The sequence below is a fragment of the Stegostoma tigrinum genome, chromosome 25, assembly GCF_030684315.1.
Source record: "Stegostoma tigrinum isolate sSteTig4 chromosome 25, sSteTig4.hap1, whole genome shotgun sequence".
Classification (NCBI taxonomy): domain Eukaryota; kingdom Metazoa; phylum Chordata; class Chondrichthyes; order Orectolobiformes; family Stegostomatidae; genus Stegostoma; species Stegostoma tigrinum.
In genome coordinates, this window is record NC_081378.1 from 37490205 (window position 1) to 37631197 (window position 140993).

At 40.3% G+C, this 140993-nt stretch overlaps 1 protein-coding gene across 1 annotated transcript; it reads right to left on the reverse strand.

Moving 5' to 3' along the window:
- Positions 1-2268: 2268 nt before the first annotated feature.
- LOC125463424 (mucin-19-like) lies at positions 2269-117077 on the reverse strand. The gene is made up of 112 exons (XM_059654772.1): positions 116981-117077; positions 114673-114723; positions 111580-111630; positions 106522-106590; positions 105537-105765; positions 103361-103478; positions 100060-100135; positions 99849-99940; positions 98005-98200; positions 97690-97815; positions 91849-91969; positions 91613-91751; positions 91388-91480; positions 91232-91304; positions 90498-90635; positions 88959-89114; positions 87581-87675; positions 84799-84925; positions 80580-80826; positions 79620-79675; positions 79422-79507; positions 78253-78407; positions 76274-76412; positions 74244-74348; positions 73557-73748; positions 72367-72606; positions 72115-72271; positions 70709-70834; positions 70024-70165; positions 68897-68928; positions 67945-68001; positions 67337-67399; positions 67127-67183; positions 66741-66785; positions 66177-66227; positions 65448-65510; positions 65122-65178; positions 64514-64576; positions 64304-64360; positions 62626-62688; positions 62300-62356; positions 61693-61755; positions 61483-61539; positions 59805-59867; positions 59479-59535; positions 58871-58933; positions 58661-58717; positions 56983-57045; positions 56657-56713; positions 56051-56113; positions 55841-55897; positions 54163-54225; positions 53837-53893; positions 53231-53293; positions 53021-53077; positions 51343-51405; positions 51017-51073; positions 50409-50471; positions 50199-50255; positions 48521-48583; positions 48195-48251; positions 47589-47651; positions 47379-47435; positions 45701-45763; positions 45375-45431; positions 44769-44831; positions 44559-44615; positions 42882-42944; positions 42556-42612; positions 41949-42011; positions 41739-41795; positions 40062-40124; positions 39736-39792; positions 39128-39190; positions 38918-38974; positions 37240-37302; positions 36914-36970; positions 36308-36370; positions 36098-36154; positions 34421-34483; positions 34095-34151; positions 33487-33549; positions 33277-33333; positions 31599-31661; positions 31273-31329; positions 30667-30729; positions 30457-30513; positions 28779-28841; positions 28453-28509; positions 27847-27909; positions 27637-27693; positions 25959-26021; positions 25633-25689; positions 25025-25087; positions 24815-24871; positions 23864-23914; positions 23137-23199; positions 22811-22867; positions 20102-20134; positions 19208-19587; positions 17543-17714; positions 17183-17418; positions 16674-16857; positions 15103-15316; positions 10460-10638; positions 9141-9210; positions 8869-8975; positions 8710-8741; positions 8274-8384; positions 6973-7024; positions 3481-3586; positions 2269-2689 (listed from the first exon to the last, which is right to left on the reverse strand). Exons 1-112 carry the CDS (start codon positions 117027-117029, stop codon positions 2521-2523), a joined length of 9765 nt encoding a protein of 3254 aa, XP_059510755.1. The 5' UTR covers positions 117030-117077; the 3' UTR covers positions 2269-2520.
- Positions 117078-140993: the final 23916 nt, after the last annotated feature.

The following is a 140993-nucleotide window of genomic DNA, read 5'->3' on the forward strand; positions in this document are numbered from 1 at the left end:
TAAGGTCATAAGATCGAGGAGCAGGAGTAAATCAGCCCCTCAAGTTTGTTCCATCATTCAATGCAATAACAGATGATTGCATTTTGGCCTCAAATCCACTTTCCTGCCTGCTCTCTCTATCCCTTTAGCAGATTGCAAATTAAAAATCTGTGTATATACTCCTTTAATTTACTGATTGTTCCCATAACCATCGCACTCTGGGTTAGTGATTTCAATGTTGGAATCTGATGAAGCGCCTAGGCCTGAAACGTCAGCTTTTGTGCTCCTAAGATGCTGCTTGGCCTGCTGTGTTCATCCAGCTCCACACTTTGTCGTCTCAGATTCTCCAGCATCTACAGTTCCCATTATCATTGATACAATGTTGTGCTGACCTACTATCCTACTAAGATCAAACTACCTTGCATACCGTATATTTTACTATCCTTCATGTGCCAATCCAAGAGTCGTTCGAAAGTCTCTAAAGTATCTGACTCCACTACCACTGCCGGCAGTGCATTCCACATGCCTACCACTCCCTGTGTGAAGAACCTATCTCTGACATCTCCCCTATACCTTCCTTCAATCACCTTAAAATTATGCTCCCTCATAATAGTAATTTCCTCCCTAGGAAAAGGTCTCTGACTATCCAATCTCTCTCTGCCTCTCATCATCTTGTAAACCTCTATCAAGTCACCTCTCATCCTTCTTCACTCCAATGAAAAAAGCCCTAGTTCCCTCAACCTTTCCTCATAAGACCTGCCCTCCAGTCGAGGCAGCATCCTGGTAAATCTCCTCTGTACCTTCTCTAAAGCTTCCTCATCCTTCTTGTAATGAGATGACCAGAACTGAACACAATATTCCAAGTGTGTTCTAACCAGAGTGTTGTAGAGCTGCATAACAGTAGACAACAGACAATAGGTGCAGAAGTAGGCCATTTGGCCCTTCGAGCCAGCACCACTATTCATTGTGATCATGGCTGATCATCAACAATCAGTATCCTGTTCCTGCCTTATCCCTGTAACCCTTGATTCCACTATTTCTAAGAGCTCTATCCATCTCTTTCTTGAAAGTATCAGAGACTTGGCCTCCACTGCCTTCTGGGGCAAAGAAAGCCGACACACTATACACCTTCTCTACAACCCTATCTACTTGGGTGGCAACTTTGAGGGATCTATGGATGTAGACCCTAAGACCCCTCTGTTCCGCCACACTGCTGAGAATCCTGCCATTAACCCTGTACTCTGCATTCAAATTCTGCCTTCCGAAATTAATCTTTTCTCCAGGCTCCTTCATTTCTTTGCAGAAAGCACAGGGCAACAAATGGCAACTGCTTGCAACAACTGATGAGGAAAAAAGACTGCTCTTTGTTAGGCTTCATGTATTTTGGTGCAGAGGGGGAAAAGCCTACTCTTCCAGCAATCTGAAAGCATCTCACTGCATCATTCACACCCTCCAACAAGTTGAACTACCCAGGAACCCATCAGAATGCTGTTGTCAGGCTGATGACCTTTGTAATCCATGACTGTTCACAATTATACAAACCAATCAGTTGCTTGTTACTGGCTAAATCTCACTCTGTGTTCACATTCTGATGCCAGGACATCTACAGTTTGCCCCTTCACAGATTGATCAAAGCAGCAATGTAAACACCATACACAACGAGCATCAGTTACTTGATTCTAAAAGTCCAGGAATTCCTTCCATGATCCTTTTTCCATTTCAGCTCATCAAAAATAGAGAAAATATGGTTTTAAAAGTGCAGACATCCCCATGTAAATTTGTCTGTAAGTAGCCCTCTATCTTCTAGCAATTATTCTCAGTTTTATTTTATCTGATTTTCAGTGCTTAACTTGACAGTGAATTCCGTATTCTGAGTGCACTTTCTGGTCAGATTTTGTGAGCATTCCTGGAGATGGGGTTAGGGATGGTCAGGCCAGAGATAGTGATTGAAAATGGATCCAATGTTTATTGAGGCATTGAGGTGTAGTTGGGTGCATTTTAAGTCAACAATTATCTTGAAGTTATTTTTCTTTGAGACAGGAATGATTGATTTAGTTTTTCATCAGCTCAGGCCCGTCACTACAAGGAATATTGACTCTCAGTAGAGCCCTGAGAGAGAAATCAATGGACAGTACCTTAGAATCTAGAGTAAATGCATTAAACTCACATAGCTGGTGTATTACCTGAAAGCAGAGCGGGAATTTAAATTGTAAACCAATTAAGTATTTCTTTCATATATATTTGCAATTGAAGTAATGGGAGAAATGCAATGGTGGACAAAATTCCATATTGATTTATGCAGAATATGTTTTATTGATTTAAATTTGCCACCAAGCAAAAGGTGAAAGCTTTGAAATATGCAAAGAAATGACAATTCCACAATTTGAAGGTAGTAATTGGGAGAAAATCAAACTTCACACCACTGTCTCATCACCAAATAAAACCAAGTAAATGGATATTGCAAAGAAAAATAGTTCAGATTTTAACATCTACATATGTTGCACAAGTTATGTTCATTCGACAAACTTTGAGATCACAACATTAATCGTTTTCACTTTTACAGATTTTGCAACTGCACGATTTAGCAGAAATGTAGGTGTACACTTGAGTTTTTCCATTCAGGCAGTTCAGCTGTGTTTCTTTTTTCTCCGTTTCGTTTTCCTGACAGCACTCACAATTGTGTTTCATGTGCTTTGTTTTGGGATCAAACCTGACAATTAAGGAGATTACAAGTCAGTCAAGTTAACTTAACAAAGTGTGAGGCTGGATGAACACAGCAGGCCAGGCAGCATTCCAGGAGCACAAAAGCTGACGTTTCGGGCCTAGACCCTTCATCAGAGAGCTTGTTGTTTTACTAAATTACCCATTTTATTCACAACACTATGACACCATGATGGTGTCAAGTAGTCATCCTGTACAAAACATGTGACAAACAAAAGATGGTTTGCTGTAAATGGCAGTAAGGAAATAATTAAAGTTTCTCACAATAAAAGAAATTCAAAGAGCTCAATTGCATAAACTGGCCTTATAACTATTTATCAAATTTGATGACTTGCACTATCATTGAGTGACCGTTGCAAGGCTCACAAACACCACAAAACCATTAAAATGCTTTCTGCAATTCCCTTTACAAATATTACTCATCCATCCCATGGATAGGTAATGCATTGGATTTTACAGGCACGAAGTATCCAGATCAACTACACCCCTGGCCCCTCCATCCCCCACTTCAATCGAAGGTCAAATGGTTACACCACATGATGGGAGAAAAGAAATTCTGAATTGTAGTCAGAAAATAAATGAATGTCAGTAGGTTTTGACACACAGATTTGTGTGTAGAGATTACAAGCCAGGGACACTTCAGTGACCCATGGTGAATCATATAAATTTGATTAAAAGAGAAGCTCACAGCCTGTGGACTACCATACATTTCAGACATTTTTTTTTCTTTTTAAAATTTTATTACTCTGTTTAAGATACAGAAAAAGTTCAATTACTTACATAGCATATGAATCACAACATCCTTCACATGCTTTCAGCTGAACAGTCACTGTACAATCACCTTCTTTGATGTCAATCGTTTTGTTTTGCACCTGGCATTTTCCCACTGTTGAGATAGGGAGGAATCATGTTATTTTCTGAGTGTGAGTGATAATGGGAACTGCAGATGCTGGAGAATTCAAGATAATAAAGTATGAAGCTGGATGAACACAGCAGGCCAAGCAGCATCTCAGGCGCACAAAAGCTGACGTTTCGGGCCTAGACCCTTCATCAGAGAGGGGGATGGGGTGAGGATTCTGGAATAAATAGGGAGAGAGGGGGAGGCGGACCGAAGATGGAGAGAAAAGAAGATAGGTGGAGAGGAGAGTATAGGTGGGGAGGTAAGGAGGGGATAGGTCAGTCCAGGGAAGACGGACAGGTCAAGGAGGTGGGATGAGGTTAGTAGGTAGGAAATGGAGGTGCGGCTTGGGGTGGGAGGAAGGGATGGGTGAGAGGAAGAACAGGTTAGGGAGGCAGAGAGAGCCTGGGCTGGTTTTGGGATGCAGTGCGGGGAGGGGACGAACTGGGCTGGTTTTGGGATGCGGTGGGGGAAGAGGAGATTTTGAAGCTGGTGAAGTCCACATTGATACCATTGGGCTGCAGGGTTCCCAAGCGGAATATGAGTTGCTGTTCCTGAAACCTTCGGGTGGCATCATTGTGGCACTGCAGGAGGCCCATGATGGACATGTCATCTAAAGAATGGGAGGAGGAGTTGAAATGGTTCGCGACTGGGAGGTGCAGTTGTTTATTGCGAACCAAGCGGAGGTGTTCTGCAAAGCGGTCTCCAAGCCTCCGCTTGGTTTCCCCAATGTAGAGGAAGCCACACCGGGTACAATGGATACAGTATACCACATTGGCAGATGTGCAGGTGAACCTCTGCTTAATATGGAAAGTCATCTTGGGGCCTGGGATAGGGGTGAGGGAGGAGGTGTGGAGGCAAGTGTGGCACTTCCTGCGGTTGCAGGGGAAGGTGCCGGGTGTGGGGGGGGGGGGTTGGAGAGCAGTGTGGAGCGAACAAGGGAGCCACGGAGAGAGTGGTCTCTCCGGAAGGCAGACAAGGGTGGGGATGGAAAAATGTCTTGGGTGGTGGGGTCGGATTGTAGATGGCGGAAGTGTCGGAGGATGATACGTTGTATCCGGACGTTGGTGGGGTGGTGTGTGAGAACGAGGAGGATCCTCTTTGGGCGGTTGTGGCGCGGGCGGGATGTGAGGGATGTGTTGCGGGAAATGCGGGAGACGTGGTTCAGGGCGTTCTCGACCACTGTGGGGGGGAAGTTGCAGTCCTTGAAGAGCTTGGACATCTGGGATGTGCGGGTGTGGAATGCCTCATCATGAGAGCAGATGCGGCGGAGGCAGAGGAATTGGGAATAGGGGATGGAATTTTTGCAGGAGGGTGGGTGGGAGGAGGTGTATTCTAGGTAGCTGTGGGAGTCGGTGGGCTTGAAATGGATATCAGTTACAAGCTGGTTGCCTGAGATGGAGACTGAGAGGTCCAGGAAGGTGAGGGATGTGCTGGAGATGGCCCAGGTGAACTGAAGGTTGGGGTGGAAGGTGTTGGTGAAGTGGATGAACTGTTCGAGCTCGTCTGGGGAACAAGAGGCGGCGCCGATACAGCCATCAATGTAACGGAGGAAGAGGTGAGGTTTGGGGCCTGTGTAGATGCGGAAGAGGGACTGTTCCACGTAACCTACAAAGAGGCAGGCATAGCTGGGGTCCATGCGGGTGCCCATGGCCACCCCCTTTGTCTGTAGGAAGTGGGAGGAATCGAAGATAAGCTGTTGAGGGTGAGGACGAGTTCGGCTAGGCGGATGAGGGTGTCGGTGGAGGGGGACTGGTTGGGCTTGCGGGACAGGAAGAAGTGGAGGGCCTTGAGGCCATCTGCATGCGGAATACAGGTGTATAGGGACTGGACGTCCTTGGTGAAAATGAGGTGTTGGGGTCAAGGAATTGGAAGTTCTGGAGGATGTGGAGGGTGTGGATGGTGTTGCGGACGTAGGTAGGGAGTTCCTGGACCAAAGGGGAGAAAATGGAGTCCAGATAGGTGGAGATGAGTTTGGTGGGGCAGGAACAGGCTGAGACAATGGGTCGACCAGGGCAGGCAGGTTTGTGGATTTTGGGAAGGAGATGGAAACGGTCCATGCGGGTTTGGGGAATAATAAGGTTGGAGGCTGTGGGTGGGAGGTCCCCTGAGGTGATGAGGTCATGAATGGTGTTGCAGATGATGGTTTGGTGCTCAGGTGTCATGATCGAGGGGGCAGTAGGAGGAGGTGTCGGAGAGTTGGCGTTTGGCCTCGGCGATGCAGATGTCAGTGCCCCATACTACCACTGCGCCACCCTTGTCTGCGGGTTTGATGGTGAGGTTGGGGTTGGAGCGGAGGGAGCAGAGGGCTGCCCGTTCTGCGGGGAAGAGGTTGGAGTGGGTGAGAGGGTTGCATGACGAGTACAGCTAGATCAAAGGGATGTAAAAGGGGAAGGAGGCAACAGGCTTTCTTCTTTTGAATAAAATCTTGAAGCTATTGTCAAGAGATCTCAGAAGATGGAAGTTTCATTAGGATTTTTTAATATAAAATAAGCTGAACCCATCATCTATAAAGGACATTATTGGAAAATATTGAACCTGTTAATTGTTATTGAAAATGCTGTGCAATTCTTTGCACTATTGCTTGTGAAGTCCTTTCAATTTCCTACTGGATCTGTGCAGAGGTCAAAGTGTCAGCTGAGAAAGAGTTCCGCATGGTGAAGTGGCCCCTCTTTAGTGCATGAGCTCAGCTCATTAATTTAATGCAATGTGGGTCTGATGTAAAATGGTATGCAAAATCACAGACAAATGCTAAGAAGTCAAAATGGTTCTTTTACATAGACTGCACTGAATTGTCAATGGGTTTTTATTTTGCTTCGATACTTTGCCGATGAAGTATTGGAGCGGTTACTTTTACATAGCTTCAGCATCTGCCCTATTGGTCTGTAGGAAGTTGAGGCACAGACCACAAGTTCAAAGTCAGGCAGAAACCTGTCAATCACATTTCCTGTCTCAATAATTATTGATATAGAAAAAAAAGAGCATGCAGATTGAAAACATCCTTCGTGATGTCAGAACACCCAAAAACAAATCATAGCCAAATTCAATAATTCTGAAATACAATGATAACAAGGTGTAGAGCTGGATGAACACAGCAGGCCAAGCAGCAACAGAGGAGCAGGAAAACTGATGTTTCGGGCCTACCTGGCCTGCTGCTTTTATCCAGCCCTACACCTTGTTATTCTCAGATTCTCCAGCTTCTGCAGTTCCTACTATCTCTGAAACAATTCTGAAATAGTTATTTTTGTAAGTTACAGAACACATAACATACAAAGGAGATGTAGTCTCAGTCACAACAACTTAAAATTGTTATTATTATTTTAGAGAAGAATAAGCTGTTAAATAGATAGCAATGGACAAAAGGAAATACTTACATTTCTTACGACAGGAATAGCAGCAATGATCTTTGTCCCATTGTTTGTCAGCCTAAATACAGAAAAAATTCAATTGTATAGATTTAACAGATGAATTATGAACTTATTCGTAATAAATGAACTGTAGTTACATTTTCCAATGTGCCCCTGAATTGAATCATTATGTTTTGTCAAACATTTTTACTTCCACAATAAATATAGGAATATGTGTTTCAAGTATATTCATGAATACGAGGACATTGATCAGATATGGAAACAGGCTGAGTAACAGTGCTTAGAATAGTTTTCATAAGTGTTGTTATGGACTACAAATTTAATGTAGTAAGGTTCAATGTTATGTTTTAATCGGTGTCTCTTAGATTTAAACATAGCAGCCATACCAACAATTAACTTAGAATTATGATAACATTTTATAACTCTCTTTCAATTTTATCTTTCTTTCAAAGAGCTTATCATAGATCTTTTGTCAGTGACTGTTTATGCATATTTTTCATCTGTTGTACATAAAGGTGGATAATTTTGTGCCAGAAGCAGCAGCAAAGTGTCTCTGCTTGCTGTGGCATTTGAGCGTTGTGGCATAAACCTATGTCTTTTGAATTGTGTCGATGTATGTGAACTTCAGAATTGTGATGGACAACAGTAATGCACATATTTGAGGGATATTGTAGGATTTTTTTAGTACTTTTGTCATAAATATAAGTAGAGAAACTTGTTTTGCGCTAATTGGCAGATTCACTCATTCAAATTGAGCAGCACGTACCATGGCATTCGCCCAGGTCAAACGTAGAAGTACAATAAATCTCTCCCTATCTGTTCAACAACTTCTGTAACTCCAAACTCACAGCATTCTTTATTATAGGTGAGAGGAGTTTAGGACAGTTTTGTATTGTGGACCCAAACTCATGAGGAACAGCCTTGAAGATTGGCTAACCATAATTTGTGCAAATCCTTACAACAAACGGAAGTGATGGGGGGCTGCATCTACCCATCTGTCTAGCCTGAAATAAAACTTCAATCACTGAGATGGAAGAACAGTTTCATGATTTATTGCATCATTCAAATGTTATAAATGTAATGTGTAATATTATCTCATTTGATATTATAAGCGATTTTGTAAAGCGTCCTTCATAATGTGCAGAATAATTTTTCCTCAAATTTAGGGTCATTTCTCTTATTACTAGTCTTTTAAGCATTTTAACTGTTAGTTCATCACACACAGAGAAAAACAAAGGGATACTTCACTATCCGAGCACATCATGGCAAACAAATGGTGCTAAAACCAAGGTCAGGTCTGTACTGACCTCATCACATGTTGGAGGGTCTGAACATATTTTTTGTGTCTTTGTTATCACACCTTCTACACATGAATAGTTGATACATGTATCACTGGGATGCGGCCAACTTTCACCTTCCTGGAACGAGAACAAGAACAGTCTGGGTGGGCTGATGGCTTCCTTCAGTGCTGTGAGTTTCAAACTAACATTGTACAATTGGAACAGTGCAATTTTACAGTATTACCACATAATACCACAGATTAGTTGATGAGGGTTTTCAACTGTGTCATGATTAATAAAATCCAGACAAATTGTTAGAAGAAATTCAATTTTAATGAATCCTTATCGTAATACAAACACTCAGTGAAATTCTGCTCTGATGCTAGCAGGGCATTATTTTATTGCCAGATCATTTTACTTAGAAACATAGAAACTGGTAAGAACAATACAAGGAGGAACTCACATATCTTATGTTTCCTGCATCGTCTTTGCATCCTGTGGAAACGAGACGTGTCACATTGTTAAATGCGTTCCATCTTTGTCAGTGATAACACTTGTGCTCAGTGCTTATCAACATGTTAGTTATATTTAGAAGTAATGGTGCATTTTCATTGTTACTCACTGACACATGAAGAAACACATTTTGTTCTATCCTCAGAAAGCATTGATCCATTTTTACAAAAGCAACCTTCAGTGTATTCATCAAATGTCTCCCCATGTATCATCTTACTGGAAAGAAAGATTGTAATTGTATGTTATGTTTATTCAGTGATGAAGTAACTGAAGGCATGGCAATTATTAAACATTGATCAAAACCAATACTTCAAAATATGGCCACCTACTGTTAAAAGCAATGATAAGGTTTGAATAATTAGAATGCATGACAATACCTACCCATCCTTACAATAATCATGATTGTGTTTGGCGCAGGCTTTATAGGTGAAACCCTCTGTGCAGTTGTACGCTTCAAATAAAAAGTAAGAACAAGTTACATTGAGGCATTCAAAATATTGATGTTAATTACAGTTAACAAAAACAGAGCGGCTGTTTGGATAAAAATTCTGTTGGGAGTAAGATTACTGCTTTGACCTTTTTGCTACTTCATCTCAAATTGTCCCTTCCTTTTCCTCATTGAGTTGTGTTTCGAAGACGGGAACTCTCCCTATGCAGTGCCCAGCAACGTGGGTTTGCCCATCCACACTCTTCAGATGTTGATCTGAGTTACAGCACAGGTCAGTAAGCTGCTTTTACTCTCAGCAGATGCACTCTCACAGTTGGATCTCTTAGGTGTAAGGCAATTCTGTCTCTAATGGGATTATGGTTCAGAGCTCAGAAGACTTCGCTTGCAGTCATGGAATTATCAATATTCATTCTCCTTCTCTTCCTGTGTGATTCTCTTAACCCAAATAATGCATAAATTACATTAACAAAGTGTTCAAAATGGGTCTTCAGGCCTTATACATTGCTTTCCTTCTCATAAGTGACATGTAGGTGCAAATATAGTTTCTAGTTCCCCTTCTCCATTAAAGAAAACAGAGTTTTGACTAATCCATTTTTGTTTCTTATCCAATTCAGAAGGAATATCATCATCGTGCCATTGACAGCACAGAATTGCCATTTCGCTCTCAAATCTCTCTTCGTGATCTGAGTAGATACTAAAAACTCAAAGCCATTATTTCGTAACCAACCATCAATTCTTGTGGGAAACTGCAGGCAAGTTTCTTAGAACTTGACTCCTGTGTAAAATGCACAAAGTGAGCAAATGAGCTTGAACAGGCTCTAGGTCAAACCTCTGCTTAGAAGCTGCTCTGGAACTTTTCCAGCCAGAACCCCATGGGATGTGTTTCCCTGTGATGGATCATTGCACATCTATTAACTTTGTTACACCTGTCAATGTCTCAATCCAAAGGCTGTTAAAAGGGAAGGTCAGATGCATTTCAGTTCACTGACTTTCCTATTTTAAATTATTTCTCTCTAAATCCAATTACTGATCCTGTGTGATTAATGATAAATAATTTAGGATTGGGCTCGGTTTCTGGCTCCTGAAACCATTCTGATCATTTCCATGTTAACAAACCATAATAAGACAGATCAATGCGCACATAACTTCAACAATTTTACAGTTCCATATAATTCATCTAAATAATGTAGATACAAGTCTAATATATAGATATTTAAAGTCTACGATCATGATATAGGCTCATTGCACTCACGGCATAATCCATTTGTGGAGTCCCTCCAGTCAACACATATCCCAGCTGCATTACAAGTCGAAGCAGCAGCTTCCAGGCTACTACAGCTCATCTCTGTAGAATTCATTGCACAGTGATCGTACTGACATGCCTTGACATACTTAGTCAGTTCTCGCTTATTTCTGCATTTTTCAAATGAACTGTAGAGTGGGAGTGTAATTAGTAACATGAATAAATATTAGTAACATAACAGCCAAAATGATCTCCCTCCTAAAAAAGTTTCAAGTCCTTATTCTAACCATAAATAGGTCTTGTAATGCACCAGCATATATCATTCTTTCCTATATTACCTTAGCAGCAATTGGACTGTGACAAAATGGATTAATGCCTATGTTCAAATAGGCAAGAGAAGAATTCCAAGTAATACGTGTGTTATTGCATAATTTCACAACTACTGTCTGACTTATTAATGCAAAGCCTATTTATAATGTTAATTTTAATTTAAATAATTCGTTTAATTTTTTTAGTGTTTGTAATTATTAGGCATTGATAGTCTAAGAGAATTATCAAGGTTCCTTTTTAACTGAGATTGTAAGAACTGCCGATGCTGGAGAATCTGAGATAGCACGGTTTTGAGCTGGATGAGCACAGCAGGCCGAGCAGCATCAGAGGCGCAGAAAGGCTGATGTTTCAGGTCGAGACCCTTCTTCTGAAATGGGGGAGGGTAAGGAGTTTCTGAAATAAATAGGGAAAGAGGGGGAGGCGGATAGAAGATGGATAAATGAGAAGATTGGTGGAGAGGAGATAGACAGGTCAAAGAAGCAGGGATGGAGCTAATGAAGGTGAAAGTAGGTGGGGAGTTAGGAGGGGATAGGTCAGGGAGGATAGGGAGGACGACAGGTCAAGGAGGCGGGATGAGGTTAGTGGGTAGGAGATGGGGGCGGGGCCTGAGGTTGGACGAGTGGTTAGGGAGGCGCGGACTAGCTGGGCTGGTTTTGGGATGCGGTGGGGGAAGGGGAGATTTTGAAGCTTGTGATGTCCTTGATACCATTGGGCTGCAGGGTTCCCGAGCAGAGTACGAGTTGCTGCTCCTGCAGCTTTTGCATGGCATCATTGTGGCAATGCAGGTCACCCAGCATGGACATATTGCCCAAGCAGTGGGAGGGGGAGTTGAAATGGTTTGCGACTGGGAGGTGCAGTTGTTTATTGTGAACTGAGTGTAGGTGTTCTGCAAAGTGGTCCCCAAGCCTCCACTTGGTTTCCCTGATGTAGAGGAGGCCACAGCGGGAACAGCGGATGCAGAATGCCACATTAGCAGATGTGCAAGTGAACACCTGTTTGATGTGGAATGTCTTCTTAGGGCCTGGGATGGAGGTGGGGGGGGGAGGTGTAGGGACAGGTGTAGCACTTCCTGTGGTTGCAGGAAAAAGTGCCGGGTGAGGTGGTGGGGCCAGAGGGGAGCGTGGAGCAGACAAGGAAGTCATGGAGAGAGTGGTCATTCTGGAAAGCAGATAAGGGTGGTGAGGGAAAAATGTCTTTGGTGGTGGGGTCGGATTGCAGATGGCGGAAAAGTTGGAGGATGATGCGTTGGGTCTGGAGATTGGTGGGGTGGTACGTGAGGACGAGGGGGATTCTGTTTCGTTTATTATTGCTGTCAGGGTGTGTGAGGGATGACTTGTGGGAAATGCGGGACACAAGGTCGAGGTGCTGTGGAGGCGAAGTTGCAGTCCTGGAAAAAAAAGAGGATATCTGGGATGTCTGGGAGTGGAATGCCTCATCTTGGGAGCAGATGCAGCAGAGGCAAAGGAATTGGGAATAGGGGATGGCCTTTTTGCAGGAAGGTGGGTAAGAGGAGGTGTATTCCAGGTAGTTGTGGGAGCCGGTAGGTTTGAAATGGATATCAGTTTCCAGGTAGATGCCAGTGATGGAGACAGAGAGGTCCAGGAAGGAGAGAGAGGTATCCGGGATGGTCCAGGCGAACTTAAGGTTGGGGTGAAAGGTGTTAGCAAAGTGGATGAACTTTTTGAGCTCCTTGTGGGAGCAAGAGGCGGCGCCAATACAGTCATCAATGTAACGGAGGAAGAGGTGGGGCTTGGGGCCAGTGTGGGTGCGGAAGAGGGACTGTTCCACGTAACCTACAAAGAGGCAGGCATAGCTTGGGCCCATGCGGGTACCCATGGCCACCCACTTTGTCTGTAGGAAGTGGGAGGAATTGAAAGAGAAGTTGTTGAGGGTGAGAACGAGTTCGGCAAGGCAATGAGGGTGTCGGTGGAGGGGGATTGGTCGGGCCAGCAGGACAGGAAGTAGCGCAGGGCTGTTAGGCCATCTGTGTGGGGAATGCAGGTGTATAGGAACCGGACATCCATGGTAAAGATGAGGTGCTGGGGGTGGGCGAATTGGAAGTTCTGGAGGAAGTGAAGAGCATGGGTATTGTCACTGACATAGGTAGGGAGTTCCTGGACCAAGGGGGAGAAAATGGGATCAAGATAGGTGGAGATAAGTGGGGCAGGAGCAGGCAGAGACAATAGGCCAACCAGGGCAGGCAGGTTTGTGGATTTTGGGAAGGCGATAGAAGCGGACAGCGCGGGGTTGGGGAGTGATGAGGTTAGAGGCTGTGGGTGGGAAGTCACCTGAGGTGATGAGGTTGTGGATGGTTTGGGAGATGATGGTTTGGTGCTCAGGGGTGGGGTCATGATCCAGGGGGTGACAGGAGGAGGTGTTGGAGAGTTGGCGCCTGGCCTCGGCGATGTACAGGTCAGGGTGCCATATCAAACTGTGCCTCCCTTGTCCGCAGGTTTTATGGTGAGGTTGGGATTGGAGCAGAAGGCTGCACATTCTGTGGGGGAGAGCTTGGAGTGGGTGAGAGGGGTGGAGAGTTTGAGGCGATCAATGTCTTGATGGCAGCTGGAGATGAAGAGGTCAAGGGAGGGTAGGATGCCCTGGGGTGGTGTCCAGGAGGAGGAGGTGTGTTGGAGGTGGTAGAAGGGGTCAGTGGAGGGAGTCTCATGGTTAAAGAAGTAATTGTGAAGGCGGAGGCGGCAGAAAAACTGCTCAATGTCCAAACGTGACTGGTATTCATCGATGTGTGGGTGGAGGGGGCCAAAGTGAGTCCTTTACTGAGGACGGACTGTTCGTTCTCAGCAAGGGGGAGGTCTGGGGGGATGGTGAAGACTTCCTTTTTAACTACTGTGTTAAAAGTTTAATTTTCCAATTCCCTGGTAACAAGCCCATTATACAAACACTTAAGCAAATCACAGAGTTTGTATCTGTTCAAAATGTAATGGCTGTTCCGGACAAGCTTAGCAATACAAGTCAAACTTTTGATACTGACAAACTGAGAATCATATTAAGTTTCTCTTTCAAAGCCCCTGACTGGTGAACTTTGAATGAATTAATAAAATTTTATCAAACTAAAATAGGACCACACCATTCCATTTATCTTATTAACATCAAAATAATGTTTCCCAAAATGAATCACAAATAAATTATAAGATGGTGCACGTCAATGATGCTTCTTAAGTACTCTTCCACCTTTTACTGAGTCATGAACAATACTGGATGCTTCTCTGAAATGAATGGAAACAGCAAACAGGGCAAATAGGTCACAAGGGGAGGGGAATGGCTAACATCTTGGAAGCCATAGTTGCAAAGAAGCATTTAGAAAACAGGCAAGTTGTTTCCATTCAAAATTGGAGCTGGTTAGAAAGTGGACAGTTAGCCACCACAATGAAATTCCATTGCATTTTCTGATTACTAAACAATCTAAAACACTTGAGAGGAAAAGTATTACTGTAATGCTTGCATAAAAATAAGTTGTCCCGCTGAACAGTTTGACCAGTGGGCAGAGGAAGTCTTGGTGACATTTTAACAGTGACAGCCAGCTACAGGCTGAGACATCTGACTGACATGTCAAGAGCGAAGGCTGCCTGCGTACTTCAGGGCCCCTGAAGGCAAAGTATGTTTTCTGTTCACCAGGATGAAGGAGAAGGGGTGTTGTGGATGCAGTTTCAAGCACAGTAAAAAGTGGCAATGGGATGTCCATTACTAGCAGAGGCCCCTGCAAATGGGCCATACTTTGATGGGATAGCACCTGAATGACACTGACAGTTGTTTAATGTGGTGGCCGTCCCCACCACATGCTGCCAGTGAAGTGCTGGTAATGACCAACCAATTTCTGGTTGTCAGGTTCCTGCAAAGCAGGGCTTCCTGCCTCTGGTCAAGCTCACTCCCTGAGGCTTATACTGCCTTCCAGCCTGCCTTCACAAGGATGGTGGGGGGGCTCTGCATGGAGTTTGCATGTTCACCCCATGGGCTGCATGGGTTTCCTCCCACAATCCAAAGATGCTCAGGGTAGGTGGATTGCCATGCAAAATTTCCCATAGTGTCCAGGGATGTGTAGGTTAGGGAGGTCAGCCATGGGAAATACAGGATTAGAGGAACTGGATAGGATGCTATTCAGAGGGTCAGTATAGACTCAATGGGCTAAATGGCCTGCTTCCACATGAGGGATTCTATGATTCTTCGATAATATATTCAGACAATAAAATCCAGACAATGACTTATTCTGTGACATTATTAAACATACATTAAGAAAAAGTTGTGTGAAATGAATATCTGGATAGATTTGGTCACTTTAAAAAGAAGACGCAAAGAAATGTACATACCTTCCTGATATGGCATCACACACAGTTTTCCCAAATTCACATGGTGGGAGTGTAGGAGGCACTTCACAAGGCACGTTTGTAGGAGTTTCTTGACAATGTGTCTTCTTAGGATCATCGACTTTCCAATCAAACGCAGTTTTGTGACAACAGTCATGTGGTTCTATCTTTCCATTCCTTCTTACACATCCATCAGTTATATTTCTCGAACAAGAACCTGTTGAATGGGATATATTTCACATTGATGAATACATTCTATACTCCATTAGTGCAAATTCAGGTTTTCAATTCACACTCCAAACCTTCTATCTGGCTACTGGGACTGAACCAAACACCAGTTTTCAGTCTGGGTGTTGTGCATGATCCTGTGGTGAACTGCTGACTATGTATTCACATCATTACAAGGCTCACTATTTCCACCTTCACAACATTACTGGACCTCATCCTGTCTCTACTAATCTGCTGCTGAACCCTTATTTATGTCTCTGGAATCCTGAGACCTGATTCCTCACTGCACTCCCATGGTCTCTCAGGGATGGCACAGTGGCACAGTGGTTAGCAATACTGCCTCACAGTGCCAAGGACCTGGGTTTGATTCCACTCCCCAGGTGACTATCTGCATGGAGTTTGCATGTTCACCCCATGGGCTGCATGGGTTTCCTCCCACAATCCAAAGATGCTCAGGGTAGATGGATTGCCATGCAAAATTTTCCATAGTGCCCAGGGATGTGTAGGTTAGGTAGGTTAGCCATGGGAAATGCAGGATTACAGGAACTGGATAGGATGCTCTTCAGAGGGTCAGTATGGACTAGATGGGCTAAATGGCCTGCTTCCACACTGTAGGGATTCTATGATTCATTAACTTGAGGTTAAGTAAACTGCTGGTGTCACTATCTTTACTTGCACCAACTCATTGTCACTGGTCATCCCTATGCTCACTGACTGAGATTAATTCCTAATTAAGCAGCATCCTCTGGTTAAAATTTTGCATTTTGTTTTAGCCCTTCTAAATACTTGTATTTACTCATATTCAACCTCTTGAGATTCCCTGCACCATTACTGGCTGTGACTTCAGCTGCCAAAGCTGTGAGAACTGAAATCTCCCCATATACCTCTCTCCCCTCTTGTCCCTCCTTTAAAACACCCCTGGAAAATAACTAGATGTGAGGCTGGATGAACACAGCAGGCCAAGCAGCATCTCAGGAGCATAAAAGCTGACGTTTCGGGCCTAGACCCTTCATCAGAGGCTGATGAAGGGTCTAGGCCCGAAACGTCAGCTTTTGTGCTCCTGAGATGCTGCTTGGCCTGCTGTGTTCATCCAGCCTCACATCTTATTATCTTGGAATCTCCAGCATCTGCAGTTCCCATTATCCCTGGAAAATAACTACTTCTTTGGTCAAGATTTTTTGATCAGCTGATGTAATATCTCTTTCTGTGGCTTTGTGTCATACTTTGTTTTCTAATGTTCGTGCGAAATGCTTTGGGATCTCTTAAAATTCAAAGGTCACAGTATAAAGATAACTTGATACTATTACTGTAGCGTACACAACTGTAACAGTAACACAGAAACATACCACATTGTCCTTGGGTATTATCAAAGAAGTACTGTTGCGGCACTCTGATCCTGAAGTTGTTTCTTTGACCAATGATTGTGGTTCGAATACCGGGAATATAAACGGTAACTTTGTTGCAACTTTTTACAATGCGAAATGCTTCTGCATGATACGGAAAGCTCACTCCTACTTCATCGACAGTTACCTTTTAAGAGAATTGACAGGTAATCTGTTAACAAGGCATTTGAAGACTCTATTCTCAATTAGCAAATCAAGGAATGGAAATGATAATAAGAGCATTTTGAAGACCAGTGATTGGTATTTCCAGAGAAAATTTTGGGGAAGGCTGTGCAACCTTGTCCTTAAATCTACCACTTGAGAGGAAACTTTACCTGGGCTGGATGTGAACACAATCCTAAGAATTCACTGCATTCGCCTCCTCACACATCAGTAAAGAATAAAGAAACAAGATATTGACAGTGATATTGATTAATATTACATAGCATGTATGAACACACGCTAATACTTACCACAGGCTTTCTTTTCTCAGTTGAAAAATTGATGATTTGTTTGTTGTAGTTAATAATAAGTGATTTACGGCAGGACGTGAAGGTTTCTTGATTACAGTAATAATTATCAAGAATCACAGAGAAATTGTATCTTGGGACCTTTTCTTGGACAAGTACATATGTGCAATTATCAAAAAAATCATAGTGCAGCCCATCGAAGGTATGATAATGTGAATACCCCCATACTTGACATTCACCTAAAATTAAAAAGAAAATGCTATTTACATTGAGATAAAAATGATAAGTAATATGAATATAATTAATGAACAGAAATTAAAAAAAAACAATGAATTTGAAACAAATAATCAAAAAACTACTTACAGTCACAGTCCCATGTTGAACAGCAGTCACCTTTAGTTGGGACACTTTTGGGTTCTAAGTCACTGTAACATGTAGGTTTCGCAGGGGTTGAACAGGGCACCTTCGTAATTTCATATGTATGTGCTCCAATACAAGTAATGGTTGTACAGTTCACTTGCCACGTTTCATTACACTAGGAAAGAGTAACAAGTAAATTAATACATCAGCAAACATTTCAATTAGTTGAACAGTTCTGATATTGACTTTACATTATTGAGTATGAAAAGAAACAGTTTTGTCTTTCTGGTCTGGGTGTTCAACAATAACAATTTCACAGAGGCCATAATACCACATCAGTTAGGTTGCTCAAATTCCTAATTTCTGCTTGTTATAAGGTCATTCTTGGAATGTAACCACTGTTTGCCATATCAGTATTTGGGTGATACTAAAAACAGTGAGGTAAAGTGTAAAATGTAAAGCAAACATATCAGGAGGTTTGTACCTCTATACTGCCTTCATCAATTTAGGGAGGTGATGTGCATTAGAAGCTCAAGTAACAGAACATCTTAATTTGTTCCATCTGTTCATCAGCTTGGCCCTGTTAACACCTCGGTAATGGAAGGGTTGATTGTGAAGGATGGCACAGAAGCAAGCTGAAAGATTTGAGCTAGCATTAGCAGACAGGCAGCTTCAGCTTCACAAAACAAGGATCACCTCAAAAGAAAATGTTTAAGTAGGGTGAAGAAATGGTCAGGTATGTTGTTCAGAGAAAGGAGGCATCAAAATGGCATTACTTCCAAGACGGCAAATAACTTATTCCAAAGACAGCAAGCGTGAACTGCAACTTGACCATTTAAAGTATATTTAATCTAAGAATTTGATACTCAAGGTGCTTCACGAAAGAGTGATAATTTGACAAAAGATGTCATTGTTAAGAGATGGATTTAATACTAGCTTGGTTAAAGATGTGCGCTTTAGTGACTTTGTCACATGAGTGACAAGGATGGAATTCCAGAACATAGGATCCAGATGTCTGAAGGTGTAATTCCTCACAATTGGGTGGTGTGGCTAAGAGCCTAGAGCTGGAGGAATGTAAAGAATGCAAATTGACAGAGGGCTGGAGGAGTTTGCAAAGAGGGAAAGGAGTGTGTGTGTGGGAGGAGCTTTATGACAAGGATGAGAATTTTATCACTGAGACACAGGCCAAGCAGGATCCAATGTAATGTCAGCATTATGGGAGTGTTGGGGAACAGGACTGGTAGTCAGGTGGATATGGGAAAGAGAGATTTGGATGAGCTCAGGTTTCGGGAAGTTGGAAAGTGGGATGTCTATCAGGATAGTGCTGAGACAGACAAGCCTGGATGTAATAAAAACATGAGTGAGAGTTTCCACAGTCAAATGGGAGCAGAGACATAGCAAACGATGTTATAAAGGCAGTAATTAATGATCTGTATTATGAAGAAGAGATTATTTTAGAAGCTAAGTGGAGATCAAAATGGACGTGGAGGATGTGAACTGTCTGGTTCAGTCTGAGGCGGTGGTGAGGGACAGACATGGAATTGCATGCAATGGCAAGTTTCCTGAGTGCTGTGAAAAATAATGGGTCCCATTTACTCTAACTATAATGTTTTACGTATTATTTAACACAGCATTAAACCAATTAGAAATAAATTGAAACTTGATTACCTTCCTTGGTGGGTCTGAATTACAGAAACATTCTCCAGGTGTAGTAGCCCTGGAGACGGATGTCGTTGTGGTTGGAAGTGTTGTTGTTTCAAATGGTTCACAGCAAACTCTAATTCTATAGTCCAGACATGTAAGGGCGCCACTAGCTGGTTTGTGGCATATCAATCCGCTGTTTACATCACATGTTACTGTATCGTTGGTTTTACTAATTGGATACCCAGGAAATTTGAGAGCTTCACATTGAATATTTGTAATCCTGTTCCCATAAGATTGACACACGGTATCTCGAATTGGATCCAATGGTTCTTTATCATGCTTTTGCTCAACAGATGGTTTGTTGTTGTTAATCCACACAGACCATTTTCCATGGCAAGGAACCTCTGCAAAATAAAGCAACAGTCACCAATTAATATTGATATAAAATACAAATAATGTTCAAAAGTATCATCCAGAAAGCTATGAAGTAACTGAAGCAGTTGGAGAAACTAAAATATTTTGGGTTATTTCCTTTGATTTCTAATTTAGCACCGTGATTTCAAGGAGTGGTAATGGACTCCGATCAAAATGCCAACTCAACAGTATTGTCCTAAGGCTCCTGTTGGTGGTGTTTTAATGGTCTCCTCTTTCTTCCTGTGCTCGCTGTTGTACAAATCTTAGGCAAAGAATGTCCACTGGATTGGTCCAAGTCAATTGGCAAAATACATAATGGGTTGCCTTTGTCTTAGAGGTTCTGAAGTGGGATTCAATCACATCATCTTCTGAAGTCAGCGAGAGACTCCTGAACCAAGACTGAGAACAAGTTTTCAGTGAAATTATATCTGGTTTTGGATTCGTTACTTGTGTTTAATGTAAGAAAACATTGCTCATCAGTTGTAGATGTGGCAGTAAACCTACCTGTGGTTGTTTTCACTGTTGTAGTTGTTACTTCTGAAAGTAAATACAGTCACAATTAAAACATGTAACCTGAAATAAGACCGTTTAGAAAGAGAGAGGCTTCACAGCTGGGAATACACATATTTTAATAGCAAGGTAATAAAAGAAAACTAAACAGGTGGGCTTGAGAAACAATGTTACAGCTGTCCAGTCAATATCATGTCATTGTAAAGCTTGTATATTCCATGTGCAAAATGAAAACGCTCTCCATCAAATGACAGTGATTCTGAAAGATCTAAGTTGAGACAGTAGCCCAAATGTTCTGAAGACTGGCAATCACAGGCAGATTCACTCACTCCTGTTTTTTCTCTGTTACTGCTGAACCCTGTATTTCTAGCTGGGAATTCTGATCCTGCCTTCTTCAGAGATGCAGAGTGTAACTGAAAACAGCAGTTATTTCATGGATAATCAAGGGAATTCATACCACCGACTGTATAGAAATAGAGTTCTGAAGAACAGTCAAATTAGACTTGAAACATTAATTCTTGGATTGTTCTCACTACAGCATTGGAGGCTGAGGGGTAATCTGATAGAACTATATACAATTATGATTGGGTGGTTAGTAAGAATCTTTTCCCCAGGTTGGAAATATTAAGTACGAGGGAAACATAGTTTTAATGTGACAGGAGGTAAGTTTCAAGGAGATGTGTAAGGAGTGTTTTTTTATTCAGTAGGTGGTAGGTGCCTGGAACACACTGCCATGAGAGGTGGTAGAGACAAATACAGTTGCAATGCTTAAGAGGTATTTAGACAGACACATGAACAGGCAGGGTATTGAGGGACAGTAAGAACTGCAGATGCTGGAGTCAGGGATAACACAATGTGGACCTGGAGGAAAACAGCAGGCCAGGCAGCATCAGAGGAGCAGGAAAGTTGACGTTTGGGGTCGGGACTCTTCTTCAGAAAATACTTCAGAACGTCAGCTTTCTTGCTCTTCTGGTGTATAGATGGATATGGATCATGTACAGAAACATGATGGCTGAAGGGCCCCTTTCTGTGCTATACTGTTCCAAGTTCTTTGTTTATCTCTCAATAGAAGAGAATCGCCATAGAATGGCCAGACAGTTTAGCATTTTCCGTGCTGGTTTCAGATTTCTGGCATTTGCAGTATATTTATTTTATATAAGCACAGAGCAGGCTTTTGAGAAAGGTTGTGTTCCATAGAATAAAAAAGGATAGTTGTCAGTGGGGCATTTAAATGTACTTCATTCAGAAGATGTCAAAAATTCAAAGACTTGTCAGGAGACCAGCTGCATTAGGATTTCAGTTTTCACAATGGACTCTCCACAAAGGTTTTCTGAGAAAGGCACAGCATGACTGCACCTGACAAAGGAGCAGCGCTCAAAAGCTACAGATTTCAAACAAACCTGAAGGACTAAAACCTGGTGTCATGTGACTTCTGACCTTGTGTACCCCAGCTGGACACCAAATAACGTCAAAAAGCAAGCCATATAAAGAGGCAAATGATTTCAGAGAAACAAGATCTCGCAATTAGAACAAGCCACACAGCTTCCATTTCTTTCAAAGAAAATATCCCACTGAACTTTCAGCGATGCCTTGTTTAAAAAGGTTTACAGGTGTCCAAATAAACACTGTACCATGAACCGTCAGAAACTTGAAGAGATAAAGTAACATCATAACAACCAGTGTGAAAAGATTTGCTTGTGCAGAATGGAAAAGTAGAATAGTTATCCATTGTCGTGGTTTCAGCAATAATTTTTGTGGCGGATGTTTCCTTCAGTGTAGTTGTCACTTTGGAAAGAGAATGAAAGTAATCAATATTATTAATCCTTTAACTGAAAACCTTCAGCATTGACAATTTTGCCAGGAGGTTGTTTCATTCGCTGGGAGGCTGGAACATTAGGAATGCAGGGAAGTGTATTCTACCAGAGTAAGAAAAATGAATACAAGGTGGCCCAGTGTTAGCATTACTGCCGCAGAGCACCAGGGACCCGGGTTGGATTCCACCTTCGGGTGACTGTCTGTGAGTAGTTTGCATATCCTCCCTGTGTCTGCGTGGGTTTGCTCCCACAGTCCAAAGATGTACAGCCATGCTAAAATGCCTGTAGTGCTCAGGGATGTGTAGATGAGGTGGGTTATATTGGATGGGACTGTGTGGGATGCTCTGAGGGTTTGTGTAGACTTGTTGGTCTGAAGGGCCAGTTAACAGACTGGAGGGATTCTATGAGGTATCTTTCATTTTAATCAATAAAACACATTTGGATGGGAATGGCAAGGGATATCTCAGCTTAAATGAGTTGTAAATTTAAGAGCAGTAACTACCTTCTTAATTAATGGAGAAAAGGCAATAATAGTAACACAACATGCCAAGGGAATCATGCATTGGAAAGGTGAGATGAGTTTACGACAGTCATGATAAAACAACACTCACCATGAAATGCAAAAACACATTTCATTCAAATATTAGGACAAACACTGAATACTGGGAAGGAAACAGTGTCCAAAAGAGGCAGAGACATTTGTATTCATGAACAAGAACATTTCTGTGACATTTACATTCTGATCGAGCTTCATTTGACCCTCTGTCAGGTCTCAGATAGATATCTACGGGCAGTGATATCATATCCCTCTACTGTCTGGGAACTTGGGAAACAAGATGATTATTGGCACTGATTCTACGATAGTGTATCGAAAGAAGCCATTACTGACCTGATGTGGAGCGAGTTGTCGACACGGGTGTCGTAGGTTTTGATGTTGTGCTGACTCCTGTGGAAGAATATGAAAAATCATCAAATTGTACTGCAGCTTCAAAATCTTCCTATTAGTGAAGAGGGTTCGCATTGAATTGTTTTACTGTGTTTTTCTCAAATGTGACTCTGAATTCCAAAGTCTTCAACATTCCAGAATCTCTCGACCAAAAGAGTGTTTCTCCAAGAATGAACAAATGGATTGTCATTGCTAGAAAACAGAATGTGCGGAAAGTGCTCTGCTGGGAACGGAGTCACTTGTCTTTACTTTTAGAGAGCCTCACTCACCTGTTGTAGTGGTTTCCGGAAAAACGGTGGGGATGGTTGTTCCTTTCGATGAAATTGTCACTCCTGAAGAAAAAAATGAAAGCAATGATTTTTATTGACCACCAGTTTCACACTTTCCATTTGAGACTATTGCAAGGAAATTATTCGATAGGAACCAGAGTATTAGGAATGAAGGATGCAGGACTTTATTGCACCTTTGTAAATGTTGATGCCGCCATTTGGAAGCCTTAACTCATGTTCTCACTTTGTTCCTTTCAGATTGAACGTGAATAGAACTTTGTGATCGCACCCATGTGCAAAATGATGACACAATGTGCTGTAAGTCAACTGCTATGATTAGTTTTCTAATACTTAGATTAAAATTGCAGCTGCTGTAATTGGCTGTGTTACATGCTGGCTGGAAATGTATTCTCGAATGCAGCAAAAACGCTCGTGCGCTCTGTGCCTTTTGTTTTGAATGTATTCCGACAGATATGTGTATAACGGAAATCCCCAATTTAAGTGCCTTTTTTTGAAAGAAACTCGGGTTCAATGATATTCCCGTTTCCTTTTTCTGTGATGCAGCTATCAAGAAAAGAATAGTAGGTTCAGAGGTCGTAAACTGAGAAGTGATGTGCACACTTTCGAACCGTGCAGAAGGCATAACACGGGCTGAGAGTAGCAGAAACCTGAATTTGAGCAAAGTACGCTGTTGTGCTCGTGTTTGTCCGTAGAGGATCTCACTCACCCGTTGTTGTGGTTTCGGCAATAAATGTTGTAGAGGTTGTTCCTTTCGAACCTGTCACCATGGAGATGAGAATGTGAATCAAAATAATTGATTTTTTAACGTTGAATATTATAGGTTTGAAAATATCACCAAAATGTGTTGCATGAAACTTTTAGCATCAGAAATTAGGGAATGATTACGTTGGGTGCAGTAAAATTAATACTTTGAACGAGTTCTTCTTAATTTGCATCAAAAAATGAAAACAGATGGGAAAGAGAACATGAGCAAAAAGTGTTGCGGTTTTTCAAAAACAATTTCTCGTCAAGAAAGAAAACCTTTGACAAGATATGATAATGATTGTGACCTCCACAAACATGGACATCACATTTTTGCTCCTGACCATGAGTTTTCTTTAATCTTATTGAGCATGATGCAAGGAATTAGTTTCTGAAACTCCTGACTCTGGTAATATCAGACAGAATATCGACCAGGAGTTAAATATCGCTTTTCAACATTGGAGTGTTATTGCAACAAAATGAATTTTGATCTTGCCTCTGTACTGATCTTTAAAAAAGCCATTACTGACCTGGTGTGGAGCCAGGTGATGTTTCCTTCACTGTTGTCGTCACCTCTAATGAAAAAAGGGGACGTATCATGAAATTCGTGACTAGATTTACGAAACACCTACTTATTTTTGAGTTTCGCCATCATATCGCTGTCAGGATGAATGACGTTTGAACGTTTAAGTTGGGCCTGACAAAACCAAAGCTGAAGAATCTCTTCAGCTATGAATAAACTGACAATATTTAGAAGGTAACTGTACAGATTGTATTGATCAGCTTTCAATAAATTCGTTCAATGGGCTGAATAATTATGACGGTGAAATAATTGAGGTCCAATATCATCGACCAACTGCAACACAATGACTGTCACTTGCCGTGGTAGAGTGTAGCTGAGAGAGCCCTCACTCACCCGGTTTGGAGCTGGTTGTGGATCCAGTTGTACTTGGTATCTCTGTTGTTGTGACTCCTTCAACAGTCAAAGAAATTCCAATTAATTTCCCCATAACACATAAAACTTCTAATTGCTGGAGAGTTTTAAACGCCATCATTACTCAGAAATTTCTACAGAAGTGGCAGAGTTGTGTGAACAGAATTGTTTGCGCATACTACAACTAGTTACCTGTTGTCGTTGTTTCAGCAATAACTGTAGTGCCGGATATTTCCTTTGGTGTCGAGGCCACTTCTGAAGAAGAGAAGGGAAGCAATCAAAGTTATTGAATTCCAAGTTCAAATCTGCAGCATTCAGAACATGAAAAAGATGGTGACTTATTTCCACTGGAGTATCAGGGACAGGGAGGTACATTTTACTGAAGCAATAAAGATGAAAGTTGTATTTATCAAAAAATATGTCATAGGGAATGGCAAAGTAAGCATTGTCTTCAATTAGAAGAAAAGGGAAATATTTTGTAAGTCGAGACAAAAGGAAAAATCTTTACTCATCCAAGAGTGCAAGAGAGTCTTTTTTTTGGAAGAAATGACACTATGTCCATAACATGGTGACAACTAACATCTTCAAATGAAAAATTTACATTTTGTTCCAATATTTGAACAGTGTTTCAAAAGTGACAGGTAAATGTTCTGATCGAGCTTCATTCGACCCTCTGCAAATTCTCAGATAGATATCTATGGGGAGTGATATCATATCCCTCTGCTGTCTGGGAACTTGGGAAACAAGATGATTATTGGCACTGATTCTACGATAGTGTATCGAAAGAAGCCATTACTGACCTGATGTGGAGCGAGTTGTCGACACGGGTGTCGTAGGTTTTGATGTTGTGCTGACTCCTGTGGAAGAATATGAAAAATCATCAAATTGTACTGCAGCTTGAAAATCTTCCTATTTGTGAAGAGGTTTCTCATTGAATTGTTTTACTGTGTTTTTCTCAAATGTGACTCTGAATTCCAAAGTCTTCAACATTCCAGAATCTCTCGACCAAAAGAGTGTTTCTCCAAGAATGAACAAATGGATTGTCATTGCTAGAAAACAGAATGTGTGGAAAGTGCTCTGCTGGGAACGGAGTCACTTGTCTTTACTTTTAGAGAGCCTCACTCACCCGTTGTAGTGGTTTCCGGAAAAACGGTGGGGATGGTTGTTCCTTTCGATGAAATTGTCACTCCTGAAGAAAAAAATGAAAGCAATGATTTTTATTGACCACCAGTTTCACACTTTCCATTTGAGACTATTGCAAGGAAATTATTTGATAGGAACCATTTTATTAGGAATGAAGGATGCAGGACTTTATTGCACCTTTGTAAATGTTGATGCCGCCATTTGGAAGCCTTAAATCATGTTCTCACTTTGTTCCTTTCAGATTGAACGTGAATAGAACTTTGTGATCGCACCCATGTGCAAAATGGTGACACAATGTGCTGTAAGTCAACTGCTATGATTAGTTTTCTAATACTTAGATTAAAATTGCAGCTGCTGTAATTGGCTGTGTTACATGCTGGCTGGAAATGTATTCTCGAATGCAGCAAAAACGCTCGTGCGCTCTGTGCCTTTTGTTTTGAATGTATTCCGACAGATATGTGTATAACGGAAATCCCCAATTTAAGTGCCTTTTTTTGAAAGAAACTCGGGTTCAATGATATTCCCGTTTCCTTTTTCTGTGATGCAGCTACCAAGAAAAGAATAGTAGGTTCAGAGGTGCTGAACTGAGAAGTGATGTGCACACTTTCGAACCGTGCAGAAGACATAACACGGGCTGAGAGTAGCAGAAACCTGAATTTGAGAAAAGTACGCTGTTGTGCTCGTGTTTGTCCGTAGAGGATCTCACTCACCCGTTGTTGTGGTTTCGGCAATAAATGTTGTAGAGGTTGTTCCTTTCGAACCTGTCACCATGGAGATGAGAATGTGAATCAAAATAATTGATTTTTTAACGTTAAATATTATAGGTTTGAAAATATCACCAAAATGTGTTGCATGAAAATTTAAGCATGAGAAAACAGGGAATGATTACTTTGGGTGCAGTAAAATTAATACTTTGAAATAGTTCTTCTTAATTTGCATCAAAAAATGAAAACAGATGGGAAAGAGAACATGAGCCAAAAGTGTTGCGGTTTTTCAAAAACAATTTCTCGTCAAGAAAGAAAACCTTTGACAAGATATGATAATGATTGTGACCTCCACAAACATGGACATCACATTTTTGCTCATGACCATGAGTTTTCTTTAAACTTATTGAGCATGATACAAGGAATTAGTTTCTGAAACTCCTGACTCTGGTAACATTAGACAGAATATCGACCAGGAGTTAAATATCGCTTTTCAACATTGGAGTGTTATTGCAACAAAATGAATTTTGATCTTGCCTCTGTACTGATCTTTAAAAAAGCCATTACTGACCTGGTGTGGAGCCAGGTGATGTTTCCTTCACTGTTGTCGTCACCTCTAATGAAAAAAGGGGACGTATCATGAAATTCGTGACTAGATTTACAAAACACCTACTTATTTTTGAGTTTTGCCATCATATCGCTGTCAGGATGAATGACGTTTGAACATTTAAGTTGGGCCCGACAAAACCAAAGCTGAAGAATCTCTTCAGCTATGAATAAACTGACAATATTTAGAAGGTAACTGTACAGATTGTATTGATCAGCTTTCAACAAATTCATTCAATGGGCTGAATAATTATGACTGTGAAATAATTGAGGTCCAATATCATCGACCAACTGCAACACAATGACTGTCACTTGCCGTGGTACAGTGTAGCTGAGAGAGCCCTCACTCACCCGGTTTGGAGCTGGTTGTGGATCCAGTTGTACTTGGTATCTCTGTTGCTGTGACTCCTTCAACAGTCAAAGAAATTCCAATTAATTTCCCCATAACACATAAAACTTCTTATTGCTGGAGAGTTTTATACGCCATCATTACTCAGAAATTTCTACAGAAGTGGCAGAGTTGTGTGAACAGAATTGTTTGCACATACTACAACTAGTTACCTTTTGTAGTTGTTTCAGCAATAACTGTAGTGCCGGATATTTCCTTTGGTGTCGTGGCCACTTCTGAAGAAGAGAAGGGAAGCAATCAAAGTTATTGAATTCCAAGTTCAAATCTGCAGCATTCAGAACATGAAAAAGATGGTGACTTATTTTCACTGGAGTATCAGGGACGGGGAAGTACATTATACTGAAGCAATAAAGATGAAAGTTGTATTTATCAAAAAATATATCATAGGGAATGGCAACGTAAGCATTGCCTTCAATTAGAAGAAAAGGTAAACATTTCATAAGTCGAAAAAAAGGAAAAATTTTTACTCATCCAAGAGTGCAAGAGAGTCATTTTTTAAGAAGAAATGACACTACGTCCATAACATGGTGACAACTAACATATTCAAATGAAAAATTTACATTTTGTTCCAATATTTGAACAGTGTTTCAAAAGTGACAGGTAAATGTTCAGATCGCGCTTCATTCGACCGTCTGCAAACTCTCAGAAGATATCTACAGATAGTGATATCATATCCCTCTACTGTCTGGAAACTTGGGAAACAAGATGATTATTGGCACTGATTCTACAATAGTGTATCGAAAGAAGCCATTACTGACCTGATGTGGAGCGAGTTGTCGACACGGGTGTCGTAGGTTTTGATGTTGTGCTGACTCCTGTGGAAGAATATGAAAAATCATCAAATTGTACTGCAGCTTCAAAATCTTCCTATTAGTGAAGAGGTTTCTCATTGAATTGTTTTACTGTGTTTTTCTCAAATGTGACTCTGAATTCCAAAGTCTTCAACATTCCAGAATCTCTCCACCAAAAGAGTGTTTCTCCAAGAATGAACAAATGGATTGTCTTTGCTAGAAAACAGAATGTGTGGAAAGTGCTCTGCTGGGAACGGAGTCACTTGTCTTTACTTTTAGAGAGCCTCACTCACCCGTTGTAGTGGTTTCCGGAAAAACGGTGGGGATGGTTGTTCCTTTCGATGAAATTGTCACTCCTGAAGAAAAAAATGAAAGCAATGATTTTTATTGACCACCAGTTTCACACTTTCCATTTGAGACTATTGCAAGGAAATTATTTGATAGGAACCATTTTATTAGGAATGAAGGATGCAGGACTTTATTGCACCTTTGTAAATGTTGATGCCGCCAATTGGAAGCCTTAACTCATGTTCTCACTTTGTTCCTTTCAGATTGAACGTGAATACAACTTTGTGATCGCACCCATGTGCAAAATGGTGACATAATGTGCTGTAGGTCAACTGCTATGATTAGTTTTCTAATACTTAGATTAAAATTGCAGCTGCTGTAATTGGCTGTGTTACATGCTGGCTGGAAATGTAGTCCTGAATGCAGCAAAAATGCTCGTGCGCTCTGTGCCTCTTGTTTTGAATGTATTCCGACAGATATGTGTATAACGGAAATCCCCAAATTAAGTGCCTTTTTTTGAAAGAAACTCGGGTTCAATGATATTCCCGTTTCCTTTTTCTGTGATGCAGCTACCAAGAAAAGAATAGTAGGTTCAGAGGTGCTGAACTGAGAAGTGATGTGCACACTTTCGAACCGTGCAGAAGGCATAACACGGGCTGAGAGTAGCAGAAACCTGAATTTGAGCAAAGTACGCTGTTGTGCTCGTGTTTGTCCGTAGAGGATCTCACTCACCCGTTGTTGTGGTTTCGGCAATAAATGTTGTAGAGGTTGTTCCTTTCGAACCTGTCACCATGGAGATGAGAATGTGAATCAAAATAATTGATTTTTTAACGTTAAATATTACAGGCTTGAAAATATCACCAAAATGTATTGCATGAAAATTTTAGCATGAGAAAACAGGGAATGATTACTTTGGGTGCAGTAAAATTAATACTTTGAACTAGTTCTTCTTAATTTGCATCAAAAAATGAAAACAGATGGGAAAGAGAACATGAGCCAAAAGTGTTGCGGTTTTTCAAAAACAATTTCTCGTCAAGAAAGAAAACCTTTGACAAGATATGATAATGATTGTGACCTCCACAAACATGGACATCACATTTTTGCTCATGACCATGAGTTTTCTTTAAACTTATTGAGCATGATACAAGGAATTAGTTTCTGAAACTCCTGACTCTGGTAACATTAGACAGAATATCGACCAGGAGTTAAATATCGCTTTTCAACATTGGAGTGTTATTGCAACAAAATGAATTTTGATCTTGCCTCTGTACTGATCTTTAAAAAAGCCATTACTGACCTGGTGTGGAGCCAGGTGATGTTTCCTTCACTGTTGTCGTCACCTCTAATGAAAAAAGGGGACGTATCATGAAATTCGTGACTAGATTTACAAAACACCTACTTATTTTTGAGTTTCGCCATCATATCGCTGTCAGGATGAATGACGTTTGAACGTTTAAGTTAGGCCCGACAAAACCAAAGCTGAAGAATCTCTTCAGCTATGAATAAACTGACAATATTTAGAAGGTAACTGTACAGATTGTATTGATCAGCTTTCAACAAATTCATTCAATGGGCTGAATAATTATGACTGTGAAATAATTGAGGTCCAATATCATCGACCAACTGCAACACAATGACTGTCACTTGCCGTGGTACAGTGTAGCTGAGAGAGCCCTCACTCACCCGGTTTGGAGCTGGTTGTGGATCCAGTTGTACTTGGTATCTCTGTTGCTGTGACTCCTTCAACAGTCAAAGAAATTCCAATTAATTTCCCCATAACACATAAAACTTCTTATTGCTGGAGAGTTTTATACGCCATCATTACTCAGAAATTTCTACAGAAGTGGCAGAGTTGTGTGAACAGGATTGTTTGCACATACTACAACTAGTTACCTTTTGTAGTTGTTTCAGCAATAACTGTAGTGCCGGATATTTCCTTTGGTGTCGAGGCCACTTCTGAAGAAGAGAAGGGAAGCAATCAAAGTTATTGAATTCCAAGTTCAAATCTGCAGCATTCAGAACATGAAAAAGATGGTGACTTATTTTCACTGGAGTATCAGGGACGGGGAAGTACATTATACTGAAGCAATAAAGATGAAAGTTGTATTTATCAAAAAATATATCATAGGGAATGGCAACGTAAGCATTGCCTTCAATTAGAAGAAAAGGTAAACATTTCATAAGTCGAAAAAAAGGAAAAATTTTTACTCATCCAAGAGTGCAAGAGAGTCATTTTTTAAGAAGAAATGACACTACGTCCATAACATGGTGACAACTAACATATTCAAATGAAAAATTTACATTTTGTTCCAATATTTGAACAGTGTTTCAAAAGTGACAGGTAAATGTTCAGATCGCGCTTCATTCGACCGTCTGCAAACTCTCAGAAGATATCTACAGATAGTGATATCATATCCCTCTACTGTCTGGAAACTTGGGAAACAAGATGATTATTGGCACTGATTCTACAATAGTGTATCGAAAGAAGCCATTACTGACCTGATGTGGAGCGAGTTGTCGACACGGGTGTCGTAGGTTTTGATGTTGTGCTGACTCCTGTGGAAGAATATGAAAAATCATCAAATTGTACTGCAGCTTCAATATCTTCCTATTTGTGAAGAGGTTTCTCATTGAATTGTTTTACTGTGTTTTTCTCAAATGTGACTCTGAATTCCAAAGTCTTCAACATACCAGAATCTCTCGACCAAAAGAGTGTTTCTCCAAGAATGAACAAATGGATTGTCATTGCTAGAAAACAGAATGTGTGGAAAGTGCTCTGCTGGGAACGGAGTCACTTGTCTTTACTTCTAGAGAGCCTCACTCACCCGTTGTAGTGGTTTCCGGAAAAACGGTGGGGATGGTTGTTCCTTTCGATGAAATTGTCACTCCTGAAGAAAAAAATGAAAGCAATGATTTTTATTGACCACCAGTTTCACACTTTCCATTTGAGACTATTGCAAGGAAATTATTTGATAGGAACCATTTTATTAGGAATGAAGGATGCAGGACTTTATTGCACCTTTGTAAATGTTGATGCCGCCAATTGGAAGCCTTAACTCATGTTCTCACTTTGTTCCTTTCAGATTGAACGTGAATACAACTTTGTGATCGCACCCATGTGCAAAATGGTGACATAATGTGCTGTAGGTCAACTGCTATGATTAGTTTTCTAATACTTAGATTAAAATTGCAGCTGCTGTAATTGGCTGTGTTACATGCTGGCTGGAAATGTAGTCTTGAATGCAGCAAAAACGCTCGTGCGCTCTGTGCCTTTTGTTTTGAATGTATTCCGACAGATATGTGTATAACGGAAATCCCCAAATTAAGTGCCTTTTTATGAAAGAAACTCGGGTTCAATGATATTCCCGTTTCCTTTTTCTGTGATGCAGCTACCAAGAAAAGAATAGTAGGTTCAGAGGTGCTGAACTGAGAAGTGATGTGCACACTTTCGAACCGTGCAGAAGGCATAACACGGGCTGAGAGTAGCAGAAACCTGAATTTGAGCAAAGTACGCTGTTGTGCTCGTGTTTGTCCGTAGAGGATCTCACTCACCCGTTGTTGTGGTTTCGGCAATAAATGTTGTAGAGGTTGTTCCTTTCGAACCTGTCACCATGGAGATGAGAATGTGAATCAAAATAATTGATTTTTTAACGTTAAATATTATAGGCTTGAAAATATCACCAAAATGTATTGCATGAAAATTTTAGCATGAGAAAACAGGGAATGATTACTTTGGGTGCAGTAAAATTAATACTTTGAACGAGTTCTTCTTAATTTGCATCAAAAAATGAAAACAGATGGGAAAGAGAACATGAGCCAAAAGTGTTGCGGTTTTTCAAAAACAATTTCTCGTCAAGAAAGAAAACCTTTGACAAGATATGATAATGATTGTGACCTCCACAAACATGGACAGCACATTTTTGCTCCTGACCATGAGTTTTCTTTAAACTTATTGAGCATGATACAAGAAATTAGTTTCTGAAACTCCTGACTCTGGTAACATGAGACAGAATATCGACCAGGAGTTAAATATCGCTTTTCAACATTGGAGTGTTATTGCAACAAAATGAATTTTGATCTTGCCGCTGTACTGATCTTTAAAATAGCCATTACTGACCTGGTGTGGAGCCAGGTGATGTTTCCTTCACTGTTGTCGTCACCTCTAATGAAAAAAGGGGACGTATCATGAAATTTGTGACTAGATTTACAAAACACCTACTTATTTTTGAGTTTCGCCATCATATCGCTGTCAGGATGAATGACGTTTGAACGTTTAAGTTGGGCCCGACAAAACCAAAGCTGAAGAATCTCTTCAGCTATGAATAAACTGACAATATTTATAAGGTAACTGTACAGATTGTATTGATCAGCTTTCAATAAATTCGTTAAATGGGCTGAATAATTATGACTGTGAAATAATTGAGGTCCAATATCATCGACCAACTGCAACACAATGACTGTCACTTGCCGTGGTAGAGTGTAGCTGAGAGAGCCCTCACTCACCCGGTTTGGAGCTGGTTGTGGATCCAGTTGTACTTGGTATCTCTGTTGTTGTGACTCCTTCAACAGTCAAAGAAATTCCAATTAATTTCCCCATAACACATAAAACTTCTAATTGCTGGAGAGTTTTAAACGCCGCCATTACTCAGAAATTTCTACAGAAGTGGCAGAGTTGTGTGAACAGAATTGTTTGCACATACTACAATTAGTTACCTTTTGTAGTTGTTTCAGCAATAACTGTAGTGCCGGATATTTCCTTTGGTGTCGAGGCCACTTCTGAAGAAGAGAAGGGAAGCAATCAAAGTTATTGAATTCCAAGTTCAAATCTGCAGCATTCAGAACATGAAAAAGATGGTGACTTATTTTCACTGGAGCATCAGGGACAGGGAGGTACATTTTACTGAAGCAATAAAGATGAAAGTTGTATTTATCAAAAAATATATCATAGGGAATGGCAAAGTCAGCATTGTCTTCAATTAGAAGAAAAGGTAAACATTTCATAAGTCGAGAAAAAAGGAAAAATTTTTACTCATCCAAGAGTGCAAGAGAGTCATTTTTTAGGAAGAAATGACACTACGTCTATAACATGGTGACAACTAACATCTTCAAATGAAAAATTTACATTTTGTTCCAATATTTGAACAGTGTTTCAAAAGTGACAGGTAAATGTTCTGATCGAGCTTCATTCGACCCTCTGCAAATTCTCAGATAGATATCTATGGGGAGTGATATCACATCCCTCTACTGTCTGGGAACTTGGGAAACAAGATGATTATTGGCACTGATTCTACGATAGTGTATCGAAAGAAGCCATTACTGACCTGATGTGGAGCGAGTTGTCGACACGGGTGTCGTAGGTTTTGATGTTGTGCTGACTCCTGTGGAAGAATATGAAAAATCATCAAATTGTACTGCAGCTTGAAAATCTTCCTATTTGTGAAGAGGTTTCTCATTGAATTGTTTTACTGTGTTTTTCTCAAATGTGACTCTGAATTCCAAAGTCTTCAACATTCCAGAATCTCTCCACCAAAAGAGTGTTTCTCCAAGAATGAACAAATGGATTGTCATTGCTAGAAAACAGAATGTGTGGAAAGTGCTCTGCTGGGAACGGAGTCACTGGTCTTTACTTTTAGAGAGCCTCACTCACCTGTTGTAGTGGTTTCCGGAAAAACGGTGGGGATGGTTGTTCCTTTCGATGAAATTGTCACTCCTGAAGAAAAAAATGAAAGCAATGATTTTTATTGACCACCAGTTTCACACTTTCCATTTGAGACTATTGCAAGGAAATTATTTGATAGGAACCAGAGTATTAGGAATGAAGGATGCATGACTTTATTGCACCTTTGTAAATGTTGATGCCGCCAATTGGAAGCCTTAACTCATGTTCTCACTTTGTTCCTTTCAGATTGAACGTGAATAGAACTTTGTGATCGCACCCATGTGCAAAATGGTGACACAATGTGCTGTAAGTCAACTGCTATGATTAGTTTTGTAATACTTAGATTAAAATTGCAGCTGCTGTAATTGGCTGTGTTACATGCTGGCTGGAAATGTAGTCTTGAATGCAGCAAAAACGCTCGTGCGCTCTGTGCCTTTTGTTTTGAATGTATTCCGACAGATATGTGTATAACGGAAATCCCCAATTTAAGTGCCTTTTTTTGAAAGAAACTCGGGTTCAATGATATTCCCGTTTCCTTTTTCTGTGATGCAGCTACCAAGAAAAGAATAGTAGGTTCAGAGGTCGTGAACTGAGAAGTGATGTGCACACTTTCGAACCGTGCAGAAGACATAACACGGGCTGAGAGTAGCAGAAACCTGAATTTGAGAAAAGTACGCTGTTGTGCTCGTGTTTGTCCGTAGAGGATCTCACTCACCCGTTGTTGTGGTTTCGGCAATAAATGTTGTAGAGGTTGTTCCTTTCGAACCTGTCACCATGGAGATGAGAATGTGAATCAAAATAATTGATTTTTTAACGTTAAATATTATAGGTTTGAAAATATCACCAAAATGTGTTGCATGAAAATTTAAGCATGAGAAAACAGGGAATGATTACTTTGGGTGCAGTAAAATTAATACTTTGAAATAGTTCTTCTTAATTTGCATCAAAAAATGAAAACAGATGGGACAGAGAACATGAGCAAAAAGTGTTGCGGTTTTTCAAAAACAATTTCTCGTCAAGAAAGAAAACCTTTGACAAGATATGATAATGATTGTGACCTCCACAAATTTGGACATCACATTTTTGCTCATGACCATGAGTTTTCTTTAAACTTATTGAGCATGATACAAGGAATTAGTTTCTGAAACTCCTGACTCTGGTAACATTAGACAGAATATCGACCAGGAGTTAAATATCACTTTTCAACATTGGAGTGTTATTGCAACAAAATGAATTTTGATCTTGCCTCTGTACTGATCTTTTAAAAAGCCATTACTGACCTGGTGTGGAGCCAGGTGATGTTTCCTTCACTGTTGTCGTCACCTCTAATGAAAAAAGGGGACGTATCATGAAATTCGTGACTAGATTTACAAAACACCTACTTATTTTTGAGTTTCGCCATCATATCGCTGTCAGGATGAATGACGTTTGAACGTTTAAGTTGGGTTCGCAAAACCAAAGCTGAAGAATCTCTTCAGCTATGAATAAACTGACAATATTTAGAAGGTAACTGTACAGATTGTATTGATCAGCTTTCAACAAATTCATTCAATGGGCTGAATAATTATGACTGTGAAATAATTGAGGTCCAATATCATCGACCAACTGCAACACAATGACTGTCACTTGCCGTGGTACAGTGTAGCTGAGATAGCCCTCACTCACCCGGTTTGGAGCTGGTTGTGGATCCAGTTGTACTTGGTATCTCTGTTGCTGTGACTCCTTCAACAGTCAAAGAAATTCCAATTAATTTCCCCATAACACATAAAACTTCTTATTGCTGGAGAGTTTTAAACGCCATCATTACTCAGAAATTTCTACAGAAGTGGCAGAGTTGTGTGAACAGAATTGTTTGCACATACTACAACTAGTTACCTTTTGTAGTTGTTTCAGCAATAACTGTAGTGCCGGATATTTCCTTTGGTGTCGAGGCCACTTCTGAAGAAGAGAAGGGAAGCAATCAAAGTTATTGAATTCCAAGTTCAAATCTGCAGCATTCAGAACATGAAAAAGATGGTGACTTATTTTCACTGGAGTATCAGGGACAGGGAAGTACATTATACTGAAGCAATAAAGATGAAAGTTGTATTTATCAAAAAATATATCATAGGGAATGGCAAAGTAAGCATTGCCTTCAATTAGAAGAAAAGGTAAACATTTCATAAGTCGAAAAAAAGGAAAAATGTTTACTCATCCAAGAGTGCAAGAGAGTCATTTTTTAAGAAGAAATGACACTACGTCCATAACATGGTGACAACTAACATATTCAAATGAAAAATTTACATTTTGTTCCAATATTTGAACAGTGTTTCAAAAGTGACAGGTAAATGTTCTGATCGCGCTTCATTCGACCGTCTGCAAACTCTCAGAAGATATCTACAGGTAGTGATATCATATCCCTCTACTGTCTGGGAACTTGGGAAACAAGATGATTATTGGCACTGATTCTACGATAGTGTATCGAAAGAAGCCATTACTGACCTGATGTGGAGTGAGTTGTCGACACGGGTGTCGTAGGTTTTGATGTTGTGCTGACTCCTGTGGAAGAATATGAAAAATCATCAAATTGTACTGCAGCTTCAAAATCTTCCTATTAGTGAAGAGGTTTCTCATTGAATTGTTTTACTGTGTTTTTCTCAAATGTGACTCTGAATTCCAAAGTCTTCAACATTCCAGAATCTCTCCACCAAAAGAGTGTTTCTCCAAGAATGAACAAATGGATTGTCATTGCTAGAAAACAGAATGTGTGGAAAGTGCTCTGCTGGGAACGGAGTCACTGGTCTTTACTTTTAGAGAGCCTCACTCACCCGTTGTAGTGGTTTCCGGAAAAACGGTGGGGATGGTTGTTCCTTTCGATGAAATTGTCACTCCTGAAGAAAAAAATGAAAGCAATGATTTTTATTGACCACCAGTTTCACACTTTCCATTTGAGACTATTGCAAGGAAATTATTTGATAGGAACCATTTTATTAGGAATGAAGGATGCAGGACTTTATTGCACCTTTGTAAATGTTGATGCCGCCAATTGGAAGCCTTAACTCATGTTCTCACTTTGTTCCTTTCAGATTGAACGTGAATAGAACTTTGTGATCGCACCCATGTGCAAAATGGTGACATAATGTGCTGTAAGTCAACTGCTATGATTAGTTTTGTAATACTTAGATTAAAATTGCAGCTGCTGTAATTGGCTGTGTTACATGCTGGCTGGAAATGTATTCTCGAATTCAGCAAAAACGCTCGTGCGCTCTGTGCCTCTTGTTTTGAATGTATTCCGACAGATATGTGTATAACGGAAATCCCCAATTTAAGTGCCTTTTTTTGAAAGAAACTCGGGTTCAATGATATTCCCGTTTCCTTTTTCTGTGATGCAGCTACCAAGAAAAGAATAGTAGGTTCAGAGGTGCTGAACTGAGAAGTGATGTGCACACTTTCGAACCGTGCAGAAGGCATAACACGGGCTGAGAGTAGCAGAAACCTGAATTTGAGCAAAGCACGCTGTTGTGCTCGTGTTTGTCCGTAGAGGATCTCACTCACCCGTTGTTGTGGTTTCGGCAATAAATGTTGTAGAGGTTGTTCCTTTCGAACCTGTCACCATGGAGATGAGAATGTGAATCAAAATAATTGATTTTTTAACGTTAAATATTATAGGTTTGAAAATATCACCAAAATGTATTGCATGAAAATTTTAGCATGAGAAAACAGGGAATGATTACTTTGGGTGCAGTAAAATTAATACTTTGAACTAGTTCTTCTTAATTTGCATCAAAAAATGAAAACAGATGGGAAAGAGAACATGAGCCAAAAGTTTTGCGGTTTTTCAAAAACAATTTCTCGTCAAGAAAGAAAACCTTTGACAAGATATGATAATGATTGTGACCTCCACAAACATGGACAGCACATTTTTGCTCCTGACCATGAGTTTTCTTTAAACTTATTGAGCATGATACAAGGAATTAGTTTCTGAAACTCCTGACTCTGGTAACATTAGACAGAATATCGACCAGGAGTTAAATATCGCTTTTCAACATTGGAGTGTTATTGCAACAAAATGAATTTTGATCTTGCCGCTGTACTGATCTTTAAAATAGCCATTACTGACCTGGTGTGGAGCCAGGTGATGTTTCCTTCACTGTTGTCGTCACCTCTAATGAAAAAAGGGGACGTATCATGAAATTTGTGACTAGATTTACAAAACACCTACTTATTTTTGAGTTTCGCCATCATATCGCTGTCAGGATGAATGACGTTTGAACGTTTAAGTTGGGCCCGACAAAACCAAAGCTGAAGAATCTCTTCAGCTATGAATAAACTGACAATATTTATAAGGTAACTGTACAGATTGTATTGATCAGCTTTCAATAAATTCGTTAAGTGGGCTGAATAATTATGACTGTGAAATAATTGAGGTCCAATATCATCGACCAACTGCAACACAATGACTGTCACTTGCCGTGGTACAGTGTAGCTGAGAGAGCCCTCACTCACCCGGTTTGGAGCTGGTTGTGGATCCAGTTGTACTTGGTATCTCTGTTGCTGTGACTCCTTCAACAGTCAAAGAAATTCCAATTAATTTCCCCATAACACATAAAACTTCTTATTGCTGGAGAGTTTTAAACGCCATCATTACTCAGAAATTTCTACAGAAGTGGCAGAGTTGTGTGAACAGAATTGTTTGCACATACTACAATTAGTTACCTTTTGTAGTTGTTTCAGCAATAACTGTAGTGCCGGATATTTCCTTTGGTGTCGAGGCCACTTCTGAAGAAGAGAAGGGAAGCAATCAAAGTTATTGAATTCCAAGTTCAAATCTGCAGCATTCAGAACATGAAAAAGATGGTGACTTATTTTCACTGGAGCATCAGGGACAGGGAGGTACATTTTACTGAAGCAATAAAGATGAATGTTGTATTTATCAAAAAATATATCATAGGGAATGGCAAAGTCAGCATTGTCTTCAATTAGAAGAAAAGGTAAACATTTCATAAGTCGAGAAAAAAGGAAAAATTTTTACTCATCCAAGAGTGCAAGAGAGTCATTTTTTAGGAAGAAATGACACTACGTCTATAACATGGTGACAACTAACATCTTCAAATGAAAAATTTACATTTTGTTCCAATATTTGAACAGTGTTTCAAAAGTGACAGGTAAATGTTCTGATCGAGCTTCATTCGACCCTCTGCAAATTCTCAGATAGATATCTATGGGGAGTGATGTCACATCCCTCTACTGTCTGGGAACTTGGGAAACAAGATGATTATTGGCACTGATTCTACAATAGTGTATCGAAAGAAGCCATTACTGACCTGATGTGGAGCGAGTTGTCGACACGGGTGTCGTAGGTTTTGATGTTGTGCTGACTCCTGTGGAAGAATATGAAAAATCATCAAATTGTACTGCAGCTTCAAAATCTTCCTATTAGTGAAGAGGTTTCTCATTGAATTGTTTTACTGTGTTTTTCTCAAATGTGACTCTGAATTCCAAAGTCTTCAACATTCCAGAATCTCTCCACCAAAAGAGTGTTTCTCCAAGAATGAACAAATGGATTGTCATTGCTAGAAAACAGAATGTGTGGAAAGTGCTCTGCTGGGAACGGAGTCACTCGTCTTTACTTTTAGAGAGCCTCACTCACCCGTTGTAGTGGTTTCTGGAAAAACGGTGGGGATGGTTGTTCCTTTCGATGAAATTGTCACTCCTGAAGAAAAAATGAAAGCAATGATTTTTATTGACCACCAGTTTCACACTTTCCATTTGAGACTATTGCAAGGAAATTATTTGATAGGAACCAGAGTATTAGGAATGAAGGATGCAGGACTTTATTGCACCTTTGTAAATGTTGATGCCGCCAATTGGAAGCCTTAACTCATGTTCTCACTTTGTTCCTTTCAGATTGAACGTGAATACAACTTTGTGATTGCACCCATGTGCAAAATGGTGACATAATGTGCTGTAAGTCAACTGCTATGATTAGTTTTCTAATACTTAGATTAAAATTGCAGCTGCTGTAATTGGCTGTGTTACATGCTGGCTGGAAATGTATTCTCGAATGCAGCAAAAACGCTCGTGCGCTCTGTGCCTTTTGTTTTGAATGTATTCCGACAGATATGTGTATAACGGAAATCCCCAAATTAAGTGCCTTTTTATGAAAGAAACTCGGGTTCAATGATATTCCCGTTTCCTTTTTCTGTGATGCAGCTACCAAGAAAAGAATAGTAGGTTCAGAGGTGCTGAACTGAGAAGTGATGTGCACACTTTCGAACCGTGCAGAAAACATCACACGGGCTGAGAGTAGCAGAAACCTAAATTTGAGCAAAGTACGCTGTTGTGCTCGTGTTTGTCCGTAGAGGATCTCACTCACCCGTTGTTGTGGTTTCGGCAATAAATGTTGTAGAGGTTGTTCCTTTCGAACCTGTCACCATGGAGATGAGAATGTGAATCAAAATAATTGATTTTTTAACGTTAAATATTATAGGTTTGAAAATATCACCAAAATGTATTGCATGAAAATTTTAGCATGAGAAAACAGGGAATGATTACTTTGGGTGCAGTAAAATTAATACTTTGAAATAGTTCTTCTTAAGTTGCATCAAAAAATGAAAACAGATGGGAAAGAGAACATGAGCAAAAAGTGTTGCGGTTTTTCAAAAACAATTTCTCGTCAAGAAAGAAAACCTTTGACAAGATATGATAATGATTGTGACCTCCACAAATTTGGACATCACATTTTTGCTCATGACCATGAGTTTTCTTTAAACTTATTGAGCATGATACAAGGAATTAGTTTCTGAAACTCCTGACTCTGGTAACATTAGACAGAATATCGACCAGGAGTTAAATATCACTTTTCAACATTGGAGTGTTATTGCAACAAAATGAATTTTGATCTTGCCTCTGTACTGATCTTTAAAAAAGCCATTACTGACCTGGTGTGGAGCCAGGTGATGTTTCCTTCACTGTTGTCGTCACCTCTAATGAAAAAAGGGGACGTATCATGAAATTCGTGACCAGATTTACAAAACACCTACTTATTTTTGAGTTTCGCCATCATATCGCTGTCAGGATGAATGACGTTTGAACGTTTAAGTTGGGCCCGACAAAACCAAAGCTGAAGAATCTCTTCAGCTATGAATAAACTGACAATATTTAGAAAGTAACTGTACAGATTGTATTGATCAGCTTTCAACAAATTCATTCAATGGGCTGAATAATTATGACTGTGAAATAATTGAGGTCCAATATCATCGACCAACTGCAACACAATGACTGTCACTTGCCGTGGTAGAGTGTAGCTGAGAGAGCCCTCACTCACCCGGTTTGGAGCTGGTTGTGGATCCAGTTGTACTTGGTATCTCTGTTGCTGTGACTCCTTCAACAGTCAAAGAAATTCCAATTAATTTCCCCATAACACATAAAACTTCTAATTGCTGGAGAGTTTTAAACGCCGCCATTACTCAGAAATTTCTACAGAAGTGGCAGAGTTGTGTGAACAGAATTGTTTGCGCATACTACAACTAGTTACCTGTTGTCGTTGTTTCAGCAATAACTGTCGTGCCGGATATTTCCTTTGGTGTCGAGGCCACTTCTGAAGAAGAGAAGGGAAGCAATCAAAGTTATTGAATTCCAAGTTCAAATCTGCAGCATTCAGAACATGAAAAAATGGTGACTTATTTTCACTGGAGCATCAGGGACAGGGAGGTACATTTTACTGAAGCAATAAAGATGAAAGTTGTATTTATCAAAAAATATATCATAGGGAATGGCAAAGTAAGCATTGTCTTCAATTAGAAGAAAAGGTAAACATTTCATGAGTCGAGAAAAAAGGAAAAATGTTTACTCATCCAAGAGTGCAAGAGAGTCATTTTTTAAGAAGAAATGACACTACGTCCATAACATGGTGACAACTAACATCTTCAAATGAAAAATTTACATTTTGTTCCAATATTTGAACAGTGTTTCAAAAGTGACAGGTAAATGTTCTGATCGAGCTTCAGTCGACCCTCTGCAAAATCTCAGATAGATATCTACGGGGAGTGATATCATATCCCTCTACTGTCTGGGAACTTGGGAAACAAGATGATTATTGGCACTGATTCTACGATAGTGTATCGAAAGAAGCCATTACTGACCTGATGTGGAGCGAGTTGTCGACACGGGTGTCGTAGGTTTTGATGTTGTGCTGACTCCTGTGGTAGAATATGAAAAATCATCAAATTGTACTGCAGCTTCAAAATCTTCCTATTAGTGAAGAGGTTTCTCATTGAATTGTTTTACTGTGTTTTTCTCACATGTGACTCTGAATTCCAAAGTCTTCAACATTACAAATTCTCTCCACGAAAAGAGTGTTTCTCCAAGAATGAACAAATGGATTGTCATTGCTAGAAAACAGAATGTGTGGAAAGTGCTCTGCTGGGAACGGAGTAACCGGTCTTTAATTTTAGTGAGCCTCACTCACCAGTTGTAGTGGTTTCCGGAAAAACGGTGGAGATGGTTGTTCCTTTCGATGAAATTGTCACTCCTGAAGAAAAAATGAAAGCAATGATTTTTATTGACCACCAGTTTCACACTTTCCATTTGAGACTATTGCAAGGAAATTATTTGATAGGAACCAGAGTATTAGGAATGAAGGATGCAGGACTTTATTGCACCTTTGTAAATGTTGATGCCACCAATTGGAAGCCTTAACTCATGTTCTCACTTTGTTTCTTTCAGATTGAACGTGAATAGAACTTTGTGATCGCACCCATGTGCAAAATGGTGACACAATGTGCTGTAAGTCAACTGCTATGATTAGTTTTCTAATACTTAGATTAAAATTGCAGCTGCTGTAATTGGCTGTGTTACATGCTGGCTGGAAATGTATTCTCGAATTCAGCAAAAACGCTCGTGCGCTCTGTGCCTTTTGTTTTGAATGTATTCCGACAGATATGTGTATAACGGAAATCCCCAATTTAAGTGCCTTTTTTTGAAAGAAACTCGGGTTCAATGATATTCCCGTTTCCTTTTTCTGTGATGCAGCTACCAAGAAAAGAATAGTAGGTTCAGAGGTGCTGAACTGAGAAGTGATGTGCACACTTTCGAACCGTGCAGAAGACATAACACGGGCTGAGAGTAGCAGAAACCTGAATTTGAGAAAAGTACGCTGTTGTGCTCGTGTTTGTCCGTAGAGGATCTCACTCACCCGTTGTTGTGGTTTCGGCAATAAATGTTGTAGAGGTTGTTCCTTTCGAACCTGCCACCATGGAGATGAGAATGTGAATCAAAATAATTGATTTTTTAACGTTAAATATTATAGGTTTGAAAATATCACCAAAATGTGTTGCATGAAAATTTTAGCATGAGAAAACAGGGAATGATTACTTTGGGTGCAGTAAAATTAATACTTTGAAATAGTTCTTCTTAATTTGCATCAAAAAATGAAAACAGATGGGAAAGAGAACATGAGCAAAAAGTGTTGCGGTTTTTCAAAAACAATTTCTCGTCAAGAAAGAAAACCTTTGACAAGATATGATAATGATTGTGACCTCCACAAACATGGACATCACATTTTTGCTCATGACCATGAGTTTTCTTTAAACTTATTGAGCATGATACAAGGAATTAGTTTCTGAAACTCCTGACTCTGGTAACATTAGACAGAATATCGACCAGGAGTTAAATATCGCTTTTCAACATTGGAGTGTTATTGCAACAAAATGAATTTTGATCTTGCCTCTGTACTGATCTTTAAAAAAGCCATTACTGACCTGGTGTGGAGCCAGGTGATGTTTCCTTCACTGTTGTCGTCACCTCTAATGAAAAAAGGGGACGTATCATGAAATTCATGACTAGATTTACAAAACACCTACTTATTTTTGAGTTTCGCCATCATATCGCTGTCAGGATGAATGACGTTTGAACGTTTAAGTTGGGCCCGACAAAACCAAAGCTGAAGAATCTCTTCAGCTATGTATAAACTGACAATATTTAGAAGGTAACTGTACAGATTGTATTGATCAGCTTTCAACAAATTCATTCAATGGGCTGAATAATTATGACTGTGAAATAATTGAGGTCCAATATCATCGACCAACTGCAACACAATGACTGTCACTTGCCGTGGTACAGTGTAGCTGAGAGAGCCCTCACTCACCCGGTTTGGAGCTGGTTGTGGATCCAGTTGTACTTGGTATCTCTGTTGCTGTGACTCCTTCAACAGTCAAAGAAATTCCAATTAATTTCCCCATAACACATAAAACTTCTTATTGCTGGAGAGTTTTAAACGCCATCATTACTCAGAAATTTCTACAGAAGTGGCAGAGTTGTGTGAACAGAATTGTTTGCACATACTACAACTAGTTACCTTTTGTAGTTGTTTCAGCAATAACTGTAGTGCCGGATATTTCCTTTGGTGTCGAGGCCACTTCTGAAGAAGAGAAGGGAAGCAATCAAAGTTATTGAATTCCAAGTTCAAATCTGCAGCATTCAGAACATGAAAAAGATGGTGACTTATTTTCACTGGAGTATCAGGGACGGGGAAGTACATTATACTGAAGCAATAAAGATGAAAGTTGTATTTATCAAAAAATATATCATAGGGAATGGCAAAGTAAGCATTGCCTTCAATTAGAAGAAAAGGTAAACATTTCATAAGTCGAAAAAAAGGAAAAATGTTTACTCATCCAAGAGTGCAAGAGAGTCATTTTTTAAGAAGAAATGACACTACGTCCATAACATGGTGACAACTAACATATTCAAATGAAAAATTTACATTTTGTTCCAATATTTGAACAGTGTTTCAAAAGTGACAGGTAAATGTTCTGATCGCGCTTCATTCGACCGTCTGCAAACTCTCAGAAGATATCTACAGGTAGTGATATCATATCCCTCTACTGTCTGGGAACTTGGGAAACAAGATGATTATTGGCACTGATTCTACGATAGTGTATCGAAAGAAGCCATTACTGACCTGATGTGGAGCGAGTTGTCGACACGGGTGTCGTAGGTTTTGATGTTGTGCTGACTCCTGTGGAAGAATATGAAAAATCATCAAATTGTACTGCAGCTTCAAAATCTTCCTATTAGTGAAGAGGTTTCTCATTGAATTGTTTTACTGTGTTTTTCTCAAATGTGACTCTGAATTCCAAAGTCTTCAACATTCCAGAATCTCTCCACCAAAAGAGTGTTTCTCCAAGAATGAACAAATGGATTGTCATTGCTAGAAAACAGAATGTGTGGAAAGTGCTCTGCTGGGAACGGAGTCACTTGTCTTTACTTTTAGAGAGCATCACTCACCCGTTGTAGTGGTTTCCGGAAAAACGGTGGGGATGGTTGTTCCTTTCGATGAAATTGTCACTCCTGAAGAAAAAAATGAAAGCAATGATTTTTATTGACCACCAGTTTCACACTTTCCATTTGAGACTATTGCAAGGAAATTATTTGATAGGAACCAGAGTATTAGGAATGAAGGATGCATGACTTTATTGCACCTTTGTTCATGTTGATGCCGCCAATTGGAAGCCTTAACTCATGTTCTCACTTTGTTCCTTTCAGATTGAACGTGAATAGAACTTTGTGATCGCACCCATGTGCAAAATGGTGACACAATGTGCTGTAAGTCAACTGCTATGATTAGTTTTGTAATACTTAGATTAAAATTGCAGCTGCTGTAATTGGCTGTGTTACATGCTGGCTGGAAATGTATTCTTGAATGCATCAAAAACGCTCGTGCGCTCTGTGCCTTTTGTTTTGAATGTATTCCGACAGATATGTGTATAACGGAAATCCCCAATTTAAGTGCCTTTTTTTGAAAGAAACTCGGGTTCAATGATATTCCCGTTTCCTTTTTCTGTGATGCAGCTACCAAGAAAAGAATAGTAGGTTCAGAGGTGCTGAACTGAGAAGTGATGTGCACACTTTCGAACCGTGCAGAAGACATAACACGGGCTGAGAGTAGCAGAAACCTGAATTTGAGAAAAGTACGCTGTTGTGCTCGTGTTTGTCCGTAGAGGATCTCACTCACCCGTTGTTGTGGTTTCGGCAATAAATGTTGTAGAGGTTGTTCCTTTCGAACCTGCCACCATGGAGATGAGAATGTGAATCAAAATAATTGATTTTTTAACGTTAAATATTATAGGCTTGAAAATATCACCAAAATGTGTTGCATGAAAATTTTAGCATGAGAAAACAGGGAATGATTACTTTGGGTGCAGTAAAATTAATACTTTGAAATAGTTCTTCTTAATTTGCATCAAAAAATGAAAACAGATGGGAAAGAGAACATGAGCAAAAAGTGTTGCGGTTTTTCAAAAACAATTTCTCGTCAAGAAAGAAAACCTTTGACAAGATATGATAATGATTGTGACCTCCACAAACATGGACATCACATTTTTGCTCCTGACCATGAGTTTTCTTTAAACTTATTGAGCATGATACAAGGAATTAGTTTCTGAAACTCCTGACTCTGGTAACATGAGACAGAATATCGACCAGGAGTTAAATATCGCTTTTCAACATTGGAGTGTTATTGCAACAAAATGAATTTTGATCTTGCCTCTGTACTGATCTTTAAAAAAGCCATTACTGACCTGGTGTGGAGCCAGGTGATGTTTCCTTCACTGTTGTCGTCACCTCTAATGAAAAAAGGGGACGTATCATGAAATTCATGACTAGATTTACAAAACACCTACTTATTTTTGAGTTTCGCCATCATATCGCTGTCAGGATGAATGACGTTTGAACGTTTAAGTTGGGCCCGACAAAACCAAAGCTGAAGAATCTCTTCAGCTATGAATAAACTGACAATATTTATAAGGTAACTGTACAGATTGTATTGATCAGCTTTCAACAAATTCATTCAATGGGCTGAATAATTATGACTGTGAAATAATTGAGGTCCAATATCATCGACCAACTGCAACACAATGACTGTCACTTGCCGTGGTACAGTGTAGCTGAGAGAGCCCTCACTCACCCGGTTTGGAGCTGGTTGTGGATCCAGTTGTACTTGGTATCTCTGTTGCTGTGACTCCTTCAACAGTCAAAGAAATTCCAATTAATTTCCCCATAACACATAAAACTTCTTATTGCTGGAGAGTTTTAAACGCCATCATTACTCAGAAATTTCTACAGAAGTGGCAGAGTTGTGTGAACAGAATTGTTTGCACATACTACAACTAGTTACCTTTTGTAGTTGTTTCAGCAATAACTGTAGTGCCGGATATTTCCTTTGGTGTCGAGGCCACTTCTGAAGAAGAGAAGGGAAGCAATCAAAGTTATTGAATTCCAAGTTCAAATCTGCAGCATTCAGAACATGAAAAAGATGGTGACTTATTTTCACTGGAGTATCAGGGACGGGGAAGTACATTATACTGAAGCAATAAAGATGAAAGTTGTATTTATCAAAAAATATATCATAGGGAATGGCAAAGTAAGCATTGCCTTCAATTAGAAGAAAAGGTAAACATTTCATAAGTCGAAAACAAGGAAAAATGTTTACTCATCCAAGAGTGCAAGAGAGTCATTTTTTAAGAAGAAATGACACTACGTCCATAACATGGTGACAACTAACATATTCAAATGAAAAATTTACATTTTGTTCCAATATTTGAACAGTGTTTCAAAAGTGACAGGTAAATGTTCTGATCGCGCTTCATTCGACCGTCTGCAAACTCTCAGAAGATATCTACAGGTAGTGATATCATATCCCTCTACTGTCTGGGAACTTGGGAAACAAGATGATTATTGGCACTGATTCTACAATAGTGTATCGAAAGAAGCCATTACTGACCTGATGTGGAGCGAGTTGTCGACACGGGTGTCGTAGGTTTTGATGTTGTGCTGACTCCTGTGGAAGAATATGAAAAATCATCAAATTGTACTGCAGCTTCAAAATCTTCCTATTAGTGAAGAGGTTTCTCATTGAATTGTTTTACTGTGTTTTTCTCAAATGTGACTCTGAATTCCAAAGTCTTCAACATTCCAGAATCTCTCCACCAAATGAGTGTTTCTCCAAGAATGAACAAATGGATTGTCATTGCTAGAAAACAGAATGTGTGGAAAGTGCTCTGCTGGGAACGGAGTCACTGGTCTTTAGTTTTAGAGAGCATCACTCACCCGTTGTAGTGGTTTCCGGAAAAACGATGGGGATGGTTGTTCCTTTCGATGAAATTGTCACTCCTGAAGAAAAAAATGAAAGCAATGATTTTTATTGACCACCAGTTTCACACTTTCCATTTGAGACTATTGCAAGGAAATTATTTGATAGGAACCAGAGTATTAGGAATGAAGGATGCAGGACTTTATTGCACCTTTGTAAATGTTGATGCCGCCAATTGGAAGCCTTAACTCATTTTCTCACTTTATTCCTTTCAGATTGAACGTGAATAGAACTTTGTGATCGCACCCATGTGCAAAATGGTGACATAATGTGCTGTAGGTCAACTGCTATGATTAGTTTTCTAATACTTAGATTAAAATTGCAGCTGCTGTAATTGGCTGTGTTACATGCTGGCTGGAAATGTATTCTCGAATTCAGCAAAAACGCTCGTGCGCTCTGTGCCTCTTGTTTTGAATGTATTCCGACAGATATGTGTATAACGGAAATCCCCAAATTAAGTGCCTTTTTTTGAAAGAAACTCGGGTTCAATGATATTCCCGTTTCCTTTTTCTGTGATGCAGCTACCAAGAAAAGAATAGTAGGTTCAGAGGTGCTGAACTGAGAAGTGATGTGCACACTTTCGAACCGTGCAGAAGGCATAACACGGGCTGAGAGTAGCAGAAACCTGAATTTGAGCAAAGTACGCTGTTGTGCTCGTGTTTGTCCGTAGAGGATCTCACTCACCCGTTGTTGTGGTTTCGGCAATAAATGTTGTAGAGGTTGTTCCTTTCGAACCTGCCACCATGGAGATGAGAATGTGAATCAAAATAATTGATTTTTTAACGTTAAATATTATAGGTTTGAAAATATCACCAAAATGTATTGCATGAAAATTTTAGCATGAGAAAACAGGGAATGATTACTTTGGGTGCAGTAAAATTAATACTTTGAACTAGTTCTTCTTAATTTGCATCAAAAAATGAAAACAGATGGGAAAGAGAACATGAGCAAAAAGTGTTGCGGTTTTTCAAAAACAATTTCTCGTCAAGAAAGAAAACCTTTGACAAGATATGATAATGATTGTGACCTCCACAAACATGGACATCACATTTTTGCTCCTGACCATGAGTTTTCTTTAAACTTATTGAGCATGATACAAGGAATTAGTTTCTGAAACTCCTGACTCTGGTAACATGAGACAGAATATCGACCAGGAGTTAAATATCGCTTTTCAACATTGGAGTGTTATTGCAACAAAATGAATTTTGATCTTGCCGCTGTACTGATCTTTAAAATAGCCATTACTGACCTGGTGTGGAGCCAGGTGATGTTTCCTTCACTGTTGTCGTCACCTCTAATTAAAAAAGGGGATGTATCATGAAATTCGTGACTAGATTTACAAAACACCTACTTATTTTTGAGTTTCGCCATCATATCGCTGTCAGGATGAATGACGTTTGAACGTTTAAGTTGGGCCCGACAAAACCAAAGCTGAAGAATCTCTTCAGCTATGAATAAACTGACAATATTTAGAAGGTAACTGTACAGATTGTATTGATCAGCTTTCAACAAATTCATTCAATGGGCTGAATAATTATGACTGTGAAATAATTGAGGTCCAATATCATCGACCAACTGCAACACAATGACTGTCACTTGCCGTGGTAGAGTGTAGCTGAGAGAGCCCTCACTCACCCGGTTTGGAGCTGGTTGTGGATCCAGTTGTACTTGGTATCTCTGTTGTTGTGACTCCTTCAACAGTCAAAGAAATTCCAATTAATTTCCCCATAACACATAAAACTTCTAATTGCTGGAGAGTTTTAAACGCCGCCATTACTCAGAAATTTCTACAGAAGTGGCAGAGTTGTGTGAACAGAATTGTTTGCGCATACTACAACTAGTTACCTTTTGTCGTTGTTTCAGCAATAACTGTAGTGCCGGATATTTTCTTTGGTGTCGAGGCCACTTCTGAAGAAGAGAAGGGAAGCAATCAAAGTTATTGAATTCCAAGTTCAAATCTGCAGCATTCAGAACATGAAAAAGATGGTGACTTATTTTCACTGGAGCATCAGGGACAGGGAGGTACATTTTACTGAAGCAATAAAGATGAAAGTTGTATTTATCAAAAAATATATCAGAGGGAATGGCAAAGTAAGCATTGTCTTCAATTAGAAGAAAAGGTAAACGTTTCATGAGTCAAGAAAAAAGGAAAAATTTTTACTCATCCAAGAGTGCAAGAGAGTCATTTTTTAGGAAGAAATGACACTACGTCTATAACATGGTGACAACTAACATCTTCAAATGAAAAATTTACATTTTGTTCCAATATTTGAACAGTGTTTCAAAAGTGACAGGTAAATGTTCTGATCGAGCTTCATTCGACCCTCTGCAAAATCTCAGATAGATATCTACGGGGAGTGATATCATATCCCTCTGCTGTCTGGGAACTTGGGAAACAAGATGATTATTGACACTGATTCTACGATAGTGTGTCGAAAGAAGCCATTACTGACCTGATGTGGAGCGAGTTGTCGACACGGGTGTCGTAGGTTTTGATGTTGTGCTGACTCCTGTGGTAGAATATGAAAAATCATCAAATTGTACTGCAGCTTCAAAATCTTCCTATTAGTGAAGAGATTTCTCATTGAATTGTTTTACTGTGTTTTTCTCAAATGTGACTCTGAATTCCAAAGTCTTCAACATTCCAGAATCTCTCCACCAAAAGAGTGTTTATCCAAGAATGAACAAATGGATTGTCATTGCTAGAAAACAGAATGTGTGGAAAGTGCTCTGCTGGGAACGGAGTCACTGGTCTTTAATTTTAGTGAGCGTCACTCACCAATTGTAGTGGTTTCCGGAAAAACGGTGGAGATGGTTGTTCCTTTTGATGAAATTGTCACTCCTGAAGTAAAAAATGAAAGCAATGATTTTTATTGACCACCAGTTTCACACTTTCCATTTGAGACTATTGCAAGGAAATTATTTGATAGGAACCAGAGTATTAGGAATGAAGGATGCATGACTTTATTGCACCTTTGTAAATGTTGATGCCGCCAATTGGAAGCCTTAACTCATGTTCTCACTTTGTTCCTTTCAGATTGAACGTGAATAGAACTTTGTGATCGCACCCATGTGCAAAATGGTGACATAATGTGCTGTAAGTCAACTGCTATGATTAGTTTTCTAATACTTAGATTAAAATTGCAGCTGCTGTAATTGGCTGTGTTACATGCTGGCTGGAAATGTATTCTCGAATTCAGCAAAAATGCTCGTGCGCTCTGTGCCTCTTGTTTTGAATGTATTCCGACAGATATGTGAAAAACGGAAATCCCCAAATTAAGTGCCTTTTTTTGAAAGAAACTCGGGTTCAATGATATTCCCGTTTCCTTTTTCTGTGATGCAGCTACCAAGAAAAGAATAGTAGGTTCAGAGGTGCTGAACTGAGAAGTGATGTGCACACTTTCGAACCGTGCAGAAGGCATAACACGGGATGAGAGTAGCAGAAACCTGAATTTGAGCAAAGTACGCTGTTGTGCTCGTGTTTGTCCGTAGAGGATCTCACTCACCCGTTGTTGTGGTTTCGGCAATAAATGTTGTAGAGGTTGTTCCTTTCGAACCTGTCACCATGGAGATGAGAATGTGAATCAAAATAATTGATTTTTTAACGTTAAATATTATAGGTTTGAAAATATCACCAAAATGTATTGCATGAAAATTTTAGCATGAGTAAACAGGGAATGATTACTTTGGGTGCAGTAAAATTAATACTTTGAACTAATTCTTCTTAATTTGCATCAAAAAATGAAAACAGATGGGAAAGAGAACATGAGCCAAAAGTGTTGCGGTTTTTCAAAAACAATTTCTCGTCAAGAAAGAAAACCTTTGACAAGATATGATAATGATTGTGACCTCCACAAACATGGACATCACATTTTTGCTCATGACCATGAGTTTTCTTTAAACTTATTGAGCATGATACAAGGAATTAGTTTCTGAAACTCCTGACTCTGGTAACATTAGACAGAATATCGACCAGGAGTTAAATATCGCTTTTCAACATTGGAGTGTTATTGCAACAAAATGAATTTTGATCTTGCCGCTGTACTGATCTTTAAAATAGCCATTACTGACCTGGTGTGGAGCCAGGTGATGTTTCCTTCACTGTTGTCGTCACCTCTAATGAAAAAAGGGGACGTATCATGAAATTCGTGACTAGATTTACAAAACACCTACTTATTTTTGAGTTTCGCCATCATATCGCTGTCAGGATGAATGACGTTTGAACGTTTAAGTTGGGCCCGACAAAACCAAAGCTGAAGAATCTCTTCAGCTATGAATAAACTGACAATGTTTATAAGGTACCTGTACAGATTGTATTGATCAGCTTTCAATAAATTCGTTAAATGGGCTGAATAATTATGACTGTGAAATAATTGAGGTCCAATATCATCGACCAACTGCAACACAATGACTGTCACTTGCCGTGGTACAGTGTAGCTGAGAGAGCCCTCACTCACCCGGTTTGGAGCTGGTTGTGGATCCAGTTGTACTTGGTATCTCTGTTGTTGTGACTCCTTCAACAGTCAAAGAAATTCCAATTAATTTCCCCATAACACATAAAACTTCTAATTGCTGGAGAGTTTTAAACGCCGCCATTACTCAGAAATTTCTACAGAAGTGGCAGAGTTGTGTGAACAGAATTGTTTGCGCATACTACAACTAGTTACCTTTTGTCGTCGTTTCAGCAATAACTGTAGTGCCGGATATTTCCTTTGGTGTCGAGGCCACTTCTGAAGAAGAGAAGGGAAGCAATCAAAGTTATTGAATTCCAAGTTCAAATCTGCAGCATTCAGAACATGAAAAAGATGGTGACTTATTTTCACTGGAGTATCAGGGACGGGGAAGTACATTATACTGAAGCAATAAAGATGAAAGTTGTATTTATCAAAAAATATATCATAGGGAATGGCAAAGTAAGCATTGCCTTCAATTAGAAGAAAAGGTAAACATTTCATAAGTCGAAAAAAAGGAAAAATGTTTACTCATCCAAGAGTGCAAGAGAGTCATTTTTTAAGAAGAAATGACACTACGTCCATAACATGGTGACAACTAACATATTCAAATGAAAAATTTACATTTTGTTCCAATATTTGAACAGTGTTTCAAAAGTGACAGGTAAATGTTCTGATCGCGCTTCATTCGACCGTCTGCAAACTCTCAGAAGATATCTACAGGTAGTGATATCATATCCCTCTACTGTCTGGGAACGTGGGAAACAAGATGATTATTGGCACTGATTCTACGATAGTGTATCGAAAGAAGCCATTACTGACCTGATGTGGAGCGAGTTGTCGACACGGGTGTCGTAGGTTTTGATGTTGTGCTGACTCCTGTGGAAGAATATGAAAAATCATCAAATTGTACTGCAGCTTCAAAATCTTCCTATTAGTGAAGAGGTTTCTCATTGAATTGTTTTACTGTGTTTTTCTCAAATGTGACTCTGAATTCCAAAGTCTTCAACATTCCAGAATCTCTCCACCAAAAGAGTGTTTCTCCAAGAATGAACAAATGGATTGTCATTGCTAGAAAACAGAATGTGTGGAAAGTGCTCTGCTGGGAACGGAGTCACTTGTCTTTACTTTTAGAGAGCATCACTCACCCGTTGTAGTGGTTTCCGGAAAAACGGTGGGGATGGTTGTTCCTTTCGATGAAATTGTCACTCCTGAAGAAAAAAATGAAAGCAATGATTTTTATTGACCACCAGTTTCACACTTTCCATTTGAGACTATTGCAAGGAAATTATTTGATAGGAACCAGAGTATTAGGAATGAAGGATGCATGACTTTATTGCACCTTTGTTCATGTTGATGCCGCCAATTGGAAGCCTTAACTCATGTTCTCACTTTGTTCCTTTCAGATTGAACGTGAATAGAACTTTGTGATCGCACCCATGTGCAAAATGGTGACACAATGTGGTGTAAGTCAACTGCTATGATTAGTTTTGTAATACTTAGATTAAAATTGCAGCTGCTGTAATTGGCTGTGTTACATGCTGGCTGGAAATGTATTCTTGAATGCATCAAAAACGCTCGTGCGCTCTGTGCCTTTTGTTTTGAATGTATTCCGACAGATATGTGTATAACGGAAATCCCCAATTTAAGTGCCTTTTTTTGAAAGAAACTCGGGTTCAATGATATTCCCGTTTCCTTTTTCTGTGATGCAGCTACCAAGAAAAGAATAGTAGGTTCAGAGGTGCTGAACTGAGAAGTGATGTGCACACTTTCGAACCGTGCAGAAGACATAACACGGGCTGAGAGTAGCAGAAACCTGAATTTGAGAAAAGTACGCTGTTGTGCTCGTGTTTGTCCGTAGAGGATCTCACTCACCCGTTGTTGTGGTTTCGGCAATAAATGTTGTAGAGGTTGTTCCTTTCGAACCTGCCACCATGGAGATGAGAATGTGAATCAAAATAATTGATTTTTTAACGTTAAATATTATAGGCTTGAAAATATCACCAAAATGTGTTGCATGAAAATTTTAGCATGAGAAAACAGGGAATGATTACTTTGGGTGCAGTAAAATTAATACTTTGAAATAGTTCTTCTTAATTTGCATCAAAAAATGAAAACAGATGGGAAAGAGAACATGAGCAAAAAGTGTTGCGGTTTTTCAAAAACAATTTCTCGTCAAGAAAGAAAACCTTTGACAAGATATGATAATGATTGTGACCTCCACAAACATGGACATCACATTTTTGCTCCTGACCATGAGTTTTCTTTAAACTTATTGAGCATGATACAAGGAATTAGTTTCTGAAACTCCTGACTCTGGTAACATGAGACAGAATATCGACCAGGAGTTAAATATCGCTTTTCAACATTGGAGTGTTATTGCAACAAAATGAATTTTGATCTTGCCTCTGTACTGATCTTTAAAAAAGCCATTACTGACCTGGTGTGGAGCCAGGTGATGTTTCCTTCACTGTTGTCGTCACCTCTAATGAAAAAAGGGGACGTATCATGAAATTCATGACTAGATTTACAAAACACCTACTTATTTTTGAGTTTCGCCATCATATCGCTGTCAGGATGAATGACGTTTGAACGTTTAAGTTGGGCCCGACAAAACCAAAGCTGAAGAATCTCTTCAGCTATGAATAAACTGACAATATTTATAAGGTAACTGTACAGATTGTATTGATCAGCTTTCAACAAATTCATTCAATGGGCTGAATAATTATGACTGTGAAATAATTGAGGTCCAATATCATCGACCAACTGCAACACAATGACTGTCACTTGCCGTGGTACAGTGTAGCTGAGAGAGCCCTCACTCACCCGGTTTGGAGCTGGTTGTGGATCCAGTTGTACTTGGTATCTCTGTTGCTGTGACTCCTTCAACAGTCAAAGAAATTCCAATTAATTTCCCCATAACACATAAAACTTCTTATTGCTGGAGAGTTTTAAACGCCATCATTACTCAGAAATTTCTACAGAAGTGGCAGAGTTGTGTGAACAGAATTGTTTGCACATACTACAACTAGTTACCTTTTGTAGTTGTTTCAGCAATAACTGTAGTGCCGGATATTTCCTTTGGTGTCGAGGCCACTTCTGAAGAAGAGAAGGGAAGCAATCAAAGTTATTGAATTCCAAGTTCAAATCTGCAGCATTCAGAACATGAAAAAGATGGTGACTTATTTTCACTGGAGTATCAGGGACGGGGAAGTACATTATACTGAAGCAATAAAGATGAAAGTTGTATTTATCAAAAAATATATCATAGGGAATGGCAAAGTAAGCATTGCCTTCAATTAGAAGAAAAGGTAAACATTTCATAAGTCGAAAAAAAGGAAAAATGTTTACTCATCCAAGAGTGCAAGAGAGTCATTTTTTAAGAAGAAATGACACTACGTCCATAACATGGTGACAACTAACATATTCAAATGAAAAATTTACATTTTGTTCCAATATTTGAACAGTGTTTCAAAAGTGACAGGTAAATGTTCTGATCGCGCTTCATTCGACCGTCTGCAAACTCTCAGAAGATATCTACAGGTAGTGATATCATATCCCTCTACTGTCTGGGAACTTGGGAAACAAGATGATTATTGGCACTGATTCTACAATAGTGTATCGAAAGAAGCCATTACTGACCTGATGTGGAGCGAGTTGTCGACACGGGTGTCGTAGGTTTTGATGTTGTGCTGACTCCTGTGGAAGAATATGAAAAATCATCAAATTGTACTGCAGCTTCAAAATCTTCCTATTAGTGAAGAGGTTTCTCATTGAATTGTTTTACTGTGTTTTTCTCAAATGTGACTCTGAATTCCAAAGTCTTCAACATTCCAGAATCTCTCCACCAAATGAGTGTTTCTCCAAGAATGAACAAATGGATTGTCATTGCTAGAAAACAGAATGTGTGGAAAGTGCTCTGCTGGGAACGGAGTCACTGGTCTTTAGTTTTAGAGAGCATCACTCACCCGTTGTAGTGGTTTCCGGAAAAACGATGGGGATGGTTGTTCCTTTCGATGAAATTGTCACTCCTGAAGAAAAAAATGAAAGAAATGATTTTTATTGACCACCAGTTTCACACTTTCCATTTGAGACTATTGCAAGGAAATTATTTGATAGGAACCAGAGTATTAGGAATGAAGGATGCAGGACTTTATTGCACCTTTGTAAATGTTGATGCCGCCAATTGGAAGCCTTAACTCATTTTCTCACTTTATTCCTTTCAGATTGAACGTGAATAGAACTTTGTGATCGCACCCATGTGCAAAATGGTGACATAATGTGCTGTAAGTCAACTGCTATGATTAGTTTTCTAATACTTAGATTAAAATTGCAGCTGCTGTAATTGGCTGTGTTACATGCTGGCTGGAAATGTATTCTCGAATTCAGCAAAAACGCTCGTGCGCTCTGTGCCTCTTGTTTTGAATGTATTCCGACAGATATGTGTATAACGGAAATCCCCAAATTAAGTGCCTTTTTTTGAAAGAAACTCGGGTTCAATGATATTCCCGTTTCCTTTTTCTGTGATGCAGCTACCAAGAAAAGAATAGTAGGTTCAGAGGTGCTGAACTGAGAAGTGATGTGCACACTTTCGAACCGTGCAGAAGGCATAACACGGGCTGAGAGTAGCAGAAACCTGAATTTGAGCAAAGTACGCTGTTGTGCTCGTGTTTGTCCGTAGAGGATCTCACTCACCCGTTGTTGTGGTTTCGGCAATAAATGTTGTAGAGGTTGTTCCTTTCGAACCTGCCACCATGGAGATGAGAATGTGAATCAAAATAATTGATTTTTTAACGTTAAATATTATAGGTTTGAAAATATCACCAAAATGTATTGCATGAAAATTTTAGCATGAGAAAACAGGGAATGATTACTTTGGGTGCAGTAAAATTAATACTTTGAACTAGTTCTTCTTAATTTGCATCAAAAAATGAAAACAGATGGGAAAGAGAACATGAGCAAAAAGTGTTGCGGTTTTTCAAAAACAATTTCTCGTCAAGAAAGAAAACCTTTGACAAGATATGATAATGATTGTGACCTCCACAAACATGGACATCACATTTTTGCTCCTGACCATGAGTTTTCTTTAAACTTATTGAGCATGATACAAGGAATTAGTTTCTGAAACTCCTGACTCTGGTAACATGAGACAGAATATCGACCAGGAGTTAAATATCGCTTTTCAACATTGGAGTGTTATTGCAACAAAATGAATTTTGATCTTGCCGCTGTACTGATCTTTAAAATAGCCATTACTGACCTGGTGTGGAGCCAGGTGATGTTTCCTTCACTGTTGTCGTCACCTCTAATTAAAAAAGGGGATGTATCATGAAATTCGTGACTAGATTTACAAAACACCTACTTATTTTTGAGTTTCGCCATCATATCGCTGTCAGGATGAATGACGTTTGAACGTTTAAGTTGGGCCCGACAAAACCAAAGCTGAAGAATCTCTTCAGCTATGAATAAACTGACAATATTTAGAAGGTAACTGTACAGATTGTATTGATCAGCTTTCAACAAATTCATTCAATGGGCTGAATAATTATGACTGTGAAATAATTGAGGTCCAATATCATCGACCAACTGCAACACAATGACTGTCACTTGCCGTGGTAGAGTGTAGCTGAGAGAGCCCTCACTCACCCGGTTTGGAGCTGGTTGTGGATCCAGTTGTACTTGGTATCTCTGTTGTTGTGACTCCTTCAACAGTCAAAGAAATTCCAATTAATTTCCCCATAACACATAAAACTTCTAATTGCTGGAGAGTTTTAAACGCCGCCATTACTCAGAAATTTCTACAGAAGTGGCAGAGTTGTGTGAACAGAATTGTTTGCGCATACTACAACTAGTTACCTTTTGTCGTCGTTTCAGCAATAACTGTAGTGCCGGATATTTTCTTTGGTGTCGAGGCCACTTCTGAAGAAGAGAAGGGAAGCAATCAAAGTTATTGAATTCCAAGTTCAAATCTGCAGCATTCAGAACATGAAAAAGATGGTGACTTATTTTCACTGGAGCATCAGGGACAGGGAGGTACATTTTACTGAATCAATAAAGATGAAAGTTGTATTTATCAAAAAATATATCATAGGGAATGGCAAAGTAAGCATTGTCTTCAATTAGAAGAAAAGGTAAACGTTTCATGAGTCAAGAAAAAAGGAAAAATTTTTACTCATCCAAGAGTGCAAGAGAGTCATTTTTTAGGAAGAAATGACACTACGTCTATAACATGGTGACAACTAACATCTTCAAATGAAAAATTTACATTTTGTTCCAATATTTGAACAGTGTTTCAAAAGTGACAGGTAAATGTTCTGATCGAGCTTCATTCGACCCTCTGCAAAATCTCAGATAGATATCTACGGGGAGTGATATCATATCCCTCTGCTGTCTGGGAACTTGGGAAACAAGATGATTATTGACACTGATTCTACGATAGTGTGTCGAAAGAAGCCATTACTGACCTGATGTGGAGCGAGTTGTCGACACGGGTGTCGTAGGTTTTGATGTTGTGCTGACTCCTGTGGTAGAATATGAAAAATCATCAAATTGTACTGCAGCTTCAAAATCTTCCTATTAGTGAAGAGATTTCTCATTGAATTGTTTTACTGTGTTTTTCTCAAATGTGACTCTGAATTCCAAAGTCTTCAACATTCCAGAATCTCTCCACCAAAAGAGTGTTTATCCAAGAATGAACAAATGGATTGTCATTGCTAGAAAACAGAATGTGTGGAAAGTGCTCTGCTGGGAACGGAGTCACTGGTCTTTAATTTTAGTGAGCGTCACTCACCAATTGTAGTGGTTTCCGGAAAAACGGTGGAGATGGTTGTTCCTTTTGATGAAATTGTCACTCCTGAAGTAAAAAATGAAAGCAATGATTTTTATTGACCACCAGTTTCACACTTTCCATTTGAGACTATTGCAAGGAAATTATTTGATAGGAACCAGAGTATTAGGAATGAAGGATGCATGACTTTATTGCACCTTTGTAAATGTTGATGCCGCCAATTGGAAGCCTTAACTCATGTTCTCACTTTGTTCCTTTCAGATTGAACGTGAATAGAACTTTGTGATCGCACCCATGTGCAAAATGGTGACATAATGTGCTGTAAGTCAACTGCTATGATTAGTTTTCTAATACTTAGATTAAAATTGCAGCTGCTGTAATTGGCTGTGTTACATGCTGGCTGGAAATGTATTCTCGAATTCAGCAAAAATGCTCGTGCGCTCTGTGCCTCTTGTTTTGAATGTATTCCGACAGATATGTGAAAAACGGAAATCCCCAAATTAAGTGCCTTTTTTTGAAAGAAACTCGGGTTCAATGATATTCCCGTTTCCTTTTTCTGTGATGCAGCTACCAAGAAAAGAATAGTAGGTTCAGAGGTGCTGAACTGAGAAGTGATGTGCACACTTTCGAACCGTGCAGAAGGCATAACACGGGATGAGAGTAGCAGAAACCTGAATTTGAGCAAAGTACGCTGTTGTGCTCGTGTTTGTCCGTAGAGGATCTCACTCACCCGTTGTTGTGGTTTCGGCAATAAATGTTGTAGAGGTTGTTCCTTTCGAACCTGTCACCATGGAGATGAGAATGTGAATCAAAATAATTGATTTTTTAACGTTAAATATTATAGGTTTGAAAATATCACCAAAATGTATTGCATGAAAATTTTAGCATGAGTAAACAGGGAATGATTACTTTGGGTGCAGTAAAATTAATACTTTGAACTAATTCTTCTTAATTTGCATCAAAAAATGAAAACAGATGGGAAAGAGAACATGAGCCAAAAGTGTTGCGGTTTTTCAAAAACAATTTCTCGTCAAGAAAGAAAACCTTTGACAAGATATGATAATGATTGTGACCTCCACAAACATGGACATCACATTTTTGCTCATGACCATGAGTTTTCTTTAAACTTATTGAGCATGATACAAGGAATTAGTTTCTGAAACTCCTGACTCTGGTAACATTAGACAGAATATCGACCAGGAGTTAAATATCGCTTTTCAACATTGGAGTGTTATTGCAACAAAATGAATTTTGATCTTGCCGCTGTACTGATCTTTAAAATAGCCATTACTGACCTGGTGTGGAGCCAGGTGATGTTTCCTTCACTGTTGTCGTCACCTCTAATGAAAAAAGGGGACGTATCATGAAATTCGTGACTAGATTTACAAAACACCTACTTATTTTTGAGTTTCGCCATCATATCGCTGTCAGGATGAATGACGTTTGAACGTTTAAGTTGGGCCCGACAAAACCAAAGCTGAAGAATCTCTTCAGCTATGAATAAACTGACAATGTTTATAAGGTACCTGTACAGATTGTATTGATCAGCTTTCAATAAATTCGTTAAATGGGCTGAATAATTATGACTGTGAAATAATTGAGGTCCAATATCATCGACCAACTGCAACACAATGACTGTCACTTGCCGTGGTACAGTGTAGCTGAGAGAGCCCTCACTCACCCGGTTTGGAGCTGGTTGTGGATCCAGTTGTACTTGGTATCTCTGTTGTTGTGACTCCTTCAACAGTCAAAGAAATTCCAATTAATTTCCCCATAACACATAAAACTTCTAATTGCTGGAGAGTTTTAAACGCCGCCATTACTCAGAAATTTCTACAGAAGTGGCAGAGTTGTGTGAACAGAATTGTTTGCGCATACTACAACTAGTTACCTTTTGTCGTCGTTTCAGCAATAACTGTAGTGCCGGATATTTTCTTTGGTGTCGAGGCCACTTCTGAAGAAGAGAAGGGAAGCAATCAAAGTTATTGAATTCCAAGTTCAAATCTGCAGCATTCAGAACATGAAAAAATGGTGACTTATTTTCACTGGAGCATCAGGGACAGGGAGGTACATTTTACTGAAGCAATAAAGATGAAAGTTGTATTTATCAAAAAATATATCATAGGGAATGGCAAAGTAAGCATTGTCTTCAATTAGAAGAAAAGGTAAACATTTCATGAGTCGAGAAAAAAGGAAAAATTTTTACCCATCCAAGAGTGCAAGAGAGTCATTTTTTAAGAAGAAATGACACTACGTCCATAACATGGTGACAACTAACATCTTCAAATGAAAAATTTACATTTTGTTCCAATATTTGAACAGTGTTTCAAAAGTGACAGGTAAATGTTCTGATCGAGCTTCATTCGACCCTCTGCAAAATCTCAGATAGATATCTACGGGGAGTGATATCATATCCCTCTGCTGTCTGGGAACTTGGGAAACAAGATGATTATTGGCACTGATTCTACGATAGTGTATCGAAAGAAGCCATTACTGACCTGATGTGGAGCGAGTTGTCGACACGGGTGTCGTAGGTTTTGATGTTGTGCTGACTCCTGTGGTAGAATACGAAAAATCATCAAATTGTACTGCAGCTTCAAAATCTTCCTATTCGTGAAGAGGTTTCTCATTGAATTGTTTTACTGTGTTTTTCTCACATGTGACTCTGAATTCCAAAGTCTTCAACATTACAAAATCTCTCCACGAAAAGAGTGTTTCTCCAAGAATGAACAAATGGATTGTCATTGCTAGAAAACAGAATGTGTGGAAAGTGCTCTGCTGGGAACGGAGTAACCGGTCTTTAATTTTAGTGAGCCTCACTCACCAGTTGTAGTGGTTTCCGGAAAAACGGTGGAGATGGTTGTTCCTGTCGATGAAATTGTCACTCCTGAAGAAAAAATGAAAGCAATGATTTTTATTGACCACCAGTTTCACACTTTCCATTTGAGACTATTGCAAGGAAATTATTTGATAGGAACCAGAGTATTAGGAATGAAGGATGCAGGACTTTATTGCACCTTTGTAAATGTTGATGCCGCCAATTGGAAGCCTTAACTCATGTTCTCACTTTGTTTCTTTCAGATTGAACGTGAATAGAACTTTGTGATTGCACCCATGTGCAAAATGGTGACATAATGTGCTGTAAGTCAACTGCTATGATTAGTTTTCTAATACTTAGATTAAAATTGCAGCTGCTGTAATTGGCTGTGTTACATGCTGGCTGGAAATGTATTCTCGAATTCAGCAAAAACGCTCGTGCGCTCTGTGCCTTTTGTTTTGAATGTATTCCGACAGATATGTGTATAACGGAAATCCCCAAATTAAGTGCCTTTTTATGAAAGAAACTCGGGTTCAATGATATTCCCGTTTCCTTTTTCTGTGATGCAGCTACCAAGAAAAGAATAGTAGGTTCAGAGGTGCTGAACTGAGAAGTGATGTGCACACTTTCGAACCGTGCAGAAGGCATAACACGGGCTGAGAGTTGCAGAAACCTGAATTTTGAGAAAAGTACGCTGTTGTGCTCGTGTTTGTCCGTAGAGGATCTCACTCACCCGTTGTTGTGGTTTCGGCAATAAATGTTGTAGAGGTTGTTCCTTTCGAACCTGTCACCATGGAGATGAGAATGTGAATCAAAATAATTGATTTTTTAACGTTAAATATTATAGGTTTGAAAATATCACCAAAATGTATTGCATGAAAATTTTAGCATGAGAAAACAGGGAATGATTACTTTGGGTGCAGTAAAATTAATACTTTGAACTAGTTCTTCTTAATTTGCATCAAAAAATGAAAACAGATGGGAAAGAGAACATGAGCAAAAAGTGTTGCGGTTTTTCAAAAACAATTTCTCGTCAAGAACGAAAACCTTTGACAAGATATGATAATGATTGTGACCTCCACAAACATGGACATCACATTTTTGCTCCTGACCATGAGTTTTCTTTAAACTTATTGAGCATGATACAAGGAATTAGTTTCTGAAACTCCTGACTCTGGTAACATGAGACAGAATATCGACCAGGAGTTAAATATCGCTTTTCAACATTGGAGTGTTATTGCAACAAAATGAATTTTGATCTTGCCGCTGTACTGATCTTTAAAATAGCCATTACTGACCTGGTGTGGAGCCAGGTGATGTTTCCTTCACTGTTGTCGTCACCTCTAATGAAAAAAGGGGACGTATCATGAAATTCGTGACTAGATTTACAAAACACCTACTTATTTTTGAGTTTCGCCATCATATCGCTGTCAGGATGAATGACGTTTGAACGTTTAAGTTGGGCCCGACAAAACCAAAGCTGAAGAATCTCTTCAGCTATGAATAAACTGACAATATTTAGAAGGTAACTGTACAGATTGTATTGATCAGCTTTCAACAAATTCATTCAATGGGCTGAATAATTATGACTGTGAAATAATTGAGGTCCAATATCATCGACCAACTGCAACACAATGACTGTCACTTGCCGTGGTAGAGTGTAGCTGAGAGAGCCCTCACTCACCCGGTTTGGAGCTGGTTGTGGATCCAGTTGTACTTGGTATCTCTGTTGTTGTGACTCCTTCAACAGTCAAAGAAATTCCAATTAATTTCCCCATAACACATAAAACTTCTAATTGCTGGAGAGTTTTAAACGCCATCATTACTCAGAAATTTCTACAGAAGTGGCAGAGTTGTGTGAACAGAATTGTTTGCGCATACTACAACTAGTTACCTTTTGTCGTCGTTTCAGCAATAACTGTAGTGCCGGATATTTTCTTTGGTGTCGAGGCCACTTCTGAAGAAGAGAAGGGAAGCAATCAAAGTTATTGAATTCCAAGTTCAAATCTGCAGCATTCAGAACATGAAAAAGATGGTGACTTATTTTCACTGGAGCATCAGGGACAGGGAGGTACATTTTACTGAATCAATAAAGATGAAAGTTGTATTTATCAAAAAATATATCATAGGGAATGGCAAAGTAAGCATTGTCTTCAATTAGAAGAAAAGGTAAACGTTTCATGAGTCAAGAAAAAAGGAAAAATTTTTACTCATCCAAGAGTGCAAGAGAGTCATTTTTTAGGAAGAAATGACACTACGTCTATAACATGGTGACAACTAACATCTTCAAATGAAAAATTTACATTTTGTTCCAATATTTGAACAGTGTTTCAAAAGTGACAGGTAAATGTTCTGATCGAGCTTCATTCGACCCTCTGCAAAATCTCAGATAGATATCTACGGGGAGTGATATCATATCCCTCTGCTGTCTGGGAACTTGGGAAACAAGATGATTATTGACACTGATTCTACGATAGTGTGTCGAAAGAAGCCATTACTGACCTGATGTGGAGCGAGTTGTCGACACGGGTGTCGTAGGTTTTGATGTTGTGCTGACTCCTGTGGTAGAATATGAAAAATCATCAAATTGTACTGCAGCTTCAAAATCTTCCTATTAGTGAAGAGATTTCTCATTGAATTGTTTTACTGTGTTTTTCTCAAATGTGACTCTGAATTCCAAAGTCTTCAACATTCCAGAATCTCTCCACCAAAAGAGTGTTTATCCAAGAATGAACAAATGGATTGTCATTGCTAGAAAACAGAATGTGTGGAAAGTGCTCTGCTGGGAACGGAGTCACTGGTCTTTAATTTTAGTGAGCGTCACTCACCAATTGTAGTGGTTTCCGGAAAAACGGTGGAGATGGTTGTTCCTTTTGATGAAATTGTCACTCCTGAAGTAAAAAATGAAAGCAATGATTTTTATTGACCACCAGTTTCACACTTTCCATTTGAGACTATTGCAAGGAAATTATTTGATAGGAACCAGAGTATTAGGAATGAAGGATGCATGACTTTATTGCACCTTTGTAAATGTTGATGCCGCCAGTTGGAAGCATTAATTCATGTTCTCACTTTGTTCCTTTTAGGTTGAACGTGAATACAACTTTGTGATCACACCTATGTGCAAAATGGTGACACAATGTGCTGTAAGTCAACTGCTATGATTAGTTTTCTAATACTGAGATTAAAATTGCAGCTGCTGCAATTGGCTGTGTTACATGCTGGCTGGAAATGTATTCTCGAATTCAGCAAAAATGCTCGTGCGCTCTGTGCCTTTTGTTTTGAATGTATTCCGACAGATATGTGTATAACGGAAATCCCCAAATTAAGTGCCTTTTTTTGAAAGAAACTCGGGTTCAATGATATTCCCGTTTCCTTTTTCTGTGATGCAGCTATCAAGAAAGGAATAGTAGGTTCAGAGGTCGTGAACTGAGAAGTGATGTGCACACTTTCGAACCGTGCAGAAGACATAACACAGGGGCTGAGAGGAGCAGAAACCTGAATTTGAGCAAAGTACGCTGTTGTGCTCGTGTTTGTCCGTAGAGGATCTCACTCACCCGTTGTTGTGGTTTCGGCAATAAATGTTGTAGAGGTTGTTCCTTTCGAACCTGTCACCATGGAGATGAGAATGTGAATCAAAATAATTGATTTTTTAACGTTAAATATTATAGGTTTGAAAATATCACCAAAATGTATTGCATGAAAATTTTAGCATGGAAAACAGGGAATGATTACTTTGGGTGCAGTAAAATTAATACTTTGAAATAGTTCTTCTTCAGTTGCATCAAAAAATGAAAACAGATGGGAAAGAGAACATGAGCAAAAAGTGTTGCGGTTTTTCAAAAACAATTTCTCGTCAAGAAAGAAAACCTTTGACAAGATATGATAATGATTGTGACCTCCACAAACATGGACATCACATTTTTGCTCATGACCATGAGTTTTCTTTAAACTTATTGAGCATGATACAAGGAATTAGTTTCTGAAACTCCTGACTCTGGTAACATTAGACAGAATATCGACCAGGAGTTAAATATCGCTTTTCAACATTGGAGTGTTATTGCAACAAAATGAATTTTGATCTTGCCTCTGTACTGATCTTTAAAATAGCCATTACTGACCGGGTGTGGAGCCAGGTGATGTTTCCTTCACTGTTGTCGTCACCTCTAATGAAAAAAGGGGACGTATCATGAAATTCGTGACTAGATTTACGAAACACCTACTTATTTTTGAGTTTCGTCATCATATCGCTGTCAGGATGAATTACGTTTGAACGTTTAAGTTGGGCCCGACAAAACCAAAGCTGAAGAATCTCTTCAGCTATGAATAAACTGACAATCTTTATAAGGTAACTGTACAGATTGTATTGATCAGCTTTCAATAAATTCGTTCAATGGGCTGAATAATTATGACTGTGAAATAATTGAGGTCCAATATCATCGACCAACTGCAACACAATGACTGTCACTTGCCGTGGTACAGTGTAGCTGAGAGAGCCCTCACTCACCTGGTTTGGAGCTGGTTGTGGATCCAGTTGTACTTGGTATCTCTGTTGTTGTGACTCCTTCAACAGTCAAAGAAATTCCAATTAATTTCCCCATAACACATAAAACTTCTAATTGCTGGAGAGTTTTAAACGCCGCCATTACTCAGAAATTTCTACAGAAGTGGCAGAGTTGTGTGAACAGAATTGTTTGCGCATACTACAACTAGTTACCTGTTGTCGTTGTTTCAGCAATAACTGTAGTGCCGGATATTTCCTTTGGTGTCGAGGTCACTTCTGAAGAAGAGAAGGGAAGCAATCAAAGTTATTGAATTCCAAGTTCAAATCTGCAGCATTCAGAACATGAAAAAGATGGTGACTTATTTTCACTGGAGCATCAGGGACAGGGAGGTACAATTTACTGAAGCAATAAAGATGAAAGTTGTATTCATCAAAAAATATGTCATAGGGAATGGCAAAGTGAGCATTGCCTTCAATTAGAAGAAAAGGTAAATATTTCGTAAGTCGAGACAAAAGGAAAAATCTTTACTCATCCAAGAGTGCAAGAGAGTCGTTTTTTTGAAAGAAATGACACTACATCCATAACATGGTGACAACTAACATACTCAAATGAAAAATTTACATTTTGTTCCAATATTTGAACAGTGTTTCAAAAGTGACAGGTAAATGTTCTGATCGAGCTTCATTCGACCCTCTGCAAAATCTCAGATAGATATCTACGGGGAGTGATATCATATCCCTCTACTGTCTGGGAACTTGGGAAACAAGATGATTATTGACACTGATTCTACGATAGTGTATCGAAAGAAGCCATTACTGACCTGATGTGGAGCGAGTTGTCGACACAGGTGTCGTAGGTTTTAATGTTGTGCTGACTCCTGTGGAAGAATATGAAAAATCATCAAATTGTACTGCAGCATGAAAATCTTCCTATTAGTGAAGAGGTTTCTCATTGAATTGTTTTACTGTGTTTTTCTCAAATGTGACTCTGAATTCCAAAGTCTTCAACATTCCAGAATCTCTCCACCAAAAGAGTGTTTCTCCAAGAATGAACAAATGGATTGTCATTGCTAGAAAACAGAATGTGTGGGAAGTGCTCGTCTGGGAGAGAACCTCACTCACCCGTTGTAGTGTTTTCAAGAAAACTTGCCACAGAACCAGAAAGCTGGAACCAGATTGCACTGAAAGATCGTATCGGGATGAAGGGTTATCAACTTGAAATTTTCACTCTATTTCTCTACATAAATGCTACCGAACTATTGAGTATTTCCAACATTTTCTCCTTTTATTTCCATAAGTACCACACTCTTTTTGAATAGTGTGGACATGATGGGTCAAAGGGCCTTTTTCTGTGCTGTGGATCTCTATGATTCTCTGAGTCCACGTTTCAATTTACAAACTGTGATGCAGGGACCTCGCCAAGAGAGTCTGGTACCTTTTATATAACTCCTTTTTGCCAGTGACGTACATGGCACTTGCAGACTGTTACCGTATGTCAATGCCGGTAGTTTTGTGCAACTTCAGCTTGGAGCTGATCATGGTCTGTTCCAATCACTTATTCATTTTTAGGCATCATTCTTCTTTCATTTATGATGCATTCAAATACAAATCTGAAACTTGTAGCTGCACAGTTTGATTTGAAATTCAGCTGGTATGTTTTGCCCACTGTTTACACTCAATATGAAGCAATTCTTCTTTAAGATTCCAGCATTTAGCAATGCCTGATACACTGTAGATCACATTTTAGTTCTTTACAAAAATAAATTTACTTACTTCTACATGTTACAGTTCCATTGTCACATTTACTGTTAAATAAAGGAAAAGATTTTTATTTTTTCAACCCTTTATCCACTTAGTTCTATCAGCAAACAGTCACACTAAAAACCTGGGAATTTCAATAAACCCGCACAACCTTATGGAATTAAAATGGCTTTGTAAATAGATAGTCAATCATGCAATGTACTTGTCTGCTAGTTTATAAACTTAAAAAGGTAAGAAATTGATCATATTTGCTTGAATTCTTACAACAAAAGCAAGGTATGTTTCTTTTATTCGAACTTACACTTTAAAAAAATGAATTGCTGTTATTAGGCTATTTGTAGCTGCTGTTGATTTTATTCCTCGACATTTGATACAAAAGCTGGATTCAAATGCATAAAATTTTATGAAGATCTTCTTTCTCTGGATCATTGAACTATACCTGCCCTGAAGTGAGCCATTTAGAATTTAGGAGTCACATTATTAGCATGGTAACAATATGCTACTGGTTTGTTTCAGTACCCAGAACAAGAGAAGAAACCAGGAAACCTATATCAGCAAGATTGGCCTTCACCGCACGGCTTTCTGGTTTCTGCCAAAGACATGGGATAGAAAGTTGTGGCCTGAGGATTTAGTGTCACACTGTGAAGAACTTAGAATGGATTTCTAAGCCTCAATGAGCAGGTTCTCTCAGTCCCTCTGGGCTGATGGGAGTAATGCTTCTGAGGACCTCTTCTGTTGTAATTCTGTATGGACATCCGATCAAAATTCCTAGGCTGAAATGAAGCATAAATGTCATTTAGCGCCTGTCCCTTCATGCCCAATTCAGCACAGTTCCTGCACTTTTGTAAGTGAACACTCCTCACATCTCTGTGGAAACCCTGGATATCTCAAGGCAACAAGAAGCAGACATGGACCACATGCCAGCTGTTGTACTTTTGAAATGAACAGCTTCTTGTGCACATGGGGGAACCAATAGCATTCACATAAATCATGCTACAAAACTTTGCAGTCAGGACAGAGAAAGCAATGTTTATCCTTTCTAGTCACTAAGTGGTCAACTTAGGGAAAAACTGTGAGACCAATTGCATTGTCATGATCTGGGATTGGTAAAATAAGAAAATAATTGATAGATACTTTACCATTCTTCACAGACATTCCCCATCACTTCACCCGGTTGCAATATCTTCCCATTATGGTAACATGTGCAATCAGCCAACTTAACACATTTCATTAAATTTTCATCCAAATAAGGAGCACTCACTGGACACTTAGCATAACAGCCTGGATTAACAAAAAAAAAGAAATGCTGAGAGCTTATAAATTACACAGTCACTGCTGGACCTATCTACCTATTGTTTACGTTTCAGTATATCCAGGTTCATATTAAGTCTGGCAATTACAAAAAGTTGATTTTTTTCACAATTACTACATACACAAATATAATTGTTCAAAGTGGAAATCTGAATTGTTAAACCTATTGTGTTTTGAACGAATCTAAGTTATTTTGTTTCATAGAAATTGTCAGAAAACCCTTTCAGATCTTAATTAAGTTTTAAAATACAAATGAAAACCATGATAGCATGATAAGAGATAACACGGTGTGGAGCTGGAGGAACACAGCAGGCCAGGCAGCATCAGAGGAGCAGGAAAGCTGAAGCTTCTGGTCATAGCCCCAACATCAACTCTGACACCAGCATCTTCAGTTCTTACTATCTACAGTAGCAAAATGATGTTCAACCCAAGAACTACAAATAAATGTTAAATATCTAAACACAAGAACATGAATAATAAGTTTGATAAAAAGGACAATAATGTTTTTTAAACCTTCAAGTTTTGCAGAGAACTTCTTTCCCACGTAATGGTCTGAACATGTTTTTGTTGTCAATGTTCCACATGGGTGATAATGCCAACTGCATTCTTCAGGAGCGTTATAATAATCACAATACACAGCTGCAAAATAAAAGTCAGTTTGTCATCATAGTTGTTCTGTTTACTCAACTAAAGTAAGTTTATGACAGATTCACAGACGGTGTTGTTTATATTGGGTCACATTAGATAAATGAGGCATAGAAACAAGCCATTGGGCTATAGAAGCAGAGGCTATCCTGTCATTGCTCAAGTTCCTTTTTATTTATCTTCATCTTTTAGACACATCACAAAGTATTTCTCTCCCCTTTAAAATTCTTAATTGATTTTACAACCACAACTGTCTGGATAGTACATTCCATATTCTCAAAGCCCTTGAGTGAAAGAACATTTTTGCATTCTCTTAGTCTGTCCAAGTCATTTTTAATTTTAACCCCTTCATTCCAAATTCCCTAACGAAAAAGTGTGATGTTTTACCCACGTTTTGATTCCCTTTGTTATGTTGACTATCATGGTTGAATCATTCCTATAGTAACCTAGTGTTTGGGCGATGTAACTCAAGTTTACCATCTTTTGGTCCAGGCAACATGCTGATAAATCACACTGAACTTGCCAAAGCTTAATGTATCCTTCCGAACATGGCCACCCATATCTGAATAATAGGACCAAATTCTAACTGCAAGAGATAGTTGGGTTTGGGTCTGATAGTAGTATGTTAAAAGGGCCAGAAATGTGTTTACCAAACAAAACTGGCTTCTCGCCCTTCTGTTCAAGAAGACAGGAGGCCATATTACATCTCCTCACAAGGCTGCGAGCCTCTCTGTCCTACAGGTTTCAAACTTTAACAGCTGAGTTCTGACACCTGCCTCAGTGGTTTCTGGAGGTATGTGCCTTCAGGCTCACACCTTGAGCCAGATGCCACCCAGAGGAACCTCGTTGGCCGGAGACATTTTAACTTCATAAAACTGCCACACCCTTTTGAATTCTCAGTCCTCCTCATCACCTCCAGATCTGAATTCCTCCACTGGATCCCATTCTGCTCCCCCATTCTGAAGCTTTTGATCCCTCCACCAGGAGGCAGCAGCTTTCCACTCGCCAACATCACTAACCCCATGCGCTCAACATAATGATCAAAATAACACTTTCTTGCACTCATTAGCTTTCAAATAATTCTCGTACATCTCACATGGCCACCTCCTATCTATCTCAATTTAAGGCAGCAACCAGTTGGCCTTACCAAAAGTATATTCTGTCCCTACTTTCACTCTCAATTTTTTTTAACTGCATCTTTCAAAACCACACAAATACATGCTAATATAGAAGTGGGACAACATTTATCAGTTCCTAACAATGAAAATACTTACGGCACAAGTCTGGGGTTCTCCAGCGGATACAAGTATCAGCTTTATTGCAAGCTTCAGCATACACTGCTACAGAGGTACAGAAGCCCAGGTATTTCCCTTCCAAATCACAGGCACAAGCCTCCTGGACACAGGCATCATAGAATGGAGTTGGGTCAACCTGGTAAGATTATTATAGACAGAGTTGGAAACTGTGAAAGAGGATTCACTCCACTTATCCGTTACATCAGGTATCATGCTTGATAATAACTTTACCTTTTTATGGCAGCTTTGAAAGACAGTATCCTTGATAACGCTGCACTTCCTTTGAGCCCACGCTGAACAGTAGGGGTTTCTGTCACACGGGGACGTTTGATTCATTGCATTTGAACATGACATTGAGGACTTCCAGCTGTTTCCAAACTCCAATGTGTTTGTCACTAAAGAGTTCCCTTGAGTTGTTAAATCATCTGCAATATCACCATTGAAGTTTCCACACAGACCACATACTTTGTTCTGAAAAAAATGTGTGCTCATATATTAGTTAATCATAATACTTATGTTTAAATTTGTGTCATTATACCACTGAGAAATTTGCAGTATGTAATAGGATGGGACAACTTATAAGTCACTCCCAAGAGATACATGAAACCTGCAGAGTAGCAGCTCCCTGTACCCATTAGCTCCAACCTGAGGGCATTTCGAGACTGGCCCTCTTGCCTCCGATACATGTTGGGTTTCCAACAAACAGCTGATGCTTTCAGGTTCATGGGGAATGGTGGCAGCAGCAGGAAATTGGCCAGTTCCAACACTGGCTTGAATAATAGGACGAGTCTCAAAGCAGCCACCAGCTCCAGGTGTGCAAAGCTCTGTGCCAGAAGGACAAAGGTGGAACACTTGCTTTCATGTTCTATCAGCCAGCCAGCCACAGGCTGATAGTTAAAATTCAGGAAGAATGATTTATTGTATGTAATTCGAATCAAGCACACTGACCGGCAACAGGATTGCTCATGGAACTGAATTTCTACATGGACTAAAACTTCACCAAGAAAATTACATTGACAGAATAACCAATTTAAATCATGTTCAACTGTTTGTCATTCAACTGTCCAAAGACTTTATTGTAACGTTCATGTGTTGCTAGAACCAATAAAAAGTCTTGAAGCATATTTACTTTACTTTAACACATCTGATGGTCCAAATTACAATTCTACATCATAATCTAAAGAGAAACAAGTTGATTAGAATGTTTTCTTGTTTTTTCTAAATCAGTCTGAGTTAAACATTCTGTCATCTTTTTCATTGTAATGGACTAAGGAATAACTGTAATTACAAGGAACGTACCATATTTGTGTCTGCAAAGAAATAAGTCCGCAAAGCTCAAAATCTTTGCTTTTTGGTATTAATTTCTACACAATAAAATATTTCAGGTGAGGAAACATTAACATTTGAAACCATGTGTTTACCTTCCATTTTGGATCCAATGTGATTGAAACTCTTGTTCGTTTGTCCCATATCACAGTGATCCCATTGGAAAATTTAAGGATTAAATAGAGTCCAACAGTGTGAAGTGAATAGGAACTATCTTTACATTGGGTTTGACCAAAAGATTTCTCAGGTCTCGTCATTCGGCCATCATGTAATCTGAATTCTTCACCCTGAAGAAATCCCAACGGTTTAGAATATGTGTAAGAGAACGTATAATCACAATGAACTCATTAGAAATAAAGTCAAATGTTTATCATACAATGTCAGTTAGCATGCATTAATGATTACAGATTGTTGAGCATACAAATTTGGAGCAGAAGTAAGTCATTCAATCCCTCAATTCCTTTTCAGTGTTCAATAAGATTGTGACTGATCTATTGCCTTTAAAATTCCATGTTACCAATCTTCCCGTTCCTAACAAGAATCTATCTAATTTTGCCTTAAAAATATTCAATGACCTTGCCTCTGCCACCTTCTGAGCAAATGAGTTCCTAAGTCAGATAACCCTTTGAGAGAAAATAAAAATTCACCTCTGTCCTAAAAGGGCAGCAGCTAATTTTTAAGAAGTGCCCTCTGTTCTGGATTCACCCTTTTTAATATCCACCTTACATAAGACTCTGAAAGGCCTAGACACTTCAATCATGCCATGAACTGAAAACAGATACCTCAGTTAAAATTCTGATAATCCTTGAACATGTCACTCCATTTTCACAACATGGGACACTCTCCACCAGGATTTGAATTGTGCCACTTCCTCGACTGCATTGATCCTGAAGCAAATCAGAAACAGAATGTGTGTGCTGGTACTCTAATGTCATTTAACAATTAAATTCATTCAATAATTCAGATATTTATATCATACAAAAATGGTGAACGTTACATCATCATCAATGTTTTCACATTTACATTGAAGGTCCTAACTAAATGAAAATAAAATACTAATATAAGCTATTTGTGCAAAATTAAACATCTTCTCTTCAATGATGTACACTTACAGTGATCTACTTGATATCAAGTGCAAATAAAAAATAAATTACTCCAAGTGAAACTGAATTGATCAATTTAATACAGTTTGGATGCCCTGAAACTTTATAAAATCTCTACACATAATCAAGGAATAAATAAGTTCTTGTTAGGTCCAATTTTCAAGGAGAAAACTCAAAAAAATGCCCTTTCCAATGTTAGAGAGTATGACCAAAACTTATTCCATAAAATATGGATTCTGTAAACATTTAAAGTCCACTGCTGGTAATTAGCAATAGCAATGGTCTAGAATTTGTGATTATAATGGTGATAACGCTGATAGCGTCAGTGTCATTATAAATATCAAACTGACTGCAAAGTCTGGACTCAGCACATACAGAGTGAAAACACAGAAATCTTAAGCTTACTGCAATAATTCTTTGACAGAGTGTGATATTGAAGTCTCCACCAAAAACAATCTGTGAAATCAATTAACTGGACCAGTCACACAAATCCTGTGACTACAAATTCATTCAGAAACTGGGAATTTTACGACGGATAACAGATCTCCTGACTCCCCAGATTTAGTCTGACATATTGAAGGCACAAGACTAGAGTGTGATGGAGTACCATCCATCAATTATGGAGCCAGAAGACATAGCAAGATCTTGAAAGAATATTTTACATCTGAATTCGCTATGGAGAAGGATGATGTAGATATCGAAATTGGGGACAGGGCCTGTCAGATACTTAAATGAATTAACATTGAGAGACAGAGGTCTTAATGGTTTCAGCCAGCTTGAAAGTGAATGAATCCCCAGGGCCAGATAAGATGTATCCCAGGTTGCTGTGGGAGACAAGGAAGGAGATTGCAGTGACTCTGATGTTAATTTTCAAATCCTCACTGGCCGCAGAGGGGTAACAAATGCTAATAACACAATTAGAATAGATGGACATTTGATGAGAGGCATGGGCATGATGGGCTGAAGGACCTCTTCCCTCACTGCAAAAACTTTACAATCCTATGATTGCCCACTTGCCTGGATTAGTGTAGCACCAATAAAATGCAAGAAACACAGCATCATCCAGGAAAAAGTAGTCCACATGACTGGTATCTCACCCACTACTTTACATATTCACTTTCTACACCATCAATACTTAATCGTCACAAATATCTATCACTTAAAAGAACAAAAGCAGCAGGTACATGGGAACCAGCAAATTCCCCTTCCCATCACGCACTATCCTAACTTAGAAATATTTCACAATTCCTTCATTGTTGTTGGGTCACAAGTTTGGATCTCCCTTCCAAATCCTCTCTGAGTGTACGTGTGTCAAATGGACAGCAGCAGTTCAGAAAGCAGCTCTCCACCAACGTCTTAAGGGCAATTGGTGATGGGCAATAAATGCTTGCATTGCCAGTGCTGCCCATGTACCATGAAAATAATGATAAAAAAGAGCCTTTATATTTTTATCCTTATATTTTTGTCATTGTTAAAGTAAACCACTTAATAATGATACTAAAATTGCATGTAATGTTCTAAATAATGAAATTAAATCCTTTAAGGTTTTATATCCTTGGACAAATGAGGATGCCTCAACTGGCCAGTATAGAAATGTGCACATCTAGTGTAATGCTAATCCTTACAGAACAAATGGTTTCCTGGTCATTTGTCTGATCTGGCCTTTCGCTGCACAAGAACATATATACCTCATTCCTACTGTAACATACCTCAACCAAAACATATTCGCAATTGCCGTCGTAGAGATATCTTTTTCCATCAAAGGTTACATAGTGGCCATCTCCATGAACTAGGCATTCCTTTGGACAAAGATTTTTGGTGCATTCCCAGGATCCAGCCTTGCACGTGCTGCAATATAAAAGACACACTTGGAGAACTGCTCAAGGTTCTGGCCTCAATATTGAGCAGACATTGAAGACTTTGGGATTCTTGTCCTTGGTGAAATGAAGGCTAAGAAAAGATTTGATAGAGGTTTCCAAAATCATGAGTGAGCAGTATACAGTAGACTGGGAGAAAAAGGAAACAGAACAAGAGGGTAGATGTGACGTGATGTACAAACTAAACTAATGAAAAAAACTTTTTCACACAAGCAGAATGGTATCAGATGCACTGCCTGGAATTGTGGTGGAGGCAGTTTCAATTGAGGCATTCAAGAGAGTATTGGATGATTATTTGGATGGAAATGGTGTACAGGGATATAGGGAAAAGGCAGGGGTTTAACATGAGGTATTCAGGTGCAATGGGCCGAAAGGCCTCCTTTTATACTGTAACAATTCTGCGAGCCTAATAGCTTTAGGGATACTGACACCAAGAAATACACAAACAAAACTTACACGGCTGATAATCAGAACTGAGAGATTAAAACTAGAGAAAATTCAATAGCTGAGGTCTTTTTCCTCTAGAAAAGTGAAAAGGCTAAAGAATGGTCCCACTGAGATTTTTAAATTTAAGATGGATGATTCCATTTGTGGGGAGTCATAATCTGGGATAAAAAGCAATTGGATAATTCCTAATCAATCCAATAGGAAATACAGGAGAAATTTTGGTATGCACAATGTGGTGGAATTTGAAACTTTCTTTTAAATGAAACGATTTATAGAAATAGCACAGATAGAATGAGATGAAGTAGGATGGGAGAAAGCTAACTGCTGAGGCCCAGAGTTTCATACTGATGAGAAACTGTGTGTCCTGGTGAAAATCCCAGAAAGTCAGGGGTCCCAGTCGTGAAAGTGTCATGTTTGATTTTTGCAGGGATAGATTTGGGGATGGTCACACATGCATGGTTCACAGATGTATCTGGAAGTTTAAAGGATTTGCTGCCTTCATTTAAATTGGGCTTGGTAACCTGACTGTCTGGAACCCACAGTATGCAGACTAGACTGGGTGAAAGCATGTCTAGTTCAGCAAATTTGTTTTGGAGAGTCAGAGTAGCCCTTTGGAGATGAGAGATACTTGTGGATGTGCTCCCAGGACTGTCCGGAGTGGGGGCGGTGCAGTCAGGTCCCTTAGAAAGAGTCATGTGTCCTTGGCCAGAATTGACTAGGGGAGGGCTGGGAACTATTTGGAACTGTTAAAAGGTAGACAAGCATATGCTAAAGCAAAAATGCATAGACCCAACGGAATCGTCAAATTATCAAGCATCTGTAAAACTTTCAAGGGAGGGTTGGGAGAGGGATGGATCATATTTTATCATGAGATGGAACTAAGTTGGCATATGTGCCATACAGAACCAGGGTGGTGTAGACAGGGGCACAGGTAAGCATTGAGGATATAAAGGGGCAGTGTGGTGAATGCAGGAGTATGAAGGCCTATGGCTGAAGGCCACGCATATGAAGTGGCATACATTGTCAAGAATGGAGAATGCAGTGTGTGGGGTGAATGTAGAAGGTATGTGTCCAATTGTTTTATTAAACTTCAGTATCATGCTGGTTCACGGAGACAAGCCTTGCACTCAGCAGTCATTTACAACCAAGGGATCCTAGTCAGGTTTGCAGAGTCAGGAAATGACCCTGTCTGTGCTCCCAACCTACAAATGAAAATGATGGCCTCACACATTCTAGTTAGAATAATTGTCTTGTGTCTGCACTGCAAGCTGTATTTAAGAACGTTATGTAATATAATGCAAAATGAAAGCACTTTGTTTGTTTAGTGATGCTAGTTCTATGTTCTTCCAGCTGTTGAATCTCACCATTTATTGCAATTCTTTCGGATGGTGCTTCCTGCAGCATAGGTTTCTCCTCCAAATGGACAAGTACATTGCTCTGGAGGAATGCATCTTCCATTGTCATCTGCCACAAGATTATCAGGGCAGACACAGCCTGGAACACAGTAACTATTCAAGTTCTGTCAATGAAAGAAATTAATTTTGTCAAGAACTCAGACCAAAACCTCTCAAAATATATTAATAAGATAGTCTAGACCTTAACTTTTCCTTATTTTAAAGTTAAGTGGAAGGCATTATGCTCCAGATGCAACTTGATTGGTTAAACTATCAGTCCTGAAACAAAATACACTTTATTCATACACTGTAATTAAAGTACAGATAAAAACAAAAATAAATGAACTGGTTTAACTGTATCTTTATCGAGATGTATAGCAAAATAGTAGATATATTAACTAATATTGATAAACTACACCAATATTGTAACATCCCATAAAAACACCCTTGGCAAATGCAATTCAGTAAAATATACTGTCTAACATGCAACTGTGGTGGCAGGAAGAGAACCTCAGCTTTTAGCTGTAACAGAGAGAGGAATAAGAGCTTTTCCAACCAGCTTCAACTCCCAGCAACTGGTACTGAAGGCTGAAGCTAAAAATCCTGGTTCTGTGGGAGCTTGACCCCACCCATTCAGGCTGCCTCTATTGTTCTAACTTAAAAATAAACAAGGTCTCACAAGCTGTTTACTGAATTGGCTTTGGGGCAGATTGCTTGGTGCTTCTGCCTCAACGTTTCTTCACAAAAAAGACGTGGTCAAAGTACACCTCTTAAAGCCATAGTATTATCACTACTCCTTTCAACTTCATGTTAAATCTGCTTAGATGGAAGCAATGTAGATTTGCAAAATACTGAAGTCTTTGGTTTTAGATAGCAATCCTCAGTCAGAGGTGAATTATTATAGGATTTGTAGAACAGCTTCCTTCACAATTTATATATTGCACACGGTCCATTACTTTGAGAGCATCAATGGGCCAGATAGTGATTAATATTGCATTTGAATTCATGGTGAAGGAAAACATGGAGCAGTGAGAGATATTTAAGTAATTTATTGTGTTTATTATTAGCAGTTTGGTGTAACTCCATATAGAAAATTGCAAGAATGTGTGAAAGGTGTTGAATAGATTAATGGTACTTACACATTGCTTATTATAGCCTCTACATGTCTTTGCACACAACTTATCCACAGTTCTGCAGTCAAAATATATTTTGCCACCCTGGCATACTAGAAAAGAAAAAAAAATCCAAATCTTTGTTTAAAAATGAACATCCAATTTAATTGAAAGTTAATGTCCATTCATATTGATGACACTGGAAATGTAGAAGCTATTCCTCACCTGGACTGGTGGTTGTGGAAACCGTCGAACACTGAAGATTGCCATTTTCACAAATGCTGAATGTCATAACAAAGTTATATTTTTAGACACATTTTAATTATTTTGTTCATCGTTTAAAAAAAAAACATATTAATTCATGGTCAGCACTGATTCTCCAACCCAAACAGGCCTGGAGAAAGGTGTGGCAGGCTGCCTTCTCAAACCATTCAGATCCATAACCCAACACACACTTTTTCACTAATGATCTTCTCTTGTAGCTATAGTACTTAGATGGTTCATTCATTTCTGTTTTTAGTCAACAGTAACCTCCTGGCTGTTGATTTCAGGCGATTCAGTGATGATAATGTCATTGAATTTCAAGGAGAGATGGTTAACCTCTTGATGGTTGGAGATGATCATTGCCTGGCACTTGTGTGGAACAAATGCTACTTGCCACATATCAGCTGAAACCTGGATGGTCCAGGTTTGGCTGCATTTGGACACAAGCTGCTTTAGTCACTGAAGAGGGACAAATAGTGCTGAAAATTGTGGAGTCATTAGGAAACATTCCTATTTTTGACCTTATGATGGAGGGAAGGTCATTGTTAGAGTAGCTGAACATGGTTTAACCATGGATATTAACCTGAGGAACTCTTATTGTACACACAATCAATCTGGGCATTTTTCAAAATTGCCATACAGGTGCTTGTGTTCTAGTTATACTGGAACAGTTTGGCAAGAGTTGCAGTGAGTTCTGGAGCACAAGTCGCCAGTATTATAGCCAGAATATTATCAGGGCCCAAAGACTTTGCAGCATTCAGTGCATTCAACCATTATCACATAGAGTGAATCAAATTGATTGAATTTCCCCTTTATTGAGGGCATAGGGATATTTGCACAGATTCCTTTTAGTTGTTTCATTGTTGACCAGCATTCACATCTGGAAATGACAGGATTGCAGGATACAGTGAAAACACTTACCAGGTTTGACCATTGAGAGTCATACTTTGTCCTTTTTTGATAACTGTATCACCCATATAGCAGGAGCAGTCTGATTTATCAATACATTCTCCAGAGTTATCCATGTATTTCCCCTCAGGACAGCCACAGCCAAAAACTGGTACGTCCTCAACATCACAGGTATAATCATAACGGGATAATGATCGACAGGTGCGGTTACAGGTCTTCATGTTATCCACAAAAACCTGGGTGCTGGGACATGGCTTACCTGGATGGAGAAGCAATACAAATTATTACAAAATAGAGAAACACCTTAGATTCTAATAAAGTGTATAATACTCTAAGCCTCAATAAATATATATCACTTTAAATGGTCCTAAACAGCATGAGAATAGATAAATAATGGAATGCAGTGAAATAAGTGTTAAAACCACACAATACTAAAATTTATCACCTCCCATAAATCCATTTTGCTTTAAATGAAACCCCATCAAGAATTGTTTTTTTTCTTTCCCCAGACATAACTTTAACTCCTGTAAGTTTATGACAAGAAAATAATGTGCCAACTGATCCCAGATTTGATCAGCTAATATCTTTATATTTTGCCTTGTTGTTTTGCTCGCAGGCATCCATGTTATCACTTGTTTCAATTAAATCTGGATTTTTGAGCTGGCATCAGCACCAAAGGAACATCAAACTATTGGATCGTGTTAAAAACACATCTAGTTCACTCAGAGATAGTAGGAACGGCAGATGCTGGAGAATCGGAGATAACAAGGCATAGAGCTGGACGAATACAGCAGGCCAGGCAGCATCAGAGGAGCAGAAGGATCCAGACCCAAAAAGTCAGCTTTCCTGCTCCTCTGATGCTGCCTGGCCTCCTGTGTTCATCCAGCTCTACGCTTTGTTACTTCTAGTTCACTCATATCTTTTACCGAAGGAAATCTGTCATCTTTAATTACCTTAACCTATACATGGCTTCTGATCTGCATGAATGTAGTTAGCTTCTGCATCTGAAATGGCCTAACAAATTTAGTTTGTTCAAGAAAGATACTGCCCCCACTATCTCAGGGGGCAATTAGGGATGGACAATACATGTTGGCTTTCCCAGTGATGCACTCATCCCAAGAATACATTTTTTGAAAATCTATTTTCATGAGCAAGCACGATGTGTGGTTTATGTTGTATCAGAAATAATGGGAACTGCAGATGCTGGAGAATCTGAGATAACAAAGTGTGAAGCTGGATGAACACAGCAGGCCAAGCAGCATCTCAGGAGCACAAAAGCTGACGTTTCGGGCCTAGACCCTTCATCAGAGAGGGGGATGGGGTGAGGGTTCTAGAATAAATAGGGAGAGAGGAGGAGGCAGACCGAAGATGGAGAGAAAAGAAGATAGGTGGAGAGGAGAGTATAGGTGGGGAGGTAGGGAGGGGATAGGTCAGTCCAGGGAAGATGGACAGGTCAAGGAGGTGGGATGAGGTTAGTAGGTAGGAAATGGAGGTGCGGCTTGGGGTGGGAGGAAGGGGTAGGTGAGAGGAAGAACAGGTTAGGGAGGCAGAGACAGGCTGGGCTGGTTTTGGGATGCGGTGGGGGAGGGGAAGAGCTGGGCTGGTTGTGTGGTGCAGTGGGGGGAGGGGATGAACTGGGCTGGTTTAGGGATGCAGTAGGGGAAGGGGAGATCTTGAAACTGGTGAAGTCCACATTGATACCATATGGCTGCAGGGTTCCCAAGCGGAATATGAGTTGCTGATCTTGCAACCTTCGGGTGGCATCATTGTGGCAGTGCAGGAGGCCCATGATGGACATGTCATCTAGAGAATGGGAGGGGGAGTGGAAATGGTTTGCGACTGGGAGGTGCAGTTGTTTATTGTGAACCGAGCGGAGGTGTTCTGCAAAGCGGTCCCCAAGCCTCCGCTTGGTTTCCCCAATGTAGAGGTGTGGCTCCCTCCCTGCAGCCCAATGGTATCATTGTGGACTTCACCAGCTTCAAAATCTTCCCCTCCCCCCACTGCAACCCAAAACCAGCCCAGCTCTTCCCCTCCCCCCACTGCAACCCAAAACCAGCCCAGCTCGTCCCCGCCTCCCTAACCTGTTCTTCCTCTCACCCATCCCTTCCTCCCACCCCAAGCCGCACCTCCATCTCCTACCTACTAACCTCATCCCACCTCCTTGACCTGTCCGTCTTCCCTGGACTGACCTATCCCCTCCCTACCTCCCCACCTATACTCTCTCCACCTATCTTCTTTTCTCTCCATCTTCGGTCCGCCTTCCCCCTCTCTCCCTATTTATTCCAGAAATCTCTCCCCATCCCCGTCTCTGATGAAGGGCCTAGGCCCAAAACGTCAGCTTTTGTGCCCCTGAGATGCTGCTTGGTCTGCTGTGTTCATCCAGCTTCACACTTTGTTATCATGTATGGCTTATGTACTCATTTTGGCTAATTTAGAGTCATAGAGTATATATCTCTAATGGGTGGACACTTGTGATAAAGAAGTAAGGATTCATGACCTTAACACTTTTTCTTTGATGCACAGAACCTAACTAGATTACGGTACTTAAAGCTGTTATATTTATTTATCTGTTGAAGATTTTTAAAAATTGGTAACAGTTTATCTCCAAATTTGAGCTCTACCTATGTTGTTGAATGCACACTGAATTCCTTGAACAAATTTAACCAATTGAATAAAAAAATGAGAAATTGCATGGTTTTTGAGCTGGAACACATTTTTCTTCCAGGTGCTTTTTTCCATATAAAGAGGTATAAGAGTAAGCTGCTGTTGTGATTTCACTCACATGAGAATTTACTTTAGATTTGTATGCTTTCTTGTTTAGAATTTACGGATCAATTTTAAGAGACTGACCTGGTCTAGTCAAGTGGGTTTTGCCTCTAGCAGGTTGTTTTGCCGAGCAGAGCTGCTTATGTCATTCCTCACGTTGTAAAAAATTAGATGTTGATAACATGGCATTGAAGAATCTAATAACCAGCTTACTAGTATATACAAATATTACATTCACAGGCACAACAGTATCAGGCTAACATTAAGCTATTAGATTACTACTGAGTAACATTCTTCTGGTCACCTGTCATACTTCAGAGTGGGGTCAAAGTTCTTTATATCATCAGTTACGTGATGATTTGTTATGATAGAGTGATGATTTGAAATATCTCTCAAATATATATTGACACATTGACCACGAAATATTTTATGATGCCTGACACTCAGCTTTCCAGAAAGAGGGAAAGAACTTGTAATTATGAAGAACATATTATGACAGAGTTGAGGAAAAACTTCTTCACCCAGAGACTGGTGGGTATATGGAATGCTCTGCCCCAGAAGGCAGTGGAGGCCAACTCTCTGGATACTTTCAAGAAAGAGATGGATAGAGCTCTTAAAGATAGTGGAATCAAGGGTTATGAGGATAAGGCAGGAACAGGATACTGATTGTGGATGATCAACCATGATCATTATGAATGGAGGTGCTGGCTCGAAGGGCCAAATGGCCTACTCCTGCACCTATTGTCTATTGTCTATCCAGATGCCCTATTGCACTTCACAGTCAATGAATGACTTCTGTAATCTAATCATTATTAATTATTAATTTTCATAGTGCTAATTCTCACCAACAACAGTAATTCAAATGATAGTTCGTCTATCTTAGTGATTTTGACTGAGGCATAACTAATGGTCAGAAATCCAGTGCACTGAAGAGTGCGGTTTGAGTGTAAGGAAATAGATGGTCGTACCGACTACCCAAAAGAGGGCCGAATATTCAAGAAGTGGTTAGGATGGTGAAATCCCACCCATTGGACTTGGAGCAATTTCCATCTCCTGAGCTCCCAGTGATTTAGACTGCTGCCTAGTGACCAGACCAAAGGGAGGAGGGAGGTTGCAAAAGGGGGGCTACAGGAATTGTGGAGAGCTCACTAGCCTTGGGAAAACCTACATGACTGAAAGCAACAGAAAAGTCTCTCAGATTGCAGCAGCCTTTTGAATTTGAACTGACTTCTGCCTCTAGTGGCTGTCAGGAGTTGTACCTCACATGAAGCCTGCCCCGCTCCTTCCAGGTGAATGTTTAAACCACACTCATTCTGACTTCATGCCACTTTATTTAAAATTGGCTACCCTTTCATAAACCTAGATACTTCTTAAAAACTAGTAATCAAATGAGTAAACCCAAAGAATGTCTGCTCCTTTAACTCTGATTTTGTTCTCTTAAAAGATGAGCAACATGACAACGTACTGCAGATGTCGTTCCTCCAGTTTCTGATGATGACACCATGAGCTGCACACTCATGAACATACGCTCCCAATCCTGCACACAGACAGTCGTTGATGTTCTCACAGGCACAGGTGGCAGCTGCACACATCTAAGTAAATAAAAATGTGAAAGCTAAAGCAGTAATATTTTGTAGCAAGACAAAATGACATTTGACAATGTATCTAACATATTAAACTCATCTCCACCATGTAGAATCATTTAATACAATCTTATATAATCCACAGAACTAAACATGGTTAAATTTCCTCTCCTTAAATTGTGGATACTGGGAAAATCTCATTAGCCATTATTCAATGAAACCATATATTATACAAAATTATGATTCTTAATCCATCAGCTAGAATCCACACTGAACATTTAAAACAGATACTTTAGTGTACCTCCAACTCATATCCACATATGGCTACATGACTTGCATTACTATACCTTCTATGCAATCCAGCATGTTTGTGAAAGACCATCAAAGTCAAAGACAATGATCTCAGGAGAATGAGTAAATTTCACGTCCCTCTTCTAGCACAATTGCCTGGGGTATTCAACTGGGCAGACATAAACCATTAAACCTAATCACTTGAACAATAGGACCTTTTTTTGCTGGGGTGTGGGGGTGTGTTTCTCAGACATGATCTAAAATATACCAGCCACTCCCATGTTTGAATCACTGGGCGATACTGATGTGACAAAGCTATCCCGTTGTGTGCACAAACATCTGCCTTATCTGCAGTACAGGAGAAACAACTGAAGAAACAAGACCCAAGAGGGTTGAAGATAACAAAGTGTGGAGCTGGATGAACACAGCAGGCCAAGCAGCATCTCAGGAGCACAAAAGCTGATGTTTCAGGCCTAGATTCATCATCAGAGAGGGGGATGGGGAGAGGGAACTGGAATAAATAGGGAGAGAGGGGGAGGCGGACCGAAGATGGAGAGAAAAGAAGATAGGTGGAGAGAGTATAGGTGGGGAGGTAGGGAGGGGATAGGTCAGTCCAGGGAAGACGGACAGGTCAAGGAGGCGGGATGAGGTGGTAGGTAGGAAACAGAGGTGCAGCTTGAGGTAGGAGGAAGGGATGGGTGAGGGGAAGAACAGGTTAGGGAAGTGGAGGCAGGCTGGGCTGGTTTTGGGATGCAGTGGGGGGAGGGGTCGAGCTGGGCTGGTTTTGGGATGCAGTGGGGGAAGGGGAGATTTTGAAGCTTGTGAAGTCCACATTGATACCATTGGGCTGCAGGGTTCCCAAGCGGAATATGAGTTGCTGATCTTGCAACCTTCGAGTGGCATCATTGTGGCACTGCAGGAGGCCCATGATGGACATGTCATCTAAAGAATGGGAGGGGGAGTGGAAATGGTTCACGACTGGGAGGTGCAGTTGTTTATGGCGAACCGAGTGGAGGTGTTCTGCAAAGCGGTCCCCAAGCCTCCGCTTGGTTTCCCCAGTGTAGAGGGAGCCACACCGGGTACAATGGATACAGTATACCACATTGGCAGATGTGCAGGTGAACATCTGCTTAATATGGAAAATCATCCTGGGGCCTGGGATGGGGGTGTGGGAGGTGGTGTGGGGGTAAGTGTAGCACTTCCTGCGGTTGCAGGGGAAGGCACCGGGTGTGGTGGGGTTGGAGGGGAGTGTGGAGCGGACAAGGGAGTCGCAGAGAGAGTGGTCTCTCCGGAAGGCAGACAAGGGTGGGGATGGAAAAATGTCATGGGTGGTGGGGTCGGATTGGAGATGGCGGAAGTCTCGGAGGATGATGCTTTGTATCCGGACGTTGGTGGGGTGGTATGTGAGAACGAGGGGGATCCTCTGGGGGTCGTTGTGGCGGGGGCAGGGTGTGAGGGATGTGTAGCGGGAAATGCGGGAGATGCGGTCGGGGCGTTCTTGACCACTGCGGGGGGACAGTTGCGGTCCTTGAAGAACTTGGACATCTGGGATGTGCGGGAGTGGAATGATCGTCCCCTTGATCATGATCCCACCCCCGAGCACCCAACCTCATCATCAAACCCGCAGACAAGGGAGGCGCAGTGGTAGTATGGCGCACTGACCTCTACATCGCCAAGGCCAAACGCCAACTCTCCAACACCACCTCCTACTGCCCCCTCGATCATGACCTCACCCCCGAGCACCACCTCTCCACTCAAGAGGGTTGCTTTGCTCTTTCTCTCTCTTACTCTTACCCAACTTGCAAGCTTTGAAACCCTTTTTCCTGATTATAACCATAGACACCCTGCAGACAAAGACTTCTCGAAGGAACTCAACTCACAACATTATCTGCAGAAAAGTTAAAAAAAACAACTGCTTACATGATTACATTGATGAGGGAAAGCATCAGGACCACCAAATTGTGTGTGTTTATATGAGGCATAAAGTCAGAGGGCCAGTGTGAGCTATTACTTTACTTAGACAAAACTAAGAACAATAAATTAGCCTCTTTTCTATGTCAAAACTCAAAAAGAACCTGCCTGTATCTTTCATATTAATAGTTTGTGCACTTTTCAACACTCACTGGATTGGCAAGCATGGCCTTTTCAAACCAAAAATCATGTCTTTGACAGTCAAAGAAGGAAAGTGAATGAGGGTAGCCAGTTGACCCCTCCTCACCCAATAGTAAAAGAAATATCACCCTGTTTAAAATCAGGTTAACTCTATACAAAACGAGCATTGATTAGGGATCTTTCTGTTCATTTTTTGACAACTTTTCCTTCATATTAAAAGTGAAACATTTTGTAACCTTTTGACTCCCAATGATTACTTACTTTATAATATGGTTCATAACTGATTGTAGAGTGGCACACAGAGAAAGGACCTTTCGGATCTTTTATGACGTAGCAGTAAAATTTTGCATAATTTTCTGAAATAAATTGTTTTTTAAAAATAACATTTATTGTAAGAAAACAAAGTATTCGATTTAAAAGATATTTCTGTAAAGTGGCCACAAATGTTCATATGCAGTATAGAACTTTCTCAACAACAACAATGGAATTAATATCATTCCCTTTAAGATATTGCATGTGAAGCAGTAACATATGCCAAAGAAAGCAGTTAGAAATTTGTAGGCCAATATTGGCTAGTTGCTTTTTGACAATTAATGTATTCTTGGGTCTTGACAGCCAATGGGCTTACTGCACTTGTGGATGTGTTTGGTGGGGCAAGCAACTGGGATGTATCAGAGTCATCTCGTTGAAGTAGAAGTGGTGAGTACCAATATCACCATTGACTGGTTATTGACAATCTTCCACAGGGACAGCTAGTCAGGAAAAAACATACCAGAAAACCATTTGCTGAGGTTCCAGGGAGGGGACTTTTTTTTTAGCATCATGCCCAAGTAGAACTGAAATTTCTCATGGGAGGTGCTGGTGTCATTGCAGGACAAATTCCATGAAGCTTAATCGTGCCCCATTGCGCAGACCTGTATTCAGGTCACACAGTTGCAAAGAGGCTGGTGTTGAAGGAAAACCTAATGAGGGAGATTCATTCCCCTGAAGAATTCCTGGTCTTCACTGAGAACTGGTGTATTTGGTAGTTAACTAGTTTTCCACTCGTCTTACATACTCTTTGCTGATCTAGTTTACAAGAGTGGTATTGGGTATGCAGAAATTCAGAGACTTTACATAGACTGGGGTAGCTTAACATAAAGAAAACTGGCACAATCTAAAAAAAGTAAAACAGGACTCAGCTTGTCTCGGTAAGTTGGATGAAATCTTTCCAAAAACATTGAGTAATACAGTTAACTGATTGTCAAGCAAATGAGGAATTGATGGGGAAATTTAATCCAAGTGCTTACATAAATAATTTGATTGTTAAACATTTCCAAAATACCATAAAACCAAAAGCTTAGTATTTTAAACTTAAAGTTTTCATTTAATCCAAGTTTTTAAATTTGAAATATTCATCAATGCTTCAGTCAGGCTGGGTCAGTTTGAGCTGAAATTATTTAAAAACCAGTTGGAGACATTGATTCATGCTGAATAAAATTTACACTTTGATTTCCATTACCTGGTTTGAATGATTTAACTGATCAAACTAACTGATACTGTAATGTCTTTATGTTTTCAGAGTGCTTATCTATGCAAATTAATTGTAATCAAAATTATGATCTTAGGAATGGGAAGACAAAGAAAGAAAGAAACCTACCATTTTGGGAACTGAAACAAGAAAGAGGTGGTATTGCATCTGAGCAACTATCTTCAGTCTTCCAGGAATTAACAAAAGTAATTGGTGTAGTCTCCACAATCCCCTGTTGAGATAGAAAGTCATCCTCTGCATCATCATTGAAGACACCACATAAACCTGATGAACAAAAAGAATCAACAAAGGTCATTAGAAGAGAGCAATTGCTTCAAGTATAACTTTTTGCTGGTTAGAGGATGGTCTAATAGTACATTTTGGGTTAAGGGGTGTAAATAAAGTATTCAGTTTCTGAGTTAATGATGCTCATAGCATTGCAAGCAAAGTTAGGATGATTTACATAAATTTATTCACTGATCTCTTTTGCAGTTATGTACCTTAGATTTTAACATAACTTTACCGATATTGAAAACAGTTGTAAAAATTTTTATTCAAAATGATGCAATTTATACCAGAACCATTATATCGGAGCTGAAAGATGGTGTAGCATTATTAAATATACTATCTGTTTTACTCTGAGTTTAATCCTATTTTCTAGGTATGATACATGAGACAAACATGCATGTGTGGCACAGGGTTCACATGTGCAAAATATTACAAGTGTACTGGTTGTACTAAATAGCCAAATTGTACTAATGTACTCAGGGATCTCTCATAGTGGGCCAAGGGTTACCAGGGAATTCCAAAGTGTGGTTTCTGATCCTCCATTTGATTCAAAGGAAACAATTTGAGGTTGCAACCTATGAGGGAACAATGAATGCTGCAAAGCGTGGACAAAATGCTAACAGCCATGATGCCACTTTAAGTCCTCTTGTTTAAATCCGTGCATGTTTGGCCGTAAAGGCAGATCGTTGATGCCTGATTATTATTGCATGAAATTCTGTGACAAATTCTTTTAAAAAAAATCTCTGCAGTGTAGACAACTCACACCATGCTGAATTTCTGCACACTGGTAAATTTACAGAATATTTTGTAGCTGATCCAGATCTGTGCCTTGCCTGAGATTGTAGTCTCTTACTTTTCTACAACGGAAGGACAGATCTCCTTAAGTGAGCTGGATATTAGATAATCACTAATATTATGCTTTAATATTTATCTTTTATATGTGCACAGTGAATTTGTCACCTAGCTGAAAATGCAGTTCCTGCTTAGAGCTTTTGCTGATGACCACCATTTTGTCCATGTTAGTTAGCTCCAATACAAAAACTGTATTCCACTCACCTCCTTCCTCAAAAATGTCATTTTTTTGTGCTCAATTTTTACCCCTTTTAGTCCTTACAATGTTGTAACATGGGTTGTCATTCCTAGTCCAAACAGATACTCTCCACTGACAAGAAATGTGCTAGTGGATAGGGGCGGAATGAATGTCAATTACTTTGAAGCGACTCTGTCCACTGCCTGCAATATTATAGAATCTGTTCCAGTGGATCCCATTCCCAGTTGCTGAAGCCAGAACTATTATTGAAGCACTTCCACTGGAAGATGTAGTTTGATTGTAATCCTGTAGCCATATGCATTTAAATGACTATTTCAACTTAGACATACCTTTTGTGCTGTTTTTTAAACCCTCAGACAGTGAGATGTAAAGCTGCATAACAGGAAATATCTGCACTTGCATTTTCAGGCCAAATGTTGTTGTGACTTGAATGAACATTGAGGATTGCCAAAATATTGTTATTCCACCTAGTTTAGAGAAAACATATTTCTTCATTCACATTTGATCATTTTATGAAATAGCCCTTACTGCACTGAAATGCTAAGAAATACTGCAGCGGTGTTGGATCAAATCTGACACAATTTATGCTCTCACTAACCATTAGAATTACAGAAGTGTGAATGAGTCATGTCATGCTGAGATGTTGATAAATGCAGAAATCTTCATCATATTTAAACACAACTTGGATAAGTGCTGCAACCTACATGACTGTAGACCAAAAGCTGGATGTGGTTATTTTTCAGCTGGTCACAGGCACAATGGCTAAATAAATGCATTCTCTGCTGTAAATACCAATAATGCAGGATGTGAGTTTGCTCGCTGAGCTGGAAGGTTAGTTTTCAGACGATTCGTCACCATTCTAGGTAACATCAGCAGTGAGCCTCCGATGAAGCTTCATCGGAGGCTCACTGATGATGTTACCTAGAATGGTGACGAAACGTCTGAAAACTAACCTTCCAGCTCAGCGAGCAAACTCACATCCAGAAACTCAACCTGAGCTACAAATCTTCTCAAAACTCGCTAGCACTTATAATGCACTCGGATGGAACAAAACATTCTTTACCTGTTCTCAGAGGAATTGCTGCCAGATTTCCATCAAAATGAACATTGCCTTCATTGTTGAAAACAAAGGAGTTCTATAAAAGAAAGCAAACTTGATATGTATCATTTTAGTGACAGAACTGAAGTATACATAACGAACTGCAATACAAATTCTCACCTGATTTTTAGTTAGGGTAACACGCTGCAAACATGTCTGTTTAAATGCGAGCTGACATTCATGGATCTCTACCCTGATGCTCCAGTTCTCTGTCTGTAGGAAGAACATTGAGAAATGGAGAAGTCAGAAATAATTCAGATGGGTACAATTGTGCTTACACCATCAGTTATACATTTGCTTTTTAAAAAAATGGTTTTAAATGAGCTTAAAACAGAGGGAACATACAAAAACAGCATAATACGAGCAATCTCCAATCATGTGATAATTATAATTGTCAAATGTTGTGATGAATGTTGCTGCTTCAATTTTGCATCTTCCAACACAATTCAGGTGGATACATGACCATGCTCCAGATTCACAAGTGCTAAAATGAAAAGAAAAAGTGACAAAATTGAGATTTTATTCTAAAATATTTGAATGTTGTTAATGACTACAGATCAGATCTACAATGTAAAGCCTACCATGACTGACAAGAAGTTGTCCTGTTCTCTCCTGACTCATAAATCTGCCCACCATATTCACAAGGACAATCCAATTTCTGGATACAGCTGTTTGTTTTCCTTATGTTATCAAGAACGGTGCCTGAAATACATTCAAAACAAATTTATAAGTATGTTTCTGTATTCATATAAAAAACTAAAAATAGTTTTCATGCTGTAACTAATCCAATAAAACCATTAACAAAAACGGGAAGAACTGCAGATGCTGTAAATCAGAAACAAAATTAGAATTTGCTGGAAATGTTTAGCAGGATTGGCAGCATTTATGGAGAGAAATCAGAGTTAATGTTTCAGGACCAGTGGCCCTTCCTCAGAATACCTCAGTTCTGAGGAGTCATTGGACCCGAAACTTTAAACTCTGATTCTCTCCAATAAAATCATTCTTTGATGACATTTCTGTTCTAACATTCTTTCACTGCAACCAAAGCATGATAGCAATGATGCTGGAAATCTGTAACAATCTCAGAGAATGCTGGAGAAACTCAGCAGGTCTGACAGCATTCTGAAAAATAAAGTCATACTGCACTCGAAGTATTAACTCTGATTCTCTCTCCCCAGATATGCCTGACCTGCTGAGTTTCTCCAGCATTCTCTGAGATTGTTACAGACTTCCAGCATCATCGCTATCATGCTCAGCAGGTCTGACAGCATTCTGAAAAAAAAGTCATACTGCACCGAAATATTAACTCTGATTCTCTCTTCCCAGATATTGTCTGACCTGCTGAGTTTCTCCAAAATCCTGTGTTTGTTTATTTTACTACAACTTGTTTTGCTTCACTGCTGGGTCAATCAGGAAAATAAGAAATTTTCACATCACTATTTCTAAAATTTTTTGTTTGTGTCATTTGTTCATGATCAACAGTAGAAGCAGGAAGTTTTGGTTCCTTATCATGCATTCAATGTTGATTTCTACAGGAGGGCAGCATTATTAAAAAATGGATTCAACCACTGGTTCTTTCCTCATACCCTTCAGGGGAAAGATAATTCTTTTGTCACACTTCCACAATGTAGCAATTACAAAGATTAAAGAGAAAGGTAATTATCAAAAGTTCAAAGGTGCCCCTATGTGTTAAAAATCTCTTGCATTATAGGTTATTGCTCAGCATTGCCCATTAGAATTGAAAGTGCTGTTTGAATTTGCACGGTCAATGGAAATGCACTTAATTAGCTACGAGAGGTCCCTCAAAGCATTGCGGAGGATTGTCCACCACTTATCCAAAATGAGAAAACCTTCAGCAGCCATCATACAACTTTAACACTGTGCGTAAGGGGGCCTTTTTAAAAGAAAATCTTTTCTTTGGAGCCCAAGTGAAACAACTCCACAGAGGCCAGTATATTGTCACCAAGTCACCCTTTATTTATGCATAAAGGTCCCATGAGTCTAGTACTGCCTCATTCACAGCCAGCTCTCAGAGTACCAGTATGTCTAACACTCACCTTTTTCTCTGCCAGCCAGAGCTTCCTGATTGGACCATATAACAATACCAATCAAGGAACTCATATTCTATGAGGCCCAGCTGGGTGGCCTTGTTACAATCATCACATCCATCCCCCTCTGAATCCAAGGGAATAGGTGGTCTTTTTAAAGCAGACCAAGTAAAGGATTGTAGTCCATGATTGAGGATGGGATGACCTAATGGTATTATCACTGGTTTGCTGACCCAGAGAACCCAGATAATGTTTTGGAGACTCAGGATTGAATCCCACCAGGACAGATGGTAGAGTTTGAAGAAGTATAATTCTGGAATTAAGTATCTAGTAATGACCATGAATCCATTGTCAATTGTTGGGGAAAACCCATCTGGTTCACTAATGTCCTTTAGGGAGGGAAATTACCATTGTTACCTAGTCTGGCCTACATGTGACTCTGGACCCACAGCAACGTGGTTAACTCTGAACTGCCATCTGGGTAATTAGGAATGGGCAATAAATGCTGCCTAGCCAGCGCTGCCCCTCATCCCATTAATGTATAAAAAAATCACAAATGTTTGTCCATGAAGTTATCAGTGGAATTTCTTAACTTCAAATATGATTGCTAACCCTTCTTTCTCTATCTGGGTGTATTTACACTCTGCATTAGCCAAAGTTCTGAATGCATACGTTATGGGGTGTTCCTCTCCATTCGATCACCTGTAAGTTAAAACGACCCCGATGCTATATGGAAAGGTATCGCATGTTAATATCTTGGAGTACAGGTTTATAGTTCATTGAAAGTGGAGATGCAAGTAGACAGGGCAGTGAAGAAGTGGTTTAGTATGCTTGCCTTTATTGCATTGTGTTTAGGAGCTGGGAGGTTATGTTGCAGCTGTACAGGACATTGAATAGGCCACTTTCAGAACACTGTATTTAATTCTGGTCTCCTTGCTCTAAGAAGGATGTTATGAAACTTGAAAGGGTTTGGAAGAGATTTACAAGGATGATGCCTGAGTTGAAGGATTTAAAATGTAGGGAGATACTGAATAGGTTAGTGGAATGTTGGGGTCTGAGGGGTGACCTTATAGAGGTTTATAAGGTCATGTTTAGGGTGAATAGCCAAGTTTTTTTTTCCCTGGTGTGGAGGAGTCCAAAACCAGAGGGCATTGGTTTAAGGTGAGAGGGGAAGATTTAGAAAGGACCTAATGGGAAACTTTTCTCATGCAGAGGATGGTGCATGTATGGAATAAGCTGCCAGAGAAAATGGTGGGGATGGGTACAATTACATTATTTAAAACACACCTGGATGGGTATGGGAATAGGAATGGTTTAGTGAGAAATGGATTGCGTGCTGGAAAATGGGACTAGGTTAATTTAGGATATCTGGTAAGCATGGTTGAGTTGGACTGAAGGGTCTGTTTCCATGCTGTATAACTCTATGACTCTATGACCAGATATTTCTTGGGATCACAGTGTGCCAACACTTTGGAGGATGACAGCTGTTTCTTTACTTCACTGAAAGCTAGGGCTTGTTAACGTGACAATTTTCAAGGATGGCACTTTCTTTAGGAGTTGATGCAAAAGTGCCAGGATAGAGGCTGGGTTATGTATATAAACTTTCCAGCACAATTTACCAGCCCAGGAAATAACCTAAGCTCCTGGACAGACGTGGGAGCTGGGGCTTCCGTTGCTCATCCTCACTTTATCTTCCAATGGGTATAACCCCATCTTGTCATCTCTATAGCCCAGAGTAGGTCACTTAGCACACTTGAACCATGCATTTTTCCTTCTAAGGCATACGCCCACCTTGGTGAAATGCTTTAGGACTGTAGCCAAGTTCTCTAAGTGGTCCTTATTGGTCATCCCTGTTATTAGAACGTCAAAATAGGTAAATGGTGACTTGGGATAGACTTTCCAAAATGTTCTCCACTGTTGGCTAAAAAATTGAACAGGCTGATGATACCATGATACCAAATGGCAGGCACGTATATTGGTACAAACATGCATGGGTATTAAATGTGGCATTCTTCTTGATTTCTCATCTACATGCAATTGCAAGGAAATGTGGCTTGTGTCCGCTTCTTGAAAGAGAGAACACTTGCTAGCTTTGCTTATCAGAGGGACTGGTTATTTATATAGCTGCGAAAAGTGGTTTACAATTTGTTTAAAACCCACACAAAGGTGAACTGACCCATTAGGCCTCAACATCGCTGCTACCGATGCTGCCCATTCTGCAAATTGGACATGTTTAATGATTCCTTCACTTTCTAGTCTTCTAATTTTCTATATCTACTTAAATGGCACTGGGCAGGCCTTGCAGAATCGTGGGGTTGAGTCCTGCTCAAATGCAGGGTGGCCTTGGCTCCTATGATAGTCCCTAGACCTTCCTAGAAAACCTCCGGGTACATAATCAGGCAGCCATTTTCTAATTGAAAATTGTTGAGCCAGTCTAGGTGAATCTTTCTCAATCAATTGCATCCCATCAAGCTTGGGCCTGAGCATTTTACTCCAATCACTAGCAGCTGAACCAGTTGTTTTTCATAAGAGACTGGAACCAAAGTTGCACCCATGATCTGTAAAGGTTCCCCAATAGAGGTCCTCTGACAAACCAAGATCTTAAACAGACTTAAGGACTGGAGTCCAGAAAGAATTTTGTTAAAAACTGGTACTGCAGTCATTTATATAACTGAGCCGGTCTAATGCCCATTAGTATTCAATGACCCTGCAACCAAGCATTTATTTTCACAGGTTCTGATTTGGATGTTGCTGACCAATTTAACTATTCCAAACCATGTGTAGGTGGACATTCCAGGGTATGCACCATCCTGGATACCAGCGTGTAAGTTACCTTACTTAACTTAAGTCCAGTAGGACTCTCTATCTGTGTCGAGTCCACATACATAGAATCCCTACAGTGTGGAAACCTCCGCCCTACAAGTCCACACTGATCCTCAGAACATGAGGCAGCAACTAGGATTGCTTGCTGGCCAGGATATTGCATGATGTCACCCTCTATGACAGCGGCTGGAATTAGCTCAAATGGAGACAAACATTCCATAGTGTATGAATTCAGGACTGTGGTTAATGCAGGGTGTAAAAACACCCAGATGCAGAAAGAAGGATTGGCGGTTGTATTTGAGTCAGCAAGTTCCACTAGTACCTTTATGGGTGAAAATTTGTAATAATCACGGATCACAAACCCCTACTTTGTCTGCTTAAAAAGAACTGGCCTTTGTCCTCGGACTCAGACGGGGAGGGATGTCGTGGTTGTAACGAGGTCAGCCAGGTTAACCTCTACTCAGATGCTTCCCTAGCTTGGAGCCCACAGAACACACAAATCAATCTGAAGTTAAAAATGTCCCACCTCCATGTATGACCTTCGCAAATATAACAAGCTTAAAATGAACCAATGGGTTGGGAGAAATCAGTTGTGGAGAACTCCATGACTATGTCCTCTCCTGAAAATGTTTCCTTTGACCTCAAAGAAAGTTGGCAATTTTGAATTATTTTCCTAATTAAACTGTTCAGAGATATATTGATGTATCTCTGAAGCAGATGGGATGTCGATCTGTGCCTCCTGGCTCAACTGAATTGCTGAATCTTGGCCACTTTGAATTTTGATTTTTTTTTCAATCTACTGTCTAATCAAGCTGTCCAGGGATGTTGTTACACAGCTCTGGAGCAGGTAGGAGTTGAACCCAGACCCCCTGGTTCAGAGATATGTATATTACCAATGCACCACATAAGCCCCATGGCATTGGATTTTGTTTGGTTGACCTATTTTTCTAATCAACCTGTTTGGAGATGTTATTAAATACCTCTGGAGCAGACAGGGTTCGAAGCCAGGTCTCCCAGTCCAGGATTAGGGTCACGACCACTGTGCCACAAGATCACTCACCCTCCCCCTCCCTGGTTGGAAAACTAATTGAGGTAATATGAAGCAGATCCATTCAATTAGGGTAAAAAGCAAAAGAACTGTGGATGCTGTAAATCAGGAATGAAAACAAAGTTGCTGGAAAAGCTCAGCAGTCTGTGAAGGAGAAAATAGAGTTAGAGTTTCAGGTCCAGTGATCCTTCCTCAGAAGTTCCTCAATTAGTTAGAGTGCAAGGTTCTTTCTGATTTCTAATAAAAGTTCTTTCCAAATCCCTCTATTCTAGGGAATTTCCATATTTGGCTCCTGTCCGAGCTTCTCTAAACCTTAACCCATTCAAAAAATGTGATATTTGGAAATGGTATAATGGCATGACAGCTAAATTAAACATATTTTTGAAAAAAGACATGATAGTTTAAAAGCTATTGTAGAACATTTCCAAAATATTTTATGTTAAAAATAATCCTTGGATCGAAATAAAAGACAAAGTTAGTTTTCAATGAATGAATATGATTACCGTCTGGACACTGGCAGGTATTCACACACTGATTGCACTGGAGCTGAGGTTTTGGACTGGTGCAGGTTGGAACACATGCTGTACCGCATTGCTTATAAATCTGACCCGCAGGACACTTGGGCTGTCCTGAAATAGAAAAGCATTTCTTGTTATTTTTTTCCATTTTGATCATTTGATTACACGAAGGTGATGAAAGGCAGATACAAATTATTTCGCTCACTTTAGACGTTTCATTAATTGATGGCAGTTTAATGACTGGCTCGAATTTTATGACACAAATCCTTAATAGCATGATTTATTGGTTTGATTACTTACCGCAAATGGTTGTTATCTGCAAATTCTTGAAGGATGCAAGAAATTCTTTGTTACATTGCCGCACAACTTCTGCAAGAGTCGCACATACGCAGCTAGATTCTTTACAGACGCAAGTGTCTATCTGACACATTTTCAAATACTTGGAAAAAGTGTCGGGCTCAAAACAGGGTAAGTACTTGGATATTTCTTCACATTTCTAAAAATGAAGATAAAAATGTAATAAAGGTTTTGCACAGAAAATGTTAAGGCCCTGCCCTCGGATAACGGAGTAACCTACCACAGCAACGTTTAAACCAGGGCAAAAAACAACTTAAAATAAAACTGTAGCACATAGAACGGAACATACTTGGAATACCTGAGCTCCATTTTGAAGTATATAGAATGAGTCAGACCTGTAGGTATCATCAATAGCTTTTACTGGGTTTTCCTTATGACATTATGAAAGGGGCACTCAATGAATATCAGAACATGGACAAGCTCAGAGGAATGGAGGGATTTCAGGGTGTTTGTACGTAGCTCCTTGAAGGTGATAGGATAGGTTGATAGGGTGGTTTGAGAAGATATATTAGACATTTGCCTTTATCAGTTATGACATAGATTATAAGAGCAAGGAGCTTATGTTGGACTAGTACAAAGCTTTGCTTAGGCCGCAATTGGAGTGCTGTGTGCAGTTCCGGTCACCACACTATAGCAAGGATGTGCTTGTACTTGACAAGATGCACAGGAAATTCACCAGGAGTTTGCCTGGGATGGAAAGTTTCAGGTGTGAAGAGAAGCTGAATCAGCTCAGACTGTTTTCTCTCGAGCTGAGAAGGTTGACGGGGGAGCATGATTGAGGTGTATAAGATTAGGAGGGGCATGGACAGGGTGGTTAGAAAGTAGCTGCTCCTCTTAGTTGAAGGTTGTGGCATGGTGACTCAGTGGTTAGCAGCGTCAGGCACCTGAGTTCAATCCTGACCTCAGGTGACTGTCTGTGCGGAGTTTGCACACTCCTCACTTGTCTACATGGATTTCCTTCCACAGTCCTAAGATATGTAGGTTATGTGGATTGCCATGCTAATTTGACCATCATTTTAAGAGATATGTAGGTCAAGTGGATTAGCCATAGCGAATACAAAGGTACAGGGATAGTGTGGGGGTTCAGTCTGGGATGCTGTTTGGAGGGTTGGTATGGACTTCATGGGCTGAGTGGCCTGCTTTTGCACTGTAGCAATTTTATGATCTTATAACTTTAAGCGCAAGGGCAGGAAGTTTAAAGTGGATTTGAGGAAAAAAATTGCTTCACACAAGGTAGTGAAAATCTCTGGAGTGCACTGTCTGGGAAAACAGTTGAAGTGGGAAACCTTACAACCTTTAAAACGCACTTGGATGAGCACTTGAAATGTCGTACCATACAAGGCTATGGGTCAAGTGTTAGATGACTGTGTGATGCGAAGTTCTGATTGGCACAGTGCTGGAAATGTCTGATCTTGGAAGTCTGTGCACTGGCAAATCATTTTATTTGTAAGGACCAGACAGCAATCTGGCTCTATAAAAATCAGCACAAATGCTGAGAGAAATGGCCAAAAGTTGACATATCTGGGCCTTTCCCATTTCTGTTGGGGCTCCACTGATCTTCTGTAGAGTTTACAGTGGCAGAGCAGCAGAATTCTGCTGGGTTATTTGCATATTTGTGGTACTGATGTTTTATCTTTAGTAGAATGTAAGAAAGTGGTACTTTTTGAAAATTTACATCGCCTCACCTCAGTAGGTGCACATTAAATAAGGGAACTTGCTAAATGTGATGTTGAAAGATCATAGCTGCTCAATTGCCCTCCTGTAGGTGTCTCTGGTTATAAACTTACCGAGCTTTGTTTACACTGTACATCTTCATGGAAGCTGCTATCACATACGTGGCCTAAAACATCCAGCTTATTTGCCTCAAAAAAAGTGGAATCTGTAAAACGAATATATGACAACAGAACTCAACAAATGATAGGAAACTTGTTAGTAATTACAAATCATAACTCTATTTCTCATTCCAACAAGAAAAATTTATTTGTGTTAACATTTTACCATGAGAAGTTTTGATGTCATCAAATTTTCCACACAGGCCACAGAGTTGTCCTTTATATTCATTGTCTACAGTTAACTGCAAACAGAAGTAATGAAAAATTTTAGAACGAGCTGTGTCTAAAATACTCAACATGACAATTCGAAGTCTTATCTGGGGCAATACGAATTGTAATCCATTATTATGAAAGGAGGTGTTTTTGTAAACAACTTTCCCTTTCGTTGTGTCCAGTTTGTATGAAATTGCACATTCCTGGAAGGAATTTTTAGATTGGCTTACTTTGCCCATGTAGTAAAATCATTACAGTTTCTGACACCTAAATGGCGAAACTGAAGATTACGTGGTTTATACTCATGATTGTGAAATTATTCTACTACTTCTTCCCAATGGTGTAAGATCATAAGTCCATTAGATGTAGGAGCAGAAATTAGGCCATTCGGCACATCAAGTCTGCTCTGCCATTCAATCGCAGCTAATAAGTTCCTCAACCCCATTCTCCCACTTTGTCCCGTAACCCTTGATCCCCTTGATAATCAAAAACCTATGGCTAAGAGTGGATTTAATAGAGACATACAAGATGATCAAGAGGGTTAGGTAGGGTGGACAGTGAGAGTCTTCTTCCGAGGATGATGACTTCAGCTTGTACAAGGGGGCATAGCTACAAATTGAGGGGTGATAGATTTAAGACAGATGTCAGAGGCAGGTTCTTTACTCAGAGAGTGGTAAGGGCATGGAACGCCCTGCCTGCCAATGTAGTTAACTCAGCCACATTAGGGGCATTTAAACAGTCCTTGGATAAGCATATGGATGATGACGGGATAGTGTAGGGGGAGGGGCTTAGATTAGTTCACATGTCGGGGCAACATCAAGGGCTGAAGGGCCTGTTCTGCGTTGTATTGTTCTATGTTCTATGTTCAGTCTTAAATGTACTTGATGGCCTGGCCTCCACAGCCTTCTGTGGCAGTGAATTCCATGGATTCACCACTCTCTGGCTGAAGAAGTTTCTCCTTATCTCCGTTCTAACAGGTCTTCCCTTTATTCTAAGGCTGTGCCCTCAGGCCCTAATCTTTCCTACAAATGAAAATATCTTCCCAACATCCACTCTGTCCAGGCCATTCAGTATTCTGTAAGTTTCAATTAGATCCCTCCTCATCCTTCTAAACTCCAATGAGTATGGCCCCAGAGTCCTCAAACGCTCCTCATATGTGAAGCTTTTCATTTCTGGGACCATTCTTGTGAACTTCTTCTGAACCTGCTCCAGGGCCAGTATATTGTTCCTGAGAAATGGGGCCCAAAACGGCACACAATATTCTAAATGTGACCTGACCAGAGCCTTACGGAGCCTCAGTAGTACATCTCTGCTTTTATATTCAAGACGTCTCAAAATAAATGCCAACATTGCATTTGCCTTCCTGACTACTGACTCAACCTGCAAGTTTACCTTGAGAGAACCCTGGACTAGAACTCCCAAGTCTCTTTACATTTCAGACTTATGAATTTTCTCCCAATTTAGAAAATAGTCCATGCATTTATTCTTCTTACCAAAGTGCATGACCTCACGCCTTCCCATGTTGTACTCCATCTGCCACTTCTTTTCCTACTCTCCTAACCTGTCCAAATCCTTCTGCAGCCTCCCCACCTCCTCAATATTACCCGTCTCTCTACCTTTTTTTAGTATTGTCTGCAAACGTAGCCAGAATGCCCTCAGTTCCTTCATTTAGATCATTACTGTATAAAGTGAAAAGTTGTGGTCCCAACACTGATCCTTGCAGAACACCTCTTGTCACTGGCTGCCATCCTGAGAAAGACCCACTTTTATCCCCACTCTCTGCTTTCTGCCAGACAGCCAATCTTCTATCCATGCTAGCACCTTGCCTCTAACACCATGGGCCCTTATCTTACTCAGCAGCTTCCTGTGCGGCACCTTGTCAAAGGCCTTCTTGAAGTCCAGGTCAATAACATCCATTAGCTCTTCTTGGCCTACCCTGCTTGTTACTTCCTCAAAGAATTCTAACAGATTTGTCAGGCATGACGTCCCCTTGCTGAAACTATACTGACTTTGCCCTGTTTCACCATACACTTTCAAATATTCAGAAATCTCATTCTTCACACTGGACTCCAAAATCTGACCCGCGAGTGAGGTTAGGCTAATCGGCCTATAAATTTCCATCTTTTGCCTTACTCCCTTTTTAAACAGGGGTGTCACATTAGCGATTTTCCAGTCCTCTGGGAATCTCCCTGACATTAACGATTCCTGAAAGATCACCACTAACACTTCCACTATCTCTTCAGCTATCTCTTTTAGAACTCTTGAGGTGTAGCCCATAAATCCAGGTGATTTATCCACCTTCAGTCCAATCAGTTTTATTCACACCTTTTCCTTGGAGATGGCCACCATTCTCAGCTCTACCCCTTGAATCTCTTGAATTTTTTGGGAGATTATTCATGTCTTCCACTGTGAAGACTGATGTGAAGTAATTATTCGTTCCTCAGCCATTTCCTTGTTCCCCACTACTGTCTCCACACCGTCATTTTCCAGTGGTCCAATGTCCCCTTTTGCCTCTCTTTTCTCCTTCATATACCTAAAGAAACTCTTACAGTCTTCATTTATATTACTGGCTAGCTTACCCTCATAATTAATCTTCTCCCTCCTTAGTTTTTTTTTGTTGCCCTCTGTTGGTCTTAGTAAGCCTCCCTGTCCTCTGGTTTCCCACTGCCCTTCGCCACATTATATGCTTTCTCTTTTGCTTTTATGCTATCCCCCACTTCCCTAGTCAGCCATCATTGCGTCATCCTCCCTCAGAGATGCTTCTTTTACCTAGGGATGAATTTTTGCTGTGTCTCCTGAATTCCTTCCAGAAACTCCTACCATTGCTGTTACCTTCCAAATTGCATCTCCCTGGTTACTGGCAGACTTGTTCTGGTAACAATTTTTCCTTTGCTTCAAAGAAAACATACACTTTACGAGAAATGCTGCAGGCGTTTAAACCCTGCAGAAGTTTCCAGTTTTCTTTTGTACCCACCATTGGCAAGCTTCCAATGAATGGCTTGGAATCTGAGCTATTCACACAAAACACATGTGCAACCTTTCCAGTAAAGTGTACAGCTTCCCATTTATTTATTCTGATTGTAGTATGTACACAATCTATGTTCTGAAGAAGGGTAACTGGATTTGAAACTTTAGCTGATTTCTCTCCATAGTTGCTGCCTGACCTGCTGAGTTTCACCAGCAATTTCTGTTTTTGCATACACAAAGTATTCCACACTAAATAAAATTGACAAAATCTTGCATAATAATTTTACCTTTAGTGCATCTTGATGGTTCCAAATCAAAGATATAGTGCGTTTCCTGTTATAAATCCGTGTGTAAATTCCATACGACTGAATACTTATTAGCCTGTCATCAAATGGTACTGTAACTCTGCAAAGTAAATACTGAATGAGCATGGATCAAGAATAGTATTTATATTGCAATAAGAATAGCTTCAATTTAATGTAATATAATCAAGCTAATCACAAATGATAGATAATAATTGTCACAGATCAATAGGCCCTAACATTTTGGGGAGGCAATGGCCTCGTGGTATTGTCACTGTACTGTTAATCCAGAGACCCAGATAATACTCTAGGGACCCAGGTTCGATTCCTGCCATGGCAGATGGTGGAATTTTAATTCAACAAATATCTGGAACTGAGAGTCTAATGATGACTATGAATCCAGTGTCAATTGTCAGGAAAAATCAATCTGCTTTACTAATGTCTTTTAGGGAAGGACATTGCCATCCTTACCTCTTCTGGACTACCTGTGACTCTAGACCGACAGCAATATGATTGACTCTCAACTGCCTTGTGGACAATTAGGGACAGACAATAAATGCTGCCTGACCAGCGACACCCTCATCCCAGGAATGAACAAAGAAAAAGAAGAAAAAAATTTTTTGCAAAGACTTTGATTTCATATTTATAATTGCTAGTTTATTTTCTCTCTTGAAGTTTTATTTCTTGTCCATAGGTACTTATATTCATTTGCAAGTGTTGGGCACGCTGATGAGAAAAAGGTATTTCAACGCAAGAGAAGTTTGGGATGAGGAACACAATAGGAAAATATTGGCTAATTGTGTTTGGAAGGGTTTAACCACATGAGAATGCACTTACACAGTACTTCCAGATCCTTATCCCGATATGATCCTATTTTAACTGCTTAGATGTCATGTGACCTAAGGGAAGTTGTTGGGACGGAGGGTATGGAGGTGATGGTGACTTCCATTAAGTGGATGGAGGATTTCCATTGTGGGTTTGGGATCAGGTTCGGTCTGGTGGGAGTTGTCAGAACTGCAGGGCTTTTTGTTCAAAAAAGCAAATACTTCACCTCAGGTTTTCTTTACGGCAGAAATCAGGTGTCAAAAATCTGGCTGTTGGGTCATTACAACAAGGACTAAGATGCAAGGAGTATAAGGGCTTTACAGCTGTTAGAAACACTCCAGGACCTTGCAATGCCAAAATATTGACTTGTAGCCCAATTGGGGTCAGGATCCACAATTTGAAAAGCCCTGACCAAGCAAGTTGTTGTGAAACACAAACCAGAAGGATAAATTGGTGAAATTGGAAGGGAATTGGTACAATTCTTGGTGGGGTAGGGTGGTTTGCAAGCAAAGAAACAATAGGGGCGTACTCGGGTGGTAGCTCAATGAATTGCACAGATTTTATGTTAGCATTCTGTTTAAAACAGATGAACTTTAAAAAAAAATTTTGATCTTCAATGAAAAGCAACAGCCGAATAGTTTGTTAGATTTCCAGGATGATGCGACAAGATTTTATATTTTAAAATGATTACAGGAATCTAGAATTATCGTGAGTTGCTCCAATCAATGGGATTAGCATACCAAACAGACAGAATTGGAAAGAAATTCTGCACTGAGCTCCTAATGCAATGTAACTGCTATAAGATAATACATCTTTAACAAGGTGGATTGGCCACGCTAAATTGCCAATGGTCTCCAGCAATGTGCAGGTTAGGTGGATTAGCCATGGGAAATGCAGGGTTACAGGGATAGGGTAGGGGTGTTGAACATGGGTGGAATGCTCTTCTGAGGATTGGTGTGGATATGATGGGCTGAATGGCCTGTTTCCATGCTAAATCATGACTAAAAAGTACTTGGAGAGAAATTGCCATTGAAAAATTACAATCAGCCTCTTCCATTGGAGATTTTGAATTATCTTCAAATAGTAGATTAACAGCAGATTTATAGAACAAAGAACAGTAGCTACAGGCACCTACAAAGTATTGAAGGTTCTTAGTTATATTCAAATGTAGACGTTTGAAATTGAATGTGTTTCTGGGCATTTACATTGGTTCCAATAACTGAATTATTGGACTGCTATTTTGGAATTTTTTTTAATTCTAAAAAAAACATTTTAATAAAAGAGAGAAATATTAATGCAAACGTGTAATTAAAAAGCAGATATGAACAAAACTTACTGCACATCTTGAACTGAAATTGTCCCATTCACCAGCAGAATTTTGACCCCTTCTATCTGGATGAATACATGTTCTAGATTACCATCTGATCCTCGATGGATCTGGATGTTGAAATCCTCTGCACCACTTATGCAATGGCGACTCAGAATGTAGTTGCAGGTTGATGTAAAATGATAAAATGTGTCATCAAATGTCCTGAATGCACCATGTCCCCATGTGCTGCAAAACCCTGAAAAAACAGTTGAGATTGTATCTTGCATCTCATAATAGATCGCTACCTGCAGATTGTTCAATGGGCTGGCATTTTTAAAACTTTCTTTCATCTCATTTAGGTTTGTATGTTTCAAACACAAAAGGAAATGTTGACTTCGTCCCACCTGGGAGAAGGATTGTGGTCAATTTCAACAGCTTGGGTGGTTTACTCATTAGAATCTCCCTGCACATTATTTTACTGTGACACTGACCCAAAACCCGTGAGGATCTTCTTTATATAGACAATTATCCCAGTGACGTCCATCTCAGGCCTGGCAAAGAATTCTCTACATCTCTCCTACCATATTGAACTACCCCAGAAGCAGATCATGCACCAGAAAGGACTAATAAATCATTTTCTTTCTTTTGTGTGACCTGAAGAACTCCAAACTGTTCATCTAGGCCTCACAAGGAAAGCTTAAGCATTCCCCTAGGGCCTTTTCTGCACATACCCAATCAGCCTTTTCCCCTAACTTTATCTGAGCACAATATCCTTGTGAGACATTCCCAACATTCAATCCAGACACTTACTTTGGGATAGGATTTTTTCCACCTCTTACCGTATGAAATGGGTGAGATGTTGGTCTGGCTTAAGTTAAGCCTGGACCCATCAAAGTAGTCTGGGCCTCACTTCCGCAGGAGATGGAGTTGAGCTGCAGTTCACCCAACCAACACCCACCAAGAATCAAAATCTGGACTAATAGCTTCATGAAGGATATAATTCAGGACTTACCGTCCTTGTCATCTGAGATTGTTTCCTGCAAAGATCTGGGCAGAAACCTATGAGTAGAATGTTCGAAATCTGGGTGAAAATAAATCATTCATACCCAAATTAGTTTGTTCAAGACATATTTACATTTACTTTCAAGATCAATTTCTATTATAGATTATCAAAAGTAAATGAGACGCACAGTTCTAGTAGCTGCAAATCTTATTTAGAGAAATAACTAAACTAAATTAACCAAAGAAGAAACCAAACATGTTTTAAAATTTTTGAGGTCTAACTTAAAAAGAATGTTGATCTTCGTATCTAAAGGTCTAAAAATCAAGTGGTAGAAAGCATGCTTCAGTTTTACAAAGCCCTGGTGAGAGGATGCCAGGAGCTCCGAGATCATCTCTGAACACCACACCTTAGGATGGATGGATTTCCTACAGGCTTTGCTAGCAAAAGTCTGAAATGAGAATATGGAAACTGGGATCATATTGCCTGGAGTCTAGAAGGCTAACAATTGATTAGAACAAAGCTTTGAAGATACTGAGGGGAACAGATGGATATATGTACTTCCAGTTGGAGTGTCTGATGGAAGGCATAGACTAAAAATTACAGATGGCCAAACAGAAGTGAAATTAGGGAACATTTCTACAGCATAAAGCTGGTGGAAGTTAGGATTCCTTTCTGCAAATGTCAATTGATGCTGGATTAATGACGTATTTAAATCTGATTTCAATAGGATTTTGTTAACTAATGGTATTACGGAACATGGGAAAAGGTTGGTCTTGAGGATGAATGGCTCAGACTCCAGCGACACACAATGTAGTTTTGTTTCTATGTTCCTATCAGACCACTCCAATCAGCTTCATCCTAAGGATGACATTTGGGAGTCTGAGTGTTTAGAGCAGGTCATCCCAAAGTAGGGTGAGGACCCTGAGTGGGGTTGTGTGCTCCAACGCAGCAATGGCTGTCATGAAGCTCTTCCCCCTTTCACCCCACTCTCACAGGGTCTTTGTGCCCAGTTATCAGTCCTCTAGTATAATAAAATGTGAGGCTGGACGAACACAGCAGGCCAAGCAGCATCTCAGGAGCACAAAAGCTGACGTTTCGGGCCTAGACCCTTCATGAAGGGTCTAGGCCCGAAACGTCAGCTTTTGTGCTCCTGAGATGCTGCTTGGCCTGCTGTGTTCGTCCAGCCTCACATTTTATTATCTTGGAATCTCCAGCATCTGCAGTTCCCATTATCTCTGATATCAGTCCTCTAGTCTTCTTTTCCCATTTCTACCTGATTCTCACTGAGGAATCATGATAGTTTTCAAGTCTTGAAATGGGGTCACAGTGCAAAACAGTATGGGAAACACTAGGCCAGAGGTTTTAGAGATTAGGATCCTAATTACCGTTGATGAATCATGGCGGCTCAGTGGTTAGCACTGCTGCCTCACAGCTTCAGAGACTTAAGTTCAATTATACCCTTAGGTGACTATGTGGAGACACTCTCCCTGTGTCTGCATGGGTTTCGTCCCACAATCCAAAGATGTACAGGTTAGGTGAAATGGTTGTGCTAAATTGTTTATTGTGTCTAGAGAAGTGCAGGCTATATTGGTCAGCTATGGGAATAGCAAAATTACAGGGATAGGGTGAGGAAGGTGAGTCAATGTGGACTCAATGGGCTAAAAGGCCTACTTCCAAAGTATACGAATTCTATGGTCCCAATGTATTACTCCTTGCTACTGATTTATTTCTGAAGTTGCAATGTTGTTGAATTGAGCCTCTAATTTAAGTGCATTGCAGAGTTCAGAAAATTATTTTGTGCACTGCCCATCCAGTTGGCTGCAAAGGTTTAACTGGGACAATAAAAGTTCAGGCATTGAATTGGATTGAACTAACCCAAGCTCACTCTTGAATTTGCAGTCTCAATCAGAATGGCTAAAGGAAATGTGTAGAAAACAAAATCTTCTATAATGGCTTGTGGAATTGAAAATCCTCTTCTGGGTTAATGCTGGGGAGTTACAACAATGGAAGGATAAAGTCATCTGGCCTTGACATTGTAACACTGAAGCATACAAAAACAAAGTGCCATTTATTCATTTAATTTGCCCCATATTCTTTCCGAGTGAAGTACTGAATGCTGTTATCGCTCTTCATTCTTGCACACTATGTCCTGTATGATGTATAGATTTTGGTTTAAGGTCTTGAACACCTATATTGTGATCTGAAGCTTCATTTGAATCTGAGGATTTTATGTTAGAATTAATGTTTAATTTGCACTCTTAACAACTGATTATTAATTGGTTTGAATCCACAGTGTCTATGTTACCACAGACATAACATAAAAAACTTAATAATGCTGTATCAGAGATAATGGGAACTGCAAATGCTGGAGAATCCGAGATAACAAGGTGTAGAGCTGGATGAACACAGCAGGCCCAGCAGCATCTTAGGCGCACTAAAGCTGACGTTTTGACCATAGGCCCTTCATCAGAAAAGGGGGAGGGGGAGAGGGTTCTGAAATAAATAGGGAGAGAGGGGGAGGTGGACCGAACATGGATAGAGGAGAAAGTAGGTGGAGAGGAGACAGACAAGTTAGAGGTGGGGATGGAGCCTGTAGAGGTGATTATAAGTGGGGAGGTAGGGAGGGGATAGGTCAGTGCAGGGAGGACGGACAGGTCAAGGGAGCAGTATGAGGTTAGGAGGTAGGAAATGGGGGTGCTGCTTGAGGTCGGAGGATGGGATAGGTGAGAGGAAGAACAGATTAGGGAGGCGGGGACGAGCTGGGCTGGTTTTAGGTTACAATAGGGAGAGGGGAGATTTTGAAGCTGTGAAATCCACATTGATACCATTGGGCTGCGGGGTTCCCAAGCGGAATATGAGTTACTGATCCTGCAACCTTCGGGTGGCATCGTTGTGGCACTGAAAGAGGCCCAGGATGGACATGTTGTCTGAGGAAAGGGAGGGGAGGTTGAAATGGTGCATTTGTTTAGTGCAAACCGAGTGTAGGTTTCTGCAAAGCGCTCCCCAAGCCTCTGCTTGGATTCCCCAATGTAGAGGAGGCCACAATGGGTGCAGCGGATACATTATACCACATTGGCAGATGTGCAGGTGAATATCTGATTGATGTGGAAGCACTTTTGAAGCCTGGGATGGGGGAGAAAGACGTCATTTGGGGCAAGTGTAGCACTTTCTGCAGTGTGGTGAGGTTGGAGGGGAGTGTGGAGCAGACAAGTGAGTCACAGAGAACGTGGTCCCTCCAGAAAGCAGGTAAGGGTGGGGAGGGAAAAATGTCTTTGGTGGTGGGGTCGGATTACTGATGGCGGAAGTGTCGGAGGATATGCGTTGGATCTGGAGGTTGGTGGGGCGGTATGTGAGGGTGAGGGGGGTTCTCTGTTGGTGTTTATTGTGGGGGCGGTGTGTGAGGGTTGAGTTGCGGGAAATGTGGGAGACACGGTTGAGGGCGTTCTCGACCACTGAGGATGGGAAGTTGCAGTCATTGTTAAACGAGGACATCTGAGATGTACGGGAGTTGAATGCCTCATCCTGGGAGCAGATGCAGCAGAAGCGAAGGAATTGGGAATAGGGGATGGAGTTTTTTGCAGCAAGGTGGGTGGGAGGAGTTGTATTCCAGGTAGCTGCAGAGTTGGTGGGCTTGAAATGGATATTGGTTTGTGGGTGGTTGCCTGAGATGGAGGCAGAGAGGTCCACGAAGGTGAGGAAGGTGTTAGAGATAGTCCAAGTGAACTTGAAGTTGGGGTGGAATGTGTTAGTGAAGTGGGTGAACTGTTCAAGTCCTCGTGGGAATACAAGGCGGCGCTGATGCAGTCATCAATGTAACGGAGGAAGAGGTGGGGTTTAGGGCCAGTGTAGGTGCGGAAGAGGGATTGTTCCACGTATCCTACAAAGAGGCAGGCATAGCTTGGGCCTATGCGGGTACCCATGGCCACCGCCTTTGTCTGTTGTTGAGGGTGAGGATGAGTTTGGTCAGGTGGATGAGGGTGTCGGTGGAGGGGGACTAGTCGGGCATGCAGGGCAGGAAAAAACGAAGGTCCTACAGACCATCTGGTTGGGGGATGCAGGTATAAAGGGACTGGACGTCCATGGTAAAAATGAGCTGTTGGACACCGGAGAATTGGAAGTTCTGGAGTAGGTGGAGGGCTTGGATGGTGTCATAGATGTGGGTAGGGAGTTCCTGGGCCAAGGGGGAGAAAATGGAGTCCAGATAGGTGGAGTAATAACACCACTGACTCTAACAGAAAGATCACAAATTAAACACTGGTATTATTTGTTAAAGTCAGGACTTGCCTGAACTTTCAAATATTTATACCTTTGTTTTTTGCTTTTAGTTTTTCCTCCACAAGACCAACTTCTTTTATCAATAAACCTGCCAAAGCAAGTGCTGTTAATGGCAGGAGCCATTTTAAGTGAGCAGAGTTGCATGCTGGGAATAAGCAGCCATTTTTGTGGAAATGTACAACCCAATAAAGAAAGGGATTAAGCATTAAACAAGATAGCAAAATCTGCAAAGTAACTGGAAAAGCGCTTAAAGTAAGTTGTCTACCAAGCAATGCAAATGGGAGTTAATATAATCACTGAGATAACAAAACTTAGAGCTGGATGAACACAGCAGGCCAAGCAGCATCAGAGGAGCAGGAAAGCTGACATTTTGAGTCTGGACAGACCCTTCTTCTAAAGAAGGGTCGACGTTCGAAATGCCGGCTTTCTTGCTCCCAGGATGCTGCTTAGCCTGCTGTGTTCATCCAGCTGTACACCTTGTTATCTCAGATTCTCCAGCATCTGCAGTTCCCACTGTCTCTTAATCTAAAACACCTTGTTTCAGGATCTGTAATTACAATTTTTATCATGCAAACAATTAATCTGGGAAATATAGCCAGCAATGATAAAGAGCCCAAAAGCTGCTCCAAGAGAAGTAAGATGTTTTTGGTATGTAAAGAAGGCTTTCAGAACCAAAACCCCTGCACAAAATGAAATTACTTTGTTGTTGTCACTGCTATTGTTTGTGCTTTGCTTTGTGAGAATCATTTACTTTGTAAATAAAATAATACTGTGTTTTAGGTATCAACCTACCCAAATCGGGAAGAGACTTTCTTGTTCTTTGTTGTGAGATCAGGCCGTCCCCTGAAAGTTGATGAACAATATTATTTAATATCAACACAAATGCTTAATGAAGCAACCATGTTTGTAAAAATAAATTCCAAAATCCTGGAGCTCCAGTTATTCTGTAGCGAGTTATTTGGATATCAGCTGCCTGTATAATGTCACTTTGTAAGGTTAAAGCAATTTGCTGGAAAATAATTAATGAAGATAATTTATAAATAATGGAGTATGTGGTTGACATATTGCCTTGGTACTGTCACACATTGCAGAAGAGGGCAGGAGGAAATCATGCAGGGATGGAAACTGAAAGGCTGACTTACATGGTCCATTGTAGCCTAATTATAGAGTCACAGAGTAAGACAGTACAGAAACAGACCCTTTGGCCCAACTCGTCCATGTTGGTCAAGTATCTTAAATTAATCTGGAACCGATTTGCCCATATCCCTCTAAACCATTCCTTTTCACATACTCATCCAGATGCCTTTTAAATGTTGTAACTGTACCAGCCTCCACCACCTTCTCTGGCAGCTCATTCCATACACGTACCATCCTCTGTGTGAAAAAGTTGTGGCTCGGGTAGCTTTGAGATTTTTCCTCTCTCACCTTAAACCTGTGCCCTTTAGTTTTGGATTCACTTACCCTGGAAAAAAGACTTTGGCAGTTCACCCTATCTATGTCCTTTAAGACCTTATAAACCTCTGAAAGGTCACCCCTCAGCCTCTGATGCTCCAGGGAAAATAGCCCCAACCTATTCAGCCCCTCAACAAAGCTCAAACCCTCCGACCCTAGCAGTGTCCTTGTAAATATTTCCTGAACATTTTTTAATCTTAAGAGCATCTTTCATATGACAAGGACTGGAACTGACCGCAGTACTCCAAAAATGGCCTAACCAATGTCCTGTAAGTCGTGATATGAAATCCCAAATCCTATATTCAATGTGGGATAAAATTACTGCAGATGCTGGAATCTGTGCTGAAAACAACATCAGGTGAAGATCACAGCAGGTCAGACAGCATCCATGGAGAGAGAGCAAGTTAATGTTTCAAGTCTGGATGAAAGGCTTGGGTTTGGGATGGGGGCGAACGAGGTGGTGTGGGGGCAAGTGTAGCACTTTCTGTGGTTGCAGGGGAAAGTGCCAGGTGTGGTGAGGTTGAAGGGGAGTATGGAGCAGACAAGGGAGTCACAAAGAGAGTGGTCCCGTCCAGAAAGCACATAAGAGTGGGGAGAGAAGAATGTCCTTGGCGGTGGGGTCGAACTGCTCATGGTGGAAGTGTCGGAGGATGATGCATTGGATCTGGAGGTTGGTGGGGTGGTAGTTGAGGATGAGGGGATTCTCTTCTGATGTTCATTGCGGGGACGGGATGTGAGGGATGATTTGCGAGAAATGCGGGAGACACGGTTGAGAGCGTTCTCAACCACGGTGGAGAGGAAGTTGTGGTCCTTGACAAACGAGGACATCTGAGATATATGTGAGTTGAATGCCTCATCTTGGGAGCAGATGCAGTGGAGGCGAAGGAAGTGGAAATAGAGGATGGCATTTTTATAGGAAGGTGGGTGGGAGGAGTTGTATTCTAGGTTGGTATGGGAGTCAGTGGGCTTGAAATGGATATCGGTTTCGAGGTGGTTGCCTGAGATGGCAACAGAGAGGTCCAGGAATGTGAGCAAGGTGTTAGAGATAGTCCAGGTGAACTTGAAGTTGGGGCAGAATGTGTTGTTGAAGTGGCTGAACTGTTCCAGTTCCTTGTGGGGGCACGAGGCTGCGCTGATACAGTCATCAATGTAACGGAGGAAGAGGTGGGGTTTAAGGCCTGTGTAAGTGCGGAAGAGGGATTTTCCACATATCCCGCAAAGAGGCAGGCATAGCTTGGGCCCATGTGGGTGCCCATGGCCACCACCTTTGTCTGTTGGAAGTGAGAGGGATCAAAATAGAAGTTGAGGGTGAGGATGAGTTCGGTCAGGTGGATGAGGGAGTCGGTGGAGGGGGACTGGTCGGGCCCGCAGAGCAGGAAAAAGCGAAGGGCCTTCAGGCCACCAGCGTGGGTGATGCAGGTATAAAGGGACTGGACGTCCATGGCAAAAATGAGCTGTTGGGGACCGGGGAATTGGAAGTTCTGGAGGAGGCGGAGATCTTGGATGGTGTCATGGATGTAGGTAGGGAGTTCCTGAACCAAGGGGGAGAAAATGGAGTCCAGATAGGTGGAGTAATAACACCACTGACTCTAACAGAAAGATCACAAATTAAACACTGGTATTATTTGTTGAAGTCAGGACTTGCCTGAACTTTCAAATATTTATACCTTTGATTTTTTGCTTTTTGTTTTTCCTCCATAAGACCAACCTCTTTTATCAATAAACCTGCCAAAGCAAGTGCTGTTAATGGCAGGAGCCATTTTAAGTGAGCAGAGTTGCATGCTGGGAATAAGCTGTCATTTTTGTGGATATGTACAGTCCAATAAAGAAAGGGATTAAACATTAAACAAGATGGCTAAATTTGCAAAGCAACTGGAAAAGCATTTGAAGTAAGTTATCTACCAAGCAATGTAAATGGAAGTTAATGTAATAACAGAGTTAACAAAGTATAGAGCTGGATGAACACAGCAGGCCAAGCAGCATCAGAGGAGCAGGAAAGCTGACATTTTGAGTCTGGACAGACCCTTCTTCTAAAGAAGGGTCTGGGTTCAAAATGTCAGCTTTCCTGCTCCTCTGATGCTGCTTGGCCTGCTGTATTGTTGCAGCTCTACACCTTGTTATATCAGATTCTCCAGCATCTGCAGTTCCTACTGTCTCTTAATCTAAAACACCTTGTTTCAGGATCTTTAATTACAATTTTTATCATGCAATGAATTAATCTGGGAAATATAGCCGGCCATGATAAAAGAGCCCAAAAGCTGCTCCAAGAGAGGAAGTAAGATGTTTTTGGTATTGTAAGGAAGGCTTTCAGAACGAAAACCACTGCGCAAAATGAAATTGTTTTTGTGTTGTCACTGCTATTGCTTGTGCTTTGCTTTGTGAGAATCATTTACTTTGTAAATAAAATAATACTGTGTTTAAGTATCAACCTACCCAAATCGGGAAGAGACCTTCTTGGACTTTGTTGTGAGATCAGGCCGTCCCCTGAAAGTTGATGAACAATATTATTTAATATCAACACAAATGCTTAATGAAGCAACCACGTTTGTAAAAATAAATTCCAAAATCCTGGAGCTCCAGTTATTCTGTAGCGAGTTATTTAGATGTCAGCTGCCTGTATAATGTCACTTTGTAAGGTTAAAGCACATTGCTGGAAAATAATTAATGAAGATAATTTATAAATAATGGAGTATGTGGTTGACATATTGCCTTGGTACTGTCACACATTGCAGAAGAGGGCAGGAGGAAATCATGCAGGGATGGAAACTGAAAGGCTGACTTACATGTTCCGTTGTAGCCCAGGTATAGAGTCACAGAGTAAGACAGTACAGAAACAGACCCTTTGGCCCAACTCGTCCATGTTGGTCAAGTATCTTAAATTAATCTGGAACCGATTTGCCCATATCCCTCTAAATCATTGCTTTTCACATACTCATCCAGATGCCTTTTCAATGTTGTAATTGTACCAGCTTCCACCACCTTCTCTGGCAGCTCATTCCATACACGTACTATCCTCTGTGTGAAATAGTTGTGGCTCGGGTAGCTTTGAGATTTTTCGTCTCTCACCTTAAACCTCAGTCCTTTAGTTTTGGATTCACTTACCCTGGGAAAAAGTACTTTGGCTGTTCACCCTATCTATGTCCCTCATGACCTTATATACTTCTGAAAGGTCACCCCTCAGCCTCTGATGCTCCAGGGAAAATAGCCCCAACCTATTCAGACCCTCAACAAAGCTCAAATCCTCCAACCCTAGCAGTATCCTTGTAATGTTTCCTGAACATTTTTTAATCTTAAGAGCATCTTTCATATGACAAGGAGACTGGAACTGAACTCAATAGTCCAAAAAAATGGCCTAACCAATGTCCTGTAAGTCGTGATATGAAATCCCAAATCCTATACTCAATGTGGGAAGAAATTACTGCAGATGCTGGAATCTGTGCTGAAAACAACATCAGGTGAAGATCACAGCAGGTCAGACAGCATCCATGGAGAGAGAGCAAGTTAATGTTTCAAGTCTGGATGAACTTCATCTCTGATGAAGAGTCATCTAGACATGAAACCTTAGCTTGTCCCCTCTCCATGAATGCTGTCGGACCTCCTGTGAGCTCCAGCATTTGTTGTTTTCAGTCCTTTACTCAATGCACTTACTAACAAAGGCAAATGTGGCAAACATCTTCTTCACTATCCTGTGTACCTGGGATTTCACTTTGAAAGAACTATGAACCTGCACCCTAATATCTTTTTGTTTGGGAACACTTGCCAGGACGCTTGTTTCAGTGTATAAGTCTGCCCTGATTTACCTTTCCAGATGCAATGCCTCACAGTCATCTAAATTAAACTCTATCTGCCACTCCTTGGCACGTCAGCCCAAGGGTTTGAAGTCCTGTTGTACTGTTTCATTGTCCATGACAGCCCTAATTCTGGTATTATCTGCAAATTTACTAACTATGCCTCCTACATTCATGACAAAATCACTTGTATAATTTACAAAAGCAGTGGACCCAGCACCGCTCTGAGTGGCACACTGCTGGTCACCCGCCTCCAATCTGAAAAACACCCCTACACCACACCCTCTGACTCCTACCTTCAAGCTAATTTTGTATCAAAGTGGCTAGGTGCTCCCTAGTTTCTATGTGCCTAACCTTACTAACTAGTCTACCATGTGGAACCTTATCTCTTGTTTTGCTGAAGTCCATAAAAAACAATGTCTACCACTCTGCTTTCATCAATCTTCTATATTGCTTTTTCAAAAAAAACTCAATCAAGTTCTGAGTTGTTTATTTCATGGGCTGTACAAAAACCTGAAAGGGGTTCATGTGCTAATTCCCAGCAGGAGAGGGAATGAAGAATGACCAGCGCATTTCTTTTCAGCATAACTTGGCTGTTATTTTGCCATTTCAGTGAAATGAATGTTTGAATATTGCAAATGAGTGAAAAACACTTGCACATCCAGGATTTGGTTGAAGGCTCATTGACAAAAAAACCCCCATGTCTAGCTAATATTGGAAAGCTGGGCACAGAAAATGATTTGTCGATTAATGTGCAATTTGCTCCTCATGCTGTTTTTCTGAAATGTTAACGTGCATTTTAGCACAAGAAAAAATGAATTAATGCAGCGTGGTCTTGGCAAAGTAAATAATACTGAGATAGTATTAGTTGTAACACCAGTGCAATTCTGTCGATTTATATAAGCCAAACTACTGAAACTTAAAATTCTTTAAAATGTTTGAATTTTACTCACCTGTGCAGAGAGACAGAGCCCAGAGGACACCTAAAACCAACCTTCTCATTGTATTAGTTTGGGACTAAAATAGACCACTAAAGTCATTCCAGTGAGCTATTCTCTTCAATAAATAGCTTATTCCCTCAGTCTATTTATATACATCTTCTCTTCACTCTCATTTAAATAGAATAAGGAAGTTGAAAGCTGTGTTGTTTGCTAACTTTTTGAAGATCTTTCACATTGAGGCATTTAACCCTTTGGGCTTTGTAATATTGTTTCTGGCTCTTGAATCATGACATATTTTCATGCTCAATGTTGTACTGAATTTTAGATGCTTTGGCACAATTTACTTTTTATTGAATACCCTATTTGACACTAAATCTAATTTTCTTTGCATGTCTTTTTGTGCTTCTGTCGCTGTTGTAATAGGTACAGGATCAGGATCTTTGCAATACGGTACCTGACTTTCTGAAACAATTACAAGCTCGTTGCTCAGTCAAAACCAACTTGGCTACCAGCTCAGGTTTAGTTTCCGACAGTATTTGAAAAGGATAGAGGTTTATTTGCTTCATTAGAGGAAATTGGATATTTGATCGATTTTATATCTGAATACAAGACTGTGTGAATTTACTGATAAATCGTTCATCGAACATGGTGGGGGGTAGGTGGGGGGGGGAGGTGGTGCAAAGGAAGATGGTTATTGGCAGCAAGTGAGGGCCCCTGAACTGCAGCTTGGCCCATACTATGAGATGGGTGTCTGTCTTTCTTAGCAAAGTGTCCTGGCAGCGAAATTACAATGAAATATGCTGATGCATGTCAAAATGCATTATTTAAATAGGAAACTGTATGGTAAATGTATCAGATGTGCCATGAGGCACATGTAATGAGACTGGTACATATCCAATGCCAATGTCTGTGGATGGGTAGATACAATTGGTCACTGCCCATGTAGCATGCTTTGAGAGTTTGGCGACTGCTGTCCAAGGTGGAGAGCTAGAGTCATGAAGTAGCAGTGTAGTCTTTCATGTTGTTAATTATTGCTGTCTCATCTCTGGGGGGTGGGAGAATGGGAAACTGCATATCAATGAGGTTTCATTAGGTCATGATGAGATGTTAACGCATGTGAGTGGTTGCAAATCCCTGCTCCCTCATAAGATTCCTGCCTGTTTATAGACAATAGACAATAGGTGCTGGAGTAGGTCATTCGGTCCTTCGAGCCAGCACCACCATTCATTATGGTCATGGCTGATCATCCACAATCAGTATCCTGTTCCTGCCTTATCCCCATAACTCTTGATTCCATGATCTTTAAGAGCTCTATCCATCTCTTGCTTGAAAGTATCCAGAGAGTTGGCCTCCACTGCCTTCTGGGGCAGAGCATTCCATATATCCACCACTCTCTGGGTGAAGAAGATTTTCGTCAACTCTGTTCTAAATGGCCTACCCCTTATTTTTAAACTGTGTCCTCTGGTTCTGGACTCACCCATCAGCGGAAACATGCTTCCTGCCTCCAGAATGTCCAATCCCTTAATAATCTTATTTGTCTCAATCAGATCCCCTCTCATCCTTCTAAACTCAAGTGTATACAAGCCCAGTCGCTCCACTCTTTCATCATATGATAGTCCCGCCATTCTGGGAATTGACCTTGTGAATCTACACTACACTCCCTCAATAGCAAGAATGTCCTTCCTCAAATTTGGAGACCAAAACTGCACACAATACTCCAGGTGCGGTCTCACCAGGGCTCTGTACAGCTGCAGATGGACCTCTTTGCTCCTATACTCAATTTGTTCAACACTTAGTTGGAAAATTGGACACTTTGTTCTCAATGTTGAGAGTGTCATTACTGCTGATCTCTCCCCAATTGTCCCAACTTTCTCATTAATGCCCACTGCAGTCAGGGCTGGAAAGATTCCGTGAATTTTGTTCTTGCATAACTGTGCTAATCTTAACGCTTTTAGAAATGGCTAAAATTCATTGTACCAATGTACTTATTCAAACCGAATAGTGCAATGTGGGTTGGCTTCTATCTTCTTTCTAGAGATTACTCCTGGTTTTTTCCTTTCTCCTATTCAAATATCTTTTCTGGTGTACCCTGATTGAGGAGCAGTATTCTATTGGTGAAGTAGGTTCTGATTAATTGAAAATTTTTCAGAGTATAAACATTGGTCTGATATTTATTCTGTGATATCAAATAACAACAATACATTTCCAAAAAAATTCTCTTTCACAATAAACATGCTTTGTATCAACAAGAGGCATTCATCATATGGGGAGCCCATTTATCCTTTCTTCTTATCTCTGATGGAAACCTTCCAATGGATTTTAGTTATAGTTGGACCAACTGGTTTTACATTTTGCTAACTAATCAAGTTTCAGTTGACTTCGTATTCATATCCTTTGGGGAAACAGCATTACAAATTTAGAGGAGCCTTCATATGATTGTTAACTTGCTTTAATTAACAAAAGACTGTATGAGTGATGGGTACCCTAATGATTGTTGCCTATGTACCTGTGCGTCATATTTGCTGTTGCAAAGAATGCAGCTGATTAAAAAAAAGTCCCTGCTCACATCCAAAGGCCAATTGAGCTCATACACTCTTCGTCAGTGCAAAATCAAGCGTCATGAATATTTTTTCCTCTTTTCCCTCCTTTCCTCTTGCCTTCTTTTTTTATAGATGGATAACTAAAGATACTCCACGTGCAAATTAAAATGCTCTGACCAACACATAGAGCCTATTCTGGTACTTAAAAGGACAGGGTTAACTCAACCTCAAAACATTTGTCTTAGTTGTCATCAGTACAGTGTAAAAGTAAGCAAGAGAAATAACAAAACATAAATTATCAGATGGCAGTCCTAGGGAAGGAGTTCATGATGCACCTCTGTTTGCAAGAAAAGTAATAAAGATGCTAATTTTAACAAAGGACGCTCCTGGTTACACCAACAAAGTGAGAACAATATCGGGAAGGGAGGAATTTAGCTCAGAAGCATGGGTTTCTTGGAAGTCTAGCTGGACTTAATAGTGGGAGATGAAGGAAAATTTCAAAAATACTATTTGCAGCAGATGCTACTTAAATTGCCTGCTGGTTGACTATCAGACATTACACTCTGCGTGGCTTTACAGTGTCATCAGAGACTTCTTATCAGAAGCGGTAGATCATCAGGTAGGGCCAGTCACTGAGTGTGGGGATTGGACAAGGTAGGTGATCAGACAGATTTTGAGTAAACAGATCCACCATCATTTTTGAAAAGAGAAATGGGGGTGGATGGGTTGGCTCTTTTGTTTTCCATTTTCTTTTACTATTAACTCCCAACCAACATTCCCTTTAAGATGAGCAGCTGCATTTGCACACTGCCTCACCAATGTTCTGCACGCTGGTGCGATCGCAGTGTTAACTTCCTATTCCTGAAGTTGCTGCCTCACACGGATCTCAGAGGCCTGTGCAAAAGAAGAAAAATGAGAGGGAATGCTGCTCCCATACCACTAGATGGGGTGGGTTAAATTGTCCCCAGATATCTTCTGACCCAGAAATTACGCTCAAAGAAACAGAAAATTCTAGAGAAGCTCAAATAGTCTAATAGCATCTGTGTCAAGAGAAATGGAGTTGACATTTTGAGTCTGAAATGATACTTAAACCAATAGAACCTCTACTGTGCAGAAAGAAGTCCTTTGGCCCATCAAGTCCATTCTGACCCTTCAGACAGAATTCCACTCAGATCAGCCCCTATTCCCATAACCCCACACGTGCTGTCTCACATCTACCTAACCAGCACACTTTAGACAATTCAGCACAGCCAGTCCACTTAACGTGCACGTCTGTGGAAAGAAACTAGAGCACCCAGTGGAGAATGTGCAAACTCCACACAGCCAGTCACCTAAAGCTAGAATTGAACCTGGGTCCTTGGTACTGTGTGAAAGCAGTGCCAACCACTGAGCTACTTCAGAAACAACACTAAGCTTGCAATGTTTCTGAGTTCTGTAGGAAACACAAACTCAGATTGTATGGATATTTCTTGCAGAGAGCTAACTGAAAGCAATATTGCTAATTATCACTTAGTTTTATGTGAGAAAATGACAGAAACTCAAATAAGCATTTTAATAATGGAAAAAAACACACAAGTAGGGAATTTTAATGTTTAGTTAAACAATTGCAATTTTGTTTGAGTGCATCATAAGTTAACTCTCGTTTTGGATGACTAAGATTTCTAAACAGAAAATCTTTGATATTATAATATCTTTTAACAGAAAGGCAGAAAATGAATATAGGATTTCAATAACGTGTAGTATTTGACTATGAACAAAATGGGTGTTTCTGATTTGCTTGTTTGCATAGATCCTTTTAGCAAACAGTTCTCAATACACATAGAAAATGTTGTTCTTCCTATGATTAATCTTTCATCCGGTTTTAGACTTTTTTTTCATTTGAATGAACGGGATAATTTATTCCACCAGAAACGTTAACTTAGTTTCTCTTTCCAAATATCCTGTTAGAACCACACAGTTTCCCATATTTACTGTTTTATGGAAGCACATGGAAATCCAGGGGAACATTCTCCTGTGTTGTGGCAAAATAGTGCAGTACATAAATTGAGCGTGAGTAATTTAGACGAAGACTGAAGTCACCAAAGACTATCAAAAGCCTAGTGAAAAAGCTATGGGTACACATAGGCCAATGTAGAACATTACCAAAAACTGATAGCTTCAAACATCCTATCAAATCAAAAATGCCAAAACGAACAGTTCAGGAATGACCCCCATATATGAAAGAAAACCAGCTCCAGTTTTTGTTATACAAGTACTGATCATATATGTATTCATACCTCAGTTTTAGCAAGGAAATAAGAATCCTGAAGGAGAAACCCATCTATTTCTTGCCCCTTCCTCCTCCTGTTATGCATTCCATGATCTTCATAAAAGCCGAAAGAACTGCAGATGCTGTAAATCAGGAACAAAAACAGAGTTGCTGGAAAGGCCAGCAGGTCTGGCAGCATCTGTGAAGGAAAACAACAGAGATAATGTTTCGGGTCCGGTGACCCTTCCTCAGAACAGTTCTGAGGAAGGGTCACCGGACTGGAAACATTAACTCCGTTTTTTTCCTTCACAGATGCTGCCAGACCTGCTGAGCTTTTCCAGCAAATTTGTTTTTGTTCTACTATATTCCTTTGCTGTCGCTCCTCTTTCACTTGCATTGTTTCCTCAGTCCCAGATTTCTGTCACCATTTCACATTCTCTCCTCTTTTCTCCTCTCTTCCCCCCTTGCCCTCAACGCTACCAATCACTCCATCTAACCTTGTGTCATCTGCAAAGTTAGCAGCCATGCCCTCAGTTCCTTCTTCAGTTTGTTGGAATTAAGTTCTCCCTGAATGAGCTTTATGAGCCTTCCAAGTCCTGACTGTGTTTAAGAAGTATGCAGTTGTGGAAGTGATGTACTTGTGAGATTTTGGAGTGAGTGACTGCTGCTTTGACCATTTTGGACATGGCAAGAGTGATATCTAATAACAGAAGTCTAAATTGGTTGGATCACAGGCTTGAGTGTAATGGCCACATGTCAGTAAGGCTGGTCAAGATAGATAGGCTGACAGGGGAATGGTGGAAGGACCAGAATGTTTAGCTGTAGGTGTTCACTCTGAGTGTGCAAGTGATGCTCCTGGCTCACAGAGAATGAGTGGCTATTTGGTGTCCTTTGAATATGGTGCCTGAAGTTTTGATCCCAGAATGTACCAGCCAAGGCTTTTTGTCTGCCCCCAGTGCAAGACTCCATGATCAACAAATACCCCATATCCTGAGCTGCAAACCATGAGAAAAGTCCTCCCACCCATGAGTGGATGTGACTTTAGCAGCTGATACTGAATTTCAACTTCATCACATAAGGTTCTGCCCTTTTGTGAGATCCATTACAGCCATAGAGTTTTCACTGGCCTGATGTTTATGGAGGGTGACAATAGAATGTGTGTCTGGGTGGGGAGAAAATGTCATGTCTGAAGGGGCAAAGACATGGAAAAGGGCATCCGCAGCTTTTTGTTGAAGAAGTGCAAGAGGTAGTCATGTCAGAAAAGAGGAAGAAATTGGTAGGAAGAATAAGGAATACAACACTTAGCCAGGGCTTAGCTTGCCAAATTATGAAGAGTTCAGTCCCCCTGGGGCAAAGCAAATGGAATTCTGAACTATAAGACTATACAGTGTAACATTCAGTTTATTTTGGCCACTGAAAGTATGAAAGAACATTTGGAGAATGAATGATCAGTCCCAGAGCTCTGTTATGAAGAAATATGAAAATACAAAATGAAAATGTCCTCTTGAGATATTTAAAATAGGTAATATTGTGCTATGTTCTATCAACAGTATGTCAGTATACCTTTAAAATCATGCTTGTGATATTCTCATTACATCATGGCATGGAACTGAGGATAAATTTCTCTTAAACTCCATCTTACTGGGAACCACTAGAAACATGACACACACTATGTGAAGCATGCAGCTCTATGCATAATACCAGCTTAATACTTCACCAGACTGTCATTCCTCCTCCCTGTCAGTGTGCAATGACACTTTCTTTAACCTGTTAGAGAATAGAACATCTGAAGTGAGATCAAGGTCACTCGTCTCTGTCTTGCTGAGCTGGAGGCTTAAGAAATGGGGTAAAATCTGAAAGCATGTACAGCAGGTACTGACTGTTCTTCTGGGCCTGGCAGCTGCCACCTGGACTGTGAAAGCCATTTAGCCTCATACTGGAGATACAACATGGACTAGAACTTATGCAGACTCCAGTTTGCACCATCTTCTGACACCTCTGTCAGACATTTTACTACCTGATTCTGCATCTCCTTTAGCTCATTAATGACCAAATCCAGAGGCTCATCATCTGAATCAGACCCAGCAGTGATCTGTTCTCCTGTATTACTCTGATTTTTAGAAGCTGAGACTGTGTTTCTTCCATCTCTGCCTGTGGCCCATGCCATTATTATGCTCACCATATTGTGGCACCCTCTCCCACACCACCCCAATTCCCTCCCCACACCCCCGGCTTCTCTAGATATCTGAAGTGAATGGCTCTCTGTTGATGGACAATCAAACGGAATGACTTGATGACGTGCCTTGTGAAAGTCTACACTGTTGCTCCTCAGAGGTGACTTCTGCAGAACTGGGAGAAATGGCCTTTTGGGGGCTGGGGCTCATTCCTCATCTAACCTTTGTTTTGTTTTATTTTCCATAGACTGCAGAGATAAACATAAAGATTTGTTATTGTTTTAATGTGCCATATTTATCCAAAGTTTCATTAAAATGTTGATTTTTAATGTGTAGATGACAGTAGCTTCTTGGTGACTTTCTCAATAGTTGGTTGAGAGTATCCAATCTCCCTGCGAAACACTCACTCACTCACTCACTGTCCTGCTAATTCAATGAGACAGCTCCTCACTTAACGTCAGAAATGAAGCTTCCACCCAGTGGCATTGATTTTCTCGATCTTCAGTTGTGGGATATTCTGCTCACGTAATAATACATATTAGACAAGCAGTCTGATTATTTGTATGCAGGGGAAGTGTCAAACCCTAATGCTAACCCTAACCCTAACCCTATCGCAGGGCAAGATAACAAAGTGTGGAGCTGGATGAACACAGCAGGCCAAGCAGCATCTCAGGAGCACAAAAGCTGACGTTTCTGGCCTAGACCCTTCATCACTCTGATGAAGGGTCTAGACCCAAAACGTCAGCTTTTGTGCTCCAGAGATGCGCTTGGCCTGCTGTGTTCATCCAGCTCCACACTTTGTTATCTGGGATTCTCCAGCATCTGCAGTTCCCATTATCACCTGTCGCAGGGCAAGGTACTTTTCACTCAAAAAAATGATCAATGTTTTGAAGAATATTCTGAAGAGGGGTCGCTGGCCCTGAAGTATTAACTCTACTTCCTCTCCACTGATGCTGCCTGACCTGCTGAGCTTTTCCAGCAATTTCTGTTTTTGCTTAGAACATTTTGGGTGTTGGAGGCAATATCTGGAATTGTTTAGCAATTGAATGCTGTTTGAAGGAACCACTAAGTTCTTCATATGGTGAATTACCTTTGACTACTTTCATATTTCTCCTAGTGGATGATTTGCAAAGCAGATCTAGTGACAAATTTAACAGCCCCTTGATTCGAAATAGCCCATTAGAAAAAATGAAATCTGAACAAAGCCTAGGTTTGCGTGACCAGAGAAAGTTAAGCACTAGCTCAGTTGACATTGGGAATCAGTTCAAAGTACGAATATAGCATTGATTTGCATTCTGGAACTCCCTGCATCCCCGCATCAGTGTTGAAGTAACTAAAACATTACAAGGATTTGCAGGAAATACAGTGCATTAAATCACTGTGCATTTTGATGTCCCTGTAAGATAAATAAAAATAAATAAAAATTAAAAGAAAAATTGAAATGTTTTCTGTCTATTATTTTGGATATGGAAGGAGGAAACTCACAGGAACATCGATTGGACCAACAATCACTTGAGTAAATATAATCAGAATTACTAAGGCCAAAGAGCAATTTTGAAACAAAATATAGAACTGTTCTGTAAAGTGTTGAAAGATCACTGTAATTGAAATTGCACAACTAGAATACTGATTTCTTTTGATTAATTGAGAGTCTTGTTCTGCCTTCCTCAATTGAATAGTTTTGCTGGGACCTCTTGATTAGGATAGGGTATTTTTAACTGTGATTCACCAGATATAATTTATACACCTGCTTTTACATTTCTTTCTTCATATGGAATTTTCAGCAAGAAATCGTAATTTAGCCCAGCTTATCTATCCCAGTGTTTCTAAATTCTTTGTTGAATTTCTTACTGACTGTCTTATACCTATGACCTGCCAAATTTAGTTACCTCAACAAGCACAAACATGTTCTCCACATTGATCCTAACCTGTTTCAGAATTTTTGAAATCTCGTATTAGACTGCAAAAAAAAGTCACTGAATTAATCCAACAAGTAAAGCTTTAAATTTAATGCAGAATTATACAGTATGAAAGTCTGGAATTTTGCCAGAAGTAAACATTAAATATTCGAAAGATAACCTTGAGACAATTGCCTCCAGTACAGGTATACCTGGGAAAAAATATGTTTTTAACTCTCAGAATCTAATCAATGAACAGGCAAAGAAAATAGTTTCCAGAGCATTGCTTTTGAAGAGGCAAGGACCTTTTATAGAGCAATATTGTTCATGAGCAAGCAATTCAGAATAGATGTTTATTGACTGCACATAGAGTTGAGGTCTGACAGAATCTTTTAAATTACTCATAAAGAAAGGTTAAGACATTGGTATGTCTACACATCGTGCCCAGTCTCAGCCTAAATTGCAACTATCTTGGCATATTCACTTGATAACCCAACGGATTGGAGATGGATTGAAATTTCTGTTCAAACTTAAAGTAAATTTTCATGTTGTAATAATCCTTAGTTGAATCTATGGCCAAGACACTTTATTAAGTAGAAATGTTAATGAATATTTACTCCCAGGTAGATCAGTGTACATTAATTGACTATCTTTAACTACCCTATATTCCAAATCACAAACATTACTGAAATGTAATCCAGAATTCTTAAAATGACCTTTCTTCATCACTTGTTAAAAGGTCATAACCTCACATTTTACTCCTCAAGGATCGAAGCAAACAAAGAAGATGTTCAAATCCTTAAGTTCAGATACTATACAATGATATTTTCTAGTTTAGGTGGTTTGTTTCCCATAATAGGCCTGCAGATATATTCTACCCCTGAGAATTTTGTGAAATTGGAACATCCTAAGAGGGAGGACATTTCCTTCAAGGACCAAACCAATAACTGCTAATGCTGACTATGTTCATTTAGTGATCTGGAACCTCTTCTAGTTGAGATTTTCATCCAACAAAAAGTTTAACTGGATTGGTTGACCAATTGGTTGGTACACAGATAATAGAACCCTTAACAAGATCACTGTTTCATCTTCCCTTCCGTATTGAAGAGCCTAAAACTGTTTAAACTTTCCTCTTAGTTACAACTGATATTCTCATGTCCCCCAAAATCAAGATTCCCATGGTTGCTTAAGATCTGAAATAATCAGATGCAAATATCGAACACACTCCTCAAATCTGGCATCATCTGTACAGTGAGAAACAGAGTAAGCATGAACTGACAGTTTGACATTTAATAGACCTAAAATATTGATTGGAAGCTTCAGCCCTCTCTTGTTGGTATGTCTAGAGGAGATGACATTTAATTAAGAGGGATGGTGGCAGGTAGGAATTCTGTCATCTTTGCGTCCCTCCCAACCCTGACCAAGTCCATGGCAGAAGGACCTATGGATGGTCACCCAGCACCATTCCCATAAAGGGCAATCAGTCTAGCAAAAGGCAAGCCTGTCACTAGCTGGGAAGCACATAAAGCATGGATTTGGGATGCTTACGGTCTATAATTGTAGAGTGAGAGAAGATTCCATCATTCAAAGCCATTAGGAAGTGGGCCCAAGTGAGAGAGAGGGAGAGAGAGAGAGAGAGAGAGAGAGAGAGAGACACACACAGACACACACACACAGACACATCACTCGTCCCCTGGACTTTCAGTCTGCAGAACCTCTCTTGCCACCATCTATCTCTCTCAACGATCCAGGACCTCTGATAGTTGTCATTCTGACAGAAGCCATCATTTCTCCACCAGGCAAAAAAACTGCCAGCTCCCAAACTCACTTGCCACGGGGTCCTAAAGCTGTGCAGACATGCTGGTGATCTTTCAACTGCCTGTTTGGTTTGTGATTTGGGGTGTCTTTTGGAAAGGAAACAACATAAGTCTCTCATTGACTTGTCAGCCAGCTAATGAAATTCTCTTTGTTTCCAAGAGATTTCGCCCATCAAATCCATTTCACTCCCTCCAAAGGCACAGGCCTACTGGGTCTTTCAGTTCCACCTTTATTGTCTTTAATGCTTCTTTACCGTTTAAGGCCTATTTCTTGGACTGAGTAATCTCTTTATTATTGTTGCCTGGCTGTACACAAGCCCACTCAAACTGTTCTCTTATAAAAGTTCAGATAGCTCACTATCCATCGCGTACCCAATTGCTGCTTGGTAGTAGACAAAAGTGGTTCAGAGGAATTGTTGCCCTCTTCAAATCACTTCTGTTACCACCCTTGAAAATGATTTTACTTTTTTTTATTGTCTTTATTTTCTTTTGTAATATTCAGAGCACTTTTCCAAGATTCATGAAATTGTTTTGTCTAAGCTTACACCAGATTATTGTCTCCACCCAGGACCATTAAAGTTATGACTCCTTATTAGTGAGGAATCACCCATGGTTCATTAACGGTTGCATGAAAACATTCTCCAGGCAGTCCAATAAATGTTGTTACATTTCGGAACAACAAAATTTCCGTTGAGTCAAGTGTTACGACAGAGATAATGAGAACTCTGTCTCTCTCTCTCATCCTGTTAATCCAATGGCCACAACAAGCATTAACTGTTTTGCCCAGTTCTCAACATGGCCATTTGTATGCTGTCCCGATTTTAGATTTGGAAAAGAAGAGCATCAATTCAGCTTCATTAATAAACCAGAATTTTATTGATTTATTACAACCAAGCTTATTCCAAGAAGATGAAAACATGGTTAAAACACACAAATTGTCATTTGAAAATACACATGTTTTCCCCTTTAATTTATCCAAATTGTACAGAAATTCATACAAAATACAGACTAAAATGTGAAAAAATAAATATCATTCCTCTCTGCAGAGATTAACTAAAAAAAACACTTTTGACCAATAATGGTTAGTTCTCAAAGAGAGAAAGCACAAAGTTTGAGATGTCAAAGTTAGCTTTCAGCTTGCATCCTGGTGCATGAGGATGGATAATGTTGAACACAGGTCTTTGTCACTGTCCGTTCAGAAAATATTGAGTGAGGGTCCAAGGTAGGATACTGGATGCATAACAGGGGCTTTTCTTAGAAGCAGCAGAGCTGGGATGGAAAGCTTCTTTTCTTCATCAGTCTTTACACTGACTACGAATTGAAAACTGAAACAATTTCCACTACCTTTGAAACACTCTTCGACTAGAACAGTTGTAACATTTTCGAGAAGTGAGTCCAAGCAATTAGCTGAGATCATATAATTACCCAGAGACTCTATATAAAGAAAGTATTATAATGTTCTTTCATTGACCAACCTTCTAACAAAAAATCCAGGCATCTCCACAGAATTTGAAATAATTATTTTCCACAAGCCTTCAAATCTCATTGTTGGAAAAAATATTAAATTTGATGTATTCATAACACACACAACAAAATTCACAATTTTCAAATGATGAGGTTTTATTCTGAATTTGCCTATTACAATGCAAACAGAATTGATGTAATGACAGCATTGTTTCCTGCTCACTGTTGCTATTGCATTGATTGAAGTTAATAGTTGTGACAATATATGACAAACGTGTAAGATCCTGATGGGAATTGACTAGGTGGATATGACAGGCTGTTTTCCTTTATAAAAGGAAATATTTTATAAATAAATGATCTCTGAATTAAGATGGAATCGGGGAGATTTTATTTTCTTGGAGAGCTGCGAGTCTGTGGAATCCTCTGCTCCAGACAGCAGTGAAGCCAAAATCTCTGAATATTTTTTAAGACAGATTTAAATGAATTCTTAACCCAAAGGGGATAGGGAGTAGTGAGTAAAGTGCAACAGAGACCACTATCAGATCAGTCATGATCCAAAAGATGATAAAGCAAATTTGAGCAAGATGGAAAAGCAACACCTCATTTTCCATGTGGGGGCCCTGCAGCCCTCCGGACTCAGTGGCGAGTTCAATACTTTTATGGTCTAAACTCTTTGCATCTGTAGTTCTTTCTGTTTTTACTTAGACTCCAATGAAGTCTGTGTGCCCTGTGTTCTGATTCCTTCAGATTCCCCAGCTTATTGAAACTGTGGAAATCTCTACAGTGGGCCCCAACAGCTTTATAGACACATGAACGACTGAGTATTATTCAACCAGGGTGGAGCCCAAAATAGGTGAAGTTATATTGGATAAGGCTCCAGGGTCTGTCATACATGATTAACCTGCATTAATTCATTGTTACTGCAGGTAAGGCATGAACACTGAGTGGAAATCATTAGAATGGTTTCTATCTGAAGGCAATGGTAATAGTATTGTAAATTAGCATGGTCATCAGGGGAAAACATTAGTCACTAGCACCAGTTAGATCTTGCCTATGCTGCCGGAGTCTGGAAGTACATTATTTTGGTTGTAGGTGATGGAAGTAAACTGGTCCTGGGAAACAGTAAAGAATGGCAGAGTAGCAAAAATGGACAGATATCCCTAGGCCTACAAGGCACATGCTCAATGGGTAATGGAAGCGGAGAGCTGATCAAGTTAATGCCCTGACGATCTGAATGCAGTGAAGCAAGGCAAGCAATGATGTTATTTGATGGGCATAAGATCAATGAGTGTGTCTTTGTGCGGAACATCCTACAAACTGCACAGTCATCTTCAGCCATTATCCAACTCTCCTCTGCTCTTCACTCTACCAGGAACAATCTGTATTAATTTGAGCATCGTGCTGACTTGGACTTGTTTCAACCAACTTTCAGACAATTAGCTTTGCTGCCAGCTTTATGTCCATATCTCACAGCTTGCAAACACTCCCAGCTATTTAGACAGCTCCTTTGTCTAAATCCATGACCCTTAATGGCACGCATCTCACTCTCTGTTGTTGTCCGGTAGGAGAGAATGAAGTGTTAGCTCGGTGGATGTAAGGTCTATCAGATTAGCCATGATCTCATTGAATGGCAGAGTAGACTCAAGTGGGCTGAAAGGCCTTTTCCTGCTCTCATTATGGTCTCTTATTGTGAGTACAGACCCTCAGTCAAATCCTTTTATCTAACAAATTGTAAGATGCTGCATAAATTCCCAGCTCGAGCCCAGATGGAAACAGGTGCATAACCGTTCATGGCCACAGTCACCTTCATAGTCAATGGCAATGTGGTCTTTGCTGTCCTCTGATGTTGTAGGTGTAGTTGCACCAGCTGGCAGATTTTAATGACACCATCCTTAATGAAGTGTAAGTTTCTCACACAGTGGAACTTACTGAAGGTCAATTCAGAGAATTGCTCACAGAAAACAGTGGGCAGATATGGTCTCCTACAGTGAGATTCAATGGCCTTTCCCCCACTGCCCAGCCCTTCTCACAGCTTGTCACATTCTGAGTACCTTTTTCTCCTTCCGGTGATGCTGTGTTCCAAGTGGAAAGAATGCTCAATGGCTGTCAGCAGCTGGTTTATGCAGAGGTCAGCAAACAATCCTTCAGCAAATTTCACAGCAGTTCTTGGGGAACTGATCTTCTTGAGTGAACTTTGGAAATCACCAAACATTTATAGAATTATAAGCATGGCTTATGTATTAAATTGCCTATGGTCATATTAGTCTGAAAGCGCCCAATCTCGTCTGATCTTGTAAAGCTAAGCAGCCTCAGGCCTCGTTAGTACTTGAATGGGAGACTGCCTGGGAATAATGGTGGAGGAGGCTGAGAAAGGGTGGCATGATGGCTTAGCGGTCAGCACTGCTGCCTCATAGTGCTGGAGACCCAGGTTCAATTCCACCCTCCGGTGACTGTCTGTGTGGAGTTTGCACATTCTCCCCGTGTCTGTGTGGGTTTCTTCCAGGTGCTCTGGTTTCCTCCCACAGTTCAAAGATGTGCAGGTTAGGTGGGTTGGTCATGCTAAATTGCCTGTTGTGTTCACGAGTGTGTAAATTAGGGGGATGGGTCTGGGTGGGATGCTCTGAGGGTCGGTGTGGACTTGTTGTGGCTGAAGGGCCTGTTTCCACTCTGTAGGGATTCTATAATTAGAATTGATGTTGCCTTCATGCAGTACAGTGTAAGGTCATTTCTGTTTCTGACCATACTCATTTTTTTTTCTGCAGTGTGGAAACAGGCCTTTTGGCCCAACAAGTCCACACTGCCCCTTGGAGCATCCCACCTAAACTGTGCCGCTGGCTCAGTGGTTAGCACTACAGCCTCACAGCTCTCCGGGTGCTCCGGTTTCCTCCCACAGTCCAAAGATGTGCAGGCTAGGTGGATTGGCCTGATGATGAGATAGGGCTTAATGCCGATGGTGTCCACAATGAACTGCATTCCCTGTCAACACCTTCCCTTCTCCATTTGTGAAGCGCGATTAGAGCATTGGCCAGGGTGGGTTCAGACATTGTGAGTTTGATGGACCAAACAATGCAGTCCATGTTTGCTGGTTGTCACAATATTGTAGCCAAAAAAAAAACATGAGGCAGGTAGTCACAAAGCCCAGCTCCTCTGGATTTGAAATCATTTCACCACCCACTTGCTATACCTGCAGAAGGAGCTTCAAGGTCAAATGCTGATCAAAGGTGATTTGTAATTGGTGCTAGCAAATTCAACTTGCGTATCTCAATAATGTAGAAGTTATCAGTGATAAAACACCACTGCTGGTTGGATAAGAGCTACTGTTTATACAACTTCCAGGGGTCCTATGTGAGTCTTACAATTTCAAGTCCTTCTCTATCATGTGAGAGTTAAGATAGTTTGTGCTGTATTGAGTGAGAAGTTTAGTTTTTTTTTATTTTGTTCATTCATGGACATAGGGTGGCCAGCATTTACTGCTCGTCTCTGGTTGTCCTTGAGAAAATGGTGATGAGCCGTTTCTTCAAACTGTTGCAGTCCACCTGCTGTGGGTTGACCCGCAATGCCATTATCCAGGATTGTGACATTATATTTCCAAGTCAGGGCAGTAAGTGGCTTGGAGGGAACTTTCAGATGGTGGTGTTCCCATTCATCAGCTGCTCTTGTCTTTCCCGATGGAGGTGGTTTTGGATTTGGAAGGTGCTGTCTGGCATTCTTTGGTAAATTTCTGCAATGTATCTTGTAAATAGTACACACTGCTACTACAGAGCATTGGTGATGGAGGGAGTGGATGTTTTTGTGGGTGTGGTGTAAATCAAGCAGGCTGCTTTGTCATGGGTGCTGTCCAGCTTCTTGTGTGCTGTTGGAGATGCACCCATACAAATGGATGGTCGGTATTCCATCACACTCCTGTCTTGTGCCTTGTAGATGACCGGCAGGCTTTGGGAACTCAGGATTTACTCACCACAGTATTCCTAGTCTCTTACCTACACTTGGTAGCCACTTAGTTTATGTGGTGAGACCGGTTAAGTTTTTGGTCAATGGTAACCCAAGGATGTTGACTTTGGGGGAATTCAGTGATGGTAACTCCAATGAACGTCAAGGGGCATAGGTTAGCTTATTTCTTAATGGAGATGGTCATTGCCTGGCAATTGTTGGGCATAAATGGCTCTTGTCACTTGTCAGGCCAAGCCTGCATGTTGTTCAGATTGTGTTTGATATAGACCCAGAATTGAAAGGATGGTATTGCACTCCAGGAACTCCCTCTTAAATAACATTAGGTGGTCACTCAGCTAACATGGCACCTTCAACAAGTTAATGAACAAACTGAGCCTGAATGGGGATGGCGATGGAAATATGTGCTCTGTTATATGTATCCAGAATGCCTCTGTCCGTACTGAAGTGCTCAGTCCTCACCTTCAGGGTTCACTACTGATGCCAGTTCTGATGTCTAAGAAACTGTTTCACTCTTTCCCTGTACAATTTCACTCCTTTGCAACAATAGTCTTGTGCCCTACTTCTGGTTATATGTTGGCCACTCAGGCTGCTTCCCTAAGAAGGTGGCAATGGATTCAGGAGGAGTTGGTCTGAAGATAAGCCCAGTAGCACAAGCAGGGCTCCGCACACGAGAATGAGCACTCAGTTCAGGGCGAGGTCACAAAAAGAAGGACCCACAAGATGCATATTGTGCACAGGAGGTCCAGAGACTTCCAACATGACTCAATTTCCTGGGGATGGGTGAGGCGCAGTGCTGATACAGGTTTCATTTGTCCCGGATGTGGTGTCAGAGCTGTGCTGGATGCTGGATGTTGGGTGCTGGACCTGATGGCTGCAGGAATGGGAGGATGCCCTCCTCCTGTAGCTGTGAAGGTCACTGTGGTGCTATGCAACTGGCTCCTTCCAGGAAGTGATAGATTTTGTGTAGGATATCTCAGTCAAACACCACTAATATATCAGGGCAGGCCAAGCAAAAACCGAAATCACTGGAGCAACTCAACAGGTCTGCCAGCATCTGTGAAGAGAAAATAGAATAAAGTTTTGAATCCAGTGACTCAGTGACCAATGTCATTTGTGCAAGCCACATTGGTTCAATCATTCACCATGAGAAGGTCAGTGTTGCAGTCCAGGCAGTAGGATTCAGGAGCACAACTGGGATCTCCCAGGTGTAGGGAACCATCAACTATACACACATGATACTGAGGTCAGAACACTGCAAAAATCAACAACAGGAATGGGTTCCATTCTATTCATGTTTGGGTGACCTGTGATCACTGTTACCACATCCTGGAGGCGTGCGCCCATTACCCTGGCATCACATGATCATGAAACTCCCCGACTGACGCTGCACACAGAAACGGGGCTGCCCGTGCCTCTATCAAGGTTGCAGTGGAGATGTGGTTCTGCTGCTTGCTCCAGTCTGGGATATGCTCCAGTTCAGCTTGGACAGGGTGTAGCACGCTACGCTCTGCACAATTAGTGCAGCAATGAGAATGATGTGCCGGATGCTGAGGAACTGAGGGAATGAGTAAAGTCTTCAAAGGAGGAGGACCAGAAAGAAGGACCCACAAGATGCATATTGTGCATAGGAGGTCCAGAGACCTCCGGGCATGACTCCACTTCCTGGGGATGAGTGAGGCACAGTGCTGATACAGGTTTCGTTTGTCCCGGACGTGGTGTCGGAGCTGTGCTGGATGCTGGACCTGATGGCTGCAGGAATGAAAGGATGTCCTCCTCCAATGGCTGTGAATGTTGCTGTGGTGCTATGCAACTGGCAGTGGAGTAGGGACCTGTTGTCCTTGACAGAGGTCAGCAGTGGTGGGTATTAGAAGCCAGACAGAACCTGATTGATACTTCTTTGCAATGGATAAGTACAGAGAGCAACATTCAAGTGTTGATGGGAAACTAATCTTTGGACATGATGCAGGTATCCATAATATTATGAGGGTGTAGTTCAGCCTCTGTTGGCATTAATTCTGTTTTCTATAAATAAAATTTCATGTTTTTCCACTTGCTTACCTAGATGTAACATTCCTTTGCTGGACAATAACAAGATTGAGTTCTACTGTGGGCAATAGGGAGAGGGTGGTGTTGAGTTGGAGAACTTTAGCAGATGTAGCTAAAGAAATTACAATGGGCCTCACGGTGAAAACCACTCAAAAGCTCAACACAATTTGACTTAGCCAAAGTCTAGAAGATCCAGCCCTCAATGTTCCTCCAACTCCCTCCCCACTTACTTCATCCTTACATCAGCAACCACATCTGCAGGCATCAAAGCTATAACACTGTGAAACTGCTTTCACTATCACTCCCTGGAAGGAGCCAGTTGCATTGCTTTGACCACCATCCTCCTTTAAGATGCTCTTTAAGTTCTTGTTTTGCACAAGCTTCTGATCATCTCCACTAATTTCTCCTTCTTTTTGTTAGATTGTGCTCCTCTGAAGAGCTTTGGGTTTCTTTAAAAAAAATTAATTCATGGGATGAGGCTGGACTAGCTAGACAAGAATTTATTACACTTCACCGAGAGAGCAGGAGAAGATAGTGGTGGGCTGCCTTCTCGAACTACTAAAATCCATGTGCTCGAAACATGACCACAGTGCTGTTCGGAAAGGAGTTTTGGGATTTTGATCCAGTGTCAGTGAAGGACCAGTGCTATAGTTCCAAGTCAGTATGGTGTATGGTTTTGAAGGGCACATGCAAGTGGTAGTACCCCATGTATTTGCTGCTGCTGTCATTCTAGATGATAAACATTGTGAGTTTATAAAGCGCTGTCAATGGTGTTGACCTCTTGATGGTTGTTTGAGGTGTATTCATCCAGGCAGATGAGAAGGTCTTGTATCTTGTAGATGGTCGATTAGCTTTGGAGATTCGGGTATGGAATTTCTCATGACAGAGCTTCTTCTCAATAGACTATCTCTGATTGTCCTCCAACACTTCAGATAAGAAAAGTCAGTCAGAAAATGAGTTTGTGCCTGCTATATATTTGACTGCATGTTGGCAGTGGCTGGCATCAAATGATCATATAACATAGTCACTATTACTGAGACTAACTTTTATTCTTCTATCGATGGTGGGAGTTGAGCCCCTTTCCCTAGAGCATTAGCCTGAACCTTGGGATTACCACAACAAAGTCTATGTCATCGTGTCCTGCAATTGCTTTCATACAATTGAGGCAGTATATTAATGCAAACTGTAAGTGTTGCAAACTGCAATATAACCTGTATGTGACAGTATATTAATACAGCTTAACAAAGTGTGGAGCTGGATGAACACAGCAGGCCAAGCAGCATCTTAGGAGCAAAAAAGCTGATGTTTCGGGCCTAGATCCTTCATCCTCTGATGACCCTTCATCCTCTGATGAAGGGTGTGGGCCCAAAATGTCAGCTTTTGTGCTCCTAAGATGCTGCTTGGCCTGCTGTGTTCATCCAGCCCCACACTTTGTTATCTTGGATTCTCCAGCATCTGCAGTTCCCATTGTCTCTGATATTAATACAGCTTAATTAGTTTATACACACAGCAATATTTCTTTGCATTACAGAGCTCGTTAACTTGTTAATAACAAATTTGATGATGAATATTCAAAAAGTTTACGAGAAAACATGACAATATGAAGAGAAAACAAATGTTCACCATTGGAAAATCCTTTGCAGAATTATAAAGCATCATACAGAGACACGGAGTTTTCACAGGCCTGATTTTCATCACACGTATAATTTCCCAGAAATTCAGAAGAAATGAAATTTGGACACTTGATAAGTATGCAAAGCAAAGGTACAGAAAAGAAGTAGAACTTCAAAAAGATGGTAGAGGCGTATGTTCTAAATCTAGGGAACAAGGCCCTGAAGCTAAATATTTAGAATATTTCCTGCAAGTGACCATTGGCATCGGTGCATGTTCTTCACTTTGGTTACATTGGCAAAAGAAAAATTTATACACAAAGTCCAAAGATTGTGGTTTTTAACGAAAAATGGAAATCAAATTAAAAATACGTCCTGACTGGTTGTGTGAAGTGTAGGATAGGATGGTGTGAGAAACCTATTTCTGTGAAATTGGTGGGTGTATTTACTCAATGGGTGAGTTTAAAAACATATTTCAGAGCAATCAAAGGCTTAAGGCGGGGTTAGTGGTTTTATTTATTTGATGATTGACTCATTTGCCGGAGGTGGGTAAGTATTAATCCACCTGGGATGTGTAAATCCTGGAATGTATGGGAGTGGTGACAGCTGACTTGCTTGGCTGACTCCCCTGTCAGTGGCTATGTCTTAACTCCATGTACACACATCACACAATTTGCATGTTTGTAAAGTCTATGAATCAGCCATATTCAATAATGCGTACCCTCAATAATGCGTTTATTCAAAGCACACTTAGGGGTCACCATAGCACTGTGGGCTGGGCTGAATCAAAGACCTGTCAATGGGCTGCAAAGAGTACCCACAATGTCTTGATATTTACTTTTTGTTGCACTTGTCATCTAAATTGTCTTACACAAGATTGGCTTCTGATGTGAAACGGAACTGTTCCTTGCATATTTCTGGCTAAAGTATGATGGTCTTTGTCTGATCGCTGGATCCCACACTATCAACATCCAGTGAGTAACTATTGACCAGAAACTGAACTGGATCTTTCAGATAAATATGGTGGCTACAAGAGCAGGTCAAAGACTAGGTAAGCATCTCACCTTTTGACTCCTCAAAGCCTGTCCATCATCCACAAGGTGTAAGTGGTGAAATATTCACCAAGTCCCTGGGGGGTGGGTACTTCTCCCATAACACTCGAAAAGAATGGCACCAGCCTGGCACCAGTCTGTACACAACTGTTTTGAAATTTCAATCTCTTATTTCCTCATCCTTCATAATTGTTGCGCTAAACACTACATGAAAAGACATTAGAGAATCATTGATGCATTTGCCATTTTATTACAGAATGAAAATATGACAATAAATGCACTCGTGCACACATCAGGCATTTTATAGGAATGACTCAGGTGGTGTGTGTGTGTGGTGTTGGCTGGGTGGTGGCTAGGACAATTGTACACTGACAAATCACTTTAAACATGCATGTCCAGCTGCTTTGAGTCAGTGTCCACAATAACTAAGAGCATTGTACATGTGAAAGGACCTACATTGTCAACTTGTAACCAAGTCTGCGGTCTACTTATCCATTCCCACAAATGTGGGCGAGCTGCTGTCAGTAATTTTTGTCCTTCTTGACACTCTGGGCCCTGTCCCACCAATGCAGCTATGTCTGCATTCAATCCTGCCCAGAAGATAACTTTTTGCCAGCTTCTTCATTTTGGAAACCCCTGGATGATCTTGATGGAGCTCAGCCAGTATCTGGCGGCCACCTTCACTCAGGACAATCGTTCTTGCTCCCCATAATAAAATTTCATCCTCTAATGTTATCTGGCCTCTCTGGGTCCAAATAAGGTTTCAGTGCTGGTTGTGACGGTTCTTTTGGTTTCTCGCATCACTACCAGCTGTTTTATTTTTACCAGGACTGGATCTTTACACATCCAAAGTCTGATATCATCAGCTGTGAAAGGAAGTATGTCCAGAAAATGTAAAACTGTTATGGAGTCTTCCCGTGGCAGTATCACTGGTGGTGTATCCACCAATGGGAGACAGCTCAGAGCACCCGCATTTACTACTTGGGCTCCTGGACAGTGTTCCAACTTATAATTGTACACACTGCTGAATTTAGCCTGAAGATATGAATGGAGTAGCCTTGTGCTCTTTACATAGCCCTAGCAGCAGGTTATGATCTGTTATTATTACAAATTTATGTTTGTAAAGATATTGGTGGAACTTCCTGGCTCTAAATGTGACTGCCAAACCTTCCTTCCTAATCTGGGCATATTTATGCTCTTCATAAGCCGAAGTCCTAGATGCATACATTATTGGGTGTCCCGCTCCACTGGGCCACCTCTGAGCTGCTACTACTACCCAGATATCATATGGGGAGGCATTACTTCAATACCAGATCTCGTTCGATATCATAGTGTGCTAACTTCACTGAAAGCAATGGCTTGGCTACACAGCTATTTCCTAGGCTGATCCTTTTTAAAGAATTGATGCCAAGCTATGTATGAACTTTCTATAATAATTCATCAGCCCATTGTTTCCCTTCTAATGTGTACAGCTGCGAGGAGTAATGTCTAAGGGCTATTTCGAAGGTCTCTAAGTGCTCCTGATTGCAGTTCCCTAATATTAGCATGTCATCTAGTTAAATGGTGACCTGGAGTAAACCTTGTAAACTGTTCTCCATTGTTTGTTGAAAAATTGCACAGGCTGCTGACACCCCAAATGGCAGTTTTGTACATTGGCACAAAGCCTTATTGGTATTAATTGTAATATATTTCTGGCAATTCTCATCTAACTGAAATTGTAAGTACATATGGTCCATATCCAGCTTCATGATGGTCAGCGCCCAGCTGCCAGCTTGCATATAAATCCTTTGTGAGGGATTGCTTATATTACCAGTTGTGGAAAGCAGTTTACCATTTGTTTCAAATTCCCACAAAGGTGAACCAACCCATCAGGTTTCACAATCGGTATGACTGGTGCTGCCCATTCTGCAAATTGGGTTGGTTTCCTTCACTTTCCAGCCTTCTGATTTTCTGCCTCTACATTTTCCTGCAAGGCAAGGGGCCTGGGGCGGGCCTTGCAAAATTGTGGAATTTCTTCCTAGTCAACATGCAAAATGGTCTTGACTCCTGTGATAGCCCTGAGACCTTCCTGAAAAACCTTTGCATATTTAACTAATCAGGCAGTCATTTTCTGATCAAAAAATGCTGAGCCAATCGAGTTGAATCTTTCTCAACCAATTTTGACCCATCTATTTTGGTCCCAATCCTTTTACTACAATTAGTGGTAACTGAACCAGCTGCCTCTCGAGACCAGAATTGAAGTTGTACCCTTAAACTGTAAAGGTTCCCCGATACAAATTTAGCAAATATAAGGGTTGGAGTCCAGAGCGAATTTTGTTTGGTGATTACTGAAATGGCAGCACCAGTATCAACCTCCATTAGAACCAGATGACAATTTAACCAGATCTTTATTATGATTACTTATGATTTGAATGTTGCCAAGCAATTTAACTATTGAAAACTAGATGTGTGTTGACTTTCCAGGGTGTGCCTGCTCCTGGATGAGTTCTCTTACTCTGGGTCTAGTGGGACTCTTTTACTGCCTTGAGTAAGCATACTGGCAGCAAGTACAATGGCTTGAAGAAACTTTTAAGCATTTCGCTGAGGCTTTGTTTAGTTTTGCACTTTTGGTGTGCGTTGACCTACAGTCCCTCTGTCAGGATATGTCCTGAGTGAGGCACTACAATTGCCCTCGCTCAAGTGGTGTTCCCCAAGCTCAGTCAGCCAGGCAAGGATGTTCCCTTCAATTGGAATACCCTGCAACTCATACATTCCATTTGTTATATTTCCCAATGATAAAGCCAGTTGTGGTGCCTGTTAACGTCTAGGTGGGCTTCAGCTAGTAGGCTCTTTTGCATGGTTATATCATCTCCTTCAGTGTAAAACCTACATCACATGCCTCTGCCAGTTGTTTTCACCTAGTTAAAAATCCTGATATAGATTCCTCAGGTTGTCAAACTGCTGAGTAAAACTGATAGTCCCTCAGAATTAGATGAGGGTTGAAGACATAGCATTCCTTAACTAAATCCCAACTCTTTAAAGGTATTTTTATGGTGCACAGAGGAAGGTAGACTCCTATTAACTGAAAAAGCTGCAGGTCCACAAGCTGTCAGCAGAATTACACTTTGCTTTCCATCTGCCCCAATGTTACTGTGAAAAAAAGTAATGCATTCTTTCCAGCTACTGGGCCCAGTCTCCCACTGCAAGATGGAATGAGTCAGCTCCCCAAATAACAGCTTCATGCCA

Coding starts and splice junctions, on each gene's coding strand:
- LOC125463424 (XM_059654772.1), bottom strand. CDS start 117,029: ATGAGAAGGTTGGTTTTAGGTGTCCTCTGGGCTCTGTCTCTCTGCACA. Junction 59,868..61,482: donor CACAACCAGCTCCAAACCGG/GTGAGTGAGGGC, acceptor TTTTTACTTCAG/GAGTGACAATTTCATCAAAA. Junction 25,690..25,958: donor TCCGGAAACCACTACAACGG/GTGAGTGAGGCT, acceptor ATTCTTCCACAG/GAGTCAGCACAACATCAAAA.